This window comes from Silene latifolia, chromosome 10 (assembly GCF_048544455.1).
Source record: "Silene latifolia isolate original U9 population chromosome 10, ASM4854445v1, whole genome shotgun sequence".
NCBI classification, from domain to species: Eukaryota; Viridiplantae; Streptophyta; class Magnoliopsida; order Caryophyllales; family Caryophyllaceae; genus Silene; species Silene latifolia.
Window position 1 is genome coordinate 105,471,117 of NC_133535.1, and position 144,179 is coordinate 105,615,295.

Sequence of the window (144,179 nt, forward strand, 5' to 3'; positions counted from 1 at the left end):
GGAACCAACGACACACCTCAAGAACTTAGGATAGGGACAACCCTGGACCCCTCGGAGAGACAACAGTTCATTGACCTCCTCCACAAATACAAGGATGTGTTCGCCTGGTCCTACAAAGATATGCCTGGGATTGACAGGGAAATTGCAGAGCACCGGATACCCATTAAACCCGGAGCTAAACCCGTGAAACAGAAGCTACGTCGAATGCGTCCTAAATGGGCCCTAAAAATCAAGGAAGAAGTAGACAAACAGTTCAAGGCTGGGTTCATCAAGGTGTCTGAATACTCTGATTGGGTGGCCAACATTGTGCCCGTACCAAAGAAAGACGGAAGAATTCGGGTTTCCGTCGACTTCAGGGATCTGAACAAGGCGAGTCCAAAGGACGACTTCCCTTTGCCACATGTTGACATTCTGGTAGACAATACTGCCGACCATGCTCTCCTATCATTCATGGACGGGTATGCCGGATACAACCAGATTAAAATGGCTGAGGAGGACATGCACAAAACAGCATTCACTACACAGTGGGGTACATATTGCTACACGGTCATGCCCTTCGGTCTCATCAACGCCGGAGCAACCTATCAAAGAACCGCTACCACTCTCCTACATGATATGATGCACAAAGAGGTAGAGGTGTATGTCGATGACATGATTGTCAAATTAAAAGAACGGGATGGCCACATCGGTGCCCTCCGGAAATTCTTCGCTCGTCTGCGGAAATATAACATGAGATTAAATCCTCAGAAGTGTGCATTCGGGGTCACCTCCGGAAAACTCTTGGGACATGTCGTCAGCAAAAGAGGCATTGAGATTGATCCAACCAAAATCAAAGCCCTTCAGCAAATGCCTCGGCCTAGGAACGAGAAGGAGATTCGAGGATTTCTCGGTGAGGTCCAATACATCGGCCGCTTAATTGCCAAGCTCACTATGATTTGTGAACCGATATTCAAGAAGCTTCGCGCCTCCGATCACACCGATTGGGATGACGATTGTCAAAAGACCTTCGACAGGATAAAGGAAATCCTATCAAAACCTCTTGTCCTCATGCCACCTCAACCGGGGATTCCTCTATCCATATACCTGACTGTTACGAACACAGCCATGGGAGCAATGCTAGCACAAACGGTCGGCGGCGAAGAACGAGCCATCTACTACATCAGCAAAAAGTTCATTGAGTACGAGACAAGGTACACCCAGCTGGAAAAGACATGCCTTGCCCTAGTATGGTCAACAAAGAAGCTGCGGCATTACATGCTCAGCTACACGGTCCACATCTACTCCAAGATGGACCCGGTCAAATACATCTTCGAAAAACCCGTACTAAACGGAAGGCTGTCTAGGTGGACACTCATGCTGTCCGAATTTGATCTCAAGTTTGTACCCCTCAAGGTTATCAAGGGAAGAGCAGTTGCCGATTTCCTAGTAGAGAATCCCGTCAACGAAGATCCAACGACCGACACATGGTCACTTCCTGACGAAGACATCCTTTGCGCCGACTCCTACGCATGGGACCTATACTTCGACGGTGCATCTAATCTGAGAGGCTTCGGGGTGGGAATCCTTCTAATATCACCAGAGGGAGAACATGTTCCGATCTCGGTCAAGCTAGACTTTACCGTCACCAACAATGCCGCTGAATATGAAGCATGTCTCATCGGCCTACAAGCAACAATCACACTTGGCATCAAGAGGCTGAGGGTCCACGGCGATTCCTCACTCATCATCAATCAGATGTCAGGATCATGGAAAATCCGATATGACAGCTTAGCTCCCTACCGAGCAAAGATCAATCAAGAGGCCGAGTTCTTCGACCAAGTCGATTACTTCCATCTGCCACGAGAGGAAAATCAATTTGCTGATGCCCTGGCAAAACTTGTCGCGCTCGTCAACATACCTGACGACATGACATCGATGCCCCTATGTGTCGAGAAAAGGAGCGAGCCAACCCACATTTGTGCCATCATCAACGACGAGGAAAGCCATGATGAACCTTGGTACCAAGCCATCCTCAACTACAAAACTAAAATTGAATTCCCTCCCAACTCTGATCAAGGAGGACAAAGAGCCATCCGTTTACTTGCATCACAATTCGTGATAAACCAAAATCAACTATACAAAAGAACACCCCAAGGAATTCTCCTCCTTAGCATTGACCATCACAAAGCCAAAAAAGTCATGGGAGAGGTCCACGACGGAGAATGTGGCCCTCACATGAGCGCAATGATGCTTACCCGGAAAATCATGCGGCTAGGTTACTACTGGACCACCATGGAAGCTGATTGCCGTAACTACATCAAACATTGCCACAATTGCCAAATCTTCGCCAACATACAACACATACCACCATCCCTTTTATACACCATGACCTCACCCTGGCCTTTCTCAACCTGGGGCATCGACATCATCGGGAAAGTCAACCCGGTAGGCACTAAGGGGAATTGCTTCGTCCTCGTCGCCATCGACTACTTCACCAAATGGGTGGAAGCGCAGTCATATGCAGTCTTGACTGCCAAACAAGTGGCCAAGTTTATTCAAAACAATATCATCTGCCGTTATGGGGTACTCCATGAAATCATCAGCGATCGAGGCTCTCACTTCCGGGCGGAAACTCAGGCCTTGCTGGACAAATACAAGATCAAACGACATTGGTCATCCCCTTACCGTCCCCAAACTAACGGAGCGGTGGAGGCAGCGAACAAAACTCTTGTCACCATTATCAAGAAAATGCAAGACAACTACCGCGATTGGCCGAGCAAACTCCCATTCGCACTCTGGGGATACCGAATCTCCATTCGAACACCGACAGGCGCCACACCCTTCTACCTAGCATATGGTATGGAGGCGGTTCAACCGGTAGAGTTAGAGGTCCCTTCTCTACGCATCCTACTGGAGAGTCAAGTCCCCGAGGCGGAATGGACCCGTCGAAGGTACGAGCAACTCACTCTTCTAGACGAACGGCGACTCAACGCCTTGTACAACGTCCAACTATACCAACGACGTATACAACGGGCATTCAACAAGAAGGTTAAACCCAGGAACATCCGAGAGGGCGACTTGGTCCTTAAGTCAGTTCGAGCACCATTACCCGTCGATCCGAGGGGGAAATTCAAACCCAACTGGGCCGGGCCATACCTGGTCAAGAAAATACTTTCGGGGGGCGCAGTGAGACTGAGTGACCTAGATGGGGAGGATTTTACAAACCCGACCAACCTGGACCAACTCAAGAAATACTACCCTTGAACTATAGCAACCGACGACCTAAGCCTAGTTTTACAAGTAGCAACCACCTCAACCACTTTTCAAGTCAAGTTCCTCAACGTGTTCTGATTAGAAATTGCATGTTTTATCAGGTCTAAGCTGCGGCACCTTGCCCGTTTCGAATGTCCTTTGATCTGTCAAAGGCGACATCCATTTGCACTATAACAAAAACCCCCTAAACTACGAGCATGGTTTGATTTCACCTCTTCAGGTGGATACGTAGGCAGTCCCTCTTATGCATGAGGGATACAACAACAAAACCCAATCAAATTTTACAAAACATTTCGAACTACGATCATGGTTTGATTTCACCTCTTCAGGTGAATACGTAGGCAGTCCTTTCTTACACAAGGAGGATACAACCATCCCCACAATCAAAAACAACCATCCCCACAATCAAAAATAACCATCCACATACAAAAAACACATCCCCATCAAAAAAAAAGAGAAAGGGAACAACTTTCCCTTTTCTCCACGAAATACAACAATAAGCTTTTCTCCCTTCCTCACAAAATACCACTTTCCCAAGTGCAAATGTTTAGGACGATTCAAATCGAATTGCCTTCACCAAATGGATGGAAGGAACAAGCGTTCATAATTTTCGACACGGGCAATCCTCTTATTTAATTAATAATGGGAGGGATTACAATTTCAACAACAAATAAAACTCGACGAGTCTACAACTTGTCGAAGCTAAGGTGTCAACTAAAACACCTCACATAATAAAACTAGCACAAAACGCACAATAACTAGCTAGTACAACATAATAAAAAAATCACAACAATAATACAACATAATAATAAAATGGGTAATGGACGTCTTCACTCTTCCATTCTACCCTTGCCTTTTCCCTCGGGGTACATCTGAAGGGTAATATCCATATAAAACCCTTTAATTATAGGATTATAACGCAAATTTTATATGCAATTTATTGTCATAAACGAAAAACAACAATGAAACGATAAAGATTAAGAATTAACCTTCGGTCCTAGTGCAAATTGGCAATGAGAGATCAAAGTAGATCTCCTCCTAAATGATGCACCCAAGATCGTCTGAGAAATGCCCTTGTGCTAGAATGAATCCTCTAATTGCCTTGCAATATTGAGAGGATTATTTTTGTGAGTTTTCTTTAGATGAGAGATCTAGGTTTAGAGAGGAAAATGTTCTCCCAAAACCCTAAATTTTTTTGTCAAAATGAATTAGGTTTCAAAAGAGAGAAAATCCTCTCTTTTGTCCTCACTTGGCCGGCCATGGGCTCTCTTGGGAAGTGGGCTTCCACTTCCTTTTAGTTTCAGCTCATGGTCTGGTTCGCAAATCGCTAAAATGTATATGACGCGGTTTTGTTATAAATCGTCATCGGTTATCGGTTATTAAGGCATCAACTAATAATACAGATTAGTTGAAACATTAATACATGTCCGACAAAGACGATATTGTATAATTATATTCAATATACATTTAATTAAATATAAAACGCTTATATTCAATTTACGAATTAACTGCTTAATTCGCCTTAGCCATTATTATTTAATCCGTATTAAATAAAATATCTCAACATCACATTTTGACTAATTATTAGTCAAATAACTCAGACTAACTGGTTAGTCAAATTTGGCATCTACATGACTGTATTTTCATACCGTCACATCTCTCAAACGTATCCTATAGGTGTGACTTTTAGGGACCAGTTGATCACCGCCATCTGTATGACAATAACGTCAAACTTATCTAGCAAGCCAACCGTTATTGATAAACGTGGACCAACTGATTATGATACAAAAGTATACCCTGTGATCCTTTTAGAGATTTATAAGTCCTTGCACTAACTGTAAAGGACACCAGCCCCAACAAGCTCCCACTTGTCCGTACAAGTGTATGTGCAATGACGTTATCCGCACTAACTGAGGACACAGCTCAACAAACTCCCACTTGTCCGTATAAGTGTATGTGCGATAACCGATTCTCATATTCATTTAAAATTTCTCCCACTCAATGTAAAACAATTTGCCGATCCGGATCCGCAAAGGTCGTATTTTACAATCGATCTGTATCTAGAGTGGTTTCCCGACTAGAGAGTAACTTAACTGATAAAACGAATTCGTATTCGAGCATGGCCATGCATTTCGATTCTGACTCCTCGAGTGGCCCTGAGAAATATCGAGTACCCGATAAAGGCTGAATATTTCCTTCAACTCGAACTCCTTCCGATCTAAGCACGCATGAAATGACCCGAAACAATCTACTTGGTCCCCTCGTTACGGATGACCGTGAGAAAGAAACCAAAGTCACCCAAAATCTGCCTTAGTCTCAAGAGACAGTCGATAGTCATAAGAATCGACTCTTAGGATCACCATGGAGGTCCTATCCACGACCGGGCACCGAATGTTATAAAACATTTAGGACTCCACGTTGATGTCACAATTGTGTCCTACGAGATATCCGTATAACACGCTTCGTGATTGGTCACCAACCGGGTTGACTTATGGCTCGTTGAACCCACCATCAACCAACGTCACAAAATAATTACCTTGAGTTATCAGCTCACGTGGGCAATTAAGGACCAAGATTATAATGTTTGTTCAATTCACTTTGTGGTGTTCAAAATTTGTCGTACAAATCCACATGAAAAACAAAATATATAAAATATCAAAACGATGATGTCGTATAGAGTACAAAAGAGAATGAATCTAATCCATAAAAGAGTACTACAACTTAGGAACACGTTTAATTCCCATGGAATTAACATGCCCTTCATGCTTATCTTGTCGTAATGGTTTAGTGAAAGGATCTGCTATGTTATCATCGTAGCAATCTTTTCTATCACTACTTCCTTTTGCTCCACGTAATCTCGGATTAGATGAGCTTTCCGTTGTACATGTCTAGACTTGTTGCTAGATTTTGGCTCCTTAGCTTGGAAGATGGCACCTCTATTGTCGCAATAGATGGTGATCGGGTCATTCGAACTAGGCACTACGCATAGTCCTTGTAAGAATTGACGCATCCATATCGCTTCCTTTGCGCTTCGGACGCGGCATAGTACTCGGACTCGATCGTAGAATCTGCTTTGTAACACTTTGTTCGAAACTCTTCCAGTGATCTGCAGCGCCATTAAGAGTAAAAACGAATCCAGGACCGAGATTTAGAGTCATCCCGATCCGTTTGGAAGCTAGCGTCTGCAGAATCGTTGCGCATAGCTTTTGATCGCCTCCATAAGTCAATGCCAAATCTTTAGTCCTCCGTAGGTACTTAAGAATGTTCTTGACAACCATCCAATGTGATTCACCTGGATCTTTGTTGGAATCGACTTGTCATACTCAATGCATATGCCACGTCCGGACGTGTGCATATCATGGCATACATGATTGATCCTATAGCCGAGGCATAAGGAATCCGTGTCATGCGCTCTTTCTCTTCCGGTGTCTCTGGTGCCCGAGACTTGCTCAAATGCACCCCTGGAGCCATAGGAAGAAACCCCTTCTTGGAGTTAGTCATCTTTGAATCTCTCTAGGACTTTGTCTATGTAAGACTCTGATCGAGAGATAACATCCGTCGTGATCTATCTCGATAGATACGGATGCCTAGAATTCTTTGTGCCTCTCCCAGATCTTTCATCCGGAAATGGTTTTTCAACCATACTTTCACCGAAGTTAAGAGAGGTATGTCATTCCCAATCAGGAGTATGTCATCGACATACAATATTAGGAAGACAATCTTGCTCCCACTCGACTTGATATAAAGACATGGTTCCTCGACCGATCGAGTAAATCCATTTTCTTTAATCACTTGGTCGAAGCGATGATTCCAACTCCGAGATGCTTGCTTAAGTCCATAAATGGAACGCTTAAGCTTGCACACTTTCTTAGGATTTTGTGGATCGATGAAACCTTCGGGTTGTACCATGTACAATTCTTCCTCCAAAAAGCCGTTTAAGAAGGCGGTTTTCACATCCATCTGCCAAATTTCATAGTCATGAAAAGCGGCAATCGCTAAGATAATCCGAATGGAACGCAAAGATGACTACGGGTGCAAAAATTTCATCGTAGTGCGGACTGGCACTTGGGTGAAACCTTTAGCAACTAGTCGTGCTTTATAGATATCTTGTTGACCTTCCACGGAATGCTTTATCTTGTAAAGCCATTTGCATTGAAGGGGACGAACCTTAGCAGGTAAGTCAACAAGATCCCATACGTTGTTCTCATACATAGAGTCCATCTCGGATTGCATGGCCTCAAGCCATAGCTTTGAGTCAGAACTAGTCATGGCACCTTTATAGGTTGCGGGTTCACTACTCGTTAAGAGTAGAACGTCATCTATGTCATGTTCCTCGACCATACCAATGTATCTGTCCGGAGGAATAGAGACTCTTCCCGACCTCCTAGGTTCCTCAGGAATATTAACCGCAGCCGGGATTGAAGGGATTGGTTCCTCCAATGGTTGCTCGGTATTTGGTTCTGGAATCTCCGACAGGTCGAAGGTTCTATCACTCTTTGCATTCTCGAGAAATTCCTTCTCTAAGAATGTCGCACTAGCCGCAACAAAAACACGTTGTTCGGTTGGCGAATAGAAGTAATGACCAAGTGTTCCTTTAGGATAACCTATAAAGTATGTCTTGACCGATCGCGGGCCGAGCTTATCCTCGTGTCTCCACTTGACATAAGCCTCACAGCCCCAAACCCGTATGAAGGACAAGTTAGGGACCGTTCCCTTCCATAGTTCATATGGAGTCTTGTCAACAGCTTTAGACGGACTTCGGTTAAGTATTAGAGCAAATGACGAAGAGCATAACCCCACAATGAGTCCGGCAACACGGTGTGACTCATCATGGATCGAACCATATCAAGTAGTGTTCGATTTCTCCGTTCGGACACACCATTCAACCGAGGCGTTCCGGTGGAGTTAATCGTAGGGCAATCCCACAGTCCTTTAGGTGTTGATCAAACTCGTGAGAAAGATACTCGCCACCACGATCCAAACGCAGTGTTTTAATCTTTCTACCTAATAGGTTCTGTACCCTATTTCGGTATTCCTTGAATTTCTCAAAGGATTCACTTTTGTGCTTCATTAAGTAGACATAGCCATATCTACTTAAATCGTCCGTGAAAGTGATGAAATACCTATAGCCTTCTCGTGCGGTGATTGACATAGGACCACATACATCCGTGTGTATGAGTCCTAATAGGTCGAGCGCGTGCATTCCAACACCTTTGAAGGAAATCCGAGTCATCTTACCGATGAGACATGATTCACACGTGCCAAATGATTGAAAATCAAAGGCCGAGATAGCTCCATTCTTGATGAGCTGTTTAACGCGTTTCTCATTAATGTGTCCCATACGGCAGTGCCATAGATACGTTTGATCTTTGTCACCAACCTTTAACTTTTTATTCATTACGTGTAATATTTCGGTGGTCTGATCTAAAACATAAATTCCGTTCATGGAGACTGCCTTGCCATAAATCATATCGTGTAAAGAGAAAATGCAAGTATTATTCTCTATTACAAATGAAAAACCAAGTTTGTCAAGTGCGAAACCGAAATAATGTTTTTCGAAAGACTGGTACATAATAGCGATTATATAAAAATAACTCAAATCCGCTAGGAAGTTGGATCACATATGTTCCCCTTGAGACGGCAGCCACTCGTGCTCCATTCCCGACACGCAGTCCACCTCACCCTTTACGAGGGGTTCGATGTTTCGGAGCCCCCGCACATGATTACACAGATGAGAACCACAACCAGTATCAAGTACCCAAGTTCCGTAACTTGCATGGTTAATCTCAATCATATGAATAAAAGTAGAAGAGGATGAAGACATACCAACAGGTTTAACGCGACCCGCCTTTAAGTCCTCATGATAAACAGGACATGTACGCCTCCAATGCCCGGTCTTGTGGCAATGATGGCATTCCATGTTTTCATTCTTGCTCTTTGTCGCGCCCGATGAGGTGCTCGACTCACCAGGCCCACTCTTACCTGGACCCGACTTCTTGAACTTCGGTTTACCTACTCGCTAGGTTTGCACGAGCTTTGCCCTTACCTTTCCCCTTGTTTGTCACAACGAGAACATCCTGTTCAAGCTCCCACTGAACTTCATGTCCTTCTCGGTGGCATACGAGAAGGGAGTGCAATTCATGGGGACTTTTCTTCAAATCATTCATATAGTAATTCGCTCTAAAGAGCGCAAAACCATCGTGGAGTGAATGAAGCATGCGGTCAATCACGATGTTCTCGCCGATTTTACAATCAAGCGTCTCCGGTTTCTCGACATTCTCAATCATGCTTTGAGAATGTGTGGGCTAACCGGTTGGCCTTTCGAGTCTCGCATCAAAGAAGCGAGTGGTATGCTCATAGGTCACGATTCTCGGTGCTTTCGAGAATTCCTTAGTGAGCGTGGTGAAAATCTTGTTTGCACCTTGGGCTATGAAGCGTTTATGCAAATTGGATTCCATTGCAAAAATGAGTACGTTTTTAATCGCACCCGCTTCCATGACGAAGTCGCTATACGTGGAGACCTCGTTAACTCGAGCCGTGGGACCCGAGGCTGGCGGGAGGGGCTCGATTAGATACTTGAGCTTCCGTCGCGGTGGCGGCATTCCGTAATGCCGCCTCCCGATCCGCGAAGTTTGATCCATCATTCTTCGATCTAGTAGACCGATTCATCTCGATTCATGAAGATCCGAAGCCGGGACTCACGGTCCAATGTGGCACTTGGCATTGGGTCATCGAGGATGCCACCATTAAGTTATTAGCGATTTTAAAATGCGTGTTTTACACTGAAAAAGAAAAACAAAAACGAAATAAGCAACTCATCGAGGTGATTTAAGTCTATTAAAAATTCATTTTAATCGTGTAGACTCAATGCACTTGCATAATTGATCTCCCTCAAGAATAATACAAGTGATCCCAAGACTCAATTTCTGTAAATTGATAAGCCAACTGTTTAGCTAATTCTTCCGTAAGAACTCTTAGTCGATAGATTTCCGTAAATCCTATCTATAGTCCACCATGATCACAGGATCGTACGAGTGACCATAGCGTTGAGATAAAATAGGTCAATCGGTTCCAACTTACCCGACGTAGAAGGGGTCATATTATGCCTACCGACGAAGAAGGGACTCATTGGAGTTTGACCTATAAAGACCATTCTCAATTTTGGTTTATACGAGGAAGATCCCATCAACTAAGTTTCAATTCATTTTAAGTGAACGAATAACTATCAACTGCGTGAATGAATTAATTTAGATGATGGCTTAAAAAATGATCGTGTGACATAAGAATGTCATAGAAAACTAACGCGTGACCTCTATATGAGTCAGTTTTCATGCAATTATTAGGTGGTTTGGTTTTTAGGCGGAAAATGATGCATACTATCGTTACATGAAAATAAATAAATGAATGCAATACGTAAATAAAAATTCCTAGTGTGGCCTATCCTAGTAAAAAAAAAATATGATACAACTTTGGAATCCACCGTTGGACCCGAAAAGCTTGTCTTGATGTTCCATCTTTGTCCATGCAGCGGGAGTGAGCATCCGATCTCCTTCTTTAGTCTTCTCAAAATTACAATTAAAATTTACAAAATATAAACCTATTTACATTCTAATTAAAAACTGTAATTAAAAGAAATAAAAAGGGAGATACGAGATCTCAAAATACAACCAAGACCGTGTTCCATCATTACGGTAACACGTTCTACTAAGGCCACACTAAGTTACAACCGTTTGCAAAAAAAAATAAATACGTAATTAAAAGCATTCAAAATAATCAAAATAATGATAAAAATGCATCAACTAAAATTTAAATTTATTCGTGACATAATTCTGTAATTATGTCAAATTTAATCCAAACCACCTTTAATGATTAAAATTATGTGACAAAACCGCTTTAGTCAAGTTAATTTTAATCCGTGATAATCCGTTACTTTAAATCGTTTTAAAGTAACTAAATTGTTCGTGGGTGAACCGTTTCACTATCAAGCGAGTGCATAAAGCGAAGATTATGCAAAATTGGCCGAGAAAAAAAAAAAGAAAATTTTTTTTTTTTCACTTCACCGCTGGCGTGAACAAACTTTTAAATTTTATTTATTTTTTTTTTTTTATAGTGCTGCTGAAAACCGAGAGCAACAAAAAGAACAAAAAAAAAAAATTAAACGGCTCAAACTCGTGAGCAACAAAAGGTCAAAAACAAAACGATTTGTTAAAACCCAATTGCAATTTAATCTAATCTGTATAGAATTGAAATTACAATTGAAACAACTTTAACATATTGCAATAATTATCGATTAAAATTACAATATGCAAAGAACGATTGAAAAACAAAAGATCGAATGATCTAGCAAGAGCCGTGAGGCACGCAATTCAAGGCAAAAAAAAAAAAAAAAAAAAAAAAAAAAAAAAAAGAGGCCGTGATTAACAAGAGGCCGCACGGTTTTCAAAATAAAAATTGCCGAGACAAAAAAAATTTGTGCCTCACGAAATTTTATGCAAACATTTTGATACATCTTTAACATGTTGCAATGAATATCGATTACAAAACAATATGCAATGATCAAAATGAAAAACAAAACAAACGACAACCTATGCCGTGTAAATATGTCACGGCCCAAAAAACGCAGCAATAAAAAATTTTTGCCGAGTGAAAAAAAATGGCTGCCGCAACAATTTTTAATCAAAAATTCATCGATTCAAAATTCGTTTGATGAAAATCACATAGAAAAATTTACGTGGCCTCGCTCTGATACCACTTGAAGGGTAATATCCGTATAAAACCCTTTAATTATAGGATTATAACGCAAATTTTATATGCAATTTATTGTCATAAACGAAAAACAACAATGAAACGATAAAGATTAAGAATTAACCTTCGGTCCTAGTGCAAATTGGCAATGAGAGATCAAAGTAGATCTCCTCCTAAATGATGCACCCAAGATCGTCTGAGAAATGCCCTTGTGCTAGAATGAATCCTCTAATTGCCTTGCAATATTGAGAGGATTATTTTTGTGAGTTTTCTTTAGATGAGAGATCTAGGTTTAGAGAGGAAAATGTTCTCCCAAAACCCTAAAATTTTTTGTCAAAATGAATTAGGTTTCAAAAGAAAGAAAATCCTCTCTTTTGTCCTCACTTGGCCGGCCATGGGCTCTCTTGGGAAGTGGGCTTCCACTTCCTTTTAGTTTCAGCTCATGGTCTGGTTCGCAAATCGCTAAAATGTATATGACGCGGTTTTGTTATAAATCGTCATCGGTTATCGGTTATTAAAGCATCAACTAATAATACGGATTAGTTGAAACATTAATACATGTCCGACAAAGACGATATTGTATAATTATATTCAATATACATTTAATTAAATATAAAACGCTTATATTCAATTTACGAATTAACTGCTTAATTCGCCTTAGCCATTATTATTTAATCCGTATTAAATAAAATATCTCAACATCACATTTTGACTAATTATTAGTCAAATAACTCAGACTAACTGGTTAGTCAAATTTGGCATCTACATGACTGTATTTTCATACCGTCACATCTCTCAAACGTATCCTATAGGTGTGACTTTTAGGGACCAGTTGATCACCGCCATCTGTATGACAATAACGTCAAACTTATCTAGCAAGCCAACCGTTATTGATAAACGTGGACCAACTGATTATGATACAAAAGTATACCCTGTGATCCTTTTAGAGATTTATAAGTCCTTGCACTAACTGTAAAGGACACCAGCCCCAACAACATCTTCCCCTTGTTCTTCTTGTTGGCCCGCCTAGCATGGACTTCCTCCTCGGAACGGATCCTCAACGGATCTAAGACGGCGACGGCCTCCGGTCTAGCACAAGACCCCATGTTCGACCCAAAAAGAGCCAATGCACGGCCAACCATATTCTTGGGGCCGGAATTCCTCCTCTTCGGTGGTCTCATCACATCGGGGGTAGCTCCATCAGCATACTCCTCAAAGAAGGCAAGGCTGGCCTTGCCAACCTCTCGGTACTTCAAGTCGACAACCTCGTCCTTACGGAATTTAGACCTCTCCTCCAAGGACGGAGAACAAGACCACTTGACATAAGCGGGAGTCACCCATGTCGTGGCAACGGGGTTTGGTACCTCCCAAAGCGGCCGAGTGGCCCACCATCTTTCGAAGACCTCCACAAGCTCGGAGTTCCGGAAAACATTCTCTTGGACAAGGGTATCTTGAGCGGGCACCTTTTGTTGACGCCCCATTTGCCTCATGAGCCTTTTGGGATAAATGAAGGAGGCAACCTTCAAACCCACCACCATCAAAGAATGAGGACTGGCACCCAAAGCGGGCAACCCCGTGAAGGACTTCAAATGCCACCATGGCACCACCCAACGGATATGAGGACCACCCTCCTCCGCCGATCTTGCGGCCCAATAAGCCTCGGTAGAAGCAAAACTATCTGGGTACAACTTCTTCCTCATGGTAAGGTGACGGAAGGAGTAAGAAGAAGACTCAACCGAAGGCTCTACATACCTTACCCTCTCCAATAGCCACACTTGGAGGATCCTTGGGGACCCAAAAGAGGGAGCTTCTCAACAAGAGCCTTCCTTGTCCAAAGCTTGGATGATCTCTCCAAGCACCAACCATGATGGATCTTTACCATGCTCCATTTGCTCAATCACATGAATAAGGGTCATGCTACCATAGCATTTTCGCCCCTCCTTCTTCAAAACATCAACAAAGAGGTATACATGGACAAGGCAAAAGGCAAGAGCCCTTCTCCTAGCCGCTTCCGAGACATTGGCATCTAATCGGTCAGAAAAGATGTTGATAAGAGCCAACATATCCACACCATGTGGAGCAAGAAGAAAGTTGACTTGACTTGTCGACAAACCCAACATGGAACGGAATTTCTCCTTGTAACACAACCGAGTCGGAGGAAGCACCGGAACACAATCCGGCCACCCACCAATGGCTCCAACTTCTTCGGCAAGAGGACAAATCTCACCCTTCGGGAAAACAAAAGCATGGTGTTTCGAATCCCAAAACCGAGAACATGCTTCAAGAAATGAAGGTTGCACCGTGACTTGACGGAGCACCAATAATTGACCAACTCCCATACAAATGAGTTGATACTTTTCGGGAGGCGACAAATCCCGGAACCATTGTCGCAATGCGTTCTCAAAGGCATCCATGAAATATTTTTGTGGAAGAAGAAGAAGAAGTTTTGTAGAGGTGTTTTGTGTTTCGGATGATGAAACAATGAAGCGCAAACATCACTATTTATACAAAAATGATCAGCGCGTTTTTTCAGAAAAAGGGGAGAGCCGACTTCCATTGCCAGGCTGCTCGCGCCTCTTTGGGCCTTCCCCAGGATTCCCGCTGTTGACTTGTCTCTTTCAACTTGTGTTTTCTCCTGACACCTAAAACCTCCCGCCAGGACGCTCGTGCCTCTTCGAGATGATCCAGGACGTTTTTGTGTTTCTCCACATTCACATTTCCTTATTTTCGCGCTTTACGAAATCCGACACGGTTTCCTTGACGCAGCTTTAAACATATATAAAGATTTTTCTTTCTTTTTTAAGGGGGGAAGGGCTAGTCGCCCCGATCCTCGACGGATCGTTTCCATGTCAGTCGAAATTCTAAAATTTTTTCGCTTTTTCACAATTTTCCATCAAAAAAAAAACGAAAATTGATAACACGACGTCAATATCCCTCAAAATTTCAAGCACTCACAAATTCGAGTCTTGACCTCAAAAATCAAATACACTCGTGAAAATCTCTTCTAAAATTCTTCCCTGACGGTTTGAGTTTGAATTTTTTCGAGTCACAAATCAATTTCAATAATTTCGATGCAATTTAGTTCACGACACGAGTTAATTGCTCAAATTTTCAAATCAATTCCTTTTGAATTCCAAACGTGACGACTTGTCGCAAAAAATTTCAAAATTCATTTCAATTTTCAAAACTCAATTTTAACTTCAAGTCATCTTGGTTAATTTTGTTTTTAATCAAATGCTTTTACGTGTTTACGTTTATGCATACGTGCTACCTGTTGCCTGTTTTCTACACTAACGATGCAGGAACTGGTGCAAAGCAAAAGGAGAATTGACAGCCGACAGCGCTCCTCCGAAACACAACACAAAAAATCCAAAAATCACAAAATGAGCTACAATCCAAAAACACATATATACAAACTGCCTCACGCAAAATACACCGACACACGTTTGATACGGACAACCAACCGTCCAAACAGGATCCAGTGCAGACGTCTATACAGACACTAGGCTAAAACAACCGTCTATCATACAGACGTTGGCCTAAAACAACCGTCTATCATACAGACACTGGCCTAAAACAACCGTCTATCATACAGACACTGGCCTAAGACAACGAACTGGGGGCTATCCGCCACCTACCGGACTAAGCACTCTATATCCTCTCAAACAGAAAAGAAAGGGAGCAACACAAGGAACAGAGGAGCAACAACGGAAGCAGAGGTGATTACCATTATGGTAATACCTCGTTCCTGCTCCACGACTTAAATGAAGACAGTGTCTGGCAGACTTCGGATGATAAGGAAGCCAATAACCATGATGCGATGCACCACCCCGGTACTGACCCCCAATCATCAGCCATCCTGTCTATGAGCCACAATGAAAAGGACTAGCTGGCCACATCAGCCGCCTCTCCGCCTCTACGGAAGCATCCTCCACCACCGCCTCGAATCCGGCAGCCTCCTCAGTCGTCCCCTCCCCTCTAGGATCGTCCTCCTCCTCCAATGCCTCCACAACGGACCCCATAGGTCCCAAATGGTACTCTGTGATCAAAAAAAAAAAAAAACAAAGGACGTCAGCCGAAATTTCGGCATTACGACGGCGTAAATGGACAAATCCAAAAAAAAAAAAAACGCAACCTGCAAAGCAAAACAAGGGCAATCCCGCCCGAAACCCAGCCAAACAAAACAAACAAAACCATTCACAAAAAAAAAAAAACAAAAAACGCACAAAAAACGACTCACCCCTCTTTTCAAGCAAAAGACGAGTCAAAACCACCACAAAAAAAAACGGGATTTCAAGACTTATACAAGGTCCGCCAACAACCCAAAATACATTCCCAATGTAATGGGAAATTTTTCTACGGCTCAAAAAGGCAATTCATACGCTAAGTTGGGCGCAAACCGGTCAAAATTTCAAAACGACCGCAAAAGGCGAACGTGATTTTATCATGCCTCCAGGCGACCTAAACTAATAATAAGGTCTATTTCAAGGCAAACTGACTCAATTCAAGCTCAAACAGACGCTTATTTTGTCAGACATAAGACCGTCACAAAAGGCAAAAATTCCAATTTTGCCCACAATACCCAACAAAGGTCCATAATGGCAAATATGGTCTTTTCCGACTACAATGCAACCTAGTGAGACCCATTATCCAAGCGAATAAACTTGGCATTGCGAGATGAGACGGTTTCTCACCTCACTCACGTTTTTCGAGCATAGGGTGTGGGAACGGGGACCAAAATGCGAACTAAAAGCACCCCTATACTCCTAAACAGGTTTCTAACCTAATGCAATCATCAATTTCACTCGAAATGGGCTCAATCGAAAACGCCCAAATCGATTTTCTAGGTTAAAAGTTCGCCCTAATTCAATCAAGCTAAAGGCCAACAAATTTAAATGGATTCGAGAGGAAATGCGTACCTTGAGATGACATTATTGTTGATGGCACGAATGGAAGCTAGCAAGAGTCCAACAATGGCGATTCTTTGCGGGTTTTCGTGTCGAAGGTTGAAGACGAATGAGGAATGAAATGCAGCCGAACCTCGCGTCTTTTTACAGAAAAAAAGAAAGCCCCTTTGGTTCGCCAGGTGGCTCGCGCCTCAATCAGGCGTCCCTTACTCTTTCAGCGAATTTTGGGCTTTGGCTCAATTTCCACATAACAAACTTCGAATTTTCATTGACGATATTAAAGATCGTCATTTTCTCAAAGACAAAAACAAATAGTGAAAATTTAAATTCGCTATTTTTTTTCAAACAAACGGCGATCAAAACCGCCAAGTTCAAAAATAATAGTGAAAATTCAAAATTCACTATTTCCTTCAAATGTCCACGGCGGCACATAAACCGTCACTTCAATTAATAATGAAAATTCAAAATTCACTATTTCCTTCAAATGTCAACGGCGGCACATAAACCGTCACTTCAATTAATCGTGGAGATTCAAAATTCACTATTTTCTTCAAATGTCAACGGCGGCACATAAACCGTCACTTCAATTAATAGTGGAGATTCCAAATTCACTATTTCCTTTAAATGTCAACGGCGGCACATAAACCATCATTTCAAAACGTAATAGTGAAGATTTCAAATTCGCTATTTCATCACATGTCAACGGCGGCACATAAACCGTCACTCCGAGCATGATAGCAAAATTTTAAAATTTGCTATTCCCTTCAAAATTCAAACAAACGGCGATCAAAACCGCCACTGCAAATTCAAACAAACGAGTAGTAGAAGTTCAAATTCACTATTCCTTCAAATGTCAACAGGGGGCTTCCTCGCGGAACCCGCTTATTTCAACAATATTGATAGTGAAATTCAAAATTCACTATTTTCACGGCGGCATCACGAGTTCGCTACTTTCAAAATAAGCCCATTTGACGCGGCTATTCTCACGGTCCATTAACCGACCGCCTTTATGGCTGGCGAGCCTTACTACGCGCCATGGCTGGCGAGCCATACTACGCGCCATGGCTGGCGAGCCTTACTACGCGCCATGGCTGGCGAGCCTTACTACGAGCCATGGATGGCGAGCCGTACTACGTGCCATGGCTGGCGAGCCTTACTACGCGCCATGGCTGGCGAGCCTTACTACGCGCCGTGGCTGGCGAGCCTTTGTCCGCATACACCCAAGAACATATCCCGAAGATGCCTCGGGTACAACTCTTTGTCACAGCTGGCGAGCCTTTGTCCGCAAACACGCAGGGACATATTCGAAGATGCCTCAAGTATGACTCCTTCTTATGGTTGGCGAGCCTTTACACGTAGTCTAACGGACTTTAAACGACCCGCACGGATAGGCGACAGACTCTAAAATGTTCCCGACGACAGGTCATTGGCTCGTACCCACGAGTCACCTCGGCGTCGCCCTTCCCGACGGCAGGTCCTTGGCCCGAATCCTTTCGAGCCGTCTCGACGTCGCATGGGTCTCCAGGTTGTAATCTTCGATTGACCTGGGGGCTCTACGTTGACTTTTGCCCTGTCCAAGCCTCAGTCAAAGTGGGGCTCAGAGATACCCGATGATCTCTGCCGAGACTCCAAAGAAACACCCGATGATTATCGGACTATAACATGTTTTGGAATCGCGGCGTTTGATCGACAGTTTGTGTACAACTTTACGTCGGGAAACTTAAAACGATTTCGAAAATAAAATATTTCAAAACATTTCAAAAATACCTGGAGTGTTTAATGCACGACGACGGGGTTGCAACGACACTAACTAGAGTCAAAACCGACACCGGACCAAAAACCGACTCAAAATTCAAATCCCGACTCCAACAACGAGTCAAACCGAGTCAACCACCAAAAACAAAACATTTCAAACCTTCTACCTTAAGTTTTCTTGGATTTATGTTTGGTCATGTACCAAACATATGACTACAAAACCTAGGATAGAACAAATCATGATTGTTTTTGTGTGAAAGCGACAACACACCTCGAAGACCCGCGACGTGGCTCGCGTCTCTTTGAGCAGCCCAAGTGGCCACGTCGCTCAAAACTCACACAACCACTCATTTCCCTATAAATACCCCTCAAATGCCCCCATTTGAGAGTTACGCGAGTGTCCGCCCCTCTTTTCTCCCATAAAATTCTCGACTCGACTTCTTAAGTCACAATCCGACGCGTATTTACGACCTACCGATCGTAAATACAAGCCTTACACATTGTTTGGTACCGTCACCGTGTATTAAATCACTTGACTGACCACTTCGACCACTACACCGCCACTAATCTTAAAACACTCTTTTTACTTACCAAAACGGTTTTAAACCGAGTTTTTTCCGACCAAACGAGTTGTTACACTTACGTCGGTCACTCGCCATAACCAAACATGTAAGTATGAGGGTGTAAAAATCCTCTTTTTATCATGTTTTCATTTGTTTCATGACTATAACATGCTAAAACGTGCATAACATGAACCAAAACATGGGATAAACGAGCCAAAACTGATTTTTGGCCTGAGACAGAAGCCCCTTGGTTCGCCGGCTTGCCCGCGCCTAAATGGGGGTCCAGGTCAGAGATCAACCGTGTTTGTTCTCGTCTTTCCCCTTTACTTCATTTCCATATTTGCAACCGGTTTTTACCATTTTAAATATTTTCAAACCCTTTTTATTTTACTTCATTTGTTTTAACCATAAAACATTTTTCACCCTTGGTTCCTCATACCATGGCGGTTAAATCCGTGTTTCGGTGATAATATTTGGTTAATAACATTTAAAAGGTATTTTAAAGCCTTTTAGTTTATTTTTGGGGGGTATTTTAAAGCCTTTTATCATTTTCTTTACATTTTCGAAACAAGCATATTAGTCACCAACACAAAGTCATCCTTGGTTCTACATACCATGCCAGATTTTAACCCGGGTATGATGACGAGTATCGACTAATTACATTCAAATGAACTTAAAACAATTAGTTCATAATTCATTTCAAAACTATTCATGTCAAGCTTGTCAAGTCAAACCCGACACCGAATATTATCAAAATAATGATGATTATTCGAGTCTAGTTCTTCAAATCAACAAATACGGTCTAAACGACCCATTCAAACCAAGCCGGGTTCAAATACCCATTTTTCAACACGTTTTATAACGTTTTCTAAATGGTCAGAATACGGCATAACCGTAGGCTTACCCGCGCCTCAAGTAGGCCGTTTCTTTCTCATTTTCAAAACCAGGGGGAGGTGTTGGAATAAGTGTCCTCCGACAATAATGCGATCACAACTGTTGATCATGATGATCACATGTTTAAATCTCATATTTAAGAATACATGTGGGAAGTAACATTTTACAGTCAACTGGTCCACACATATCGGTAATGATTGGCTGACTAGAGTTTGACATTACTGTCGTACGACGGTGGTGATCAGTTGATCCGGTAAGGTCATACCTATAGGATGATACTCTTAATTGAATATTTATTTGATCGTATGACGATACGAGTTAATTAAATTACTTAAATTGACAGACGATTTTGGAAGAAATATTTACGTGTCTCATTGTAATTTGATTAAATAAGATGCGGTCTAAGTGATCGAATTGTTCTATTACTTAGATGAAATTATTGTTTACTAAAACAATCGAATCGAATGAATAATTTATTATAAATACAAGACGTTGTGATTTATAATTGATAAACCGTTTTGGTACAAGTAATTATGAATTACTAAGTCGATTTTGTACATGACGTATTTTTATTAATACGTTGTTTTTTAATATGTTAAAAATACATGACAATTTCACATGACTAGTAACATTTGACAATTGACAAATGACAAAATATAAAATGGACCTCCCATTTTATGTTAGTGCCGAAAAATGGAGGGAGTATAATGTTTAAATTGTGTTAAATAATTAAGTGGAAAGCATAATGATTATAACTAGCTTGTAGCCATGCAAACCTAGTTTTTCTTGAGAAGAATTACAAGCTCATGCATTGGCTCTACTCTCCCCATGCCAACCGGTTTTCAAAGGGCCATTATAGAGGTTTTTCTCTCTAATAATTCATTCACTACTTTACATTATAATTCTAGTGTAAGAAAGATAATTAACTCTCTACATCTTATGAAAAATTAGAGAGATAAAATCTCCAAAAATCCTTCCTCTCTATACCGAAATAATAGAGATCAAAACAATAGTTTTGGGTCATTTTAGTAAGATTATAATTATTCTAGATCAAATAATAATAGTCTTTTAAGGGTCATCTTGGGTATATGCTTTAAGGAGGGATTCTATCTTTGAATCCTTGTTCTTCCATTTATAAGGAAAGCTCAAGAACAAGTGAGAAGGAGAACTCACTTGTGCCCTAAATCCGAAACTACTATAGTAAGAATGACGATTTCTTCTCTTGTCTATTTTAGTTTGCATGCATAAGATCTAGTTTTAATTTTATGACTAAATTAAAATGTAACATATATGAATATCTTGAATAATGAGATTAATAATTTCTTACAAGTGGTATCAGAGCCTTAGGTTGTTTGCATGCAAATAGGTTATTGTTTTTCCGAGTTATAAGATTAACAAACAAAACTTATAAATTTGTGTTTATTATGATATATCACGAAATTTATTTGCATGTTAAAGTTTCTGGTCCTAAAATGTTTTTAGGATATTTTGGTTTATTTATGGATTTTATTGTTTATTTTATATTATAATGGCATTAAAATGTGATTTTTATGATAAAAATGTCATTTTTGGACTAAAAATAGCTAAACTTCGATTTTTTCAGTGGTTTTTAGATATGTTTTCACATATATTATTTATTGATAGCTTGTAAATGTTCATGATAAAATGAGTTGTTATGCTCGAAATATGGATTTTTCAAGTTAAAATCGTATTTAAATGGGAAAATAGGTTAATATGAGTTATATTTCGAATCTGGTCATGGAAATTTAGTATGTTGTCACATGCAATTTTACAAGATGTTTATAAAATATTTGGCTATAATGAAGTCTTTATGCATGATTTATGAATTTTTGATGAAAAATCACATAAATAGTGACTTTAATTAGTAAAATTGCTAAAACATACTTCATGACTAAGGAAAAATGTCACATGTTGCATTTTATCATATATTTCAGATCTAAAAGTGAAAAGTTGATAAAAAATAAGTTTTCTCATATTTTATGGTGATAATTGTTGAAATCGATAAACCGCAACATTGTTTTTCTCGATAAATTTCCGAAATTTTAACCTAAAGTTTTGAACATTATGAGTGTCATGGTATTTTTCCAGAATGTTCATGAGTTTAAATTTCAAATTTTGAAATTATTTGAAATTTTTATGATTTAATTTGAAGTTTATGACATAATTTTGTATTTTAAAGTCCATTCATGAACAATATTAAGAAATCTAGGTTAATTATTGTCAAATGTTAGTGGAGACTAATTTTGAGTCCTAAGATGGTTAGGGTAATTAACTTGTACATAAATATGATTTTATGTAATTATTGTGATTTTAAAAGGTTAAATCACGCAAATCCGTAAAAAAACAAAAAAAAAAAAAAACCGATTAGTATACGATATTGGCTCCTTAAAGGCGATTTAGCATAAAATTGGGCATGTTCATACATATTATAATGCTGCATTTTATTTATGATTGTCATATTTTAATTTTATGTAATTTTTGAATTATGTAATTTTACTTAGTATGGCCTTAGTTTTTAATTGATATTACCCGAAATGTATGGGAATATCGATTCGGTTGTAATTTATTGTGATCTCGTATCACCGTTTTGTAATTTAATAGATTTATTTTATTTTAATTACAAATGTATAATAGGAAGTTATGTAATTTATTATGTAATTTATTTATTCTGGAGTTCCTTGAAGACGGTGCCACTCGAGAAGGCGATCCATCAAAGAGTATTGCCTTGAAATGCGTGCCAAGACCGAAGTTCAAGGGACCAAAGGAGTTGGTTTCCGAATTTGTAATAGTTTATTAGATTTACTATTTTAGGAAGGCCATACTAGGATTTTATTTTTATGTTTTGCATTTTATTTATATGTTGCATGCATCGCTAAATCGCCATAACTAAACATGCATTTTAAATCGAGTTTATCGACCGTGTCAATTACAATTATCGTAGTTCACCGCTTTAGTTCACTTAAAACGTGATAGATAATAAATTTACATGACCTCTCGCTAAAATAAACAATTGAGACTTAGCCTTACCAAAAAGTAGAAACCATGAAAACCTATTTCGTGAGGGAGTGCGCTCGGCCACACCGGGGTACAAACCTTGTTACGTAGGGGAAGTGGGTGATAAATGTCTATCCACCGAATTCATGTTGATAAGGGATGAATCGGCTACCCCGTGCCCAAGTTAATGTGAATTTGGATCATGGACACATTTCTTTGAAATTTGGATTGAGCTCAACGGAAGTATTCGTGACCGTAGTCGCATGTGTTCCGGGCTATAGATAAATATTAGAGTAATTTTATCGACCGATAGTTCTAAAAGTAGAATCGATTAAAGAGTTAATCCACCGAGTTATATTGATAAGGGATGAATCGGCTACCCTGTGCCCAAGTTAATATGAATTTGGGTCTCGGAATCATTTATCAAGTTGGGTAGAGGTCACTAGATAAATGCAATAAAACTTGTTTAAATTAAAATTTTTACGAGTATTATTATTATTTTGAAAACGACAAATGTTTTATTCCTTCTATTTTCGTTTTGTAGACCACTTTTATTTCTCATAACAAATGGCCGCACCAAACACCAACGCCGCACCTCTCACTAATGTTTCATGGCTCCGATCCTTTATGGATCGTTGTAAACTTGAAAAAAATGGGTCAAATTTCTCCGATTGGGATGCCCAACTCAAATTAGCCGCCCAAGGTGACGACAAGCTTCGTTACCTCACCGAGGCCTCTCCACCCGAACCTAATGCTAGGTCGAGTGCCGCCACTAGGGAAGCATATGAGGCTTACCACAAAGAGTCTGCTGCTATGAAAAATGTGTTGATTTTTGCGATGGAGGCGGATCTCCAAAGGAGAGCCTTTAAAATGGGCACTGCTAATGAAATCTATTCCAAACTTGTGACAGTGTTTTCACAAACTCCGAGGATCGTCCAATATGAGGCGGCCTCGGCATTCTTTGATCTCGATTTTAAGGAGGGCCAAAAGGTTAGCCCTCACGTGCTCAAATTGTTGGAGCTAGTCGAGACTTTGAAGATTCAAAAAGTTGAAATCCCCAAAGAGCTTATTGTAGATAGGATTCTACACTCCTTATCCAAAGTCAAAGCGTATGTTCAATTCCGGGTGAATTTTAACATGCAAGACAAGGACGTGTCTCTTGAAGAGTTGCACAAGTTACATGTGCAAGCCGAAAGAGACATGGGGTTAAATGTTAACCCACCTAAGGATGTGCTTAACATAAGCACCAAAAGCAAGGGGAAGTTCAAGAAGAATGGGAAAAAGGGTAAGAGGCAAGCTCCCATGTCCACCAAGGCTAAGACTTTTGAAGCTAGCACTTCCAAGACCAAGAAGGGTCCTCTTGATAAATGCCATTATTGTAATGGTGTTGGACATTGGAAAAGGAATTGTTCCAAGTACCTTGGTGACATCAAAGCTGGAAAGATCACTCCAGTAGGTAAATGACTATCCTTTCTTTTATGTTTCTAATTCAACTATGGTATTTTGATACAAAGTTGTGATAATGTATCCCTTTTTTATTGTAAATAGGGCCTCCTCCAAGCAAAGACAAAGGAAAGGAAAAGCAAGCTTGAGAAATCATCAAGGAGCTAGGAGTAGCTACCAATGAAGCTTGGCTTTTTATTATTGTCTTATTTTAAGTTGTGTTTCGGATTTTTAGAACTATTTTGATTTCCGTGTTTGACATGGAAATGGTTGACCCTTTCTAAACAATGGTTGTATTTTGGATTATGGTGGCTTGGTTTGCAACCCAAGTCACCCCTTTTATCGTATTTGTTTGTTCTAAAAAATTCGTCTTTATATGCTTGCACATAGAAACATATGATCATCTACTTAAAGTGATCTAATAGACAACTATAATGATGGGATTCATTATATGTCCACAAGCTTAAAGCTTGTGTATGATCAATTATAAAGTGATGTTGAGTTGATGAACTCTCCTAAAGGAATGTCAATTACCAAGTACACTCATCAAATCTAAAACTATTAGTCAATCTATGAGATAGTCCTCCTTATACTTCAAAATCATTATTTGTGTCTCATAAGCTATCTTTGAATATCTAGTGTATTTATTCTAAAGATAGAGTGGGAGAAAAATGAAGACACAAAGAATACAAAGATAATTTGTATACTTGAGTAAATGAGATCTACGAAAGAAAGAATGATTTGTATACCTAAATAGATGGTATACACGAATAGTTGAGATCTATGGTCTCGAATAGATGAGATCTACATGACAAAAGAGACCAAGTGAAATAATCAAAAGAATATGTTCTTAAGATAACTACACGAGGAGACCAAAAGAAAGTTTTGAAAGAAAATGACTAAAGAAAAGTCTTAATAAGAGATTTGGCTAGTTTATGAACAACATATGACCAAGAGTTTCAATATTGATATTTACTTAAGAGCCTAAATGAAACAAAGTTGCATCCTTGAAAATAAATGAGATTTATGACTAAAAGTTGCAAAGAAAGATATGCCGATATCTACAAGAGCTAAGTTAATTGTTAACCACGCTAGTATCATTACTTAACCTCATTATGAAAATGAAATGCTTAAACCTCCTTCCGGAAAAGGGTATTTTGAGAAGGACGTGTATTAAATGAAATTCACATTTAAATAATGACATTGCTACGCATCATTGTAAAATGAATGAGTTAGAGATTAAAAATCTCTTTCCATAAGTTTAAGATTGAAACCTTTTCAAAATAGGTATTTTGAAAAGATATGTTGGGAACATATTTGGTTTTATCTTAATAACTTGGCAAAGAAAAATGTATTTCAATTCTTGAAATGTTTCAATTGAGTAGTCAATTATGAAACATGTGGAATTGAGTGGGAGTTTGAAATTTTCATGTGAAGACATGGAATTTAGTGGGAGCAATCATCTTGTAAAAATTTATAACTCATTGCTCATTGAGAATGACGAGCTAGTACTATCTTTACAAAGAAGTATTTGAGTTTTCAATTCTGGATGAAAATGGACTATGATGAATCCAATCACATCCTGGGATGTTGGATAGGTACTGAGATATACACATCAAATCAACGAGAAACGTAGGTTATTCATATCGATGAAAATAGAATTACCATAAGCAGTCATGGTCATTCATTGAACCTAAGAATGGTTGATCACATGATTAAAAATTACTAATGTTTCCGCCATTAGAATAATCATGCACATGTCCTATAATGAATCATATGCTTAAGAGCATGATGAGTCATTGGTAAGCCATAGAATAATTGTCATGAATTCTCAAGAAGAACTAATGAGCTATTCTAGTGTTTGACAGAACACTCTGTTATGTGACAAGAAGTTGCACATATTGAAATTCGAAAAAAACACGTAAGGATTTATGAAAATCCTAAGCTATTCAAGCTAAAAAGAGAAATAAGAAGTTTGAAAAGATACTTGTTATAGTAAGAAGTTACTCAAGACTAGTATTTTCTAATATGCTAGGACTTATGAGAAGTGCTAGGCTAATCATCTTGACAATTGTTGCAAGACCCTACAAAACGTATACCTAGTGCATTGTGAGTTGGTAGAACACTTGACCAGTGCAAGTTATATTATCCACCAAAAATCGTTGGTTATGTGATAAACAACAAGAAAGTTCTTTCAAGATAAAGAATCTAAACCTAGGTTGGGAACCTAGATGTGTACTTGGTAAGGTTCATGCTATGAGAGATAACATGAATATAAAGGAAAGTACAATACAAGAAGTATGAACACATGGACACATGATATGTTAAACTTCTATTGCAATCAACAAGTGTTTTCACACTTATATACATCACAAGGTAGTAATATGGTATTGACTACCCAAATATGATGTCCACATTTGTCGTTTGAGTTATTATTAACTCACCTTATACTTTGTTACATCCAAACGGGTTGTAGAGATAATTGAACCCCGTTAAAGTGAACACGGATTAGCATCGTATTCGCCCATAGTCACATACATGAGGTGACGTCTCGAAGTGACTAGAGTGTGATGAGATTGATGGCAAGTTCAAGTGCCATGGAGTCATATGAGATGACTAGTCGATCACATAGGCAGACTGTTAGGAACACTTTGTCGGGCCTTATGACCGCTTATAGATTTCTGGCAAATTTATATAGCCTGGTCGTGGCGAGAGCTACTATAGTATTCTAATGAGTCGATTCTTTTGACTAAAGACTGTTCGCCTAAGGTGGCACAGTTTCAGATTAACTTTGATTTAGGTTACTATGACCTTCGTAAATGGGATCAAATGGGCATATTTTGGGTTATGATGGTTGTGGCTAGTCGAAGGGAATAAGTGCGATATGAATTGTCCACCCCTTGTCAGGGTTATAACAATATCTCAGGGCCACTCGAGGAGTAATGAACTGGAAATACGTGGCCACGCTCGGAAGGTATCCATGGTGGATAATTCCGGTCAATCAGTTATTCTCCAGATTGAGGAAACCACTCTCGATATGATCACTTGCAAGTACGACCGGAAAAACACCTTGCATTGAGTGGGAGATAGTAATAGGACAAGAGAATTGGTGACGCACACTTGTCGAGGACAAGTGGGAGATTGTTGGAATAAGTGTCCTCCGACAATAATGCGATCACAACTGTTGATCATGATGATCACATGTTTAAATCTCATATTTAAGAATACATGTGGGAAGTAACATTTTACAGTCAACTGGTCCACACATATCGGTAATGATTGGTGACTAGAGTTTGACATTACTTTGTATTTACGACGGTGGTGATCAATTGATCCCGTAAGGTCATACCTATAGGATGATACTCTTAATTGAATATTTAATTGATCGTATGACGATACGAGTTAATTAAATTACTTAAATTGATTTGGACGATTTTGGCAAAGAATATTTACGTGTCTCATTGTAATTTGATTAAATAAGATGCGGTCTAAGTGATCGAATTGTTCTATTACTTAGATGAAATTATTGTTTACGGAAAAAATTGGAACTGAATGAATAATTTATTATAAATACAAGACGTTGTGATTTATAATTGATAAACCGTTTTGGTACAAGTAATTATGAATTACTAAGTCGATTTTGTACATGACGTATTTTTATTAATAAGTTGATTTTTAATATGTTAAAAATACATGACAATTTCACATAACTAGTAACATTTGACAATTGACAAATGACAAAATATAAAATGGACCTCCCATTTTATGTTAGTGCCGAAAAATGGAGGGAGTATAATGTTTAAATTGTGTTAAATAATTAAGTGGAAAGCATAATGATTATAACTAGCTTGTAGCCATGCAAACCTAGTTTTTCTTGAGAAGAATTACAAGCTCATGCATTGGCTCTAATCTCCCCATGCCAACCGGTTTTCAAAGGGCCATTATAGAGGTTTTTCTCTCTAATAATTCATTCACTACTTTACATTATAATTCTAGTGTAAGAAAGATAATTAACTCTCTACATCTTATGAAAAATTAGAGAGATAAAATCTCCAAAAATCCTTCCTCTCTATACCGAAATAATAGAGATCAAAACAATAGTTTTGGGTCATTTTAGTAAGATTATAATTATTCTAGATCAAATAATAATAGTCTTTTAAGGGTCATCTTGGGTATATGATTTAAGGAGGGATTCTATCTTTGAATCCTTGTTCTTCCATTTGTAAGGAAAGCTCAAGAACAAGTGAGAAGGAGAACTCACTTGTGCCCTAAATCCGAAACTACTATAGTAAGAATGACGATTTCTTCTCTTGTCTATTTTAGTTTGCATGCATAAGATCTAGTTTTAATTTTATGACTAAATTAAAATGTAACATATATGAATATGTTGAATAATGAGATTAATAATTTCTTACAAGTGGTATCAGAGCCTTAGGTTGTTTGCATGCAAATCGGTTATTGTTTTTCCGAGTTATAAGATTAACAAACAAAACTTATAAATTTGTGTTTATTATGATATATCACGAAATTTATTTGCATGTTAAAGTTTCTGGTCCTAAATTTTTTTTAGGATATTTTGGTTTATTTATGGTTTTTATTGTTTATTTTATACTATAATGGCATTAAAATGTGATTTTTATGTTAAAAATGTCATTTTTGGACTAAAAATAGCTAAACTTCGATTTTTTCAGTGGTTTTTAGATATGTTTTCACATATATTATTTATTGATGCCTTGTAAATGTTCATGATAAAATGAGTTGTTATGCTCGAAATATGGATTTTTCAAGTTAAAATCGTATTTAAATGGGAAAATAAGTTAATATGAGTTATATTTCGAATCTGGTCCTGGAAATTTAGTATGTTGTCACATGCAATTTTACAAGATGTTTATAAAATATTTGGCTATAATAAAGTCTTTATGCATGATTTATGAATTTTTGATGAAAAATCACATAAATAGTGACTTTAATTAGTAAAATTGCTAAAACATACTTCATGACTAAGGAAAAACGTCACATGTTGCATTTTATCATATATTTCAGATCTAAAAGTGAAAAGTTGATAAAAAATAATTTTTCTCATATTTTTATGGTGATAATTGTTGAAATCGATAAAACGCAGCATTGTTTTTCTCGATAAATTTCCGAAATTTTAACCTAAAGTTTTGAACATTATGAGTGTCATGGTATTTTTCCAGAATGTTCATGAGTTTAAATTTCAAATTTTGAAATTATTTGAAATTTTTATGATTTAATTTGAAGTTTATGACATAATTTTGTATTTTAAAGTCCATTCATGAACAATATTAAGAAATCTAGGTTAATTATTGTCAAATGTTAGTGGAGACTAATTTTGAGTCCTAAGATGGTTAGGGTAATTAACTTGTACATAAATATGATTTTATGTAATTATTGTGATTTTAAAAGGTTAAATCACGCAAATCCGTAAAAAAAAAAAAAAACGTGCCAAACGTATGTAAAATATGCAAACAACTGGACCCGTATAAAATATTTCAGCCTCGATTAAGAATCAAATTAAGCTATTCAATTTCACTCATACTATCATGCCAACAATGTTATCAACTAAACTTTAATTTTATCACCTGTTAAGATACATAACTACTGAACATGCGTGCTACTATCATATAAATACTATAATTTCACATTAATAAGGCTCATGAAATAATCGAACAACTGTATGAAAACTCAACATAGAATTCACATTTTAAAAGTTATGATTCACGTTGTAACTTCCAAAAATCACGAATAAATAACCGTTCAACGAATACTTGAGTTAGATTACTTTTTATAACATACAGAGAGTTAATAATAAGTGAGAAAAAGAATGAGGTCCAAAGCTCAAGAATTCAATTTTTAAAGGATTTTGCAACTCAGTTGGTCCAAACAAGTATGTGACAGTAATTGGTCCGAAACTTGGGTCAGTTTGCAAAACTTACCATTTAATATAGAAACATCAAGAATTTTCGTGGCTTATCAATTTGAAAACATATGCGAATCTAATGATCGATGGAGTTGGAATTATGCAAAAATTATTAATACAATTTAAATGAGGATTTTTACAAAATCGTTGGTCAAAACATCACTGCACCGGAACTTCCTGACCACAGCCCACTAAAATATTTATCACTCCTAACCCTTATATCATATAAGCATGAAACCAACGCCAAATGAACACTAACTCACGAGGCTATCGCTCATAAAATTTTCATCCATAGGAAATAAACGGAAAAGAAATGGCAGTAAGGTCAATTAAAGAGTAAAATCAAACAAAACGAGTTTCAGCACTAAGTCATTCATTTTCTATGTTCCAAACTCTTACAACCATACTATCGATACTAACCCATCCTAACTTAAATCTCACACTGTGTACTTCGTAACATCTACCCCATAGAATCCCTTCGCATCTCGATCTACTCCGTACATCCAAATCACGATTGTTATGACTATAAACAGGCAATTCAATAGTGTTTCTAATTACTATCACAACACTATACTAGCATGGCTTCGGGATCACATAACCGCATATTACTAGACATAGTAGTACTATCAACACATCATTCAACATCCACCCAGATGTATATCATCAATTTGCAATTATTTTCACGCTCACGACTACCACAACACTTCATTGATTATTAACTTGGACTCGAAAATTTATTTCTCATCTCCACAACATCATATGATCACGTCATCATTCATACAAAATACTTACCGTAGCGTTGTCCTACAGAATGGTTAGAATATATGGGTCTCAAGATATACATCAACTCTTTTATGCAATAATCAATGTATCAATCAGTTAACACTTAGGCAACGATATAGGAATTTCATGCTCAACCTCATGCAACTTTTCTACCCTTTCTCTCATATACACTCAGGGTTTCCGGGTCAAACTGAGAGGGCCACTGGTTCGGTGTGAGGGGGCCCCTAACTCATCCCTTACCTTAGTGGGCTCCTAAAAGTTCTATCCCGGGGTTCATTTTATTTAGACTCTTCGTATGTTCATTGGATTCATTGGTTTAGGCCTGAGGATCGTTCGCTCTGATACCACTTTGTAACACCCCGGTTTATGAAGGAGCCTTTAGCAAGACATTCCCTAATAAACCGGACTGTTACCATCTCGGTTTCCCGAGGTAGTGAATAACAAATTAAACTCCAAGGCAAAATTATATAATTACTTTAACTTAATTATTACAAAACCTCTTTTACGTCAAATTACAAAGAACTAACATAAATAAAAGTGAAAGTCTTCTAGATGATGATCTAGCTACTAAGTCTTCTGATCCAGTGTCTCACGCCCACCAAGCTCCCGTTCTATCTCTTAAACCCGTCAAGTCAAGTCTGCTCGCCAATATTTGGGTCATCACTGGTGTTCACGAATACACAGGGTCAACCACGAGGTTGAGTAGGGAAAACAATGAAACAACAAAATATGATATGCATGCTCCTCCGTCACCTCCATCTCCATCTCAACTCATATCTCATAACACATAACCCGGAACGCCCAGCCGTACCGATCCCCTGAGAGACTATATATATCGACCGTAGCCGATCTGCCACTCGCACCGAGGACACCAGGCAAGTCTGCGCAGAACCCGCCCGGGCCTTATCACAACATCGTCATCACCACACCACATCACCACAACATCCTCCATCTCCAATGCATATGAATGCTCAAATAAATTAATGCAACACAATATATATATAAATCACGGAAATCGATAAATCATAAAATCATGTCGGTTACCCGATGTTGTGATATCATACTCAATACGATCAATTCAGTCAATCACCTTCCCGTATATGAATCATAACGTAAATCAACAACCATGAATCAAGTCAACACAATTCAACAACAACGATAATAAGTCAAGTGTATTTCCCTACCTCAAAGTGCCAAAGAAATCCAATTAAGCGATTCAAGCGATCCGAAAAATAAAGCAACGAATTTGATTATCGATCCTTCACGAATCCGTCACCTAAAACAATTATAATATTTATAATTACCAATTACTAAATATAGAAATCTCCCAAAATAGAAGCTACTAAGAAAATAGATAGGTTACCTAATATAGAGAGTTCCTAAAAATAGAAGCTTTCCCGAAATACAATCCCGACACCAAACTTATGCCAAACTGATAACTAAAATAACCCGATTAGTATTTGACCCAACTTCCCAACATAGAAAGTTACTAAAGTAGAATTTCTTAAAATGGAAACTTTCCCGATATAGTAACTTTTCTCTTTTAACAAACCCGACTCAAAACCCGTCTTTAATTATTTAAATAACTCGGGAATTAAATTAAATAACTAATTTAATGAATTAAACGATTTAAGAAAAACCCGAATCAAACGAACAACTCAAACAACCCGCACTTCACTCTCGCCCACACCCTTCAAACGCCGCCCAACCACCACGACAACCACCAGCCATGTTCCCCACTTCGACCCCACCACCAACAACCACCACCACCTGGTCGATCGCCACGGCGAGTCGAACCAGGGTCGTCATTCGGCCTGTTCACCGCCAAGCCTCACCAAACGCCCATTTTCTCCACCTACAACCACCGCAACTCTCACCTATCCCCTGCCAAATCACCACCGTCATGCTCGCCGCCAAACCACGCACCCGGACACGGTGGCACCACCGTTTCGACCTTCCCCAAGTCCACGGTGGCGCCACCCCAAACCTACCCATCTAAACCCGTCTCGAAAACCACCGCATAAACCCGTTTCTACCCCCTTGTCGCCGCCGCCCTTCCAACAACCACCACCACCGCCTAAAACCACCTCAACAACCACCACCCCACTCGACCCTTACCACACTACTCCCTTACCCTGCCAACAACCACCAGCAAAGCCTCACCAAGACACGCACAACCCCCAAAACCCCGACAGAAAAGATGAAAACAGAGGAGAAAGGTTGCACTCTTACCTTTTTCCGCCACCACAACAGCCACCAGGGCCACCCACGGTCGTCGCCAACCACCCTAAGGGCTTCCTTGCTGCGCCGTCAACACCCAGCTCACTCTCTCTCTCTCTCTCTTTATGCGTGAAGGTTGATGTTGGTGTTGATGAAGAAGGGAGGCGTGAGGGAGGCGGGTGAGAGGAAGGGTTAGGTAGTGTTTTGGGTTAATTAGGGTTAGGGTTTAGGGTTAAATATATTATTGGGCCAACTCAAATGGGTTAGCTCACATTTCGAATTCCATATAAACCCGTCTCAATTAACTTACGATAGCTCAACGTAATTATCGACTCAACAATTAACCCGACTTAATTAGTAATATAAAATGTATAATAACTAATACATAATAATATCCGTTTAATCGATTATATAAAATACGAGGTATTACAGTCTTCCCCCCTTAAAATGAAGTTCGTCCCGAAGTTCGCTCCCGTACTCAAACATCAGAAGGGTATTGTATATCGTACATACGGACGTCACGCATTTCTAACATAGTTAACACACACTTTTGACACATCAATTAAACATAATAGACACGAGATGTTACATTCCGCCCTCCTAAAAATAAACTTCGTCCCGAAGTTTAACTCATCTTCACTTAACCAACTAACTGTAACTAATAACTACCCGAGAACCCAAATGTATAACCACTAAATAATCACCTGAGACACCGTCCTCTTCCTTCTAAATTCCGATCTCAAACTCAAATAACTCAATCACCATGGTCACACTGGACCGTAAACATAACTCCTGTAACATAACTCGGCTCATAACTCAGTACCCGTAGTTTAACTACGCTCTCATTTTACACATCAACCAACTAAGAAGTAGGAACAAAACATATAGAACTCATTTGCATAGGTACCCCACAACGAAATATCAACTTGATCAAAACTACGATCTACAAACAAGTGCAACATAAACCTTAAGATTTTACAATCCTACCCGACTAGAAACATGGTTACGTCCTCGTAACCTCTTTTCAACTTTCATATACATATGCAACAAAATCACTATCAACCACATGTAACAGGAAAGAACACATGATAAGAGATTGCGCATTAACATTAAAGTCGAAACAAGGTTTTATTATGGAAATAACTGATTGTCAACAAGTAACATTTATTACTTAGCTCATGCTTAACTTAAAACACAACATCAAACTAAAAGAACAACAAGAAAGGAACCAAGGTTTACACGGTTTCACAACTAAACAAATTTGATGATCAATTATAGACCATGAACGAGCGAGAGTAAAATCAACAAAATAATTTAAGAAACTTCTCCCATTTGTAAACATATCACAAAAAATAGATCTACCACTACTATCCATCACAATCACAGGATCTTATTGACATGTCCGTACAACCATTTACTCACTCACTGGTTTAGGTCACAAATTAGGCCGGTGAATTTAAGCAATCAACAACATACTCATAATTCATATTTTAAATTATCAAAATTGTTTGCACGATATCAATTCTGAAAACATATTTCCCAATAAAAGTAACAACATATGATCTATGACAACAACAACATTACTTCCATATCACACATGTGTTTAACATTTTAGCAATCATATCATTCAATTGTGTTCAGCAACTGAGTATAACTCATTTTCAGCAAAACAAAAGATATCGTATAATTAGCTTAAACATATACATTTGCCATCATATACTTTGTAGAACACTAGCTATGATAAAAGATTAGCAATTTGAACAACTTCTCTGATTTGCACGATTTGAATAATTAGGCAACTCGTAGGCTCAATTAAACGTAACTATAACGACTATCATTTAAACCAATGCATAACATGAGAATCATCAAAGGGTTATCCCATTATAATTGTCAACATAGTTATCATAAACAGTCTTTATTAGAATATAATTGATAGTAACGACTCGAGAATATAGATATGCCAAATGTCGTGCTACATCAAACAATTTCCTTCATATCACGCCCATACAATTGCAAGAATCACTTTAGCATTTTATGACAATATAATAACGAACATATTCAATAAGGAATAACAACACTGTTTATTATTATGTCATAGGTTTAGGTTCAACTGAAATAATTTAATGCGATGAAGGTAATAAGTATAACTATAGGCACACAACTCACATGAAAGACATTAGAACTCAGATGACATTCTACATGTGTGAACATTTACACATAATCATTACTACCATCCATGTGTAAACATTTAAACATAATTATTATAAATATTAATGCGAGTATATTAGAACAATCAAATTATCATTTAACGCCATCAACTTTACCAAGATATGACAATATAGTTTTATATTTATAAATATCCGACCACTATGCAAATATGATGAACACACCAGAGATATTACAACATGCCAAACGTATGTAAAATATGCAAACAACTGGACCCGTATAAAATATTTCAGCCTCGATTAAGAATCAAATTAAGCTATTCAATTTCACTCATACTATCATGCCAACAATGTTATCAACTAAACTTTAATTTTATCACCTGTTAAGATACATAACTACTGAACATGCGTGCTACTATCATCATATAAATACTATAATTTCACATTAATAAGGCTCATGAAATAATCGAACAACTGTATGAAAACTCAACATAAAATTCACATTTTAAAAGTTATGATTCACGTTGTAACTTCCAAAAATCACGAATAAATAACCGTTCAATGAATACTTGAGTTAGATTACTTTTTATAACATACAGAGAGTTAATAATAAGTGAGAAAAAGAATGAGGTCCAAAGCTCAAGAATTCAATTTTTAAAGGATTTTGCAACTCAGTTGGTCCAAACAAGTATGTGACAGTAATTGGTCCGAAACTTGGGTCAGTTTGCAAAACTTACCATTTAATATAGAAACATCAAGAATTTTCGTGGCTTATCAATTTAAAAACATATGCGAATCTTATGATCGATGGAGTTGGAATTATGCAAAAATTATTAATACAATTTAAATGAGGAGTTTTACAAAATCGTTGGTCAAAACATCACTGCACCGGAACTTCCTGACCACAGCCCACTAAAATATTTATCATTCCTAACCCGTATATCATATAAGCATGAAACCAACGCCAAATGAACACTAACTCACGAGGCTATCTCTCATAAAATTTTCATCCATAGGAAATAAACAGAAAAGAAATGGCAGCAAGGTCAATTAAAGAGTAAAATCAAACAAAACGAGTTTCAACACTAAGTCATTCATTTTCTATGTTCCAAACTCTTACAACCATACTATCGATACTAACCCATCCTAACTTAAATCTCACACTGTGTACTTCGTAACATCTACCCCATAGAATCCCTTCGCATCTCGATCTACTCCGTACATCCAAATCACGATTGTTATGACTATAAACAGGCAATTTAATAGTGTTTCTAATTACTATCACAACACTATACTAGCATGGCTTCGGGATCACATAACCGCATATTACTAGACATAGTAGTACTATCAACACATCATTCAACATCCACCCAGATGTATATCATCAATTTGCAATTATTTTCACGCTCACGACTACCACAACACTTCATTGATTATTAACTTGGACTCGAAAATTTATTTCTCATCTCCACAACATCATATGATCACGTCATCATTCATACAAAATACTTACCGTAGCGTTGTCCTGCACAATGGTTAGAATATATGGGTCTCAAGATATACATCAACTCTTTTATGCAATAATCAATGTATCAATCAGTTAACACTTAGGCAACGATATAGGAATTTCATGCTCAACCTCATGCAACTTTTCTACCCTTTCTCTCATATACACTCAGGGTTTCCGGGTCAAACTGAGAGGGCCACTGGTTCGGTGTGAGGGGGCCCCTAACTCATCCCTTACCTTAGTGGGCTCCTAACAGTTCTATCCCGGGGTTCATTTTATTTAGACTCTTCCTATGTTCATTGGATTCATTGGTTTAGGCCTGAGGATCGTTCGCTCTGATACCACTTTGTAACACCCCGGTTTATGAAGGAGCCTTTTGTAACACCCCGGCCCAAACCGGGTCGGGAGCGGTTACTTATGATAGCTCACCAGGCTGTGTACATGGCCCACAGATCAACACGGGTCCTTTATAGCGCATTTTGTCCTCACTCATGCGCATCCCGGAAACCTTCCTAGGAGGTCACCCATCCTAAGACTACTCCCAATAAAGCACGCTTAACTTTGGAGTTCTTTCGCATGGATGACCATAAAAGAAAGTGCACTTTGTTGATATGAGTAGTACTTCCAATCCCTTTAAGCACTAGTCATTTAAGCTTATCACTGGACCTCTTCAATTCCGTAAGCCTATCACTGGACCTCTTCAATTACCGTGGGGTGTTACAGTCACCCCCACTTGAAGAACGCAACGTCCTCGTTGCGCCTGGGAGCATAACCGCTAACCCAGAATCCTCCCCCGCTAGGTGTGTGATCACAATGGAGCGTATAACCACTGCCTCCAGGAGCGTATAACAACAGCCTCCGATCACCATAGGGTCGCAGGGTTGCTCTGATACCACTTGTAACACCCCGGCCCAAACCGGGTCGGGAGCGGTTACTTATGATAGCTCACCAGGCTGTGTACATGGCCCACAGATCAACACGGGTCCTTTATAGCGCATTTTGTCCTCACTCATGCGCATCCCGGAAACCTTCCCAGGAGGTCACCCATCCTAAGACTACTCCCAATAAAGCACGCTTAACTTTGGAGTTCTTTCGCATGGATGACCATAAAAGAAAGTGCACTTTGTTGATATGAGTAGTACTTCCAATCCCTTTAAGCACTAGTCATTTAAGCTTATCACTGGACCTCTTCAATTCCGTAAGCCTATCACTGGACCTCTTCAATTACCGTGGGGTGTTACACCTTTAGCAAGACATTCCCTAATAAACCGGACTGTTACCATCTCGGTTTCCCGAGGTAGTGAATAACAAATTAAACTCCAAGGCAAAATTATATAATTACTTTAACTTAATTATTACAAAACCTCTTTTACGTCAAATTACAAAGAACTAACATAAATAAAAGTGAAAGTCTTCTAGATGATGATCTAGCTACTAAGTCTTCTGATCCAGTGTCTCACGCCCACCAAGCTCCCGTTCTATCTCTTAAACCTGTCAAGTCTGCTCGCCAATATTTGGGTCATCACAGGTGTTCACGAATACACAGGGTCAACCACGAGGTTGAGTAGGGAAAACAATGAAACAACAAAATATGATATGCATGCTCCTCCGTCACCTCCATCTCCATCTCAACTCATATCTCATAACACATAACCCGAACGCCTGACCGTACCGATCCCCTGATGAGACTATATATATCGACCGTAGCCGATCTGCCCACTCGCACTGAGGACACCAGGGCAAGTCCTGCAGAACCCGCCTGGGCCTTATCACAACATCGTCATCACCACACCACATCACCACAACATCCTCCATCTCCAATGCATATGAATGCTCAAATAAATTAATGCAACACAATATATATATAAATCACGGAACTGATAAATCATAAAATCATGTCGGTTACCCGATGTTGTGATATCATACTCAATACGATCAATTCAGTCAATCACCTTCCCGTATATGAATCATAACGTAAATCAACAACCATGAATCAAGTCAACACAATTCAACAACAACGATAATAAGTCAAGTGTATTTCCCTACCTCAAAGTGCCAAAGAAATCCAATTAAGCGATTCAAGCGATCCGAAAAATAAAGCAACGAATTTGATTATCGATCCTTCACGAATCCGTCACCTAAAACAATTATAATATTTATAATTACCAATTACTAAATATAGAAATCTCCCAAAATAGAAGCTACTAAGAAAATAGATAGGTTACCTAATATAGAGAGTTCCTAAAAATAGAAGCTTTCCCGAAATACAATCCCGACACCAAACTTATGCCCAACTGATAACTAAAATAACCCGATTAGTATTTGACCCAACTTCCCAACATAGAAAGTTACTAAAGTAGAATTTCTTAAAATGGAAACTTTCCCGATATAGTAACTTTTCTCTTTTAACAAACCCGACTCAAAACCCGTCTTTAATTATTTAAATAACTCGGGAATTAAATTAAATAACTAATTTAATGAATTAAACGATTTAAGAAAAACCCGAATTAAACGAACAACTCAAACAACCTGCACTTCACTCTCGCCCACACCCTTCAAACGCCGCCTGAACCACCACGACAACCACCAGCCATGTTCCCCACTTCGACCCCACCACCAACAACCACCACCAGCCTGGTCGACTGCCGCCGGCGAGTCGAACCAGGGCTGTCATTTGGCCTGGTTCACCGCCAAGCCTGACCAAACGCCCATTTTCTCTACCTACAACCACCGCAACTCTCACCTATCCCCTGCCAAATCACCACCGTCATGCTCGCCGCCAAACCACGCACCCAGACACAGTGGCACCACCGTTTCGACCTCCCCCAAGTCCACGGTGGCGCCACCCCAAACCTACCCATCTAAACCCGTCTGAAAACCACTGCATAAACCCGTTTCTACCCCCTTGTCGCTGCCGCCCTTCACAACCACCACCACCGCCTAAAACCACCTCAACAACCACCACCCCACTCGACCCTTACCACACTACTCCCTTACCCTGCCAACAACCACCAGCAAAGCCTCACCAAGACACGCACAACCCCCAAAAACCCGACAGAAAAGATGAAAACAGAGGAGAAAGGTTGCACTCTTTCCTTTTTCCGCCACCACAACAGCCACCAGGGCCACCCACGGTCGTCGCCAACCACCCTAAGGGCTTCCTTGCTGCGCCGTCAACACCCAGCTCACTCTCTCTCTCTCTCTCTCTTTATGTGTGAAGGTTGATGTTGGTGTTGATGAAGAAGGGAGGCGTGAGGGAGGCGGGTGAGAGGAAGGGTTAGGTAGTGTTTTGGGTTAATTAGGGTTAGGGTTTAGGGTTAAATATATTATTGGGCCAACTCAAATGGGTTAGCTCACATTTCGAATTCCATATAAACCCGTCTCAATTAACTTACGATAGCTCAACGTAATTATCGACTCAACAATTAACCCGACTTAATTAGTAATATAAAATGTATAATAACTAATATATAATAATATCCGTTTAATCGATTATATAAAATACGGGGTATTACAGGCTACCCCGTGCCCAAGTTAATGTGAATTTGGATCATGGACACATTTCTTTGAAATTTGGATTGAGCTCAACGGAAGTATTCGTGACCGTAGTCGCATGTGTTCCGGGCTATAGATAAATATTAGAGTAATTTTATCGACCGATAGTTCTAAAAGTAGAATCGATTAAAGAGTTAATCCACCGAGTTATATTGATAAGGGATGAATCGGCTACCCTGTGCCCAAGTTAATATGAATTTGGGTCTCGGAATCATTTATCAAGTTGGGTAGAGGTCACTAGATAAATGCAATAAAACTTGTTTAAATTAAAATTTTAACGAGTATTATTATTATTTTGAAAACGACAAATGTTTTATTCCTTCTATTTTCGTTTTGTAGACAACTTTTATTTCTCATAACAAATGGCTGCACCAAACACCAACGCCGCACCTCTCACTAATGTTTCATGGCTCCGATCCTCTATGGATCGTTGTAAACTTGAAAAGAATGGGTCAAATTTCTCCGATTGGGATGCCCAACTCAAATTAGCCGCCCAAGGTGACGACAAGCTTCGTTACCTCACCGAGGCCTCTCCACCCGAACCTAATGCTAGGTAGAGTGCCGCCACTAGGGAAGCATATGAGACTTACCACAAAGAGTCCGCTGCTATGAAAAATGTGTTGATTTTTGCGATGGAGGCGGATCTCCAAAGGAGAGCCTTTAAAATGGGCACCGCTAATGAAATCTATTCCAAACTTGTGACAGTGTTTTCACAAACTCCGAGGATCGTCCAATATGAGGCGGCCTCGGCATTCTTTGATCTCGATTTTAAGGAGGGCCAAAAGGTTAGCCCTCACGTGCTCAAATTGTTGGAGCTAGTCGAGACTTTGAAGATTCAAAAAGTTGAAATCCCCAAAGAGCTTATTGTAGATAGGATTCTACACTCCTTATCCAAAGTCAAAGCGTATGTTCAATTCCGGGTGAATTTTAACATGCAAGACAAGGACGTGTTTCTTGAAGAGTTGCACAAGTTACTTGTGCAAGCCGAAAGAGACATGGGGTTAAATGTTAACCCACCTAAGGATGTGCTTAACATAAGCACCAAAAGCAAGGGGAAGTTCAAGAAGAATGGGAAAAAGGGTAAGAGGCAAGCTCCCATGTCCACCAAGGCTAAGACTTTTGAAGCTACCACTTCCAAGACCAAGAAGGGTCCTCTTGATAAATGCCATTATTGTAATGGTGTTGGACATTGGAAAAGGAATTGTTCCAAGTACCTTGGTGACATCAAAGCTGGAAAGATCACTCCAGTAGGTAAATGACTATCCTTTCTTTTATGTTTCTAATTCAACTATGGTATTTTGATACAAAGTTGTGATAATGTATCCCCTTTTTATTGTAAATAGGGCCTCCTCCAAGCAAAGACAAAGGAAAGGAAAAGCAAGCTTGAGAAATCATCAAGGAGCTAGGAGTAGCTACCAATGAAGCTTGGCTTTTTATTATTGTCTTATTTTAAGTTGTGTTTCGGATTTTTAGAACTATTTTGATTTCCGTGTTTGACATGGAAATGGTTGATCCTTTCTAAACAATGGTTGTATTTTGGATTATGGTGGCTTGGTTTGCAACCCAAGTCACCCCTTTTATCGTATTTGTTTGTTCTAAAAAATTCGTCTTTATATGCTTGCACATAGAAACATATGATCATCTACTTAAAGTGATCTAATAGACAACTATAATGATGGGATTCATTATATGTCCACAAGCTTAAAGCTTGTGTATGATCAATTATAAAGTGATGTTGAGTTGATGAACTCTCCTAAAGGAATGTCAATTACCAAGTACACTCATCAAATCTAAAACTATTAGTCAATCTATGAGATAGTCCTCCTTATACTTCAAAATCATTATTTGTGTCTCATAAGCTATCTTTGAATATCTAGTGTATTTATTCTAAAGATAGAGTGGGAGAAAAATGAAGACACAAAGAATACAAAGATAATTTGTATACTTGAGTAAATGAGATCTACGAAAGAAAGAATGATTTGTATACCTAAATAGATGGTATACACGAATAGTTGAGATCTATGGTCTCGAATAGATGTGATCTACATGACAAAAGAGACCAAGTGAAATAATCAAAAGAATATGTTCTTAAGATAACTACACGAGGAGACCAAAAGAAAGTTTTGATATAAAATGACTAAAGAAAAGTCTTAATAAGAGATTTGGCTAGTTTATGAACAACATATGACCAAGAGTTTCAATATTGATATTTACTTAAGAGCCTAAATGAAACAAAGTTGCATCCTTGAAAATAAATGAGATTTATGACTAAAAGTTGCAAAGAAAGATATGCCGATATCTACAAGAGCTAAGTTAATTGTTAACCACGCTAGTATCATTACTTAACCTCATTATGAAAATGAAATGGTTAAACCTCCTTCCGGAAAAGGGTATTTTGAGAAGGATGTGTATTAAATGAAATTCACATTTAAATAATGACATTGCTACGCATCATTATAAAATGAATGAGTTAGAGATTAAAAATCTCTTTCCATAAGTTTAAGATTGAAACCTTTTCAAAATAGGTATTTTGAAAAGATATGTTGGGAACATATTTTGTTTTATCTTAATAACTTGGCAAAGCAAAATGTATTTCAATTCTTGAAATGTTTCAATTGAGTAGTCAATTATGAAACATGTGGAATTGAGTGGGAGTTTGAAATTTTCATGTGAAGACATGGAATTTAGTGGGAGCAATCATCTTGTAAAAATTTATAACTCATTGCTCATTGAGAATGATGAGCTAGTACTATCTTTACAAAGAAGTATTTGAGTTTTCAATTCTGGATGAAAATGGACTATGATGAATCCAATCACATCCTGGGATGTTGGATAGGTATTGAGATATACACATCAAATCAACGAGAAACGTAGGTTATTCATATCGATGAAAATGGAATTACCATAAGCAGTCATGGTCATTCATTGAACCTAAGAATGGTTGATCACATGATTAAAAATTACTAATGTTTCCGCCATTAGAATAATCATGCACTTGTCCTATAATGAATCATATGCTTAAGAGCATGATGAGTCATTGGTAAGCCATAGAATAATTGTCATGAATTCTCAAGAAGAACTAATGAGCTATTCTAGTGTTTGACAGAACACTCTGTTATGTGACAAGAAGTTGCACATATTGAAATTCGAAAAAAACACGTAAGGATTTATGAAAATCCTAAGCTATTCAAGCTAAAAGGAGAAATAAGAAGTTTGAAAAGATACTTGTTATAGTAAGAAGTTACTCAAAACTAGTATTTTCTAATATGCTAGGACTTGTGAGAAGTGCTAGGCTAATCATCTTGACAATTGTTGCAAGACCCTACAAAACGTATACCTAGTGCATTGTGAGTTGGTAGAACACTTGACCAGTGCAAGTTATATTATCCACCAAAATTCGTTGGTTATGTGATAAACAACAAGAAAGTTCTTTCAAGATAACGAACCTAAACCTAGGTTGGGAACCTAGATGTGTACTTGGTAAGGTTCATGCTATGAGAGATAACATGAATATAAAGGAAAGTGCAATACAAGAAGTATGAACACATGAACACATGGTATGTTAAACTTCTATTGCAATCAACAAGTGTTTTCACACTTATATACATCACAAGGTAGTAATATGGTATTGACTACCCAAATATGATGTCCACATTTGTCGTTTGAGTTATTATTAACTCACCTTATACTTTGTTACATCCAAACGGGTTGTAGAGATAATTGAACCCCGTTAAAGTGAACACGGATTAGCATCGTATTCGCCCATAGTCACTTACATGAGGTGACGTCTCGAAGTGACTAGAGTGTGATGAGATTGATGGCAAGTTCAAGTGCCATGGAGTCATGTGAGATGACTAGTCGATCACATAGGCAGACTGTTAGGAACACTTTGTCGGGCCTTATGACCGCTTATAGATTTCTGGCAAATTTATATAGCCTGGTCGTGGCGAGAGCTACTATAGTATTCTAATGAGTCGATTCTTTTGACTAAAGACTGTTCGCCTAAGGTGGCACAGTTTCAGATTAACTTTGATTTATGTTACTATGACCTTCGTAAATGTGGTCAAATGGGCATATTTTGGGTTATGATGGCTGTGGCTAGTCGAAGGGAATAAGTGCGATATGAATTGTCCACCCCTTGTCAGGGTTATAACAATATCTCAGGGCCACTCGAGGAGTAATGAACTGGAAATACGTGGCCACGCTCGGAAGGTATCCATGGTGGATAATTCCGGTCAATCAGTTATTCTCCAGATCGAGGAAACCACTCTCGATATGATCACTTGCAAGTACGACCGGAAAGACACCTTGCATTGAGTGGGAGATAGTAATAGGACAAGAGAATTGGTGACGCACACTTGTCGAGGACAAGTAGGAGATTGTTGGAATAAGTGTCCTCCGACAATAATGCGATCACAACTGTTGATCATGATGATCACATGTTTAAATCTCATATTTAAGAATACATGTGGGAAGTAACATTTTACAGTCAACTGGTCCACACATATCGGTAATGATTGGCTGACTAGAGTTTGACATTACTTTGTCAATGACGGTGGTGATCAGTTGATCCCGTAAGGTCATACCTATAGGATGATACTCTTAATTGAATATTTAATTGATCGTATGACGATACGAGTTAATTAAATTACTTAAATTGACGGACGATTTTGGAAGTAATATTTACGTGTCTCATTGTAATTTGATTAAATAAGATGCGGTCTAAGTGATCGAATTGTTCTATTACTTAGATGAAATTATTGTTTACGAAAACAATTGGAACTGAATGAATAATTTATTATAAATACAAGACGTTGTGATTTATAATTGATAAACCGTTTTGGTACAAGTAATTATGAATTACTAAGTCGATTTTGTACATGACGTATTTTTATTAATACGTTGATTTTTAATATGTTAAAAATACATGACAATTTCACATGACTAGTAACATGTGACAATTGACAAATGACAAAATATAAAATGGACCTCCCATTTTATGTAAGTGCCGAAAAATGGAGGGAGTATAATGTTTAAATTGTGTTAAATAATTAAGTGGAATACATAATGATTATAACTAGCTTGTAGCCATGCAAACCTAGTTTTTCTTGAGAAGAATTACAAGCTCATGCATTGGCTCTAATCTCCCCATGCCAACCGGTTTTCAAAGGGCCATTATAGAGGTTTTTCTCTCTAATAATTCATTCACTACTTTACATTATAATTCTAGTGTAAGAAAGATAATTAACTCTCTACATATTATGAAAAATTAGAGAGATAAAATCTCCAAAAATCCTTCCTCTCTATACCGGAATAATAGAGATCAAAACAATAGTTTTGGGTCATTTTAGTAAGATTATAATTATTCTAGATCAAATAATAATAGTCTTTTAAGGGTCATCTTGGGTATATGCTTTAAGGAGGGATTCTATCTTTGAATCCTTGTTCTTCCATTTGTAAGGAAAGCTCAAGAACAAGTGAGAAGGAGAACTCACTTGTGCCCTAAATCCGAAACTACTATAGTAAGAATGACGATTTCTTCTCTTGTCTATTTAAGTTTGCATGCATAAGATCTAGTTTTAATTTTATGACTAAATTAAAATGTAACATATATGAATATGTTGAATAATGAGATTAATAATTTCTTACAGGAGGCCCCTTCTATCGCCTGCTGGCTCGCGCCTCATGTAGCCGCCTGGTACAGGACCTGTTCCCTTTCCAACATTAGTCTAGGACGATCACGACTCCGGTTAGCCCGGATATGAGACGGATCAGACGACTATTTGTTTATTTCAAAATCACATTTGCAAAATGCCTTACTAAGACAAATGGATCATGTTATGCACCCTAAACCTAATACGGTAAATGGATGTTTAATTTCCGTCTTGCATGCAAATCAATCATTAATCCAACTCGACATCTTATACTTGATACTTGGATTAAATCAACCGACTTAGAAAGCTCTCACATGTTAGGTTTAAATTATTGGATGCGCATTCATGCATTTAAACCGTTTTATCAACTTTTGCATTCAACCAACCAAGATCGATCGGTAGAGGCGCTACATGGGCGGGATTGGGTGTCCGATTAAAGGGCTTCCCAATACGTACCTTCACCTCTTACTCAGAAACTTTGGATAGTGGACGACCTTATCCAGGGCGTACGAGAGTCATTCTAGAGATAGGATGCTAAAGAGGGACGATTTCCTTATCTTTAGTACCTATGTCAAACGCTGCTTTGTGCTTAGATTTGACCGAGGTATAAAGTGGATTTCGAACGGGTTCCAAGCATCCCACAAATGCTTGGTGGCGACTCCGAATATCTCTAATCGTTTCGAGACCCTTACCGAGACGAAACCGACCGATCTAAAACGATCCGGTCGAAAGCATTTTTACGCCGCCGAGCGTGGCTTTCAACAGACCGCTGCATGTCCACAGATTGGCCTAGCATGTAGGTGGCCCGTGACCGCGGACCGGTACGTGGCCCAAATCCACAGACCGAGATGTTGCCCATGTCCACAATATTCCAGACCCAGAATCTGAGTCTAAATCAAGAACGAGTATGAAATCAAATACGGAATACTACTGAAGTCTATATAGAATCAAGACATCAATAAAGATAGTCAGCTAGCACCCTCACTTAGCCTATCACACACCCTAAGTCCTTCTTGAGACCGTTACAGGGAGATAGTTAGGAATTTTTAGAATACTCTCAAGCTCGTCGAGTATACCTATCCTTTAGGGCCAAGACATGGAAGCTTGATCCGACGTTATTTTAACCTACCTTTATGTGCTTAGGCTACATCAAGGCAAGAGACTCCATTTCCAAGCTATATTACAAGCCGTAATCCCATCAAGCCTCAACTCCACAAAATCAAAGCTCCAGAGATTTGTTCATCAAAGCCTCTTATTTCCGAGCTCCACATTCCAAATATCCAATCCAGTTTCACCTTGACCCAGACACGGAGTCTTCAGATACTTTGCTACCTAGAACAGGACATACCCATATCATCCTTAGGGTCCACTAGGTGTGCTCACATGACAAGGAAATTTTTACAAACTTGATTACACCTCTTTGGTCTATAATCAGAGGGAGTTATCTCAAATCGATTCTTCGAGTCACCAAAGGAATATACTCTCCTTACCCATGCACTTTAAGGTCCTGACAACATAAGCTTAGGCACACACCTGAACTACGAGCATGGATTGATTTCACCTCTTCAGGTGAATAGGTAGGCAGTCCTTTCTTACACAAGAAGGATACAACCACAACACCCAAATAAAATTAACCAAACCTCAGAACTACGATCTGGTTTGATTTCACTTCACGTGAATACGTAGGCAGTCCTCAAGGATACAACCATCCCAACTTTCAACCTCAATTATCAACTATCAACCTCAATTATCAACCATCCCAATTAACAACTTTCAACCACCTTAATTATCAACCATCCCAATTTTCAACCTTCCAACCTCAATTAACATCCCTTTCACAACAAAATTTTCCTCTTTACTGGGGTTTCTTCTTGTCGCCCAGTCTTCTTTTTTTACCAAATTCCAGAGTCACCTTCTCATCCTGGGGGTTTCTCTTCCGAGATGCCACCCTTCCTTTACTCCTCTCTCATTTGAGTCAAGCTAGTACTCGGTCCAGGCGATGATGAGGTCTTAGATCGATTCTCGAAGTTATCGTGCCTCAAGAAGGATATCTTTTATAGCAAGACAATGTCAAAAGACGTCCAAGTAGATAGCTGACCATAGCTCATACCTTTCATTTATATGCCTTCATCATTCTCTCAATTATTCTACCTTTTGGAACTGATACTCATTGTCATCCACACTTGGCTAGGGGTTGCGCAAACTTAGGCAAAGTCTGTCGCGTCAAATCTAAGTGAGTGTTGCGTCAGTCTATCGTCTTACATCCTAGTGAGTCGATGTCGTGTCAAGTCCTGTGACTAAAGCCCATTGAATGTGCATAACGCATTACAAACAACAATTTTTCTCTGAGCAAGTTTTAAAAAACTTTTATAAAGAAACAAATTTTGCAAAACCTATGTGCTTCCTCATTTGAGGTTCATGTGCTAATTGTTTATGTGCTTATATGCTATGTGCTAATTGCCTATTAGATTGCGTTCTTGTGTGGCTACTAACCATACAGGTAAGTATCAGAAGCAGTGCTCGCTCCAACTGGGGGCTTCGCTCAAGTATACATTCTTCCCATGACGATCAAGATGTTCCTAAATCGTCAATATATTCCCCAGCGAGAGTTCATGACAGCCGATTGCACTTCTCGAGAGACGGAGTTTGTTTGAAAGCAGATACAAGCATATTTCCCAGAAATGATTCAATCCAGACAGAGTCATTCCCCAGCAAGAGTTCGCTTGAGACCGACGCAAGCAGATTCAACCTCAAGTTTTTGCCAGAGTTTGCTTGAGACCGACGCAAGCAGATTCCCCAGCAGTTTCTACCGACGTCCTGCTACCCTCAATATTATTGTTTCCTCACAGAGTTCGGCAAAGGTGTCGTTCTCCAGAAGTTCCCGAACCAGCGCCTCCTTCCTTAGGTTCGTAAACCCAAAGTTAGGATTCTTACCCCCTAGATTCTTAGATCCCAAAATGGCTTCCTTTAGGTTCATAAGCCTTTAAGCTCCCACACCAACGTCCTTAGGTTCATAAACCCATAATTCCTTTTGGAGTTCTCATACCTCAGAAAGCTTAAACGCACGCGTTTAAAACAAGAATTAGTAACCCAGTAGTTCCTAAACTTAACCCTAGGATCCCAATTTCTCTTAGGTTCATAAGCCTTTAAGTTCCTATACCAGCCGTCCTTTTAGGTTCGTACACCCAGGATCATATTCCTTTAGGATCACCTTTTCTCTTTAGGATCATAATCCTTTAGGATCACCTTTTCTTAGAGTTCCTACACCCAAACCTTGGTTACCCATTAGGTTAAACTTATATTTGGCCTCCTTCCCGTCGATGTTTTCCTTTAGGGCCCCACACCCTAGCACAATCCTTACATATCCATTAGGTCTTATCCTTAGCTCCTACGCAACTCCGGAAACATCTCGAGAAAGAAGTCTCAGGTATGGTTTCTTCTTATGGCTGGCGAACTTCCTTACATAGTCTAATGGACTTTAAACGACCCTCCTCGGAAGTCGACAGACTCTAAAATGTTCCCGACGACAGGTCCTTGGTTCAGACCCCTTGAGCGGGCCTCGCGTCGCCATGGTCTTCAGGTTGTAATATTCGATTGACCTGATGGATATACTTTGACTTTCGCCTTGTCTAAGCCTCAGTCAAAGTGGGGGCTCTATAGATACCTCGTTTGTGCACCTCCCGCCAAACACCCAGTGATGATTGGGCCACATGTTTAGCATATGTCGCGATTTTATGATGTTTCATAAATCGGTTAATAAAAGGTAACTCATACACTTGTGTCTACCCCTTGGTTGTCGTCTAGTTGTCATTACGGTCGTTTTGGCAGTAATTAGAGTACATTTGGAGTCCGGGTCAAAAACCGTCTTCATTTCTTAAAACCGTCAAATCCCGAGTCAAAGAAATGTGCTTGTCTACCTAAGGTTAGGATGTCATAAAATGTTATGGGTATTTCTCATTTTGAGTCTCATATCACTTCTTTGGGCTAAACTTTTAGTTTACATTACAAAATGTGCATTTCATTTATCAAAAATGACAACCCGACCTTTAGGCCCGTTTTACGAGGTGATAACGACTTTTTTTGGGTCAGGCCTATTTCACAGAAAGTTATAGATCTTTCTCTTAGCTTTCCAACACCACCGAAATCACCTTATTCCGAGTCTTGTAGAGAAAGGTATGCCTAAAATACGACAGGCTGTCAAACGCGTTTTCTCGCGCAGAAGGATCCTACCCGAGAAAGGACGCAGTAAGTACTGCGCCTCTTCTAAGGGACGCAGCACCTGCTGCGCCTTTTCTCCAGGCTTTCTTTTTGTCCAAGTTTCCGTGTTTCAACTAAGTCGGTTGTTTCCGGATCTTTCCTTCTGTATCCTATTCTTACCATAATTCCTCCGTGTGATTAGTATAAATAGGGAGCTTCGTTCCTCATATTTTTCACGCGAGTGTCCGCCCTTCTCTTTTCCCTTTGAATTCTAAGACCGCGCTCTAAGATTTTGACGTCTACGTGCTTGATCAATCGACCGCGTAAGCTCAGATCATTCTGAGTACCAGACACGTTGCATGACCGACCAATTTGACCACTACACCATAATCAATAATTCAATTTATTTTAAATCCTTTTTTAAGGGCACTTTCATATTTGCATTAAAGTTCGAGTCGAGTTACCACTAAAAAACCGATTTAGTTAAATCTCGCGACGCTAACATGTAGTCTGAGGGTGTAAAATCCCATCTTAATTCTGTTTTTATTTTCTGTATTATAATTAATGTAAGAATTTATATCATAAGCATGCTCAAAACCGTCTTTTAAAATCACCTTTTAAAACCTTTTAACGGAAATAACACAGATCTGACGTGGGGAAGAATCGCATCAACTGATGCGCCTTCTGGAAAGGGCGCAGCATCTGCTGCGCCTCTTCCAGGAGCTGCTCTCAGTTGCTGGACTTATTGTTCTTCCTCGGGTTTTTGTTTCTTTCGTCTTTTATTTTTCTTTCTTCGTTCTTTCCCTTATTTCACCTAATAATTTTCAAATTAGTTTTTTATGAATCCTTTTCAATAATTTTCGAGTTAAATCCCTTATAATTAATATTTGCGGGTTTTCGTCACAAATTCAAACCCGGATTTTAGAGACTCGATTTATCCGTATCAAGTCCCTTGAATTCGTCTTTGTACATATTTCTCTTTATTTTTCATATTTTGTTTTCTTTTATTTTCAACCGTCTTTAATTCAAGTTTTGTATATAAATCAATTCCGGCATCATATCAATACTAACCATATTAAACCGTTGTATTCTCACTTTTAATTCGTTTTATAACAATATTAGCATGTATGTAATCTGTTAATCACTTCAACTCGAGTTCAAATATCAATAATCGGCCTTAAATTACGAACGAACATTAACAACCCACGAGTATGACTTTCACAGTCAAAATCCAACTAGAGAACAGACGCAGGAAGTGCTGCGCCTCTTCCAGAGGATGCAAAGATGATCTTTGCTGTTCCGAGTTAACTTAGCCGCCTCGAACTCTTCTCGTTTTGACGTAGGGTTTCTAATTAGGATTTTAATTAACTATTATTCTTATTATCACCATAATTCGACATATTTTCCATATAATTCATATTTTCCATATTTTCTATTTTCTATTTTATTTCTTTATTTTTATTTTCCAATTTTCCTTGTTTTCCAAATTTCCTTGTTTTCCAAATTTCCTTATTTCCTTATTTTCCTTATTTTCTAATTTCCTTATTTTTCCAATTTTCTAATTTTCTTTATTTCATTTATTCTTTTCTTTTATTTCTAAAACTCTTTTGAGCATGTTTATGACGTAAATCAGTTAAATCATCATAATTTATTTATTTATTGTATTTTATCATGGATGATTTATTTACTTGCTCTTCACATGTAATTAGTTCTAAACTCTAATTCGAGATTAATAAATACTAATTATTTGTTCACCGACATAGTATAATCTCACTTGCTAGGATTAATCTGTGGATGTTGCATTGCATGCATATAATCGACGACATATCAACTATAAATAATTTCCCTAATCATTAGCAGAGGCCGCTATCGAGGCGGGCGGGATTAGGTGTTCAGTAAAAGGACTTCCTAATACGTACCCTCACCCCTTACTCCAGATCTCTGTGAACATCCGTGTTCATTGGCATCCACGAGAGTCATTCTAGACATAGATGCTAAGGGTAACGAGTTCTTAGTGTTCATGTCATTACTTTGTGTCTTGACATGACACGAGGTATTCGAACGGTTCCAATTTCCCATAAAAATTGGTGGCGACTCCACAAATGCAAACGCTTGTTCCCAAGCGCCCCCGTGGCCCATGTCCACCAGGGGGTGCTTTAGGCACGAGCTTATGTGCTACATAAGTAGCCCCCGCCTCAGCCAAAAATCCGGTTTTGGCTCATTCTTCCCATGTTTTGGACCATGTTATGCATGATTTAGCATGTTATAGTCATGAAACAAATGAAAACATGATAAAAGTAGATTTTTACACCCTCATACTTACATGCTAGACTTGAGACGAGAAACCAACGAAGGTGTATCAACTTGTTTGGCCGGAAAACTCGGTTTGAAAACCGTTTTAGTAAGTAAAAGAGTGTTTTTTAAGTTTAGTGATGGTTTAGTGGTCGAGATGGTCGGTCAAGTGATTTAATAGACGATGACGGTACCAAACAATGTGTAAGGCTTGTGTTTACGATCGGTAGGTCGTAAACACGTGTCAGCTTGTGACTTGAGAAGTCGAGTCTAGAATTTTAAGGGAGAAATAAGGGGGCAGACACTCGCGTTCAAATGGTGGCATTTGAGGGGTATTTATAGGAAAATGAGTGGTTGTGTGTGTTTTGAGCGACGTGGCCGCATGGGCTGCTCAAATAGGCGTGAGCCATCTCACACGTCTTCGAGGTGTCTTGTCGCTATCACACAAGTGTAATCATGATTTGTTCTATCCTAGGATTTGGAATAACTTGATTTGTACTTGACCATTTAAGATTCCGGGAAACCTTAACATGGAAGCATTTGAAAAGTTTGTTATTTGTGTTTGACTCGGTTTGACTCGTTGTTGGAGTCGGGATTTGAATTTTGAGTCTGTTTTTGGTCCGGTGTCGGTTTTGACTCTAATTAGTGTCATTGCGACCCCGTCGTAATGCATTAAATACTCCAGGTATTTTTGAAATGTTTTGAAAAGTTTTGTTTTCGAAATCGTTTTAAGTTTTCCGACGTATAGTTGTACACAAACTGTCGATCAAACGCTGCGATTCCTAAGCATGTTGTAGTCCGATAATCATCGGGTGTTTGTTGGAGTCTCAACAGATACTGGGTATCTACAATTACCTATCTATATCACGTCAAATCTCATATGTTCACATTTATGCACATCAATCCCGACTACGCGTACTCTATAAAACAATCAAACAATGCAAAATTATTCGTTATGTGACTCAACAATGCTCAACATTCCCATTTCCGGACACCATGCCACGCATATACCGCGTCAAATCCACCACCTGATCACACATGTGTTTCCACATCCGTTCCCATCCATCCTCAATACTTCTGTTATAGCACCATGAGACTCCGATTATGCATTCAAGATTACTATGTGACTGACACATCATGACTAAGCTTCACATAATATAGACGTTGTTATCATATATACCAAATTGAATTCACGACAATTAATGTACACCACCCATAATTGTCACATCATTTTTATCATCAAATCACACATGTCAATTAACAACTTTCATTTTAATTTCACTTTTAAATAGTGGAAACCACATAATATGGTCAAACGTAAACAATTCACAAGGTCTCATCCATATAGGGTCAACATGTTCATCCGACACAAACCAACCATTAAAAATCTTGAAATAAGGGTATACACCAAACATTAGGTCGAGTATTGACAAAACAAGGGCCAAAGCAGACCACTCGCTCGAGTATAAGAGGCCACTCGGCCGAGTAGGCGGCCACTCGTTCGAGTGCACGGCGCACTCGGTCGAGTGTCACCTGGGTAGAATATTTTCGTTCTCAAACTCGTTTTCAAGCTTTCCTATTTCATCACTCAAATGCTAATCAACTCCGATGGTGATTAATACGCCATCAAACAACCAAATTTAAAACTACGCTTGGCCTATGGCCATCATTAATACACAATTAAAATAAAATGTCCGAGACATACTACCGTCACAACATACTACTTCATAGTTCTTCTCGCAACCGTTCTATCTCCTCCCCCACACCCAGCGACGGTATCACCATACCGTCACCAACAACCACAATAGTCACATTGGTATCCGCTACACCTACACTATCTTATGGACACGGCCTAACCACTCATTATTCTCAAGGAATAATACAACATCATTACTCAATTAAGCACTATAACACGATCAAGATGTACACCGTGGGCGTCCACTTGACGATTTGGAGGTAACTTTACAAGCAATATCTATACTACCGCTCCAAGGCCGGAACCGCGCCCAACTACTTTCACACTTCATGCATACACACTTAGCTTAAGTGGCCATACTATGTAACACAAGTGATTAAATCTCTTAACAACATGTAAACTCACACGCATTATGTATCACACTCTTACTCTCATAACCGCAAAAACCAAGCTTCGTATTACTAAATTCACCATCATATACCTCAATTATTAAAACTCAAACTCATCTCTCTTACGTCACGGCCAACAACACGACCACTTCACAAGGGTTCACCCGGTTTCATAAACCTTTGTCACCATTTATTCAATTCATACCATTCCTCAAGTCAAATCTCACGCCTTCCAAAAAAATTTATCAACTCATGTCGTCACTCTGCTTTCACTCTTGGTACCTCACTATTATCTCATCTTTCCATAAATCCCAACTCAAACATATTCTATCCCAAAATACTCGAGTCATACTCAATAAGGTCACTCTCACTTGTCCTTTAAATTCTGTTTGCTAACTATGAGTCCGAACAACAGCTAATATCCAACCTTGGTCGCACCCCACTCATTATTTATAGGTTGTCTCTCATGATCAACTCACGCAACTCAAAACTTTGCATAGGCTAGCATACCTTTTTTCCCAAATTCTTAAACTCGATGACTATATCCAATTTTCACACATCTCGTCGAAGGCATATGCCTAAGGGTTAGGATGAGAAAATCATTCTATTGGGCTCACACACAAACTCTATGCCCAGAAATCCCGGGGCTTAAATCCCTGGAGGTGCCACCGGCTCTTGGTGAGCATCTCCTGCTTCATTGCTCCTCGCGTCCCTTGATAGTCTTGACACGCCACAGAATTCATTTCACATGTCAAATTACTGATAGGAGTGATGAGAATTAAGACAATCCGGAATGGATACGGAAGAGGTAAGAATCGAATAATTTGGGACGGATAGAAATTTTCCTTAGTGCTTTAAATCAGCGACCAACACTTGGAAATAATCCTTGACATGAGTTTCCCGGAAAAGAAGTCTTGGTGAAATCACGCCATAATCTAATTTCAATTAAGATGATGGTAAACATTTAACAACCTTGATGCTATACTTCAAGAATGATCATAAGATTCAAAATTGTTTGGCATACTTTTACATTTTCCAAAATTTTGAGAGTTTTAACTCAAATAAATACCACCCACCACTAGCAAGTAGAAAAATTAAAAGGCACTCCAAGTAAAAAAAATAAGCATGGGAATAAAATTCCGGGTATACTAACTACCCAATTTCGAAAATTGTGCGTCTCAAGATGGAAAATTTTCTCAACATACGGCTTCACCAGCCATTGTAGTGAGAGATTAGCACTGCATGAAACAAGTAAACCATGTTGAGAGCATAAAAATCAAAACTCTAGCATAATTGTCATTTGGTTCAAAATCTTGAAAATTTTAGGACGGAAAATTCCACCATAAGAGGTTACATGCTATTACAAACCAAATTTAAATTATTAAGAAGCGATTAAGACGAGAATTGACTCGACCAAATTAAAAATCCGGGTAAGTATAATACTTATTTCCAACACATTAAGGTCTTTAAGTCGGAAAAACCTTCGATGTAAAGCTTCCACAAGCGTCATAAGTTTGGGATTTAAGGTAACCATGAATAAATAAAACATGTAGTGAGCATAAAATCAAAATTTTGATATGGTTAGTACCAAACTTTCGAGAAATTGGTCACATTTTTAAGACAAAAATTTCTTTGTTTACATCATAGTATAACAATAACCATCAAGTTCATAACTTGACAACACACTTAAACCATTTTTAAAACATAAATTAAAACTTGTCTATGGTACATAGGGATTTCGAAAATTTTACCAAGTTTTAAGACGAAATTCATTTCGTTTTAAGGCAATATACTACATTACTAACAAAGTTGGTAGTCTTACAAGGGAAATAAACCAAGTTTTACACATAAAAATCAAAATTTGGGCATGATTTCTCTATATTTCGAAATTTTAAGACGGAGTTTTAAGACGAAATTTTCACATACTAAAGAGGATCCATCAATAACAACAAAGGTTAAGCATCTGTTGTTCAATTAAACTCAACAACAAGCACCAAAAATCAATCTGTAGACCATAAGAATGCCTTTTTCTCGTTCTTCCATTTATGAGACAAAATTGACAAGAAAATTTGATATTTAGCTACAACAATGGTGGAGAAATCTATTTACTTCAATGAATTAAACAAAACATGTAAATAATTGACAATTCTTGGATAAATTACTGTAGATCTAAACGAATTAAGATGGATAAAACAAGAGGAAAGATGGTCTACTTACATTGCTAATTAGGAAGAGATTTGAGACGGAAAAATGTAGTAGAAAGCTTAACCCAAATAACAATTCACAAAAATGGAGTTTTGGAATAAATTTTGGAGGAATTTTGATGTTGAATGAGTGATGTGAAAAGAATATAAGAAGAAGATAAGAAATGAGTAAATGGTTAAAACCCGTGTAAAAATCTCAGCTACAACACCCACTCGGTCGAGTGGAGAGTCCACTCGGTCGAGTGAAATTCCACTCGGTCGAGTGGCCGGGTTCACTCGATCGAGTGCCCCATTTTCCAGAATGTTTCCAGTTTCTGGAAACTGGTCCACTTGGTCGAGTGCCAAGGTCCACTCGGTCGAGTGCACTGTATTCGGCCGAGTTTGGACTCGTACTCGGTAGAGTGGTTGCTTATGGTTGAAATTTTGAGTCGAAATAGAACGATGAAATCCCTGCAACACAAGGAGAAGGTTCGGGAGTCCACCGGCTATCGGTGACTCACCCGAGTTAGTCCATACATCATCCTACTTAGCGTCTTTGGTACACTACTTTAGTACTAGTAGTCATTCTATCAACATCCATTACTAATCATACACCATCAATAACACTAGTAGGCATTTAATTAACACGCATTGCAATTTCAAAGAGCGGAACTTTTATTCGTACACCAACACATATTAACCATTTCTAAACATGCTACTCATATCAATCTAGCATTCGACTTCTATACACATTCACACATCATTGGAAACAACTATATCATACAAGAAACTTAATGCAAATCACTCATTCATGCAACCATACAACTTTCCACATAGCGTTCACCCATACTCTTAACCACCCACGTAATGACCAACCGAGACAATAGGCACTAATTTTGATATGAGGGCGCCTACTCATCCAAAACCGATCTCCTATTGTACTCATGTCGGGTTCATTTTATTAGACACACCTAGGTTCATTTTGGTTCATTGGTTGAGGTTCCAAAATCGTCGCTCTAATACCACTTTGTAACACCCTCTTCTTACCCGGCCAAGGTAATTGGGGGATGTTACCTTCTTGGTTTCCCGAGGCGGTGAATCGGAGATACAATAAAGGAACATTTATTATAAATAACAAGTTTAGTGATTACAAACCATAACTAATGAATAAAATACAACTCATGGCTACTATACTCCTCTAACTTGCGATACTCATCTCATCATGACTCATCAAGCTCGTCCCGTCTCCCGCGTATTATCCAACAATCTGTACCTAACCTGCTCCACATATGACCAAAGGACATCATATGGATCAACACAGGCCACCCCAAAAGAGACAGGTGACAAATACACAGACAAACAAACGTCAGTTTCAATAAACAATTAAAAGATGACACAACTCAAGTGTGAACATGCAATATGACTACTAATGTGAATGAGACGCCAACAAACCACTGCCACCACGACGGTACCGGGACACGCCCAGACATACCGATAACCACACTGGTACCGGGATACGCCCAGACATACCAACAACCACAAACAGGTACCGGCACATGCCCAGATGTACTAGGTCCGGAAGCCAACCGGATCCTCTGCCAGACGTCGTGTCTCAACCACATGCGTCCCTCCAAACTCAAGCCATTAATGTCCACATCCCTCTTGGAGTGGGAAGCTCCAAGAGGCGACTCAAGCGTAAGACGGTCTCCCAACCGTCTTACGTCTACAAAATAACAACAACAAAAACAACAACAAATCCTCCAACATGTATGATAATGACCAATGCATGAACCACAACCAACATATCATAATCATCCTCTTAATGATGTGATTACCACTAAACATGTTATAATGCAAATACCGTAATTATGCAAGACTAACTACAACATCAACATAAACAATATCATATTATTGAAACCGAGTAGGATTAACCTACCTTTTAGCATTCTCCATAAGCAAATCCAAGACAACAAGAATCCATCTCATAAAACCGTCTCATCCTACAATAATTACATAATAACTATCACAATACATCCTAATCTATTATACAATGCAAAACCCCTTATTATTACCCATTTAACATATGCTAATTACTAATTAACTACCCATAACAAAACTCCCAATTTCTATGGTTCATACTAAATAAAGAGGGTAGATCTATACTTACAAAATAAGAGGAAGGAAGGAGGAAGGTGAGAAATCCATTAAACCAAGCTTGAATCCCCTAATATAGTATTTGTGAGGGTTTTAGAGAGAAGAGGGATAGTTTAGAGTGATAAGGAAGAAGATAGAAATGAAATAGAAGAAAGTGGGTTTGCGGGTTTAAAACCCGTCTGACCAGAGTGCACTCGACCGAGTGCCGAGTACACTTGGTCGAGTGCCAAATACTCGGTCGAGTGACACTCCACTCGGTCGAGTTAAACTCACTAGGTCGAGTGACACTCCACTCGGTCGAGTACAACGCAGTTCTCAGCAATGACCAGTTTTCGTAAAACACTCATATCTCACTCGTTTCTTGGTCATTTTTGGCGTGTGACCTACCGTTGGAATCGTTAGAGAACAAGATATCACCTCAAATTGGAATTACATTAGTAACATGTCTAGATCTCAAGTTATGACAGTTTTAAGATGACTCTTCTATAGGCGGACATTATAACAACTCTACTAAGTCTAGTATTGGTTATACTCGGTCCACTCAGTCTACTCGGTCGAGTGAACGCCTTAGAAATTACGAGGTATTACACTAAGGCTCTGTTTGGCAAGACATTTCAGGTACCTGATTTGGTCAAAGTAGCTTATTTGACTAAAATTTCAGGTACCTTATTTTTTTGTAAGCGTTTGGCATGTAGCTTATTTAACCAAAGAAGTTACCTGAAATGAAATGCTACTTAGACTAGCATTTGAAATTTCAGATACCTGATTTGATTTGCTTTTCCGTTTTTACCCCTTAAATTTATATTATTAAATAATTATCATATCATTTTACGTCATTTCATCAAAATCAGTCACCTTTTCAGTTAGTTTGCCAAACACTTTTTTATATAATCAGCTAACTTAACAGTTCCTAGTTTTCAGCTACATTATCAGTTATCTTTTCAGGTTTCAGTTAGTTTTTAAGTTTTCAGCTACCTTTTCAGTTAGTTTTACCAAACAGAGCCTAACTAATTTATAAAGTTGCGTACAATACTCTACTTGTACACAGAGACGGGATCCTCTATCCCATTTGGTGTCCCAATGTGTGTGCCACTCCAATCACCTTCTAACACCACAATACCCCTCAAATTTGACATGTTGCACAACATTTCTCTCAACATTTTAATGACTACATCAAACTATCCGTTGGATCCCTACATTTGAAAGCCCTTTCCTGTGTTTATTTCAGGAAAAAAACTCCTATTAAAAACACAATGACACTGATGGATTCATCTCATGCATCTTTCATATTCAAAAGGGGTTCAATTAAAGGACAATGCAAAAAAAAAAAAAAAAAACTAAGATAAAGTCATCTGTTATCAATTTCTCATTTTGGATAAAGGCTTTATTTACATTGTTTTGTTTATAATTAAACTAATTTTTATTTTTAGATTTAAGTTTTGGGATTTAATCATTTACCAAATGAGCTTTTTTTGAATGGTTTAATTGTACATGACGGGGGACGAAAATTAGCCCCAAGCTTATTGAGCCCAAATCAAAACGTAAAGTTCAAGGGACCTCTTCATGGCCCAAAGAGCATAAAGAAGAACATCCTAATAGCCAAGGCCTGCTCGACCTTAGGAGCAGCAAGGGCCAAGACCCACGCCGAGCCGGGGGTTACCGCTCTATGCCAGGTCAACAATACATCCACGACCACATGGATTTCCCACGCGAGCTTCCTCGGTCCGTACACTTGTTTCCTATAAATAGGAATACAATTCACCTCTCCAGGTATCCAATCTCTAACTCTCTAAGTACTTTCTCTCAGTGATTGATAGGGTTGTCGCGTACCCTAAACAAAGATATTATTTTTATTCTAGACTTGGCTAACAAACAAATCAATGTAGTTAGGGAAGTAAGGGTCGATCTTGGGGAGACGGGAGTTATTAATTAGTTGTCATGGAAATAATTTTATCAAGGTCGATTACAAGTTTGGTTTGAAGGTTGGTTTGTAAATTAAAACAGGTAAAAAGATGAAATATAACAATATAAGCGGGAATCTAGGGATACGGGTTTCACATATAAACTAGCATAATTATAATGTCAAATACGGGTATTGTCAAGTCGATATTGTCTAAGTCAATGGCACATACCTTTTAGGTTTATTGCCGACTATAAAACGGGTCCTAGAGGCTCTCGCCCTTACTAGCTCGCTCTACTATTCTTGCTTTGTCTAAATCCCATCCCGACTTTCGATCTTAGGACGGTATTTTAACAAATGTAAACCAATGATTTTGGCCATTAATCAAAGTTTAACAATTAAATCAAGCAAAGAAATAGAGATAGTAACGATGACATGCAAACCCGATTCAAACTATATAAATCGCTAGTTAAACATGCTTGTGCCGACTCCCTGGAATATGAACTACTCACACATATTCAAATGTAAACAATTGACAAATAAAGATGTAAACAAAAGCATAATTATAAGATTGAAATGAGAAAATTGCAATAACAACTATAAATACAAAAGAAGAAATTACCAAAGGGAAACTTGAATTAAGATGAAAACAGATGAACAAAAGCTCGAACTAAAATCCGAATCAAAATGTGAAGAAATGAAATTAAGTACGTACGAAATTATTAAAATAACTTAGTTTATTAAATTAATGTAGCATATTGAAAATTACAGCAGAAGTTTTTTAAATATGACTAGTGCAAGGCTTGCTTTTATAATAGCACGACATAGAGCTGAAACGACGCGACTTTTGGCCTGGGTTGTTGCATCCCCTAGCTAAGTGACAAGGGAGCTCCAAATTTGCTTATTGGGCTGGTGTTTGCTTCCCCGGTGGGCTGGAAACATGGATCCGAACGGGGACGAGTATGCTGCTCTGTTTTGGTTGTTTTCTTCATGCAAACACCACGAGAACACCACCACCTATGACACCACCATCAACCATGATGTGACTCATATTTGCACGCTTTTAGTCCCCGAACTAGCCTCGTTTCTATGCTTTTTTGCATGTATTAGGGTCGTTTCTTATCTTTAGTTTCCTACTTTGAATATTCTTTGAGGTTTTGTGCCCTTGGTAGGGAAGGAGCGCTAGCCTTGTGTGTATGGAGCAAAAACGGAGCTAAATTGACCGCACTTAACGACCAAGCATAAAAAAGGAGACCAATACTAATGGCCTAAGACAATAAATCAAGTAGGATGGGCAATGATGAAGACCCCCACGACCCCTCAACGATCCCCACGGATCTTGAGGCAGTCAAAGAAGAAGAAACCATGCTGACCCACGATCCGGGCGTCCCAAGCTCAGTCCGAGCGTCCTGAAGAGCAGCTCGAGCGGCTTAAAGAGCAACCCGGGCATCCCGAGTCTCAGCCCAAGCGTCCCACACACTGGTCGGGCATTTCCTTATACAGTATGAACGTCCAACATGAGAAGATCGTGGGGCTCCTTAGGGACTTTCAAGGCGCTAATCTTTATCTTAGGGACTTAATCGTCATTTAAGCCCTTAGTTACCCTAATACTTGTACTTAGTATAAATACTCCATTGTATTAGGAGATGAGTATCAAGTCATTAGAATAGATTAGAAATCAATTAGCTTAATTACACATTTATCCTTCCTTAATTATTATTGAAGAATCCTTAGATCTAGTTGGGTAATTGGAAGATTATTTGGGGGTTTATTGAAAAATTGACAACTCTTCATTCATCAATTTTTCTTCTATTATTCTTTCCTTCCATTTATTCATCATAAGTTTGGTACAATTCCTTTACTCCTTGCTTAATTATTGTTCATTGCTTTACTCATCTATCATGTTTAGACTTGTTAATATGATTGATACCCTTGTTAGCATGCTTCCCATGATCATGAGTGAGTAGTCCCTTAGCTAGGGTTAATGGGGGATTAGGGGAATTAATCATGGGGGTAGATCCATACTTAATTTAATATGTTTTCATATGATTGCTTGCTTGTTGTAGTTTCAACTTATGCACATGTTATGCTTGATGAAATGCTTGATTGACAACCTAGCATGAATCTCTTATCCATTCAACAAGACTTGTAAGATATAAACTAACTGAACCCTTGTTAGACCATGCATATAGTTGAATAGGAAGAAACTAAGTCGACTTGTAGGTATTGTAAAGTCTTGACCGACTCGGCTCCGAGACCCAAATCTTCCTAGGAATTGTAAGACATACACTAACTCGATTCCACTATAACGATAATTTGCTTGCATCTTTGTAGACTTGTTTATATGATCTTCACCATGATTCCCCTATAAACCCATGACACCCTAGTACCTTTTATCAATTGTTTACATTCCCATTTACTCTATTTGCTTTGCTTTTCCATTCATCTTCTTTTACTTGTCTAGTAGTTTAGATAACCATCTCAATCCAAACTAAATTGTGACACCCTAAGACATAGCTACATGGAATCGGTAACTTAATCTAATACCCGTCCCTTGGGATCCGACCTTTACTCACCGCTCTATTAAGGGTAGTTAGTTAAGTTTATAAATAGTGTTTGATAGGGAGAATAGATGACAATTCGACCTCCATCAAAATGGCGCCGTTGCCGGGGATGGTGTTCAATTAAATTGTTATCATTTGTTGCTTTTAATTGTGTCTTTCTTTGTCTTGGGGAAAAACATTTCCTCAAGGTACTTCTCACCTTTTTCTCTTAGTTTACATTGCAAGAAGGACCTTATAGATTGTTGTGTAGAGGACCATGCAAGTTCTACTCTCATCAAAGACCCTTTGGAAGCATTGGAGGCCTTAGAAGTAAGTGAGGCCAACGGTAAACATTGGGCATTGGAAGTAGATCTCCTTGAGGCCGCTCTGGCCAACAAAGAGCTCACTTATGAGAAATCCATGAGGATAGATAGCATCCTCAAAGAGTCATCACAACCCATCAAGGTGGAACAAGCAATGAGGGTAGAAAGTGTGATAGAGGAGGAAAGTATAATGGAGGTGGAAAGTATTCCCAATAAACCATCAAAGGTAGAAGTTGAGGTAAAAACTCCATCTTTAAAACCCCTTCCCCCTAATTTGAAGTATGCTTACCTTGATAAGTCTAAAACCAAACCCGTGATTGTCAACGAAAAACTTGATGATAGTCAATTGGAAAGTTTGTTGGATGAGTTAAGAGAACATGAAAAGGCTATAGGTTACAGGCTAGATGATCTTAAGGGAATAAGCCCCGACTTTTGCATGCATAAGATTCATCTATAAAAAGACCATAGACCTACCATTCAAGGACAAAGGAGACTAAATCCCCATATGCAAGAAATTATAAAAGCGGAGGTTATGAAATTGCTTGATGCGGGAATCATCTACCCTATATCGGATTCCTTGTGGGTTAGCCCCGTTCAAGTGGTACCCAAGAAAGGAGGTACCACGGTGGTGAAAAATAACAAGAACGAGCTAATACCCACAAGGAAGATCACCGGTTGGCGAATGTGTATTGATTATCGTAAGTTGAATTCCGCAACAAGAAAGGATCATTTCCCCCTTCCATTCATGATCAAATGCTTGAGAGGCTTGCCTCAAAAAAATTATTTTGCTACCTTGACGGGTACTCGGGATTCTTCCAAATCCCGATACACCCGGATGACCAACATAATGTTGGAGTATGTGTCCTCGACAATAATGCGATCACATGTTTAAATCTCATATTAAGAATGCTAAAGGGAATGTAATATTTTATTGTCAACTGATCCACATTAATCGGTAATGATTGGCTGACTAGAGTTTGACATTACTGTCGTATGACGGTGGTAATCAGTTGATCCCTTAAGGTCATACCTCTAGGGAAACATTCTTAATTGATTAATTAATTAATTGTATGACGATACAAGTTAATTAATTCCTTAAATTTGAACAAATGATTTTGTGAGTAATAATACGTATCTTATTGTAATTCGATTAAATAAGATTCGTACTAAGTAATTAAATTGTTTTATTACTTGGGTTATTTATTGTTTATGAAACAATTAATAAAGAATGAATTGTTTATTATAAATACAAGTAGTTGTGATTTATAATTCTATGACCCATTTTAAGTAATTGTAATTGTGAATTACTAGTTAATTTTTGTATGTGATTTATTTTATTTATATAATGATTTTTAATTTGTTAAAAATGCATTATTTAAATGACATGTCTAGCAACATGTCCAATTTGTCACACAATACAAATTAACATAGTGCAAAGTTAAAATGGATCCATATTATCCATGTGAGCCGTGTAAATGGGATTATAGGGTGTTATTGTGCTTTAATTCACTACTACAAATACCGCCATTTCTCGACGCTTTTTTAGGCTATTTCTGACGCTTAAAAGCGTCGACATTTTATTTCTCGACGCTTTTAAAAGCGTGGTTCTTTGGCGCGTCAGGAATTTTTGACGCTTTCTGGCGTCAACCTTGTCGACACTTTTCTGCGTCAGCAGTCTGTTTATGTAGCGACGCTTTTCAGTGTCAAGGGCTTTTGACACTTCTTTCCGTCGAAAATCTGGAAGCTTCTCGACGCTTTTTCCAAGCCCTCTAATAATTTTTTTTTCTTCTAATTTTTTAGTCACTATCATCGACAAAATTAAATGTATATATTACTAGTTTACTCATAAAGAGACGTATAGAGAAAAATAACTTAACGAGCTTATATCCAAAACAAATTTTACAACATAAAGTTTGCATTGTCAAATTAAATACATCACTAATTCATAAAAAAAGATCGTAATTATTTCATCCCAACAAGAATAATCGGAAAATATATCGCTACTAAGGTTTCTACATAAAACTAAAAATGTTTTGAAAAAAATAATTCCTAGCTAAAAGTTGCGACTAATCCGCTCCCAAAAGTGAATTCGAGAATTGCCCCCTTCACCCGGATGCACCTCCAAGTGTGTCCGCTGAATCTAATATCTACACACAAGGGAATTAAATATTAAGTGAAGTAGGAACATAAATTAAAGACATCATAGGCACTAAAGACGATTAAATTAAACTGATATCAAGAGCATACTAATACAATCAAACTAATAAAACACCATGGCTAAACGGTGACAACGTGACACCATATATACATGTTCTCTTACACTCTCGATCTCCAAAATCGGTGACATGCTAGTCATAGAACAACGGTGATGTACTTAAAATATTGAACGGTAAACTTCCAGAGAATCATTTATATGATTGTAGAACGGGTCCATCTTTATTGTAGCTTCCATCCGCACAAGAAACCAATGAATATGCTTAGAACATGAAGGCAGATTACTGACAGGTATATTAAATTATTAAAAAGTCTCATACAAGGGAATTAATTTTAAATGACGTATATCGATTTATATATATATATATATATATATATATATATATATATATATATATATATATATATATATATATATATATATATATATATATATATATAGAAACATACCAAGCTAAAAAATGGCGTATAACCAATAGGAAGAGTTGTCAAAAACACAAACATTAACGAATTTACTCACTTTAATCGAATGGGGATTGATCAAAAGCATATATTTCATTATCTCATCTTTAGAGGTGCATTGTCCTGTTTGCTCGGCTAGCTTATGGCTCACAATCGCACATCCTGCACAAGTATAACATAAACAATGTAAGAAAACTACACAGACGTCGCATTAGTTCTTTGACTCCTAACAGCTTCGAGAAAACATAGAGAACACCACCCATCTTTTAGGGGTTCAATAGTTGCATCCTTATTAAGATGAGAATTATACTGAGATTGTGTCATTTTCTCCCGTCTGAAATCACACAACAATTTATAATATAATAAATGTGATGAAGCGGAAACTGAAAGATTTATTGAATATTATCATCTCTATAGTAAACCAAGCCACCATTCAAAACTGTTTTCACCTTCTAGAATACGACTTCACAGTGGTGATCTCTAATTTAATCTAGAGCGAAATCGATAATGGCCCCTAATTTGATCCAAAGAGTAAGCCGTTCACTCCTCTTTTATGAAAAAAATGGCTTAGAGAGAATTATATAAAATAGAAAAGACAACATAACATAACAGGTCTCATTACCAATAAAAAGGACCATGAAAACAAGTAAACTGCAATTATCGAAAGACATCTCACTTCTTTATCTTTTGTAAGGTTCTTTTACACACCAATAACGGAATATTGCAAGCCCTTCATGCTTTGCAAGTAGAACAAACGATTAGCTGAACACTGACCGACTTCATCTTTTTATAAAATACAAATACAAACCCCCTCCATTTTCTTTCAACCCCATTTGTTATCCAAACAAGCGATTTAATATCCCGCCCTCCTCATTTGTTATCCAAACCTCTATCCCATTCAAAGGTGACATTACAGAGAACGTCAACATTCTATCTACTAATAGGTAAATTTGGAACTGAAAAGACGTGTAGTAGCCCAATTTTAAAAATAACCTAATTTACAATCAATAGATGGTTTAGCTTAATCTAACCACCAAAGTATATTTGTGAATTGTGAGGATGCTGAATGTGCATTTATATGAATAATGATTGGGATAAAAAGGTCAAATTTTGCTAAACAACCAGCACAAGATAATTGGTCCACACCATCTTAATAGTTAGACTAAAAAATTGCCAAAAGAACAACAAACAAGTTCAATGAACTTAATTCAAAGCTTAGCAGCTTACTAAGGAGAAGTGTCTAAGCATTATGGTATCAAAACTAATGTCAAGTTGAAACTTGTGACAATCACCCTAGAAAACATAACTTAGCAAAATACATGTACCGAAGCTAAGTAAGCAAAATGCATGTAAGAATGTCGGTAAGCATTACGGAGTACATTAAGAAAGTTTAACTTACAGTCTGCAGATTTGGAGGAAAGAACAAGCAAATAACTAGAGGGGTAATTAATAATCTAAAAAATGATCTTAATGAAAATTGAGCTAAACCGAGTAGATTCATTTTATGGATATTCAACAAGAATCTATTACTTGTATCACAAGTTCGCGGAAATGTTCAATGGCTCTCATTACACGTTTTTAAACAGCTTTTAAAATAGAAACAGTGATAAGAACTCACAGTTGTCAGTATCTTCAGCGCAACCAAAGATCCTAGTAGACCAAGGTTCATTAGCAGAAGCTTGATAGCTTTCGGACAAAGCCCTTTGCATTCATTACATGTCCAAATATACAACTGCACAATCAAGGGCAAGTGGAGGATTGTAAGAAGGGGAATAAAGCACAGACAATAATTACAGTTTAAATACCAAAAGGGAGTCAATGGGGTTGAAGAAGAGCATCGGACAACAAAATAGCCTTAATCCCAACATTATTTGAAACCATTAGCGACAGGTCAAATAATGAAATGGAAAAGAGAGCAAAAATTTGTCATCAGACACTAATTTCCCATTCGCACTACCAATCTAATATCCATAAAATGAATCTGCATCTATATATATATCAATCATTAAAAAAATAGTTAATAAAATCCATCATGAGAAATTATCCCAAATTTATTACACATAAATACCTAAAAATTACGAAAAATAAAGATAGAAGATGTGAAATTGATCATGACAAATGAATCTCGCAGATCTTGTAATTTAAGTTAAAAAAAATACATTAGATCTAGAGTTATATCTATAATACGGGGTTGTAAACTGAAATCTGAATACATGAGCAAAAATCAAATATTATTATTATTAAGACAATAAGATAAAAAGAAAAAGTGGTGTGAGGAGAAGAGAAAGAAAAGCTTACATAAATGAAAACAGAAAATCTTTGATAAAATTCTCTCTTGATTGTTGATTCTTCAATTGATTGAGAAAATAGGTGGAGGAGACTAAGAGGCAGAGAACTTCAAGTTTAGAATAATAGGGTTCTGCGTTATGAGGAGTGGGGACTGGGGAGTAGTGCAGTTGAGCGGGACTTGGGAGTTGAGCGAAATAAAACAAAACGAAGTCGTTTTTAGTCTTTTCTTTTTATTGATTGGTTTGTACGATTCGCTATGCACTAATTGCGCGTGACGCTTCAGAAAGCGTCGAGCACGAAGCGTCAATAAATGACGGGATTTGTAGTAGTGATTATTTAATTAGTGGGAAGCATAATCATTACCTACAAATGATAGGCATGCATACCTACACTCTTGTGAAGAGCAACTAACAAAAGCATTGGGCACTCTTCCCTCCACACCCTACCCGGCCACCCTATGAAAAATGAGAAGTTTTTCCTTCTTATTTTTAGATACAAAATTCATTCTAATATGTTATTCACTTGGTGATTAACTTATCTCTCTAGTATTATTTTGAACAAGACTAGAATATCTCACATAAAATCTCTAATATTATTCATATATTACTAGAAGTAGTAATCTCATAATATTGGTATTTTAAGGACACAAATATTAATTTCTAGTAACTAAATTAATATTTGTATTAAGAAGGATTTCCTTGGGACAAATCCTTGAGGAGTAGATCTTGCTAATAGATCTAAGTTTTTGGGGCATTTGGATTATTCTTAAAGAAGACTAATTTGGTAGGAGACCAAATTAGTATATACCAATTTCGGCCCTCCTTGTAAGAATGTCTAAATTTCTACTCTTTTATTTAAATTGTTATGCATGCATAAGTTCCTTTTAGTTTATGGCTAAACTAATAAACACTTAGTCATTAAATGAGTCTAATAAGAGATTAATGAATCTTCAATTGGTATCAGAGCAAGAGTTGTTGCATGCATAATCGGTTATTGTTTTTCCGAGTTAAAATGTTAACATATAAAACTTAAAATTTGTGATTTATGAAGATAAATGTCACGAAAATTTTGCATGTTAAACATTCTGGTCCTAATTTGATTTTAGGTCATTTTGATGATTTATGGTATTTTTATTGCTCTTTAATATGATTATTAGTATTTTATTATATTTTATTGAGTAAAATGACAATTAAAATGCTAAAATTAGTTAGACCATGATTCTGACCTTGAAATTTTTACACGACCTCACATGCATATTTTACAAATTGTATGTAAAATTTCGTATAAAATGGTTTTATATAGCATGATTTATGATTTTTACATGATAAAAATCGATTAAATAGAGGTATTTTGGTTAAAAATGGTTACACTTCGTTACTGACCATGAAATTTTAGTATGTTGTCACATGCAATATTTACACACTGTATGTCAATTTTGAAATAAAATGGTTTTATTTTGCATGTTTTATGATTTTTAGATGTAAAAATCGAATAAATAGTGACAATTTTAACATAAAGTGCTAAAATGAATTTTATGGCATGAAATTTTTTTCCAATGTTGTATATATGATATGAACATCAGATCTAAAGTTGCATATTAAATTTCGTAGGATTTAAATGATTATTAATTTTTATGAGATATAAATTGATAAATAGCAACTTTAATAGTCACTAATATAAAAATTCGACTTTTTGGATTAAAGTTTGTCATTTCCAGGTTCTAGAAACTTGTTAAGAATATTCAAAATTTTGATTTTGATTTATTGCATAATTTATGTTTAATTTGGAATTAAAAGGTTAAAATTATGTTTTATACGATTTATTTGTAAAATAAATTAATATAATCTCAAGGCAAATTTTTATTAAAATTTTGGGATATTTAGAATTTTCTAGAATATAAAAAATTATGATTTTGATTTTTTCGAATTTTTATGACTTTTTGGGAATTATTTCCTTATTATTATGAATACTAGTGATTAAAGAGCAATTATAAATATCAAGTTGAATTATTGTCAAATATTTAGTGAAGACTAAATTTTGAGTCCTAAGAAGGTTGGGGTAATTAACCTGGACATAGATTTGATTTATGTAATATTGTGTAATTTTAAAAGGTTAAATGTCACACTAATCCATAAAACCGGAACGAATATACGATATTAGCTTACATAGGGCGATTTGGCACATCACAAGGCATGTTTCATACATATATTAATGCTGCATTTTTAGTATGACTGTCATATTTTATTTTATATAATTTTGAATTATGTAATTTGTACTTAGTATGGCCTTAGTTTTTAATTGGTATTTCCTGAAATGAATGGGGATATCAATTCGGTTGTAATTATTGTGATCTCGTATCACTTTTATTTTATTTTATATTGTATAAAGTAGAAAAGCTATGTAATTTATTTACTCCGGAGTTCCTTGAAGACGGTGCCATTAAAGAAGGTGATCCATCAAAGACGGTATTGCCTTGGAGTGTGTGCCAAATGAATTTCAAGGGACCAAAGGAGTTGGTTTCTGAATTTGTAAATAGTTTATTTGATTTACTATTTTATGAAGGCCATACTAGGATTTTATCTTTTTGCTTTGCATTTGTTTTATATGTTTGCATGTATAGCCAAATCGCCATAACTACACATGCATATTATTTTTATCGAGTCATCGACCGTGTCAATTATAATTATCATAGTTCACTGCTTTAGTTCACTTAAAACGTGATAGATAATAAATTGACAAGATCTCTCACTTAATAATAATTGAGAATTAGCCTTACCGAATAGTAGAAACCATGAGTCCCAATTTCATAAGGAAGTAGGCTCGGCTCACCGGGGTGCTAAACTTGTTACGTTGGGTAAGTGGGTAGTAAAATGTTATTACATCGAAATTTGGATTGAGCTCAACGGAAGTATTCGTGACCGTAGTCGCATGTGTTCCGGGCTAAAGATAAATATTAGAGTAATTTTATCGACCGAGAGTTCTAGAAGTAGAATCGATTAAAGAGTTAATCCACCGAGTTATATTGATAAGGGATGAATCGGCTCACCGTGCCCAAATTGATATGAATTTGGATCTCGGGATCATTTATAATAGTTGGGTAGAGGTCACTATATAAATGCTTAAAACTTGTTAAAAATGTTTACAAGTATTATTAAAACAATAGATGTTTATTAATTCCTTCACTTTTAATTTTGTAGTCGAAATTGTTTTCTCAATTGCAATGGCAACTCCAATTTCATCCGCAACCACTAGCTCGAACACTCTCACCAATGTTTCCTGGCTCCGATCCTTCATGGATCGTTGTAAATTAGAAAAGAATGGGTCTAACTTCGCCGATTTGGACGCACAACTTCGCTTGGCCGCGGAGGGTGACGATAAGATTCGTTACCTTACCGAGGCCTCCCCCACCGCACCTACCGCTAGGTCTACTCCCGCCGCTAGGCAAGCCTATTAGACTTACCAAAAGGAGTCGGCCGCGATAAAAAATGTGTTGATCTTTTCTATGGAGGCCGAACTCCAAAGGAGTGCTATAAAGATTGGCACCGCCTATGAGATCTATACGAAGCTTGTGACCTTGTTTTCACAAGCTTCGAGGATCATTTAATAGGAAGCGGCATCCGCATTCTTCGATCTCAACATAAAGGAGGGCTAAAAAGTTAGCCCTCATGTGCTCAAGTTGATGGAGCATGTTGAGACCTTAAAATTGCAAAAGGTAGAGATTACCGAAGAACTCATCATTGATCGAATTCTTCATTCCTTGAACAAGGTTAAAGCAAATGTTCAATTCATGGTGAACTTTAATATGCAAAACTTGAAAGTTTCCCTCGATGAATTGCACAAACTGCTTGTACAAGCCGAGAGGGACATGGGGCTAAGTGTTAGCACCACCAAGGATGTTCTCAACATTAATCAAAAGAGCAAGGGGAATTTCAAGAAAGGTGGTCATAAGGGAAAGAAACAAACTCCCTTCAAGAACAAGGGAAAGGCTTGTGAAGCTAGCTCCTCTAAGCCCAAGAAGGGTGCCCCGTCCGGGGACAAATGCCACTATTGTAATGGTGTTGGGCATTGGAAGAGAAATTGTCCTAAGTACCTTGGCGATATAAAAGCTGGAAAAGTTATTCCAGTAGGTAAATTACTATCCCTATCTTTTGTTTCAATCTCAACTTTGGTATTTTGATACAAGTTGTGATATTTACCCTTTTTATTGTAATTAGGGCATCCTAGCAAGGACAAGGGCAAAGAAAAGCAAGCCTAGAAGATCTTGAGGGAAGCTAGATGTAGCCGCCCATGGTGCTAGATCGAAGGAAGCTTGGCTTTATTTTGTCTTTATTTTTATATTGTATTTTGAATTTTTTAGAACTATTTTGATTTCCTCGTTCGACGTGGAAATTTGGTTTTTCCTAAAGACAATGGTTGTATTTTGGATATTGGTGACTTGGTTTGCAACCCAAGTCACTTTCTTTATCGTATCATTTGTTCTAAAAATTGTCATCATACACTACTTGCATCAAGAAACATAAGATTATCGACTTAAATTGATCAAATAGACAATTATAATGATTGAGTCATTATATGTCCATAAGCTATGAATTCGATTCTCCTATGCCATTGTGACCAAATGTCACAACTTACTTATATAAGAACAATTATGAAGTTATGATTGAGTTGTTGAACTCACACAAGGGAACGTTGCCAACATTAATTGATACACCTATCAAATTTAAATCGTCTAGTCTATATTATCCTTTTAATATGTCTCGATTAAAATCACTATTAAGTTGATATGTGATAAGTTTTCGTCCTTCACCATCATTATTTGTGGCTCAAAAGCTATCTTTGGAGAAAAAGGGTACTTTTTCCTAAAGATAGAGTGGGAGTAATTTTAAGCCACAAACCTTAAGCTAGATGGGATCTACGAGAGAACACCAAAAGAAGATGTTCTTAAGGAAACTACGTGAGGAGACCAAAAGAAGATGTTCTTAAGGGAACTACGTGAGGACACCAAAAGAAAGAGTTCTTTGGAAATTTAGATTATAAGCCACAAACCTTAAGCTAGATGGGATCTACGTGAGGACACCAAAAGAAGATGTTCTTAAGGAAACTACGTGAGGAGACCAAAAGAAGATGTTCTTAAGGGAACTACGTGAGGACACCAAAAGAAAGCGTTCTTTGGAAATTTAGATTATGATCTATGAAGTGCTTAGACCTAGAGATTTTTTAAAATTCGACATTTTACTTAAGAGCCTCATGAAACTAAAATGGTATCTATGCAAGTAAATGGATTTATTTGGGATTGTTGAGACCAATCCAAGGTAAATAGATATTTATGATTAAAGGTTGCATAGAGTGGCATGTAAATGTCTACGAAAGCTAAGTTAAGTGTTAACTATGCTAAGGATTCAAATCATTGCTATAACTCATTATGAAAATAAGTAAAGTATTAAGACCACTTTCAAAATGGGTATTTTGAAAGGGATATGTGAATGACATATATGGTTCTAACTAATACTTAGAAGAGCAATGATCATTCCAATCATGTAATGTTTCGATGAGGAAACATGTGTGTGTACATAGACTTGAGTTGGAGCAAGTAACTGTCATGTTTAGACATGAAGTTCAGTGGGAGCTATCATCCTTCATAAATTGTATAACTCATTACTCATTGGAAATGACGTGCAAATATTTTTTCAATTCTGGATGATATTAGACATTATGCAAATCCAATATAACATGGGATGTTGGATTGACACTTAGATAGGTATCTTATGATGATAATGATCCTTCTGTAATCAACTAGTTAAGTAGGTTGTTCATGTTGATGAAAATTGAATTATGATTATTCAAATAAACCTAAGAACTGTTGTCTACATGATTCAATCACTAATGTTTCCGCCATTAGTATTATCATGTATGCCATAATGCACATGCATGTCCTAGATGAATTACATGTGTGGACAAGGCCCTCGGGAACTGCGTCCGCGGGATCCACACCAGGCATAATCGACTCGAGGTTCTTTCGAATCGAATTAAGACATATTAGAGTCGCCACCAAGTTTTTTGGGAACTTGGAACCGTTCAAGTCAACTTTACACCTTTCATCGAAAAGCATAAAGCCAATCGACTACGAGTGATTAAAGATAAAGACTTGTACCCTATATCACTCGATTTGAATGACTCTCATAATCCAATGGTATTTAGACGGATCCACAAACCATAGATCTTGAGTAAGGGGTGAGGGTACGTGTTGGGAAGCCCATAAGGACACCCAACCCCGCCCGTCAATAACGGCCTCTACTAAGTCAAGTATGGATTTCAAACAAGGTCATAGCTACTACGATATATGATATGCAAACATCGTTTTAAAACCCTAACATGTGAAGTTTCTACGTCGATTTAGATGCAACTAAACTAACTTTGTCAAAGTTGTAATTTAGCATGTGGGTTGATTGATCTAAGCAACATATAAACGAAAGCAAACAAGGCTTAGGGGGAATGGGGGAGCCGTTGGGATCTACCTATTACAAACCAGGCATTTCATGCCGACACAACAATAAATTAAAGATACAACTCGATCTAAATACAATTGCTACATACAGAACCGTACACGACACATTACACGGCCAATCGGCCTAGGAAATCACAAGACAAGAGGGGTGGCCCAAGGCTTACATGACTCACGGCCTTGGGTCACTCCTCGTGATGTGTGCTTTCACTTAATCTCATCGAATTAGACATAGGGCTACGCACCAAAGCATGCATTAGCATAAACCGGGCCATGTTGCTTTAAACAACATGCGATTTACTACGCTCTTACATGCATTGGGACACAACCATCTAAAAACAAAACTAAGGTTTTTGACAGAGGTTTTGACTCGATAAAGGGAAACTAACTTGAAAATTACAACTCGATGAACAAACGATAAATTACAAGTTATAAAGCGATAAAGAACAAGCGATTCATAAAACGGACGAAACCAGAAGGACCAAAAGACACGGCCAAATCACGGCCAAACCAAACACGGCTACCCTAGGTCCTAGGTCAGGTTCATTAGTTAGATCAAATGATTGCGAAACGAACTCGAAACAAATTAGAAAACAAGTTGAAAACGACGTTGATCGGTTGAGATGATGTCGCGCAAAAGGGCATTCTACACGGCCTAAAAGGGGTCAAGTTAGGTCAAATTCGCTAATTAATTTAACTCATCGAGTGTCAATAAGAAGGTGCTAATCACGCACTCTCATACTAGCGAGAAATTATGTGAAAGAGAGATGCATTCGATTGAATTACAGAATTGTTAGTTGATTTTAAAGCTTATGTCGAAGCCACCTATCGTGTCTAATTAGGTTATTAAATTGATCTAATGTCATCTAAATAAGTTATATGTTAACAATCAGAAGTCATACTAACATGCAACGGGTCCTAAGGTGGGTCGAATTGGCCGAAACTAACAAAGGGTCAAAAACGAGGAGCGAAGTTAGAAATTCGTTTTATTTATGCCCTACCTTGAACACGAGGATATGTAAATGAGACGGGGGTGTACGACCGACTGATGTAGCGGTTTCTTTTCCCATCTCAAGTCAACGCGGGTGTTCATGGTGGTACTTTAACTCATACTCGGACTAAACTAGTTTCATAGTTAATTTAAACGATAAATAAAAACGATAAACGAAATAAAACGAAACAATAAAAAAAACAAACATAAAAAACGAAATAAAAGGGAAGAAAGAGGAGGATTTGATGCACCCTCAACCTACATGTATCGTTGACACCGTCTTGGGTCGTAATCGATGGTAGATTTTATCTCGAGAGGCCGTCGTCGACGAAGAAACAAAGCAAACAACACGTTTTTATCGAATCTGGACAGCAACTTTCGAACAGCGATTTCTCTCTCGTTTCACGGTGAAAATTCGATTTAAAAGATGTTTTGAAAACTAGAAAGAGAGGAGAACAGAGATCTTAAAGCAACCCCTGCTTGTTTTGAGTTATTGGGCACGAAAAACGAGCACAAACAGAACTGGACAGACAGGAACAAACCGCGAAAACAGAGTGTATAACACTCAGTTTTTCGAGGGATTTCGTGTACTCTCAAAGGCAATTTGGCTCGTAAATCTTTGTCTAATGTGTTGATGGATGTTATATGGTTAATTAGGAACAAGAAACTCGAGTTTTGATGGAGGTTTGATGGAGGAACGAATTGTTTTTCGAAGAGGACACACAAACTATTTCAGTTTGTATGTCGGTTTTGTGGAGGGTTTTTGAGAGGCAATTAGGGTTTGTTTCTGAGGTTTAAAGCTTGTAAGTGAAGGTAGGATGTGTGGAGAACTTAGAGGAATGAATGTATGGTGAAGGGTGGGTATTTATAGGGAGTTAAAGTAGGGTAAAAGGGAGGAGAGGCAGTCGGGCCTGTTTGCACATAGCTGCTGTCCAGCAGCTTTTGGGGGGTTTTCTAGGGTTCGTATGGGGGGTTTTCTTGGTGGTTAAGGTAAGGTAATATGGGTAGGATATTAGGGTATGGGTTAGGGTTAATGGGCACGGGTTTTGGTGGTATTTGGAGCGGGTTTTGGGCTCGGGATTGAGCTGCAAAACAGGGGGGCTGTTTCGTGTTTTGCGGGCTGGTTGGGGGTGATTTGGGGCATGGTTTGGGCAGTGGTTATGGGGGTTCGAACAGGGGTGGATGGGTAGAGGCTTAGGTTGGTTAGTGTACTCGATATTCGTGCCAACTCGTAAAGAAAACGGGCTAAAAAACCGAGCTAAAATCGAGCTCAAAAACGTGTGGTTGAAACGAGTTCTTTTCGATTTTTAAATCGATTTTTCAAATCAATTAACACACTAAAATAAATGATTTTTCAAACCAAATATACTCATAAAATGATTTTTCAAATCAAATATTTATTTTATTTTCAATAAAATAAACTTGGGAAAATAAATTCAAAATAAAATAAAACAAATTGAATTCACCTAAAAAAAGCCATAATTTAAATATCATTTAAATTAATAAAATGAACTCACTTAAAAAAACATTAATTTAAATATCATTTAAATTAATAAAATACTTCATCGACGACGCCCATTCTACATCGTAAAACGAGCTCCAAATAATGACAATGACAACTAAAGAATACATGTGTCCTATCATCATCGGGTGTTTGTCGGGTTCTCTATAAATTCCAATATCGATGGATACGGGTATCTACAGAGCCCCCACTTTGACCGAGGCTTGGACAAGGCGAAAGTCGAGTATACCCCAGTCCCTCTCGACCGAGGATTCTCATGGGTCGTTTATAGTCCATTAGACTTGCGTATATAAGCTCGCTTGACCATAAGAAGAGATCATACCAAACTTCGTCGGGATTAACTCTTGCTTCTGTTGCGTCAAATTGTCATCATTGGTCGTCGACCCATAAATTGCATATATGGTGGGTTGAGCCTTATCCTTAGGCGCCTACGTATCCGTTTCTGACGGAATCAAACCCGCGTCGTAGTTCGGCAACTGCTAACATATGCCCAAAATTTATCATCTGCTGGTATCTGTCCAAAATTCATCTGTTGACACTTGCCCAAAATTTATCATCTGCTGGCACGTGCCCAAATGGGACGGGACTTTCCAAGGAGGTTGCCGCCGCTTTCATCATTTGCTTTCAGCTATGGAATTCTTCCATTTCATACTCTTGTATTGAATTGAATTCTGCGTGGATGTCATCCTTTTCATTTTGATAATGGTCTCTGAAGCCGACGGCTTCAGAGCCCCCAGTTGAAGCATATCCTGCTATATTTGAAACATAGAAAATGTACAAGCAATAATCATCACATAAGCACATTTGGATCATCGATCTTGAAATTGGATCATTTGAAATACTGGGTCATCGACCCGAAAATTGAATTTGAAAATTTGAATGATTGGGCCATCGACCCGAAAATTGAATTTGAAAATTTTGAATAATTGGGCCATCGACCCGAAGTTTAAACTTGACATCACTTGGTATGTTGGGCCATCGACCTTTCAAAAATTGAATTGGAAAATTTTGAATGATTGGGCCATCGACCCGCAAAGATTCTATTACTTGGATCATCTATCCACAATTCGCAAAAAGTTTTTGGAATTTTGAAATTTTGAAATTTTTTGAAATCGAACCTTGATGGGTGAGCATGAAACACGACTCAGACACGCTGTATGACCCGTAAATAACGTGGGCGTAGCCCGCTACCGTGAAACAAAAAAGGATAATAAAACCGTAAGTGTGCACGGGTTTTAATTCAATTATTGACTTGTTGGGGGTAGAAATGTAAATTGGTCATTCTGGCACCAAAAGATGGCAAATGGGAATCACTAGGTCGCCGGACTTGAGACAGAGATATCGTATGGCATGGGCGTGCTCCCGAGGGCACACGGGAATCAAGATCACTTGGCATTGACAAGGTGGATTAAAATCACAGAGCAACAACGTTGGCTTCGCCCGACACTAAACACAGACTGATCTTATGAAAGCACTTAGACATCACACATCACTCTTGTTGGGAACATTCTGTCACTCTTCTCCTCGCCTCCTTTCTTTTCAGCGAGTTTTCATCATTTCTTGCCACCGCCTTCTTTCTTTTCAGCGGGCTTTTACTATTTTCCTTCCACGCCTTCTTTCTTTTCAGCGGGTTTTTCATATTTTCTGTTCCCAACACAAACCCACATCTATGTGACTCAGCATCTTTGCCTACACCGTTAGATAAAGCTCATTCCGAGACTTGACACTACTTATCTGAACCTATATCCTTATCCTAGCCTACATCGAGTGTTAAGACCGACTCAAACAAAGGTGGCTTCATTTGGACTTGGTTAAGACCCGTAAGAAACCGACAAGATGACAACTTGGTTGATGGATGGATTGAATCCCTTATTCTGAAGGACTGCCTACGTATTCGCGTGGAGCGAAATCAAATCCGACGTAGTTCGATCGGGGGGGCATTAAATTGGCATTTTGATTGTGTGTACACACTCGAAGGTTTCACCTAAGGTATAATGTCATATCCCATTCTAGCCTGTAAAGTACCGTTAAATCCCGTGTTTGGGGTTAGGTGTAAAAGGCTTGGATCTTTTGGGATGTGGAGCTTGGTAAAAACAAGTTGGAATGGTTAACCATCATTCTGAAGGTTTGTTTTGTGGTGCTAAGGCCAAGGGCTATGGCTGCTGATGTGGTTGGAATGGGTGTCTCGGGTTTGATGAAACCCGAGTGCAAATGGGTTGGAAAATGATGTGGGTTCAAATTTCCATGTCTGGACCCTAAAGGCTGGGTGTAACAACACAAGCGGGATAATTCTCAAAATTCCCGACTATCCCTTTGTAACTGTCTCAGGAAGGACTTATAGGGTAAAGAGGTTACTACTTAAGCTTTTGGGCTTCGCCTATTGAACTTCAACTATGGGTACTTGACTTGACTTCTGGATTCCGTAACTTCGACATTCAACCAAAAGCATTCTGCAATAACTTCAACATCTTTTTTTTCCTTTTTTTCAATTTTTCTCTTTTTCTCTTTTTTCTTCTTTTCCTTTTTTCTTTTTTCCTTTTTTCTTCTTGTTTTTTTTTTTGTCGTTTTTTTTTCATCTTTTCCTTTTTTCTCTTTTTTGAAAATGGTCTTCTACTCCTTCTCCTAGTCACCAATGGATACACCTTGAAAACTTGGCTTCGCCAACTAATTTGGGTAGGAACTAACAATTCCTTGTTAGAACGGGTTGATATCTTCTCTCTTCGAGATGGGATGATTTTTTGGGGAAAAGGCTTGCCTTCCATCATCGATAGGGGAAACAAGGAGCTAGTCCGGGTTCGTCATAGAATCATCTAAAAGCTTGTCACAAACATCGGTTCAGATGGAGGTTTTCTACCGCCAGACATGGAATAGGTAAAAGAATCAAACACGGTATCCTAGTGTACCTTATATTTTGAAACAGGACATATTTCTACCCCAGGGATTCCTTTGAGTGTGTTGTGCATTTTATCATGCTTTCAGAATGATTGAGGATTGAAAACAAGACATATTTTGAAACGAAACTGCAACTTTTTATTGTGAAGGCAAATGCTTAACAGACTCGAAGGAACGATTCCTAGGACACACCCTAGGTCATCGCGACTCAGCTTCAAGAAAAGAAAGTCCTAGACTCGACTCGACTAAGAAAAGAAAACAGATCCCGACTCATAATTTTCAAATCTGGTCTTGAGCTTTCTCTTGTTCAGCTGTCAACTTAGATGCTCGGCTTTTGTCCTTGATCCCTTCGATGGTCTGCCTCCATCCCGAGGTAGTCCTCTGAGGATCTACGCCAATGATGAAGGTTGGTGAATCGAATTGTCTTTTATTAACTTCGTTAATGAGAGGAGTACATTCTAGAGCAAGACTCCCGACTTGAATTTCATTCTTCGGGTTTGGCAAGAATTCAAAGCAATCCACAAATATTTTCCCGATAAACACCCCTTTCAAGTGACATGGGCGGATAAGATGGGAATAATCGACATTGTCTTCGACAAAAACAAAATTAGCGTGATCGCTAAATGGATTGGTGATGTTATTGGGTTTAACAGTTGGGATCGGGAGTGTTCCATTCTCAATCATGTCTTGGATTTCGTGCTTCAGTCGATAGCACCTTTCAGTATCATGGCCTTTCCCTTGATGAAAGGCACAGTAGGCATTTGGTTTATACCATTTACCTTGTTGATCAGCGGGTGGGTCCGGAGTTGGACCAATAGGCTTCAGCTTTCCTTGGGCTATGAGCCTTTGGAGAGCGTATGTATAAGTGCATCCGATATCGGTGAATGCCCTTGGTGTTTGGCGCTGCGACTTCTTCGATTGCCCTTCTAAGAGATTGATGGCTTCATCAATATGGGCCGTTGCTGGGGCCTTGCCCTTAGACGATGAGGCCCCTTGGTACCCTTTCGGCCTTTCAGCCTCTGCCCTTATGACATCATCTTCTACCTTTATCCCGATTCTTATCAATTCTTTGAAAGAGCCAAAATTCTGGTATTTCAGAGCATTACGGTAAACAGGTCGTAGATTCTTTACGAACTTATCTACCATTTCAACTTCGTCAGGCTTCTTGGCTAACTTCACGCTTTCAGCGCGCCATCTTGCGAGGAATTCAGTAAAGCCCTCTTTTTCCTTCTGTGTCATTACTTCCAAAGTCCTTATGTTGGTTTGAATCTCAACATTGTCGGATAGTGCTTACGAACTCCACCGTAATATCTTCGAAAGTGGGGAAGTTCTTAAGGTCAAGATTATAGAACCACGCCTTCGGTGTTCACCCGAGAGATTGGGCAAAAATTTCGAGAGAGCATATCAAGGTACTCCTTTCGGTGCTAAGTACCCTTTATAGGCCTTAACATGGTGGACTGGATCTTCGGTGCCCTTGAACTTTGGGATGTCGGTGAGTACCATGTTCGTGGGCAACTTATCTGGATCGGGGCATAGGCCCTAGCATTCTCATAGTGGATGTTCTTCCCCAGGAGAGTTTCGGACGGTCTTCGATGAACTTGAACCGTTTCTCCGGATCGGTCGAGGTGGGGTAAATGGAGGGGAATCTTCACCCAGCTTAGATTCAATTGCATCCATGCGGGTCATCATGAGGTTCACGGCCTCGGTAAGCTTGTTAACAAAGATCTTCCATTGCTTGACGTCGGGTTTTTGGCGGCCTTTCTACAAGAAAACCCCGTACTGAGTCAATATTTAAAGTAAGAGCCCCTGCACACTTAAGGACACGACCCCAACTTGACTCAAACAAAGACTCGACTTGAGATTGACTAACCAAAGGTTCGACTCACGGTTGGATCTAGACCTTGGTTCATTTTAGACTCGACAAAACGACATGACTCAAACTGTCATAAATCGGTTATAAACCGGACTCGGTATGGCCAAACCCGTGATTGGACTAACATAGCCCATAGGTTCGGGTGAAACGCCCTAAATGGCCTAGCTTGGGCGTTTTTGTGGACTATCCTAGACCAAAAGGTCGACCAACATGACTCAAGGCCCAAGAGGTGAGCTTGGGTGACCCAACAAGGTCGTGTTCTAGACTCTTAGAACGAAACACACCCGGCCTAACACGGCCATGACCCGGACACGACTTGATGCATTTCATGCTTGGTTGAGGTTCAAGAGGCACTTTGGATTGATTTTGAAAAACGAAAGATTGATTCGAAAATGAGATTTGAAATGGGCAGCATGCCGGCTATAAAAGCTCATTTTGGGCCGAAAATTCTAGTCCTATTTGGGCAGCATTCCGCGTTTTTTAAAACCATGCTATTTTGAAAGTAAGTTGTTCAAAAGTTCGGTTTCGAAAAGGACATGGAAAATTTCGAAAAGACTCGGGAAAACAATTTGCACATTGTCATTCTCATGTTATAAGGATGTATGCTCCTAGACATCTCTAAGTCTCGGCAAGTCTTCTACAAGAAGGTCTATGCCCTCCATCCTTTTGCGGTCTTATAGAGCAAGGTGTCTTAAGGTAGAGTACCTAGAAGATCGTCCCCACCATCAAGAACCACGCGAGGTGAAGTGGAAGCGAGCAATGTGCAGCTTCCTAGCATAGTGGGACGTCGCCCCCCACGCATCACGAAGAAACGCTGGGACGGCCCGGGCAAGTCCTTAAGGGTTTATGCATGAATCGTAGCACTATGAGTAATGTTTTACTTTCCGACACTTTCTTTTCAAGTTTCACCTCGGAGGAAAAGACCCTAGAAACAAAGTGTAACTAGTCCTCTTTTCCCAAATGAGTCGCCAAATTGTGGACAAGGCCCTCGGGAACTGCGTCCGCGGGATCCACACCAGGCATAATCGACTCGAGGTTCTTTCGAATCGAGTTAAGACATATTAGAGTCGCCACCAAGTTTTTATGGAACTTGGAACCGTTCAAGTCAACTTTACACCTTTCATCGAAAAGCATAAAGCCAATCGACTACGAGTGATTAAAGATAAAGACTTGTACCCTATATCACTCGATTTGAATGACTCTCATAATCCAATGGTATTTAGACGGATCCACAAACCATAGATCTTGAGTAAGGGGTGAGGGTACGTGTTGGGAACCCCATAAGGACACCCAACCCCGCCCGTCAATAACGGCCTCTACTAAGTCAAGTATGGATTTCAAACAAGGTCATAGCTACTACGATATATGATATGCAAACATCGTTTTAAAACCCTAACATGTGATGTTTCTACGTCGATTTAGATGCAACTAAACTAACTTTGTCAAAGTTGTAATTTAGCATGTGGGTTGATTGATCTAAGCAACATATAAACGAAAGCAAACAAGGCTTAGGGGGAATGGGGGAGCCGTTGGGATCTACCTATTACAAACCAGGCATTTTATGCCGACATAACAATAAATTAAAGATACAACTCGATCTAAATACAATTGCTACATACAGAACCGTACACGACACATTACACGGCCAATCGGCCTAGGAAACCGCGCACAAGAGGGGTGGCCCAAGGCTTACATGACTCACGGCCTTGGGTCACTCCTCGTGATGTGTGCTTTCACTTAATCTCATCGAATTAGACATAGGGCTACGCACCAAAGCATGCATTAGCATAAACCGGGCCATGTTGCTTTAAACAACATGCGATTTACTACGCTCTTACATGCATTGGGACACAACCATCTAACCAAACAAAACTAAGGTTTTTGAAAGAGGTTTTGACTCGATAAAGGGAAACTAACTTGAAAATTACAACTCGATGAACAAATGATAAATTACAAGTTATAAAGCGATAAAGAACAAGCGATTCATAAAACGGACGAAACCAGAAGGACCAAAAGACACGGCCAAATCACGGCCAAACCAAACACGGCTACCCTAGGTCCTAGGTCAGGTTCATTATTTAGATCAAATGATTGCGAAACGAACTCGAAACAAATTAGAAAACAAGTTGAAAACGACGTTGATCGGTTGAGATGATGTCGCGCAAAAGGGCATTCTACACGGCCTAAAAGGGGTCAAGTTAGGTTAAATTCGCTAACTAATTTAACTCATCGAGTGCCAATAAGAAGGTGCTAATCACGCACTCTCATACTAGCGAGAAATTATGTGAAAGAGAGATGCATTCGATTGAATTACAGAATTGTTAGTTGATTTTAAAGCTTATGTCGAAGCCACCTATCGTGTCTAATTAGGTTATTAAATTGATCTAATGTCATCTAAATAAGTTATATGTTAACAATCAGAAGTCATACTAACATGCAACGGGTCCTAAGGTGGGTCGAATTGGCCGAAACAAACAAAGGGTCAAAAACGAGGAGCGAAGTTAGAAATTCGTTTTATTTATGCCCTACCTTGAACACGAGGATATGTAAATGAGACGGGGGTGTACGACCGACTGATGTAGCGGTTTCTTTTCCCATCTCAAGTCAACGCGGGTGTTCATGGTGGTACTTTAACTCATACTCGGACTAAACTAGTTTCATAGTTAATTTAAACGATAAATAAAAACGATAAACGAAATAAAACGAAACAATAAAAAAAACAAACATAAAAAACGAAATAAAAGGGAAGAAAGAGGAGGATTTGATGCACCCTCAACCTACATGTATCGTTGACACCGTCTTGGGTCGTAATCGATGGTAGATTTTATCTCGAGAGGCCGTCGTCGACGAAGAAACAAAGCAAACAACACGTTTTTATCGAATCTGGACAGCAACTTTCGAACAGCGATTTCTCTCTCGTTTCACGGTGAAAATTCGATTTAAAAGATGTTTTGAAAACTAGAAAGAGAGGAGAACAGAGATCTTAAAGCAACCCCTGCTTGTTTTGAGTTATTGGGCACGAAAAACGAGCATAAACAGAACTGGACAGACAGGAACAAACTGCGAAAACAGAGTGTATAACACTCTGTTTTTCGAGGGATTTCGTGTACTCTCAAGGGCAATTTGGCTCGTAAATATTTGTCTAATGTGTAGATGGATGTTATATGGTTAATTAGGAACAAGAAACTCGAGTTTTGATGGAGGTTTGATGGAGGAACGAATTGTTTTTCGAAGAGGACACACAAACTGTTTCAGTTTGTATGTCGGTTTTGTGGAGGGTTTTTGAGAGGCAATTAGGGTTTGTTTCTGAGGTTTAAAGCTTGTAAGTGAAGGTAGGATGTGTGGAGAACTTAGAGGAATGAATGTATGGTGAAGGGTGGGTATTTATAGGGAGTTAAAGTAGGGTAAAAGGGAGGAGAGGCAGTCGGGCCTGTTTGCACATAGCTGCTGTCCAGCAGCTTTTGGGGGGTTTTCTAGGGTTCGTATGGGGGGTTTTCTTGGTGGTTAAGGTAAGGTAATATGGGTAGGATATTAGGGTATGGGTTAGGGTTAATGGGCACGGGTTTTGATGGTATTTGGAGCGGGTTTTGGGCTCGGGATTGAGCTGCAAAACAGGGGGGCTGTTTCGTGTTTTGCGGGCTGGTTGGGGGTGATTTGGGGCATGGTTTGGGCCGTGGTTATGGGGGTTCGAACAGGGGTGGATGGGTAGAGGCTTAGGTTGGTTAGTGTACTCGATATTCGTGCCAACTCGTAAAGAAAACGGGCTCAAAAACCGAGCTAAAATCGAGCTCAAAAACGTGTGGTTGAAACGAGTTCTTTTCGATTTTTAAATCGATTTTTCAAATCAATTAACACACTAAAATAAATGATTTTTCAAACCAAATATACTCATAAAATGATTTTTCAAATCAAATATTTATTTTATTTTCAATAAAATAAACTTGGGAAAATAAATTCAAAATAAAATAAAACAAATTGAATTCACCTAAAAAAAGCCATAATTTAAATATCATTTAAATTAATAAAATGAACTCACTTAAAAAAACATTAATTTAAATATCATTTAAATTAATAAAATACTTCATCGACGACGCCCATTCTACATCGTAAAACGAGCTCCAAATAATGACAATGACAACTAAAGAATACATGTGTCCTATCATCATCGGGTGTTTGTCGGGTTCTCTATAAATTCCAATATCGACGGATACGGGTATCTACAACATGCTTTGAGCATGATAAGTCGATAACAAGCTAATCCATATGAGAGTCATTGGTAAGCCTTAAGGAACCGTCATGAATTCTCAAGGAGAACTAATGGTCTGTTCTATAGTTTGGAAGAGTAATGAGTTGTATGTTAAGAGGTTACACAAACTCAGGTTTCCAAACTCATTTGGATTTGTAAAAATCCTACGCAGATTATTGACATAAGGAGTAAGAGACTAGGAAGTGCATTTTATTGTCATCCATTGCAAGATTCTACGAAATGAACCTAAGTACGTAGTGATCCGGTGGTGTACGTTAACACTATGAGTAGTGTTGTCCACCAAAACCCACATCACAAGTTATATGATAAAAGTAAGAGCTTCTTTCAAGTTAAAGAACCTAAGTCTAGTAATAAGTCTAGACATGTACTTAGTAAAATTAATGATATAAGGGATAACATGAAATTGAAGGAAATCGCAATTCATAAAGTTGAACACTTGGACACATGGTATGTTCACAAGCTGAACTTTTATTGCGTTTGGCAAGTGCATAAGTACACTTAAGATTATAAGACATTGAGTAGCAATATGGTATTGACTACTCGTGTGTGATAATCACATTTATTGTTTGAGTTATCGTTAACTCATTTTATACTTTGTTACATCCAAATGGGTTGTTGAGACAATATTGTACTCCATTAAAGTGAACTGGATTAACATAGTATTCGCCCGTAGTTACTTATATGAGGTGACATCTCGAAGCAACTAGAGTGTGATGCGATTGATGGCAAGTTTAAGTGCCATAGAGTCATAAGAGATGACTAGTCGATCATATAGACAGACTGTGAGGGACACTCTGTCGGGCTTATGACCGCTTATAGAGTTCTGGAAATATTTATAGCCTGGTCGTGGCGAGAGCTACTATGGTATTCTTATGAGTCGATTCTTTGACTAATGACTGTTCGCGTAAGATGGCACAGTTTCAGAGTGACTTTGATTTATGTTCTGCGACCTTCGTCATTGGGGTCTAATGGGCATGTTTTGGGTCATGATGAGCTGTGGCTATTGTGCAATAGGAATTGTCCATCCCCGTTAGGGTTATTTTATATCTCAAGGCCACTCGAGGAGCAATGAACTGGAAATGCGTGGCCACGCTTGGAAGGTATCTATGGTAGATAATTCCGGTCAGACAGTTATTCTCCAGATCGAGGAAACCACTCATGATATGATCAAATGCAAGTACGACCTGCAAGACACCTTGCATTGAGTGAGAGATAGTAATAGGACAAGAGAATTGGTGACGCACACTTGTCGCGGACAAGTGGGAGATTGTTGGAGTATGTGTCCTCGACAATAATGCGATCACATGTTTAAATCTCATATTAAGAATGCTAAAGGGAATGTAATATTTTATTGTCAACTGATCCACATTAATCGGTAATGATTGGCTGACTAGAGTTTGACATTACTGTCGTATGACGGTGGTGATCAGTTGATCCCTTAAGGTCATACCTCTAGGGAAACATTCTTAATTGATGAATTAATTAATTGTATGACGATACAAGTTAATTAATTCCTTAAATTTGAACAAATGATTTTGTGAGTAATAATACGTATCTTATTGTAATTCGATTAAATAAGATTCGTACTAAGTAATTAAATTGTTTTATTACTTGGGTTATTTATTGTTTATGAAACAATTAATAAAGAATGAATTGTTTATTATAAATACAAGTAGTTGTGATTTATAATTCTATGACCCATTTTAAGTAATTGTAATTGTGAATTACTAGTTAATTTTTGTATGTGATTTATTTTATTTATATAATGATTTTTAATTTGTTAAAAATGCATTATTTAAATGACATGTCTAGCAACATGTCCAATTTGTCACACAATACAAATTAACATATTGACAAAGTTAAAATGGATCCATATTATCCATGTGAGCCGTATAAATGGGATTATAGGGTATTTTTGTGCTTTAATTATTTAATTAGTGGGAAGCATAATCATTACCTACAAATGATAGGCATGCATACCTACACTCTTGTGAAGAGCAACTAACAAAAGCATTGGGCACTCTTCCCTCCACACCCTAGGTTTGAAATCTATATCTCATTACTCAACATATTCATATATGTTCTAATTAATTTAGTCATAAAATTAATTGCAAATCTTATGCATGCAAACTAAAATAGATAAGATAAGAAAATCAATTTCTCACCAATTAAATTTCGGTCAAATGGGCACCAACAAGATCTCCTTCTTGTTAGTTCTTGAGCTTTCCAATATTGGATGAACATTCAAAATCCCAAAGTAGAGATTCTCCTCTTGATTGCACCCAAGACTATCCCTTATCCCCACTAAATAATATTAGCTAGATATTAGTTTAGTAGTTTACCTTAAAATTGATTACTAACACTCATATATTACATTAATAATTTTAGTAATTTCTTTGAACAATTTGGATCAAAGTTTCTCAAGTTTTTAGAGAAAATGAAGGAGAAGAGAGAAAAAGGCATGTGAATGAATTATCATCTTATGAATATGTAAGAGAGGAAAATAATAACCAACAACCCCATCATAAAAGGGGAGTGTCACGGTTGGGGTAGTCCAAAATGGCATCATTTTTTTTCCTTTTGCTCTTCTCAATATTATAGGTGTGTAAGAATAGGTAGAGTAGGTTTTATTAATTTATTCTTATCACATAAAATAATCACCCACTAAAGCCTACCACCCACAATATTTAGGTCCACTTCTATAAAATGGACTACCATTTTATTTTTGTCAATTTGTCATTTGTCACACAATATGTCACATGTAGTATGCTACATGTTATTAATTAATTTTAATGCATATTTATCACATAAATATCATTTTATGAATTAATTAAATTACATCCAATAATTTGACTAGTGATACTTGATCACATAAATAAAATGGGTCATGTAATTATAATTCACAATATCTTGTAATTATAATTAACCATTGATTCCTATCTCTATTGTTTCTCAAACAATAAATAATTTTAGTAACAAAGCATTTTATTACTAAAATAAATCTTATTTAATCCCATTATAATAAGATATTTATTCTCTCTCACAAATCGAATTGTTCAATTTTAAGGAATTGATCAACTTGCATCGTCATACAATTAATCAACTTTATAGATAAGGGCATCATCCTTTAGGTGTGACCTTAAGGGATCAATCGACCACCACCGTCCCCACGACGATGAACGTCAAACTCTAGCAAGCCAATCGTTACCGATTAATGTTGATCAGTCGACTATATAATTGAATCATCCCTTACGTATTCTTTATATGAGATTTAATAATGATATTTAAATCATGTGATCGCACTATTGTTGAGGACACATTTCCCAACAATCTCCCACTTGTCCTCGACAAGTGTGCGTCACCAATTCTCTTGTCCTATTACTATCTCCCACTCAATGCAAGGTGTCTTTCGGTCGTACTTGCAAGTGATCATATCGAGAGTGGTTTCCTCGATCTGGAGAATAACGATTGACCGGATTTATCTATCATAGATACCTTCCGAGCGTGGCCACGCATTTCCGGTTCATTACTCCTCGAGTGGCCCTGAGATATTGTTTTAACCCCGACAAGGGGTGGACAATTCCTATCGCACTTATTCCCTTCGACTAGCCACAGCCATCATAACCCAAAATATGCCCATTTGACCCCATTTACGAAGGTCGTAGTAACACAAATCAAAGTTAATCTGAAACTGTGCCATCTTAGGCGAACAGTCTTTAGTCAAAAGAACCGACTCATTAGAATACTATAGTAGCTCTCGCCACGACCAGGCTATATAAATTTGCCAGAACTCTATAAGCGGTCACTGCTCGACAAAGTGTTCCTAACAGTCTGCCTATGTGATCGACTAGTCATCTCACATGACTCTATGGCACTTGAACTTGCCATCAATCGCATCACACTCTAGTCACTTCGAGAGGTCACCTCATACAAGTGACTATGGGCGAATACAATGCTAATCCGTGTTCACTTTAACGGGGTTCAATGTTGTCTCTACAACCCGTTTGGATGTAACAAAGTATAATAGAAGAGTTTTAAAGTAAAACTCGAACGACAAATGCGATTATCACATATGAATAGTCAATACCTGATTACTATTTCATGTTCTATAATCTAATTTGATCTTGTATGTAGTTGTTCATTTCAATTCAATTGAAATGATATGACTCATTATGTTTAGCCTATGAGAAGGCTTTGGTTAGTAGGTTTTATCAACTTCTTGTACCTTACTCAACCTTACTACATACTCGTTTTCCTTTGTAATGTATACATTTTCATTACAAAACTTTCTGAGTACGCGTCGAGATCCAATCAAGACATAGGCCCTCTAGCCTAAGAATAGCTCCCACTGTTTTCACAGTGTGCGGGACTCATCCTCTTGCACATCTCATGATTGCAAGTGTACTCAATTTCCGTTATAAATATCTCTCATTGTTCTTTATTACCTAGAACGATTCTATAAAATCTATTTCTTAAATAACATAGCCACAATGGTATCTTAACCATCCTAATGTGTTTTGATTATGGTTTTGTCAGAAACCATGCGCAATCTGAATTGTCAATTGTCACTTGTGTAACACTCTTACACAAAAATTGCATCAAAAACACTTTGCTTCACTTCCTTAATGCTTCTGCAAGCACTTAAGGGTAATCTTTATTGCTTACTTGGTAATGATTACTTAAATTCGATTTTGAAACAATTCATCATACTCAAAGTATATGAAGTGTTATACATCATTTCCTATTTAATTGATTCGGCAGCGGAAGCAAATGGAATCAATCAAATATGTTCAATTTTATTGAACTAGTCATGAATCTTATCAACATGAGACTTCTTATTTGACGCTAATATCATGTAGATTTATCTTCATAAATCCGGATATTAAAGATGTATTAAAATACTCCAAAAGTCTTAAATCATTCGCAAAGATCAATATGTCATCCACATATAAGACTACTAAAATTTCCGTAACTCCCACTAAACTCCATGTGTAAACACAACTTCTCGACTTATCGAGAAATGTTTTATCACATGATCAAAATGTTGATTCCAACTCATTGATGTCCTACTTAAGATTCTCTCTTAAGTTTCACATTATCTTAGGATTGCAAGAATCTACAAAACTCAAGACATGTATTGAATACATTCCTTCTAATTGAAGAAGTGGGTTTTAGATTCACTTGCTGTATGTGTATCCTCATAATGAAACACAATCCCTAAGAAGATCCAAATAGACTTAAGCATTTCAATTAGTTCAAAACCCTTTGTCACTAATCAAGCCTTTAATTTCGGATTTTCATGGCTCTAAGCCTTGTATTGAGTTGTGACTTTAAACACTCTCATGTAAGTCATATGTTCATTACTTTCTAGAAGTAATCAACTTGCATCAAACGATTTCTTTTGTAAGTTATAAGCTCTTTACTTTCTTAAAAGTAGCATGAATTCATCATCTTCAACACGTGACGAATTTAACCTCCTAGGTTTTAAAGAACCAACACCTTACACAAAACGTCTCATGTAGTCAAGAAAGACCAGTTTCTTGCGACATAACATTCTCTGTGGCATTCTTTGTGGCTCTTGAATAATTTCTCCCACTCTGTCTTCTAGAAATAAACTTTTATTTTTGAAAGACAGCTTCACGAGCCGCAAACCCGTCGTACTCGTGATAATTGAAAGGGAAAAATGAGCATTTGTTTCTTGTGAAAACTTACAAATATGGTACTCTACCATTTCATATCTCATATGATTCGTTTTAGATTTAGGGGAAAAATAATTTAGGCAAAATGATAAAATCCCCAAAAGGATCAAGTAACTCAAAGTAACTTGAATGAAGTCCAAACCATATCGAATAGCGTTTGAATTCTTATCCAACCACACATTATTCCATAATGCGTGCTAAGAGATATTAACTTGTGATACTATATCACATTTCCTTTGGCTTATATCAAAGTCTTCACTTTGATAATCCCATCACGACTAAATCGTGCTTCTTTGAATACTTTGAACTTCTTCAAAGATTTCTCTATTTACCTTATTAAGTGAACATATTAGCGTCAACTTAAATCGTTGGTAAAAGAAAATGATCAACCTATTTTGGATCAATGATTTACAACCTCGATCTCCTTTTCAACCAAAAGGCACGAGACATCTTGCTTTGAATACAAGATACGCATATACCATTAACAATCTAATGGTTTCAAGAGTACTCGATAACTCTTTGCGTTTATCATTCGAGAATTTAAGGTTTAATCTTGGGTTACCAATTTGAGTCTTGAATCATCTACATGATATATCATTCTAGTTTGGTTTAGAATATACTCACCTTGATAATGGGCTAGCCATACATCAAATCGTGGTGTATAGGGTCACAAAAGTGAAACCTCTTTTGTATCTTAACAAGTATATATTCTTATTTAGAGTTTATGTACTTAATAGTCACAATTAAGTACAACTCTAAACCCAAAAACTAGATTGAGCACACAATGACTCTATCTCTCAACATTATTGTTGCTAGTCGTCATATTCTATTCATTCTATGTATCGCATACAATGATGAAAACCACCATCGGTTTCTAATATTGACGAAATAGTACTAGCAATATTTAAGTCAATCAAATAAACATTTAAAGAAGAAGGTCCCATTAGATGTCCCATAACTAACTTGTTGATTCTTCAATAATTTGGGGTAGTTTCCTTTCTAGTGTCCAACATTTAAGACAGTGGAAACTTTATCGGTCGGGATTGATAGGTTTAGTATCGTCATTCTCAATAAATTTACTTTTAACATTACCTTGTATCAATTCCATTATACTCTTTACTTCTTGAACCTCGTCCTCATCTTAACGGTTTAAGAGAATGCTCTCACTCATATCAATGAGTCTTTGCTTTCAGAAGCAAAAATTGAATTCATGAAGATTACTCTTCATTTGTTCGTTTTAGTCTTAAAACTTTCATTGAAGTGGTTGCGTTATTTTGGTCAATTACGAATTTTGACAAATCTAATTACCAAAACAATTTATCATTTCAAGGTACTTAATTCAATTAAGTATATGAAAAACAATCCATTGTAAGTAGATGTGTTAGTCAAGAATCAAAAACCTGATTGATAATGAATAACTTTAATCTATACTCTTTACAAGAGATCCTTAGCAATGGTTCATTTGAGGTTTTAGAAGAAAATTCATATTTGTCTTTAGTTACGATGTTTTAATGGAGATTTGAATCAAAAACGAAATGATATCGTATATGAATTGTGGTAAAGAAATAGAACAATATGATAACGGAATAGTGAAAACAAAACATTCATCGTTATAATAATACTTGTAGATAACAAGTAAAGCATTTACATAGTGACCTCTACCCAACTATGATAAATGATTCCAAGATCCAAATTCATATTAACTTGGGCACGGTGTGGCCGATGAAACCCTTATCAATATAACTCGGTGGATTAACTCTTTAATCGATTCTACTTTTAGAACTCTTGGTCGATAAAATTACATTAACATTTATCTTTAGCCCAAAACACATCCGACAAGGGCACGGTGTGGCCGATGAAACCCTTATCGAAAAACTTTTGTTGAGTTCAATCCAAATTTCGAATAAATGTGTCCATGATCCAAACCCACATTAACTTGGGCACGGTGTGGCCGATGAAACCCTTATCAATATGAATTCGGTGGATAGACATTTATCACCCACTTCCCCTACGTAACAAAGTTTGTACCCCGGTGTGGCCGAGTGCACTCCCTCACGAAATAGGTTTTCATGGTTTCTACTTTTTGGTAAGGCTATGTCTCAATTGATTATTTTAGCGAGAGGTCATGTCAATTTATTATCTATCACGTTTTAAGTGAACTAAAGCGGTGAACTACGATAATTATAATTGACACGGTCGAAATACTCGATTAAAAGATGATGCATGTTTTAGTTATGGCGATTTAGCGATGCATGCGACATATAAATAAAATGCAAAGCATAAATTAAATCCTAGTATGGCCTTCCTAAAATAGAAAATCTAATTAACTATTACATATTCGGAAACCAACTCCATTGGTCCCTTGAACTTCGGTTGAGGCACGCATCTCGAGGTAACACCGTCTTTATGTATCGCCTTCTTGAGTGACACCGTCTTCAAGGAACTCCGGAATAAATAAATTACATAACAAATTACATAATTTCCTATTATACATTTGTAATTAAAATAAAAATAAATCTATTAAATTACAAAACGGTGATACGAGATCACAAAAATTACAACCGAATCGATATTCCCATACATTTCGGGTAATATCAATTAAAAACTAAGGCCATACTAAGTAAAATTACATAATTCAAAAATTACATAAAATAAAATTATGACAATCATAAATAAAATGCAGCATTATAATATGTATGAACATGCCCGGTTTTATGCTAAATCGCCTTTAAGGAGCCAATATCGTATATTTATCGGTTTTTACGAATTTGCGTGATTCAACCTTTTATAATCACGATAATTACATAAATTCATATTTATGTAAAAGTTAATTACCCTAACCTCTTAGGACTCAAAATTAGTCTCCACTAACTATTTGACTATAATTAACTTATATTACTTAAAATTGTTCATTAATGGACTCAAAATTATAATAAAATGCTATAAACTCCAAATAAATCATAAAAATTTCAAATAAATTCAAAATTTGAAATTTAAACTCATGAACATTCTGGAAAAAAAAATACCATGACACTCATAATGTTCAAAAACTTAGGTTAAAAATTTCGAAATTTATCGGGAAAAACAATGCTGCGGTTTATCGGATTTATCAATTATAATCACAAAAATATGAGAAAAATTATATTTATTAACTTTTCACTTTTAGATCTGAAATGGATAATAAAATGTAACATGTGACGTTTTTCCTTAGTCATGAACTATGTTTTAGCAATTATTCACTAATTAAGTCACTATTTATGCTATTTTTCATCAAAAATCCATATATCATGCATGAAGACTTCATTATAGCCTATTATTTTACACACATCTTTTAAAATTGCATGTGACAACATACTAAATTTCTATGACCAGATTCGAAATATTTCTCATATTAACCTATTTTTCATTTAAATTCGATTTTTATCATGAAAAATCCATATTTCGAGCATAAGAACTCCAAAAATTTTGAAAATTTCCAGATCATCTAAAAATAATATATGTGAAAACATATCCAAAAACCACTGGAAAATTCGAAGTTAGCTAATTTTCGTCCAAAAATGACATTTTTATCATAAAAATCACATTTTAATGCCATTATTATATAAAATGAACAATAAAAATCCATAAATTAACCAAAATATCCTAATTATATTTTAGGATCAGAAAATTTAACATGCATAAATTAATTTTGTGATATATCATAATAACACAAATTTATAAGTTTTATAGGTTAATCGTATAACTCGGAAAAACAATAACCGATTTGCATGCAAACAACCAAAGGCTCTTGATACTGCTTGTTTGAAATCTATATCTCATTACTCAACATATTCATATATGTTCTAATTAATTTAGTCATAAAATTAATTGCAAATCTTATGCATGCAAACTAAAATAGATAAGATAAGAAAATCAATTTCTCACCAATTAAATTTCGGTCAAATGGGCACCAACAAGATCTCCTTCTTGTTAGTTCTTGAGATTTCCAATATTGGATGAACATTCAAAAGCCCAAAGTAGAGATTTTCCTCTTGATTGCACTCAAGACTATCCCTTATCCCCACTAAATAATATTAGCTAGATATTAGTTTAGTAGTTTATCTTAAAATTGATTACTAACACTCATATATTACATTAATAATTTTAGTAATTTCTTTGAACAATTTGGATCAAAGTTTCTCAAGTTTTTAGAGAAAATGAAGGAGAAGAGAGAAAAAGGCATGTGAATGAATTATCATCTTATGAATATGTAAGAGAGGAAAAAAATAACCAACAACCCCATCATAAAAGGGGAGTGTCACGGTTGGGGTAGTCCAAAATGGCATCATTTTTTTTCCTTTTGCTCTTCTCAATATTATAGGTGTGTAAGAATAGGTAGAGTAGGTTTTATTAATTTATTCCTATCACATAAAATAATCACCCACTAAAGCCTACCACCCACAATATTTAGGTCCACTTCTATAAAATGGACTACCATTTTATTTTTGTCAATTTGTCATTTGTCACACAATATGTCACATGTAGTATGCTACATGTTATTAATTAATTTTAATGCATATTTATCACATAAATATCATTTTATGAATTAATTAAATTACATCCAATAATTTGACTAGTGATACTTGATCACATAAATAAAATGGGTCATGTAATTATAATTCACAATATATTTTAATTATAATTAACCATTGATTCCTATCTCTATTGTTTCTCAAACAATAAATAATTTTAGTAACAAAGCATTTTATTACTAAAATAAATCTTATTTAATCCCATTACAATAAGATATTTATTCTCTATCACAAATCGAATTGTTCAATTTTAAGGAATTGATCAACTTGCATCGTCATACAATTAATCAACTTTATAGATAAGGGCATCATCCTTTAGCTGTGACCTTAAGGGATCAACTGACCACCACCGTCCCACGACAGTAACGTCAAACTCTAGCAAGCCAATCGTTACCGATTAATGTTGATCAGTCGACTATATAATTGAATCATTCCTTACGTATTCTTTATATGAGATTTAATAATGATATTTAAATCATGTGATCGCACTATTGTTGAGGACACATTTCCTAACACCCTACCCGTCCACCCTATGAAAAATGAGAAGTTTTTCCTTCTTATATTTAGATACACAATTCATTCTAATATGTTATTCACTTGATGATTAACTTACACTATTACAAATCCAGGCAACTACAACGCCCCTTTAACAACGCTTATCCACGAAAATCACCATAAAACGTTTTCAGAACGGATGGTGCGAATTTTACTAAAATTAATTACATTGGTTATGGTTCCATAACCGTTGTTATAGGTGTGGACGCGGGCCCACGGGGGCGCTTGGGAAAGAACAAGCATTTGCATTTGTGGAGTCGCCGCCAATTTATTGTGGAAAATTGGAAACCGTTCGAATACCTCGTGTCATGTCAAGACACAAAGTAGTGACATGAACACCAAGAACTCGTTACCCTTAGCATTCTATGTCTAGAATGACTCTCGTGGATGCCAATGAACACGGATGTTCACAGAGATCTGGAGTAAGGGGTGAGGGTACGTATTAGGAAGCTCTTTTGATCGAACACCTAATCCCGCCCGCCTCGATAGCGGCCTCTACTAATGATTAGGGAAGATCATCTATACTTGATATATTGTCGATTATATGCATGCAATGCAACATCCAAGTTTTAATCCTAGCATGTGAAGATTTAACTAAGTCGGTTAACACATAATTTAGCAAACAATAAATGTCAAAGTAGGTATTTAAGCTTAATTATATGTGAAGCATACAAATGATACAATAAAAGAAATACAATAAAATACAATAATGAAAATTACAATAATTACAACGGGTTTAATTGATTTATGTCGAAAATACTTCCAAAACGGATAATTTGAGAAAGAATAAAATACAGAAATTAACGAACAGGAATTAGGCGATAATACGATTAATAGTTAATTAAATACGTAAGCTAATTAAACTAGGTCAAGACAGAACGGAAGTTCAGAGACAGAAATCAACCTGGAACAGACGCAACAGAGCTGCGCCCTCTGGAAGAGGCGCAGCAGTTGCTGCATCTGTTCCAAGGGTGAGTTCTGGCTGTGAAACCGGAACTGCAAATCGTTAATGTTAATTGGTGAATTTAAGGATTAATTATGATATTTGGCTCGGATGAAAGTGATTTAATGGATTAATTACATGCGAATGACTCATAAAAGCAATAAAACATGGATGAAACGAACGTAAACGAATTAATTACATGATTGAAAGATTGATTAATGACATGGGTGAACTAAATAGGTTAAAGATGGCGAATTAATGACGAATTAATTACGAATAGACAGATGGAAATATATCAAAGGTCGAATTCCAGAAACTCAATATGAAAGAATCGAATTTCTACAACCCGGATTGATTTATTGACGAAAAAACCAGCAAATATCGATTATAAGGGATTTAAGGTCGGAATTTAACGATGAATTATATGCATTAATGATGATAAATAATATGCATATGAAATTATTATGCTATTATGTCAAAGAATTGAAAACAAACGAAAAACAAATTACGAAAAAATGAATTGACAGAGGACGAAGGAAGAAGAAAGGAAGCAGGAACTGCGGCAGCCTCACGAAGAGGCGCAGCAGGTGCTGCGTCCCTTCGAAGAGGCGCAGCAGTTGTTGCGTCCTTTCTCGACGGTTATCTTCTGGTAATCCGTAAAAAGGGTTTTAAAGCATGGTTTTAGAAATCGGTTTTAGAAGTATTTTCGACATAAACCTTACATTAATGATACAAAAGGTAAATAACAGTAAATAAAAGAGAGATTTACACCCTCAGACTTACATGCTTGACGAAACGAGATGAACTAAGTTTACGATTAGTGATGCTCGACTCGAATGTAACGAAAGTGCCCTCGTAAGAGGAAAACGATTTAAGATTAATTAAGTTGATTGATGTGGAGTTGGTCAAATTGGTCGGTCATGCAAACGAGGCTGGTACTCAGAAGGATCCGAGCTTACGTGGTCGAATGTTCAAGCACGTAGACGCCAAAAAGTAAGAACGTGGTCTAGAATGCAAAGGGAGAAGAGAAGGGCGGACACTCGCGTGAGAAATATGAGGAGCGAAGGCTCCTATTTATACTAATCACGTGGAGGAATAGGGTTTTCGGAGAAACTTTGGAAGTGAATCTCAAAAAGATATGAAAGATATATGAAAAATATGCAGAACAGGACCAGGGAAGAGGCGCAGAAGTCACTGCGTCTCTTGGATGAGGCGCATCACCTGCTGCGTCTGTTCCCAAGTGGTTTCCTCCTGCGGAAGAAAGATTTCCGCGTTTAATTTATGGAATAACGAAATAATTTGATTTTCCTTAATATTTTGTGTGAATATTACAGGAAATTCTTTACCAAAGAATTAAATATTGTGAAATATTTATAAAATATGGAATAGAAATATCCGAAACATTCCAGAACATTCTGACTCGGGATTTAGCGGTTATCAGACATGCAGCCCAATCATCACCGGGTGGTTTGCGGGAGGTGTAGAAATGAGGTATTGTAATACTCCGTATTTATAAGTCTTGGGGTACTCTATCGAGTAGCCCTTACTCTGTCGAGTAAGGGTAGGTTGCGAGATAAAATAGTTTCTGACCTGTTGGGTACTCGATCGAGTAGCTGGGGTACTCGATCGAGTAAGGGGGTACTCGATCGAGTACCTTGGGTACTCGATCGAGTGTCCGGTTTTACGGGGAGTTTTCTCGGGTTTTGTTAATTATGCGATTAAGGTATTTAAACATATTCGTCATTGTTTTAATTCACTTTTACAAAACCTAAAACCCTGTTTAAGAGAGAAAGCAACCAGTTCATCTTCCTAATCGCATCCTTAGCAATTCCCGGAGTTCAGGCGGTCAGTTCTTGTGGTTATCCGTATCGTTGAGTTCCTTGCGTCGAGGGTAAGCTTTTAATATAGTTTTTATAATGTTTTGTTAAGATTGGTTAAACCCTAATTTAGGAATTGGGGGTTTTGGTGTGTAGTTTGTGATGTGTAGTCTTTATGTGCTGTATGATAGGAGGAGAATTCGTAGAGGAGCCGTTTTGATACAGCTGTAGATACCGTCTGCGTGTTGTGCTTTCCAGGTAGGATTTCCTACTCAGTATTAGTCCCATAATGGGATATTGGTGATGTGCTGTAGTTAGTTGACTGATATGATGATTGTAATTGTGATTGTGATTGTGGTTGTGTTTGTTGATGGTTCTCGAGATGCGTTCTCGGCTGAGTGGGGTCACTTGCGGGAGTGATCTCACGCCCTAGTTTCGCCTTCTGTGGAACCCGCCACAGAAGGGATGTGCACATTAATGAGCAGGGTTATCGCTCGTACGATGAGCGGGGCTTAGGTGGGAACGGCTGCGGTCCCCCATCGGCGGGTGGGTCCAAAGTGGACGATCGATGATTGAGACGGTTGGTTGGTGTGTGTGTGTGTGTGACAGTTCAGCTGTCTGTTTGTCTTATTATCGTATCTATGTTGATTGTGTGATTAGTACTGACCCCGTTTAAATGTTTTAAAAACTGTGGTGATCCATTCGGGGTGGTGAGCGATTATTGAGCAGTGTGATATGACGCGTATGGATAGGCGGGATGAGTCATCACGTGGCGCTTAGAAGTCTTCCGTTGTGTCGACGAAGTCTAGTAGCTTTGATAGTTTAGTCAGTAGACCGTATGAGAACCTTGTAATTCCTTTAATTAGTTTTGGGTTTGAACATGTAATCACTTAATCTATAATTACTTTAAAAGTACGTTTCTTTATTGTCTTATGATATTCAGTACCTCGGGCAACCGAGATGGTAGTATCCTTATACCTGAGTGGTCCTGGTAAGGCACTTGGAGTATGGGGGTGTTACAAATGGTATCAGAGAGACGATTTTGGAACCTGTAACAAATGAACATAATGAACATAGGGAGTCCAATAAAATGAACCTGGTGTATGTGTAATGGGAGCCCCGGCTGATGCTAGGTTTTGGGTGAGTAGGCGCCCTCACTTCAAAATCTTGGCCCCATGATACTTAAGCCAGTCACATGGTATGGGAACGTGGAGTCCGTGTGTATATGTGCGACGTGTATGTTAATTGTGCTGTATATGGTTTGTTGAAAGCATGTTGCATGATAGTTGGTAGACATGTTGGTTGGGATCGTTGGAAAAGTATATGAGAATGATGAATGATATGGTAGAAAAAGAAAGTAGTTCGTATATGATGATGTGTGATGAAGTGGATTTGTAATGTTGTTGTATTAGCAACATGGAAATAGGATTTGTAGTGTATGGGTGTGGTTTGTGTTATGAAAAGTTATGAAAATTTAAAACATGCGGGTAATACATGATTGAAAGTTGAATGTTATATGCGCATGATAGATGGTAATGTTTGACTTTTGGTAAGTGGTAACATGAAGAATAGAGGTTCAATGATATGTGTTTTATATAACGAATTGGATGAAAAGCATGATGGTTGTTTATAACGTGGCACTTGATAACACGAAGTAGATTATTTTGTTAATTGTATGAGGAGTCGCGCAGATTTGAATGCGTAGTTGTAATCATAATGTTGAAATAATAATGAATGCATAGTACGTTAGGGTATGTGAGATAACATTCGGGTAGTATTCACGAGTCTGCATGACTCGATTGAGTGGGTTTGATTCGATCGAGTGGGTATTTGTCGTTATTTTGACCAGAATCGTGTTTTTGGGCACTCGATCGAGTACCTCGGGCACTCGATCGAGTATGGGGTCACTCGATCGAGTAGCCGGCTACTCGGTCGAGTAAGTCGAGATCGAAGGTCTGTTTGGGTTCTGGAGTCGGGGCACTCGATCGAGCATGTTGGGCACTCGATCGAGTAGCCTCAACTCGATCGAGTAGGTTCTGGTACTCGATCGAGTGGGGTCTGTGCAGGTCATATGCGTATTTCGGGTCATATGTTTGTCTTTTGACATTCGTTGCATATTATGTTTAATTCAAAGGTGTTGTATTACTTCTTTATGCATTGTTTTACGTATGTGTTGGTCCTGAAGCGTAAGTTACCCAATCTTATGATGTAAAGAGTGGCACTATGATGAGTATGAGTTCGGTGGGGAGGACATGAGTTATATGTGATTATGATAGATGGTGGAAAAAGAAAAGGAAGATTGGTATAGTCTATTGAGGCATGGCGCACGTTTTGCGAGACGGGATGAGTGATATGATTGTGTGTTGAGTAATGTAAAAATAAGTGAATATAGGCAAGGGATGATGTGAGTATAATGAACGTGAGAATGAAAAGATTGAAAGTAAGAATGTGGATAGTGGCAGCTTGAGATGTGTAAAGAGTTAAGGAGGGAAATGGTTAGGAGTCGTGTGGGTTATGGATTTAGATAGTGAAAGTTCGTTTAAAGGGGTTGAGAAGAGTAATATATAGTGAACTTTGTGGAGACATGTCGCGAGGTGTAGTTGTAGACAGTGAGTGAGTTTGGGAGGTTTATTAAAAGATGAAACTACTGTGTGAGTTCCTTGGGTAATTAACGGTATTAAATGAATTCTGATTTCTAGAGATGTAAACAGGGAGATGCAATTGTTTGAACATTAAACGTTGGTTCTATGGATAGATTAGTGGCAAGTATGAGTGATAGCATAATAAGAGAAGATCCATGGGAAGAAAGAGTGAGATGATGTCGGTAGAAAATAATGGAACTGAGTTTTGGAGCAACGAAGGGGTGACCAGATTTCTAAAGAGTTAGCTAGAAGGAATAAGGAGTTGAACTATTAATTGGTATTATTGAGTGTAAAGAGAAAAGAAGGATAAAAGTAAGCTGAGGAAAATGTTCACCGAAGCTATGTGATATAAAGGTAAGGAATCATCGAAATGTGTGATGGTATCACGAGGATGTTAGCTAAAGGTTATATAGGAGTTTCAGGGCAACATGATTGGTAATGAGTTTCGAGAAATTAAGGGAGTAAGAAGTTGGTGGAGTATTGGCACGATACGAGATATTTGGTGGAGAGTTGGATGACAATACAAATAAGTTAACTTTGGGAATAATGTTGAGGTAATTTTGTGGATGGGTTTGATGTTCGTTATTTGCAATATTAACCAAAAATAGGAGAAAAAAACCATGTTATTTTGATATGAGTGTAAGAGATTTTATATACGAGCAGCGGTGGCATTGTGGTGTTATCACTAATGGCTAAGAGTGATGGAATATTAGAAAGGTAGCAATTCTAAAGAGGTTAATTTGGTAGGGACCTGATTGTTGTGTATGATTGTGAGAGGGTATAAGATGTGGTTAGATGAGGCGGACGCTATTAGTTGAATAGTGAAGGTATGGTTATATTTGGCAGGAAGTGATGGTTGTGCGAATGGGGGAATATGTTATGAGGGGCATATGAGTTAAACTCGGGCAAAGCAGTAACCTTTTTCGAGTGGTAACTTACGTGGTCAGGATTGACTAGTTGGTTGTGATTACGGGTCTGTGATTTGTGTAAATGTTTGTGTGAGGTTCTGACCTCACAAGAAGTGGTATGGTGTGATAATTATAAAGTTGTTTTATGAATGTTCTGTAATATATATGTTGGGCACGGTAATTTAATTTAATGATATCCAAAAAGGTAATAACTTGATTGATTTGACATGGCTAGTTATAATTTTATGTGTATTGATAACACATGTGTATCCCGGGAAATGGTAGAGATGACGTTCATGAGATGCTTATCTGTTTATCCATATAATATGTTGCGTGGTAATTTAATAAAGTGGATTTGAGTAAGTTTTCTTGTCTGAGAAGTTATGCTCAGTCAGTATTTATGGGAATCGTATGCAGTTGTGATGTCTATCGGTGTGGTTGTGGTGCCTCGGGTGGTGATCCGGGCACGGCACATAATGTTGTGATGCGGGTATTTTCGCACTACGGTGTGGCTGTTGGTGGCGGTGTTGTGATGCCGTCACCGGTTGTGGTGGAGTAGGCGGGATGATTATGATTCGAGTTTCGAAAGTACATACCAGTTATACATAGATTGTTGTTTTGTTTGATGTTGCTCTCTGCGAGTTTCAGTTTGTGCTGATAGACAGTTGTCTTGATTATTCATGTTTCTTTACCAGGTTAAGTTGGGAATGAGGTAGAGTATGATGTGAAATAGAGTTGTATATGTTTCGTTGTTGTCATGGGATAGTGATAATCTGTTGATGGGACACGGTTGTGAGAGGTTGTTACGGTAATTTTGATCTTGTTTTCAGATGAAACATCGGTAGACATGGTAATGGAAAATGATTCGTGGAACATGTGTTGTAATGAGCTGAAAGCGGCAGGTAGTTCATAATCTTTTGTTGAGACAGTGAGTGTAGGGTGTTGGGGAAATTAGTGTCATGTTAAGTTGTGTATGAATTTTGCGGTAATGAAAGAAAGAACTTGAGGATCTAGTGTGCGTGTACGTAACGAGTGCGGACCGTGAGTTATGCTTCTGGGAGATAAGTGCCTTACGTAGAGAGGTATGTTGTTTGGCAGTGATAATGAAGAGTGGGTATGGTGATTTGCTACGAGTTTATGGTATAGGTTAGGTGCGCTGCCGAAGGAGTTGAGGAATGGGAAATGTTTATGTATGGGAGCCTTGGATATAAGAATGGTGAGAGTTTGGTTTATAGACGGTTATCTTTGACATGTGGTGGTACAGAGGGTAATGAGATATAGATATGGTTTGGTATTAGTGAGTTACGAGGACGTAACATTTGTCTTAAGAGGAGTAGGATGCGATAAAACAGATTTTGATGGTTGTACATATGGTAATATATTCGGAAGTTGAGTCTTGATGTAGAATAAAAGATCGATTCGTGTTGTGGGTGATTTTATTAAAGGTCATGACCGTGCTTGTAGTAGCGTGATGTTTAGGAGTGTGAGAATATTTCGCTAGTATTGACAGTTGGATGATGAGGTTACGAGTGTGAGTAAACTTCGAGGACGAAGTTCCTTTTAAGGGTGGTAGAATGTAACATCCCGTTTGATGTCTATGAGTGTCTTGGTATTGGATTTGATAGTTGATGATATTATGGAGCTAGCAGCATTAGAGGATGGTAGTTGGTTATGTATGGAGTTGGTGTCGTGAGAGATATATATGTAGTAGATACGATATAGTGAGTCATGTTGTGAAAGTAAACATAGTTGGTGGAGTGGGTGTTAAGAGTTCATGTTCTATGTTCGGTCGAGTTCTTGAGTCCTTAGCTAAGTTGTTGTGTCTTGGTCGAGTCTGTATGGTTGTTTTTATGTATGGGTTGAACTTCGGGGACGAAGTTCCTTTTAAGGAGGGAAGACTGTAATACTCCGTATTTATAAGTCTTGGGGTACTCTATCGAGTAGCCCTTACTCTGTCGAGTAAGGGTAGGTTGCGAAATAAAATAGTTTCTGACTGTTGGGTACTCGATCGAGTAGCTGGGGTACTCGATCGAGTAAGGGGTACTCGATCGAGTACCTTGGGTACTCGATCGAGTGTCCGGTTTTACGGGAGTTTTCTCGGGTTTTGTTAATTATGCGATTAAGGTATTTAAACATATTCGTCATTGTTTTAATTCACTTTTACAAAACCTAAAACCCTGTTTAAGAGAGAAAGCAACCAGTTCATCTTCCTAATCGCATCCTTAGCAATTCCCGGAGTTCAAAGGGGTCGGTTCTTGTGGTTATCCGTATCGTTGAGTTCCTTGCGTCGAGGGTAAGCTTTTAATATAGTTTTTATAATGTTTTGTTAAGATTGGTTAAACCCTAATTTAGGAATTGGGGGTTTTGGTGTGTAGTTTGTGATGTGTAGTCTTTATGTGTTTGTATGATAGGAGGAGAATTCGTAGAGGAGCCGTTTTGATACAAATGTAGATACCGTCTGCGTGTTGTGCTTTCCGGTAGGATTTCCTACTCGCATTAGTCCCATAATGGGATATTGGTGATGTCTTTGTAGTTAGTTGACTGATATGATGATTGTAATTGTGATTGTGATTGTGGTTGTGTTTGTTGATGGTTCTCGAGATGCGTTCTCGGCTGAGTGGGGTCACTTGCGGGAGTGATCTCACGCCCTAGTTTCGCCTTCTGTGGAACCCGCCACAGAAGGGATGTGCACATTAATGAGCAGGGTTATCGCTCGTACGATGAGCGGGGCTTAGGTGGGAACGGCTGCGGTCCCCATCGGCGGTGGTCCGGTCCAAAGGGACGATCGATGATTGAGACGGTTGGTTGGTGTGTGTGTGTGTGTGACAGTTCAGCTGTCTGTTTGTCTTATTATCGTATCTATGTTGATTGTGTGATTAGTACTGACCCCGTTTAAATGTTTTAAAAACTGTGGTGATCCATTCGGGGGTGGTGAGCAGTTATTGAGCAGGTGTGATATGACGCGTATGGATAGCTGGGATGAGTCATCACGTGGCAGTTAGAAGTCTTCCGCTGTGTCAGACGAAGTCTAGTAGCTTTGATAGTTTAGTCAGAGACCGTATGAGAACCTTGTAATTCCTTTAATTAGTTTTGGGTTTGAACATGTAATCACTTAATCTATAATTACTTTAAAAGTACGTTTCTTTATTGTCTTATGATATTCAGTACCTCGGGCAACCGAGATGGTAGTATCCTTATACCTGAGTGGTCCTGGTAAGGCACTTGGAGTATGGGGGTGTTACAGGTATCTACAGAGCCCCCACTTTGACTGAGGCTTGGACAAGGCGAAAGTCAAAGTATAGCCATCAGGTCAATCGAAGATTACAACCTGACGACTATGGCGACGCGAGGCGGTTCAAGGGGTCTGAACCAAGGACCTGTCATCGGGAACATTTTAGAGTCTGTCGACTATCGGGGAGGGTCGTTTAAAGTCCATTAGACTACGTAAGGAAGCTCGCCAGCTATAAGAAGAGACCATACCTGAAACTTCTTGAGAGACGTTTCTGGAGGTGCGTATGAGCTAAGGGTAAGCGTAGAAGCTAAGGGTAAGCATAGAAGCTAAGGGTAAGCGTAAGAGCTAAAGGTAAGCATAGGAGCTAAGGGTAAGACCTCAAAGATATATAAGGATTGTGCTAGGGTGTGGGACCCTAAAGGAAGGCATCAATGGGAAGGAGGCCCAAAATACAATTTCAAACTGAGGGGTAACTAAGGCTTGAGTGTAAGAACCCTGCCGGTCTGGGAACTTCTGGAGAACGACATCTTTATCGCACTCCGTGGGGAAACAGGAAATATTGTGGGTAGCAGGACACAGGCTGGAACTGCTGGGAGAAATCTGCTTGGGCCGTCTTCAAACAAACTTCAGAAGAACTTGAGAAGGACGATTGTATGTCGCGAACTCTCGTTGGGGAAACCTTATCAGGAACTTATCTCCATGTCTCGAGAGGGATTGTCTATCCGCTCACTCTCGCTAGGGGAATATAATGAAGGCGTGTCGAAACACCTGTGAGAGAATACCCGCCCGTTGTGACAAGCAAGGTCTTGGAAGCGATAAAAAATGTATAACAGTCTGCAGTTGGCTTAGAAATGCGGGTCTGAACGAAGAATAATCGTCAAACGGACCATAAAGATAAAATGGCATCGGGGAAGAGGCGCACCAAGGATGGGCCCACAAATAACGAACTCATACGAATTTTTCAAAATTCGTACGAAGGGAAGCTTAGGAAGAGGCGCAACAAGAGCCGCGTCTCTTGGAAGAGGCGCAACACCTGCTGCGTCTGTTCCTTAGTGTGTCTTTCCTGCGTAAAAAACGCGATGAAACAGAGGGTTTAATTCATTTGTTTCGAAACACAAATTCATCCATTTCTCTCTCAAACTTCAACCATTTCCGCCAAAATTTGATCCAAAAGCTTGCATTCGCCATGACTAATCGAGGTATGTATATCATTCTTGCATTAATTTTCTATAAAGGACGAATTGGATCGACAAAATTTGGGGTTTTCAACCCTAAAATGTCGAAAATTTGAGGCTTTTCCCCCAAATGATTTTGCCTTGTAAAATTGAGTTTTGAGCATTTTGAGTGAAATTGAGACGGTTTCACAGCTAAATCGTAAATTGCTTCGAAAATGGCCTTAGGAATGCCCATTTGCGATGAAATTTGATATTTGGAATCCTTGAATGATGGGTGAACTTTCTACCATCTCGGAATTCTGGTTTGTGACGGCATTTTCAGGACACTTTTCTAGGGCATAATCGCCGTTATAACGAAATGATGCCGAAATTTCGACTCGAACCCATGACTAGGCTTCAACTTAGGCTTGACTTAACCCAAATTATCACATGAGTGATCGGGTTTGTGGGAATACGGCCAAAGATGGCGAGAAAAGAGCGATTTCGGGGCTTCAAAGCTAGAAAATCCCCTAATCAAGGCTCGTCGTCGCTTGACGCGGCCTAAAATTACTTTAATGTTGCAGGTGACGAGGCTTCTACTTCTGGGAGAGCTCCCATGGAGATAGACACTGCTGTTGACGCTTCTCGTGCTCTCGAGGAGGCTTTTGCTGCGGCTAGGACAGCCGGGGAGGTTGCTGAGGACGAGATCCTCGAGGAGGAGGTTGCTGAGGAGGAGGAGGCCCCGAGAGGGGCCAACGTGGGATGAGGAGGTCGTCAGCTGAGGGGAGCACCTGCGTGGGCTGAGACCTGGGACAGCAGGCACTTGCTTTGGGCTGCGGAGGGTCACCTGTCCTATAGGACGGTGAAGAGCTTGGTAATCTTGATTTCATTACTCATCACTCATCTTCTTTCATTTCATTTGTTCATCTCTTTTCCAATTTCATTCAAACTAAAGATAGCTTTTGTTTCAAATCACAATAGGAGGCCGGGAACATCAGATCATTCTCGGGCTACACGACGGCTATGGAGTGCTACGAGAGGCTGTCGGCGGAGGAGCGCGCCATGATCGAGCGGGGAGCGCTCGACGCCCCGGTGCAGGCTTGGAGGGATATCGCGAAGAGGAAGCTGCGGGCTAACCTTAGCCTGGTCCGCGCTTTCTTGGACCGATTCTGGGATACGACTTCCACTTTTCACATGCCTTTTGGTAAGGTGGGAGTCACGCTGGAGGACTACGGCATGATCTCTGGGCTGCCGTGTAACACCCCGGTTTATAAAAGAGCCTTTAGCAAGACATTCCCTAATAAACCGGACTGTTACCAACTCGGTTTCCCGAGGTAGTGAATAACAAATTAAACTCCAAGGCAAAATTCTATAGTTACTTTAATTTAATCATTACAAAACCTCTTTTACGTCAAATTACAAACAACTAACAAAAACAAAAGTGAAAGTCTTCTAGATGATGAGCTAGCTACTAAGTCTTCTGATCCAATGTCTCACGCCCACCAAGCTCCCGTTCTATCTCTTAAACCTGTCAAGTCTGCTCGCCAATATTTGGGTCATCACAGGTGTTCACGAATACACGGGGTCAACCACGAGGTTGAGTAGGGAAAACAATTAAACAACAAAATATGATATGCATGATCCTCCGTCACCTCCATCTCCATCTCAACTCATCTCCCATATCTCATTTCTCATACTCATAACCCGGAACGCCCAGCCATACCGATCCCCGGTAGACTATATATATCGACCGTAGTCGATCTGTCAGCTCGCAGCTGAGGACACCAGGGCAAGTCCTGCAGAACCCGCTTGGGCCTTATCACAACATCATCATCACCACACCACATCACCACCACATCCTCCATCTCCAATGCATATGAATGCTCAAAAGAAATTAATGCAACACAATATATACAAATCACTGAACTGATAAATCATAAAATCATGCCGGTTACCCGATGTTGTGATAATATTTTCAATACAATCAATTCAGTCAATCACCTTCCAGTATATGAGTCATAACGAAAATCAACAACCATGAATCAAGTCAACACAATTCAACAACGATAATAAGCCAAGTGTATTTCCCTACCTCAAAGTGCCAGCAATTCCAATTAAGCAGTTTAAGCAGTCCAGAAAATAAAGCAAGGAATTTGATTATCGATCCTTCACGAATCCGTCACCTAAAACAATTATAATTTTTATAATTACTAACTACTAAATATAGAAATCTCTCAAAATAGAAGCTTTCCCGAAATACAATCCCGACACCAAACTTATGCCCAACTTATAACTAAAATAACCCGATTAGTATTTGCCCCAACTTCCCAAAATAGAAAGTTACTAAAGTAGAATTTCTTAGAATGGAAACGTTTCCGATATAGTAGCTTTTTCATTTTAACAAACCCGTCTCTAATTAATTAATTATTATTTTATTTTAAATAACTCGGAACTAAAACCAAAATGATAATTAAAGGATTAACGAATTATGCGATTTAAGAAAAACCCGAATCAACATTTGAACAACTCAACACCCGACTCAAAACCCGTCTTTAATTATTTTAATCAACTCGGGAATTAAATTAATTAATTAAGAATACGACCGATTAACGAATTATAACGATTAAACTAAATAAAAACCCGTTTCAAAACAAACACAACCCGTCCACAACCACCGTCCTTTCACTCGCATCCCCACGCTCCCACGCGCCACCTCTCCACCGTGTCAGCCACCAGTCCCAACCCCCACTATGACCCAGCCACCGACGACCACCCCCACTAGGGTCGACTGTCGCCGGCGAGTCAAACCAGCGCCGCCATTTGGCCTGGTTCACCACCACGCCTCACCAAATACCTCTGTTTCTCCACCTTCAACCACCGCAACTAACCTCTAACTCCTGCCAAACAACCACAGCCCTACTCGCCGTCAAGCAGTACACCCAGGTACAGTGGCACCACCATTTCGACCTCCCCCGAGTCCATGGTGGCGCCACCCCAAACCTACCCGTCTAAACCCGCATCAAACCCATTTTTAAACTCGTTTGTTACCTCCTATCGTCGCCGCCTCTCTCTGCCACTACTACCACCTAAGACCACCCTAACCACCACCACTACACTCGTCACATGCCCCACTACTCCTATACCCCATCCACAACCACCAGGAACACCTCCCTTAGTCACGAAACAACAATCAACCCACGACAGAAATACAAAAACAAAGAAAAGGGGGGGGGGGGGGTTGCTCTTACCTTTTCTGCCGCCACTACCGCCACCAGGGCCACCCACGGTTGTCGACAAAGGTCCCTAGCTCCTCCCTGCTGCGTAGTCAACAGCCACACACTCTTCCTCTCTCTCGAATTGCGTGAAAGGCTGAGATTGGTGTTGAAGAAAGGAGGGAGGCGTGTGAGATGAGGGGCGTGTATGGTTAGGGTAAAACTAGGTTAAAATTTAGGTTAAAGATCAAGTTAGATGGTAATTGGGTCATGGGTAACGTGATTGGTAAATGGGTAAGCTATCGTTCAGTTAAACCCGTCTCAACAAGTTTACGAGTAACTCGGTCTTACGATATCAACACGACTAAACAATTAACTCGATATAATTAGTAATATAAAATGTATAATAATTAATATATAATAATATCCGTTAATTGATTATATAAAATACGGGGTATTACAGTCTTCCCCCCTTAAAATGAACTTCTTCCCAAAGTTCGCTCCCGTACTCAAACCTCAGAAGGGTATTGTATATCGTACATACGGACGTCACACATTTCTAACACAGTTAACACACACTTTTGACATATCAATTAAACATAACAGACACGAAATGTTACATTCGGCCCTCCTAAAAATAAACTTCGTCCCGAAGTTTAACTCATCTTCACTTAACCCAACTAACTATAACTAATCATTACCTGAGAACACAATGTATAACAACTAAATAATCACTTGAGAACACCGTCATCTTCCATCTAAATTCCGATCTCAAACTCAAGTAACACAATAACCATGGTCTCACTGGACCACAAATGTAACTCGGCACAAAGGCCCCACAACTCATAACTCAATACCAGTAGTTTAACTTATATTCTCCTTTTACACCTCAACCAACTAACAGAAGTATGAATAAAACATATAGAACTCATTTGCATAGGTACCCCACAACGAAACATCTACTTGATCAAAACTACGATCTACAAACCAGTGCAATATAATATTAAGATTTTACAATCCTACCCGACTAGAAACATGGTTACGTCCTCGTAACCTCTTTTAAATTTTCGTATGCCTATACAACAAAATCATTATCAACCACATGTGACAGGAAAGAACACATGATAAGAGATTGCGCATCAACATTAAGGCCGAAACAAGGATTTATTAAGGAATTAACTGATTGTCAACAAGTAACATTTATTACTAGCTCATGCTTAACTTAAAAACACAACATCATACTAAAAGAACAACAAGAAAGAAACCAAGGTTTACACGGTTTCACAACTAAACAAATTTGATGATCAATTATAGACTATGAACGAGCGAGAGAAAAATCAACAAAACAATTTAAAAACTTCTCACATTTGTAAACATATCACAGAAAACAGATCTACCACTGCTATCCCTCACAATCACATGATCTTATTGACATGTCCGTACAACCATTTACTCACTCACTGGTTTAGGTCACGAATTAGGTCGATGAATTTAAGCAATCGTCAACAAACTCATAATTCATATTTTAAATTATAAAAATTGTTTGCACGATATCAATTCTGAAAACATATTTCCCAATAAAAATAACAACATATGATCTATGACAACGACAACATTACTTCCATATCCCTCATGTGTTTAACATCTTAGCAACCATATCATTCAATTGTGTCTAGCAACTTAGTATACTCATTTTCAGCAAAACAAAAGATATCGTATAAATAACTTAAACATATACATTTGCCATCATATACTTTGTAAAACACTAGCTACGATAAAAGATTAGCAACTTGAACAACTTCTCTGCTTTGCACGATTTGAATAATTAGGCAACTCGTAGGCTCAATTAAACGTAACTATAACGACTATCATTTAAACCAATGCATATCATGTGAATCATCAAAGGGTTATCCCATTATAATTGTCAACATAGTTATCATAAACAATCTTTATTATAATATAATTGATAGTAACGACTCGAGAATATAGATATGTCAAATGTCGTGCTACAATTGCAAGAATCACTTTAGCATTTTATGACAATATAATACGAACATATTCAATAAGGAATAACGACACTGTTTATTACTCCCTCCAAATAACAATGTTTGCCCCATTTCTCTAATATATGGGTGGAGTATTTTATTAAAATGAGGCAAACATAGGTATTGGGAGGGAGTATCATGTTATAGGTTTTATGTTCAACTGAAATAATTTAATGCAATGAAAGCAATAAGTATAACTATAGGCACACAGACTCACATAAAGGACCTTAGAACTCAGATGACATCCTACATGTGGGAATATTTAGCCATAATCCTTACTACCATCCATGTGTAAACATTTAATCATAATTATTGTAAATATTCATGCGAGTAATTTAGAACAATCAAATTATCATTTAACGCCACCAACTTTACCAAGATATGCCAATGTAGTTTTATATTTATATATATCCGACCGCTATGCAAATATGATGAACACACCAGAGATATTACGACATGCCAAACATATATAAAATATGAAAACAACTGGACTCGTATCAAATATTTCATCCTCAATTAAGAATTAAATTAAGTTATTCAATTTCACTCATACTATCATGCCAACAATGTTATCAACTAAACTTTAATTTTTATCACTTGTTAAGATACATAACTACTGAACATGCGTGCTACTATCATCATATAAGGACACTATTATTTCACATTAATAAGGCTCATGAAATAATCGAACAACTGTATGAAAACTCAACATAGAATTGACATTTTAAAAGTTATGATTCACGTTGTAACTTCCAAAAATCACGAATAAATAACCGTTCAACGAAAACTTGAGTTATATTACTTTTTATAACATACAGAGAGTTAATAATTCGTGAGAAAAAGAATGAGGTCCAAAGCTCAAGAATTCAATTTTTAAAGGATTTTACAACTCAGTTGGTCCAAACAAGTATGTGACAGCAATTGGTCCGAAACTTGGGTCAGTTTGCAAAACTTACCATTTAATATAGAGACATCAAGAATTTTCGTGGCTTATCAATTTGAAAACATATGCGAATCTTCTGATCGATGGAGTTGGAATTATGCAAAAATTATTAATACAATTTAAATGAGAAGTTTTACAAAATCGTTGGTCAAAACATCACTTCACAGGAACTTCCTGACCACATCCCACTAAAATATTTATTACTCCTAATCCGTATATCCTATAAGCATGAAACCAACGCCAAATGAATACTAACTCCAGAGGCTATCTCTCATAAAATTTTCATCCATAGGCAATAAACAGAAAAGGAATGGCAGTAAAGTCAATTAAAGAGTAAAATCAAACAAAACGAGTTTCAGCACTAGGTCATTCTTTACTATGAACATACTATGTATACTAACCCATCCCAACTTAAATCTCACACTTTGTACTTACGTAAACATCTATCCCATAGAATCCCTTCGCATCTCAATCTACTCCTTACATCTAAATCACGATTGCTATGACTAGAAACATGCAATTCAATAGTGTTTCTTATTACTATCACAAGACTATACTAGCATGGCTTTGGGATCAGATAACCGCATATCACTAGACATAATAGTACTATCAGCACATCATTCAACATCCACCTAGGTAAATATCATCGACTCGCAATTATTTTCACGCTCACGACTACCACAATCCAACACTTCATTGATTATCAACCTGAACACGAGAATTTTATTTCTCATCTCCATAGCATCATATGATCACGTCATCATTCATACAAAATACTTACCGCAACGTTATCCTGCAGCATGGTTAGAATATATGGGTCTCAAGGTGTACATCCACTCGATTATATCCAAGGTTTTCCTTCTAACTACCCTATTCACTCGATTTCTCTCGGGTTACCTGGTTCAAAACTGAGAGGGCAAAAGAGTACGCATTAAGGGCGCCTTCTTAACCGCACTGTGAGCTCCTAACAGTTTATTCCCAGGGGTTCATTTTATTTAGACACATCCTACGTTCATTGGGTTCATTGGTTTAGGCCTGAGGATCGTTCGCTCTGATACCACTTTGTAACACCCCAAGTTACAAAGGAGCCTTTAGCAAGACATTCCCTAATAAACCGGACTGTTACCAACTCGATTTCCCGAGGTAGTGAATAACAAATTAAACTCCAAGGCAAAATTATATAGTTACTTTAATTTAATCATTACAAAACCTCTTTTACGTCAAATTACAAAGAACTAACAAAAACAAAAGTGAAAGTCTTCTAGATGATGAGGTAGCTACTAAGTCTTCTGATCCAATGTCTCACGCCTACCAAGCTCCCGTTCTATCTCTTAAACCTGTCAAGTCTGCTCGCCAATATTTGGGTCATCACAGGTGTTCACGAATACACGGGGTCAACCACGAGGTTGAGTAGGGAAAACAATTAAACAACAAAATATGATATGCATGATCCTCCGTCACCTCCATCTCCATCTCAACTCATATCCCATATCTCATTTCTCATACTCATAACCCGGAACGCCCAGCCATACCGATCCCCGGTAGACTATATATATCGACCGTAGTCGATCTGCCAGCTCGCAGCTGAGGACACCAGGGCAAGTCCTGCAGAACCCGCCTGGGCCTTATCACAACATCATCATCACCACACCACATCACCACCACATCCTCCATCTCCAATGCATATGAATGCTCAAAAGAAATTAATGCAACACAATATATACAAATCACTGAACTGATAAATCATAAAATCATGCCGGTTACCCGATGTTGTGATAATATTTTCAATACAATCAATTCAGTCAATCACCTTCCAGTATATGAGTCATAACGAAAATCAACAACCATGAATCAAGTCAACACAATTCAACAACGATAATAAGCCAAGTGTATTTCCCTACCTCAAAGTGCCAGCAATTCCAATTAAGCAGTTTAAGCAGTCCAGAAAATAAAGCAAGGAATTTGATTATCGATCCTTCACGAATCCGTCACCTAAAACAATTATAATATTTATAATTACTAACTACTAAATATAGAAATCTCCCAAAATAGAAGCTTTCCCGAAATACAATCCCGACACCAAACTTATGCCCAACTGATAACTAAAATAACCCGATTAGTATTTGCCCCAACTTCCCAAAATAGAAAGTTACTAAAGTAGAATTTCTTAGAATGGAAACTTTCCCGATATAGTAGCTTTTTCATTTTAACAAACCCGTCTCTAATTAATTAATTATTATTAATTATTATTTTATTTTAAATAACTCGGAACTAAAACCAAAATGATAATTAAAGGATTAACGAATTATGCGATTTAAGAAAAACCCGAATTAACATTTGAACAACTCAACACCCGACTCAAAACCCGTCTTTAATTATTTTAATCAACTCGGGAATTAAATTAATTAATTAAGAATACGACCGATTAACGAATTATAACGATTAAACTAAATAAAAACCCGTTTCAAAACAAACACAACCCGTCCACAACCACCGTCCTTTCACTCGCATCCCCACGCTCCCACGCGCCACCTCTCCACCGTGTCAGCCACCAGTCCCAACCCCCACTATGACCCAGCCACCGACGACCACCCCCACTAGGGTCGACTGTCGCCGGCGAGTCAAACCAGCACCGCCATTTGGCCTGGTTCACCACCACGCCTCACCAAATACCTCTGTTTCTCCACCTTCAACCACCGCAACTAACCTCTAACTCCTGCCAAACAACCACAGCCCTACTCGCCGTCAAGCAGTACACCCAGGTACAGTGGCACCACCATTTCGACCTCCCCCGAGTACATGGTGGCGCCACCCCAAACCTACCCGTCTAAACCCGCATCAAACCCATTTTTAAACTCGTTTGTTACCTCCTATCGTCGCCGCCTCTCTCTGCCACTACTACCACCTAAGACCACCCTAACCACCACCACTACACTCGTCACATGCCCCACTACTCCTATACCCCATCCACAACCACCAGGAACACCTCCCTTAGTCACGAAACAACAATCAACCCACGACAGAAATACAAAAACAGAGAAAAGGGGGGAGGGGGGTTGCTCTTACCTTTTCTGCCGCCACTACCACCACCAGGGCCACCCACGGTTGTCGACAAAGGTCCCTAGCTCCTCCCTTCTGCGTAGTTAACAGCCACACACTCTTCCTCTCTCTCTCGAATTGCGTGAAAGGCTAAGATTGGTGTTGAAGAAAGGAGGGAGGCGTGTGAGATGAGGGGCGTGTATGGTTAGGGTAAAACTAGGTTAAAATTTAGGTTAAAGATCAAGTTAGATGGTAATTGGGTCATGGGTAACGTGATTGGTAAATGGGTAAGCTATCGTTCAGTTAAATCCGTCTCAACAAGTTTACGAGTAACTCGGTCTTACGATATCAACACGACTAAACAATTAACTCGATATAATTAGAAATATAAAATGTATAATAATTAATATATAATAATATCCGTTAATTGATTATATAAAATACGGGGTATTACATGCCGTGTGGGACCGAGGAGGTGGAGTGGTCGGAGACTGCCATGAGAGTGGACTCGGCCGAGGCTAGGAGGTTGATCGGCTGGAACTTGGCGCCGAAGGCTGCTACAGTGCCTGGTTTGGTGCCTAGTTCTTATGTCTGAGACTACTTTGCGGGGAAGACCCCGACGCTGGTGGTGATTGATGGGAGAGAGACGACTCCTCCTCCCTGTACAGCTGAGTAGAGGGCCCGCTTGTGGCTTTGGTGGTTTCTGTCTTTGATCTACCTTGGAGACAAGGGAGAGAGGCTGTCGACGAAGCTTCTTCCCTTTCTTTCTGACCTGAGCTCCCTAGGACGTTGGGACTGGGTCACTGCTGGTTTTGCGGTCCTCATCCGCTTCATGAGGGCCATGGTTCATCCGGAGTTGATGGAGAAGGGGACTTCTCCTGGTGCTATCGGCCCTGGGCTACTGTTGGAGGTATGAACCTTCACTTGGACATAAATCACTTCTTTTCTTTATCGAATTACGAAAGATCGTTATTGACTATCTTGCTTCACAGGCGTGGGTGTAATCCTACTTTCCGAGCCTCTCGCCCAAGAGGACGGAGCCGCTGGAGAAGGCATATCCCGTTGTGAGGGATTGGGTGATGTGTCGCATGAGGAGCAAGCGTTCCTCTCACGGTGTCTACCGGCGGGACGTGAACGCTCTTCAGCTGGATAGTGTGAGCATCTCACTTATATTTGTTTTGCTTCTTTATTACTTTTTAACCGATCATAAGAATTATTTCTTGCTTGTCTATTCCCAGTGGGTGCCTAGGCCTTGGGCGGAGTACGCTGGCGCGCCTCCTTTTGTGGCTGAGGTCCTTCGACCTAGAAGCTCGAGCCGGCTGCTGTTGAAGACGTCGATGGGTCCTGTGTGGTACTTGGGTGAGCGCTTGGCTCGTCAGTGCTCTCGGGATGTCTTGACGGTTCCCATCGATCCTCCTAGGACGATGTTCAGGGAGCCTTCTGAGGCTGAGAGGGAGGCTGACTTGGCTGGCGTTGGTGGCGACACCCTCCTTCTTCCTGGCGAGGACTACTCGGCGTTTCTCTACGGGAGATTGGCGTACTGGCCGGTTGTGGTAAGTGCTTTTATCCTTCTTTATTTTGATTTTTGAGAATACGATTAAAGATCACCGATTAATGGGAATCATTTGACTTTGCAGGAGGTCGAGGCGGCGGGCATCGAGCCCCTAGAGTACCCCGAGACCCTCGAGTACACTGACGCGACCGGGAGGACGACGATCTCCGAGCTGCGTGACTTTGACGTAGCTGTGACGGATGCTGGCCTGTATGATTGGCAGCATCTGATTCGGAGGGTGAGCCTCTAATTTGTATGTTTTTTGTGTAAGAACACATTTGATTGTACTTATCCCATTATTAAGAACTCTTATTTAAAATGCAGGTTGCGTCGTCCCAGTTTGTGGCGTTGTGGAGGGTGACCAACCGGCTGAGAGCTATTGCCTATTTCTTTTTCAAATTTTCTAATCTTCCTTATGTTTGAAATGATTGACATGAGCCAATTTTTGCTTGTAGAGGGAGCGTGAGCTGGAGGGAGAGCTGGCCCAGTCTCGGGAGGAGACAGCTCGTCTGCTGAGGGAGCCCGAGGTCCGCGATACCGAGGTTGCTGCTCTCGAGGCGAGAGTTGCGGAGTTAGGCGGCAACCAGTAGTAGCTTTGTTGTTTTGTTGTTTTTGTTGGCTGTATCTTGCACATTTGTACGTTTTAGGACCTACATTTTGGACATTTTGGACTTTGTTTGGGGCTCGAGCCCCCAGTTTGTTGTACATATCCCTTTTTGGTTGTATATGATGGCCTGAGTGCCTTTGCTGCTGGGTTGTTTTGCTTGTACTTGCAGGTTAGCTTTGAACAGGTTTGGTAGATGACGGTTTACGCCGTCATGCTGCCGAAATTTACATAGAAGTCACATAGAACATACATTTGTGTACATGGCTTAAATTAGCGCAAAACGAAAGACTCAAAAGTGCAAACAAATGCAAAAAAAATTGCCGGAAATGACCGGACGGTAGGGAGGGTTACTCCCAAAAAAATGAAAAAAATAGAAATCTATAAGTTAGAAATGTAATGTAGGATGAGAGTGAAATGATAAAAAAAGAAATAAATAAAAGAAATATATATAAGTTTTGGAATAAATTACATTAAAATAAATAAAAAGATATTATTATTTCCTAAAATTAAAATATACAAGTGTGCTAAAATGACGAAAATGCTGATATTGCCTCGAGATGCGCATCCGCGAAATTAGGAAACACGAACTATGGCAATTTTCACGCATTTACCAAAATAATAACCCGTATGAATAGGAAGTTATTCGTTAAGGAGTTTAGGAAAGATCCAACGCGGAAGTTCACAGAGGCAATGCTGAGGAAGAGGCGCAGCAGGAGCTGCGTCCCTTTGAAGAGGCGCAGCAAGTGCTGCGCCTGTTCCCTGGTGTTTCCGTCCTAGAAGATTTTAGGAAACAGATTTTAGTATAAATAGAGACGTCGATAGAGGTTTTATTCACACAATTCTTTCATCTCCTCCTCGTCTTATTACATAAAAACTTCAAAAATCCTTCATCATGAATACTTTAGAGATTCGTCTAAAAGAATGGACCAACGAGTTTTCCAACATGGAGAAACACGACATGGGTGCTTATAATCTTGGATCATTGTTGAGCTTGAAGCTTATCAAGGTGGTCAAACCATTCCTAGATGCTTGTCTCGATTATTGGGACCCAAATTATCATGTTTTTGCTTTCCCCGGAGGTGACTTTTGCCCATTTCCTGAAGAAATTGCCGCGATCGGTGGGTGGGACCCGGAACACTTGCCTGCTATTCCTTCTACTTCCCAAGGGTATAAGAACAAATTCATAGACTTGCTTGGATTGATAAGAATTGAGGTGGACCGTCTAGTGACCTCGAAAGGAGTGCGAATGTTGGACTTTATTGACCGATTCATTAATAGGGCCGACCCCACCGTCTCTTATGTTGCTAGGCGAAGGGCATTTGGGTTTTGCTTGTTGCATGTATATGTCCTTCAAGGGCATGTTGATGAAGATTTGAGAGGTGATCCCCGTCTCCTGGGCCTAGTTGAGCAAATGGAACTGCGCAGGAGCCCAGCCTGTTTATGCTTAGGAGAGATCTTATTGGGTTTGGATAACAGGAAAGCCAATCGTGACCTACCTTACTTGGGGAGTCCCATTATTCTGTAGTTAAAAGAACACTTTTCTTTTTCTCTCTTCTCTTTCTCTTTTTTTTTTTTTCTTTTTTGTTTCGTTTTTCTTCTTTTTTTTTCGTTTTTTTTTGCCTTTTTTTTTTGTGTCTCTAATACCCGCTTTTGGTAGGTCTGGCTTATGGAGCGCCTTCGATTGATCGAGCCCCCAGTTCATGTTCCTTCTTACCATGCTCGCTCGATTGCAATGAGGACCAGGCTTTACATGGTGGACTTCACTCGGGCCTGCAATTATTGGGAAAACAAACTGAAGAGTGATGATAGCCCTTTGATTAGATGGGTTGTACCATGGTGGCATCTCAAATCTGTCACTGGAGTATCTTTCTTGGATCCTACCCGATCTGTGCGCATTCCTGGCTTGGAATTCATGGTATGTATCTTCCCGGAGAGGCTGATGAGATAGGTTGGACTGAAGCAGATGATCCCGAAGCTTGACACTGTCCCGCAGACTGTCGTGGCGCTTAGTACTGAGAGCCGAAGGGAGTGGGCCATTAAATAGGCTCAAAGGAACATGTGGTTCTTGAACTCTTCCGTTAGTGCCTTATGGGTGTCAGACTCCTATCTGCGGTGGAGGAAAGCTACTACTCCGGAGGAGCGTGAGAGATTGAGGAAGCGCGAGCCTGTTGACTACAAGGTGCGCGAAGTGGAAAAGGAGAAAGAGAAGCATCTGACTGAGGGAGAGGAGGAAGCCGGGTTTCGAGTTGTTCCTCCTTCGAAGAAACCGAAGACCTCTCCTGTCGTCGACAAAGTGATTGACAAGAATTGGAAGGCTAGGCCTCGAGAAAGACCGTTGGTGATTAGGTCGGAAGTGGCGCAGGAGCGTCCGGCTCGAGGTCGAGATAAGAAATATGACAAAAATGACAAGGGCAAAGGGAAAATGGAGGAATAGCCCAAGTCTTTATTATTATTTATTATTATTATTATTGTAATAAGAAGGTGGGGTTTTTAGAATCCTAGCCTACTTTTATTTTTGCTTTAGCATTATTATTATTATTATGTAACGTATTATTATTATTATTAGAAATGAATGAAATAAAAGAGGTTGATTGGTTAGGGAGCCATTGTGATTTTCTATTTATTATTCTTGTCGAATTCCAAATGCAATTGCAGATGTCCTTCTATTTAAATTTTGAAATTAATGGGTTGTATCCTGTGAAGGATTGCCTACGTATTCATTTAAAAAAATGAAATAAAACTCTTGCGCGTAGTTCGAGTAAATGTAAAAGAATAATTGTTCTAAGCAAGAGCTTGTAATGAACTTAGAAAATAAGCATGTGCTTTTTACTTACTCTTAAGGTGCAATTTAGTTTATTTGATGATATGAGGATGACAAATTGTCAAAATGCAAGAGCAGAGTGACATTAGCTTATTTCAGCTTGGCCAGGGGCCGTTTATTTAGTGCTACAAGAGCAACACGTGAGGTTACGCGAGGCGCGTTTTTGTTCCTATTCTAGGCATAATACCGCTTTAGTTGGTCAAGGTTTGTCGGGTTGGAAAATTCATTCCCACCTAGGTCTGTGATTCTAACAGCACCCCCTGGAAGTATGGACTTGACTAGAAATGGCCCGGCCCAATTAGGTTTGAATTTTCCCCGTGGATCGACAGGTAAAAGAGCTCTAACCGACTTGAGTACTAAGTCTCCTTCCTTGATGTTCCTTGGCTTGACCCTTTTGTTGAAGGCTCGTTTGATACGTGCTTGATATGTTTGGACATTATGTAAGGCGCGTAGCCTACGTTCATCCAGGAGGATGAGTTCTTCATATCTATCCCTCTTCCAATCAGCTTCTGGGATTTGACTTTCGAGCAAGATACGCAAGGATGGTATTTCTAACTCGACTGGCTGTACAACTTCCATTCCGTAGGTCAAATAGAAAGGGGTGGCCCCAGTGGGCGTCCTAACTGATGTGCGATATCCCCACAAAGCAAAGAGTATTTTGCTTGGCCAATCTCAATAGTTGTCAATCATTTTCTTGAGAATTGTGACAACGTTCTTGTTTGCTGCCTCTACCGCGCCATTAGTCTGTGGTCTATACGGCGAAGAGTGGTGATGCCTAATTTTGTACTTGGCTAGAAATTGCTCAGTCTCGGCTTGGAAATGTGATCCATTATCACTAATGATCTCATGTGGGCAACCGTATCGACAGATGATGTTGTTTTGTATGAACTTTGCCACGTTTTTAGCTGTGAGACTAGTGTAGGAAGCCGCTTCTACCCATTTGGTGAAATAGTCAATTGCCACCAATATGAAACAGTGACCTCCCGTTCCGGCTAGAGTTATCTTCCCGATTATATCAATTCCCCAGGCAGAAAATGGCCAAGGAGATGTCATTGTATAGAGCAATGAAGGAGGGACATGCTGTACATTCCCGAAGATTTGGCAGTTGTGGCAATGTCTTACATATTTGATGCAATCGGATTCCATTGTGGTCCAATAATACCCCAAACGTGTGATTTTCTTTGCCATCATGGGCCCACTTATGTGAGGACCGCATTCCCATCATGTACTTCTTCCATCACTTTCCGCGCCTGTGAATGATCAAGGCAACGTAGGATTACACCAAGAGGTGTTCTTTTGTACAATTCTCCTTGCATGAGAACGTATTGGGAAGCTAGTAGGCGTATATCGCGTTGTCCCCTTTTGTCCATATCCGGTGGATAGGTACCGTTGAGTTTGAAATTTAGGATTGCTTGGAACCAAGGCTCCTATGTGATTTCCTCTTCATCGGTGATTTGGTGGATATAAGCTGGCTCTGATCATCGTTCGATACACAAAGGCATTTCCACCATGTCATCTGGCATATTAATCAAAGATGCGAGTTTTGAAAGAGCATCCGCAAATTGATTTTCTTCTCGAGGTAAGTGTAGATAGGTCACATGATTAAAGAATTGGGCGACATGGTCTATTCTGGCTTGATAAGGTGCTAAGCTTTCGCTTCGGATTTTCCAAGATCCCGTAACTTGATTGATGATCAGGGACGAATCCCCATGCACTCGGAGGTTTTTAATGCCTAAGCTCACTGCCGCCTGTAGTCCAATGAGACAAGGCCAGTATTCTCGAAAGATTGTTTGTCACCTCGAAGTCGAGTTTGACAGAGATCGGTGTATGCTCGCCTTCAGGAGAAATGAGCAACACTCCTATTCCAAATCCTCTTAAGTTTGATGCTCCATCAAAATAGAGGTCCCAGGAGTCCACATCGGTTTGGAGTATATCCTCGTCTGGAAATGACCAAGTATCTATTCTTTGTGCATCATTGATGGGATTTTCTGCTAAGAATTCGGCAACGGCGTGCCCTTTTATAACTTTCAGAGGCACGTATTTGAGATCGAACTCTGAAAGCATCAAAGTCCATCTTGCTAGTCGTCCGTTGAGGACGGGTTTCTCGAAGAGGTATTTGACTGGATCCATTTTGGAGTATATTTTGACGGAGTAGCTAAGCATGTAATGGCGTAGCTTCTTCGTTGCCCACAAAAGAGTGAGGCATGTCTTTTCGAGTTGTGAGTATTTGCACTCGTACTCGAAGAACTTCTTACTAAGGTAGTAGATAGCCCTTTCCTCTTTTCCTACGGTTTGAGCTAGCATGGCGCCCATGGCTGTTTCGGTCACTGTGAGATATAAACTAAGAGGTTGATCTCGTTAGGGTGGCATGAGCACGGGTGGCTTAGCTAATATCTCCTTGATTCGGTCGAATGCCTTTTGACAGTCATCATACCACATGGTGTGGTCTGTTTTCTTGAGCTTTTTGAAGATAGGTTCACAGATCATGGTGAGTTTCGATATGAATCGACTTATGTATTGCACTTTTCCCAGGAATCCTCTGACTTCTTTTTCTGTCTGAGGTTGCGGCATTTCGATCAGAGCTTTGATTTTGGAAGGGTCTATTTCTATACCACGTTGGATAACGACGTATCCCAGGAGTTTGCCAGATGTTACTCCGAATGCGCACTTCTGAGGATTGAGCCTCATGTTGTACTTTCGTAGCCTTAAGAAGAATTTGCGAAGGTTCGCAATATGCCCTTCTCTATCCTTGGACTTAAAAATCATGTCGTCTACGTATACCTCAACTTCTTTGTGCATCATGTCATGTAGGAGTGTAGTTGCGGTGCGTTGATATGTAGCTCCGGCGTTGATTAACCCAAACGGCATGACCGTATAGCAATAGTTTCCCCATTGAGTGACAAAGGCGGTCTTATGCATGACTTCTATGGCCATCTTGATTTGGTTGTAACCCGCGTACCCATCCATGAAGGATAGTAGCGCGTGATCTGCGGTATTGTCCACTAATATATCGATATGTGGTAAAGGAAAGTCATCTTTAGGACTTGCTTTGTTTAAGTCTCTAAAATCAACAAAACACGGATTCTCCCATCCTTTTTGGGTACGGGTACTATGTTGGCTACCCAGTCAGAGTACTCGGAAACTTTGATGAACCCGGCTTTGAATTGCTTATCGACTTCTTTCCTTGAGTCGATTGTGTCGGTAAGCCTCGAATTTCATAAGTTTCATTAATTTGTCTTTTAGAGTTTTGCCCTAATTTGTGATTTGGGGGAAATGGGTGTTGGCATGTGGTAATTGGAATTATGTGATTATTGTGTGTAGGTGACGGTGTCATGGAGAATTGCTATTGATTGCTTGTGTGTGCTTGGATTGCGAAAAGGTAGGGTTTCCCTACTCGGTTTACGGTTAATTGATTTAAGATTGTATTGTGATTGTTGTACGATTGATATTGTGATTATCTGCTGATTGTTGAATTGGAGTTGGGTGTTGGAGTTGTGATGGTTGATGGTGATGTTCGCGAGGTGCGTCCTCAGCTGAGTGGAGTCACTTGCGGGAGTGGCTTCACGCCCTAGTTTCGCCCTCTGTGGAACCCGCCACAGGAGGGGATGTGCACATTAATGGACAGGGTTATCGCTCGTTGATGAGCGGGGGCTTAGGTGGGTACGGCTGCGGTCCCCCACTGGCAGGGCTACACACTTAAGGGTGTATTTGGATTGAGGGATTTGGAGGGAAAAGAAAGGGAGGGAGAGTAGGGGATTTAAAATCCCTCATTTAGATAGCAAATAAGGGTGGAGGGGGAGAGATTTGGAGGGTTCCATTTTCCCTCTTCGAAGGCAAATCAAAATCTCTCCATAATAGACAAGATTTGGAAGGAATTGTATCCAAACACCCAGACCCCATTTGCCCTCCCCTTCCCTTACCTCCCTTTCTCTTCCCTCCTTCCCCCTCCCCTTCCTTTCCCTCCACTTTTGCTATCCAAACACACCCTTAGTGTGTAGTCAGTTACATGTTGTGGTTGGGAGTTGGAGGTGGATGATGATAAGCTGTTTATCTTTTCGTACTTGTCTTATGTTGATTATACAGTAACTGACCCCGTTATTGTTTTATAAAATCTGTGGTGATCCATTCGGGGATGGTGAGAAGATTGTGATAGGTGATGATGTTTACTTGCTATGGGGATGAGATGGGGAGTCATCACTCGAGTCTAGCTTCCGCTGTCATGAGATTTATCATTCAGTTTTAGTTGTTGAACATTAGTAACCTTTGTTTTGGTTTTGGATTTTTGGAACATGTAAACATTAATCAGTTATACTTTAATAATTGTGTTTTGGATTGGTAACTTTGATATACTAACCTCGGGCAACCGAGATGGTAACAGTCTCTCATGCTAGGGTGGTCCTTGGTAAGACACCTTGGTATGTGAGGGTGTTACAAAGTGGTATCAGAGAGACGATTCTGGAACCTAAAACCAATGAACCTAATGAACATAAGGAGTCTAAATAAAATGAACCCGGGGAGAGTTTTTTGGAGCTACCGCAAAGACTTGGGAGACGTCCTGAAGTCGCATTGAGGCCCTTACAGTTTCTAGCCGGTCAACATAGAGGTGTCTTGGGAATCGTTGTGTGTTTAAAGTAATGTGTATTTTACTTGCACCTTCAAGTATATGATGGATGAATTATATTTTTGGGTTGAATGGAATTGATTGGAGTATATGTAATGTGATGCAGGGTATATGTATATGATCAGGATGATGTTAATGTTTGGTTTGTTGGTAGTAGCATGTGATTAAGGTCATGCGTCTATATATATGAATGTTGTGTTTAATTTACATATGGGTATGATAAAAGTTCACCTATGTACTGGTTTCTAGAGGTATTGAGTTGTTATCATTTCCCTTACTCATGTTCAAGTTGTTTTGTTTAGAAAATTTGATTTGTATAAAGACCAATTATGGAAGGGCTGTCTTAAAACTGTCATAAATCAAGTTCTAGAAATGATATTTCTGTAATTACAATTGGAGGTGATAGCTTGTTCTCTTACGATTCTAACGATAGGTCACACGCCTAAAATGACCAAGTAACGAGTGAGATATATGACTGTTTTACGAAAATTGGACGTTGTTGAGAACTGTGCCGATCCAGCAAGGTACAATACGTTTAATGAGTCAAATAAAGTGAACCCAGGCTAGTAACTGTTAGGAGCCCCAGGATTCGAATGAGTTAGGGGCCCCCTCAAACCAAGCCACTGGCCCTTTTAGTCTAACCTGGTAAACCTTGAGTGATGCAGAGAGTGGGTAGTAACAAAATAAAAGATCAGACCTTGCCTATATTATACTAACAGTTTTGCAGGAGCGGTATGAGGTAAGTAATGATGTGATACATGGTTAAAGATGTGCAATGAAAGAATATGGTTGATATTGGCATGCTGACTTATTTGAATAATTGAGTGAAATTTTAGTGTATGGATGACATGAGTTGTGAATTATGAATTATATGATGATATGCATGCGGCTTTCTGATCCCTGAACCCTTAGGTAGAGATATAATATAGTGATATGTTTAATGAGTTGATCATAGAGGCACCATAAGCTATAGCTACCTAAGAGGTTAGATGTAGGAGGGATATGACCCTGATTGACTGGAATGGTTAGTAGAGCCAACCAGGCTATGTTGTTACAGGATGAAGAATCAAGTGAAGTCCTATACGTAAAGCTAGTAGACCGAAACGGGTGTCGTGTCCGTTGATAATTGTTTTGCTGTTATTCTAAGTGTGTATATACTTCTTGTTGAATGTCTTATTCTTTGCAAGAGTTTACTGTTTTGCTTACTAGGCAAATGTGATCGAATTTTGAGATTTATGATTGTTATTATTTTACTAATTGCCTTAGCAATCCATGTCTAGTGGTATGTGGAATGAGTTGCCCTAAGCCATGAATGTTATATAGTTGTGTGTTGAAAATTTCATGCCAATTTTTTTACGTCTAATTATATACATTTAATTTAGTTATAAGGTTAGTATTCAATAAGTGACACCTTAGTGATTTCTAGGATATATTTTCGTATTTAAATAAGTTGTGATTGTTACGATGAGAAACTAATGCATTGTCTATACATACATGATTATTGAGTTATTTAGTTGATTTTATTTTCGGTTTCGCAATCTTTACCGTTTTCTAGATGGCAATTACATGTATATGGTGCAACGTGATTTCTATGCTTCAAATGATATGTAACATGTGTTGGAGGAAGAATGGTTGTGTGATAATGTGAAGTAATTTAAAGGAACAAAAAAATTTTTTTTAATAAATTCCAGAATGTTACCTTGTTTGTACAGGCTGCCATCTAAAATGTGTTCTCTATATGATGGTGAAAATTTTATGTGTGATAACATTCTGATTTAGCTTTTCAATGCTTTTAGTTTCATGCTAATATGAATTATATTTTGAGAGAAATAAATATTTTAGTTGACAGTGGTCGATTGTTACTTTACACGATTTGTTTCGACTCATGTTTTTGAGAAAGAAACCATTTAAAACGTGTTTATTGTATATGCATAATTCCAACTCTACTGTTTAGAATATTCATTCACGTTTTCAAAATGATAAGCCACGTAAAATCTTAACGAGTCGTTATTTAATAGTGATTTTTGCAAGTTGCCCAATTTTCTGTCTAATTGCTGTAAAGTTTTTGTTCCGACCAACTGAGTTGTAAAATTTGTTATAAATAAATTCCTTAAGCTTTTCAATTGATTCTCTTTCCTATGATTAGTTAATTCATTATATTTCCTAAAAACGATAATAGCTCGCGAAATAGCTAAGCGGTTATTTAGTTATGAATTTTGAAAGTTGTTGCATGATGTTTGATTGTTGAAATTGTAAGTTGTGTGAGTTTCATATAAAAGTTTAATCAAATATGAATTATGTGATGTAACCATATTTTAAGGAGGACATGAATTGGCATATGGTGTAGGATTGAGTGAATGTGTGATGTTTCGTTGTTAATATATTATTTAAATTGTATGCTTAAGATGTGGCACATTAAATGCGGATAGTTCCTGACGAAGGATTAGATATCACCTAATAATGAATTTCAGAGTTTAAGAATAAAGATTGATATTTGAAATGATGAAAAATGTTTGGATGTTTGTTGGCTCAAGGTGTTGGGTTCTGGTCTAAAGGTAGTAGCTATTCTGATTGGTGTGATTATTAAATATGAGTATGCATAATTAATCCCGAGAGATAACTTCATTTTGTGTATATTAAGGATGTTTAACTAGTTTAGAGACCTCGAAACTTGTCAATTGTGATGTGGATGTTAAAGCAGCTTGGTTGGTTATAAATTTATATGAAGTAATGAGGAATGTTAATCTTGGATTTATTTGATAAAATGTTTGACATAGACAGTGAAAATAGAGTGTAGAGAAGAGCAAACCGTGAGTCACGAGTCAAACTGATTAATTTGTATACCAATAGTATACCATGTTTTAAATTGATAATTGTGATCGTTATAAGATACCGTGAAGCAACAAAGAACTAAGTTGTATTAAGCAAGTATGTGTAATATAACTACTAATACTCAATTGGAATTTCAGTTGTTTGACTTCTACATTATTAAGTTAATTACTCATGACGCACAGTCGATGGTTCCGTAAGGAGTTTAACTGGGAATTTTATAATGTGCCTCCGATCTAAACTAATAATCTTCTTATATTGACTATATGGTTAGACTCTTGTCTAGTTCTTATGACGTGATAAATCGTTTTAAAATTTAACATGTGATTGAGTTGGTACTTATACTTTTATGTGACCATGCAACCTGTGATAAATAGATCTGTAATAAAGAGGTAAAATTTTGATTGAACACAGTTAATTTGTAGTTACTTGCTTTACATTATGGTACGAATAGTATGCTTTGATGAGACGTCACCAGGGAATGTGTACTATCTAAAAGGTCTCCGATTAAATGTTGTAGTCGTGTTAGCCATGAATATAACTGAGTAACGTAGTGCAACTAAAATCCTGATGTTGAGGTAATAGTCGTTCATTAGTAAAGATAGGACTGAAATGAATAAGATGAACCTGTAAATTATGAAATATGAGTCGACACCTAAGCTTCTATTGTTTGAAGGAATTGAATTAAGTTTATCTGATTTTGAGTTTCGTAGTAAGCTGTAAATGGATTCTATGGACGACTCTGTTATAAGATTTATGTTAAGAAAGTTATTCACCGTCCAGTATGAAAGTAAAAGTTTTGAAAATGAAGTTAAATTTTGTCGTGTGAGTATAAATTCGGAATGAGATTTCCAGCCGATGTCTCGGTTGTATGGTTTCATGATATTTGCTAGTCTGGAGGAATGAAGCTAGAACGGAGTCACAAATAGTGGGTTAATTTAGTCATGTTGTTCGTTCATGTAGTGAATTGGTGGGTTGTGGTTAGTTACGAATGTCAAAACGGGAAATGTAATGTGGTGATTTAAGTGAGTTATGTGTTAACATGGTATGTTGATATTAGCATGATATGTAATGAATATTTGTAAAATTGGTGTAGTTAAATACATTTAATCTTTTATGTCATTGTGTTGGGTGCAGTTTAAAAATATTTAACACCAAGAACAAAATTTTATGTATGATAGTCTTGTATGTTAACTTTCCAATATCGCTGTTACTCGCTTGATTGACTCGACCAATAAGTTTGTAAAATTTGACAATCAATGTGCATTCGTCATTCGTGAATAAATCCCAAACCCTTTGTTATGAGGATTAAAAATATTTCTAGGATGATAAGTATCTAAAACCTGGTTGTCTTCATTTTATTGGTGATTCTGTCTTGACCTAAATCAGTACAGCTTATGTAAAGGAAAGTCGATCGGACCTATTAGGTTACAAATTTTCATAAATCGATTTATTAAGTTTTGACCCTAATTATTTTCTTATGTTGATTGATTCCCTATGTTTCTAAGGTATGAGATTACAATGATTAGTGAAATGAATAATTACTAATGATTTTTACTGGTAACCTTGTAAAGCATTGTTCCATTCATAATTTGATTATTCACATGAATAAATGTTACCAATATTTCTTGGAAAATATGCTGCCACGAGAATACGCCGGATAGGATTATCGTGGTATGTTACGTTAGTGATCTTGCTTAGTAACCTTGATGAAACGATGTTATTTGACATGAACCATATGTGAGCACCTAGGCATCTTCATCTTTGTAACCTGAGTAGTAATGTATAAATTAGATTGACAAGCAGATCCTGTGAATGTTATTGCATGTATTGATTGATATGAAGAGTGTCTAGATTAATACTGAACTGTCTTAAGTTATTCAACGTGGCTTTTGCTCCGATCCGTGGCGATGTGCTGTAGCAGCAGTAACTATAGCTTTCTTGAGAGAGCTTGTATATTGATTGTCTTTAGTAGGGATTAGTTAACTTGAGCGTGAGTTGTGAATCTTTTATCCTCATTCAGTTGTTAGCAGTAGTTTGAGAACTTTTGTTATAATAATGAAGGTTACAGGGACGTAACCATGTTTAAGGAGGGTAGGATTGTAAAATCTTTATACCTTCATGTGTGATTTCTTAGTTTGGCTATATTGGTTATGCGTTGTGTGGGTTATGTTGGAGTGTCTCATGATGTGTTTCTGTTATGGTTAAACTTCGGGGACGAAGTTTATTTTAAGGAGGGTGGAATGTAATACTGCGTTTAATATTCAATTTGGTGGGTGCCTTACATACTTTTGTATATGCGTTTCATAATTCGTTTGCGTTGGTTGGTAAGAGAGGGTAAACTTCGGGACGAAGTTTCTTTTAAGGAGGGTAGACTGTAATACCCGGTATTTTAATATGATATTATATTAGGCCGAGTTACCAGCTGGGTTGTGTAGTGTATTTGTGACTCGGGTAACTATGTGACTCGGGTTTTAATTAATCTAACTAGGCTAGGCCCGTATCGTCTTAATAGCACCTATTCTATACGTATAACTCATCTAACCAAACCCTAATCTTCCTATCACCATATTCACTTTAACCATGAGAAAAGAGAGAAACGAGAGAAGAGGGAGCCGTGTGTGAAGAATTCGTGAGGCATTGCGAGGCGATTTCTCAGCCTATTCTCATCCTATTTCGTAAGTAGACTATCCTATTACCTCTTTATTCAATTATTAGCATAATTATAGTAGTATTGGAATAATTTTTGTAACCCTAGAAATTGGTTTGGGAGTTTTGATTATAGATTGTATGAGATAAATGAATAAAATAGTTACAGCAATTTACAGATTCGTTGGTCTGTGTTATTTGAGTGTTTTACCTGTCTTAAAGTTGTAGGATGCAAAAAGTTAAAGAAGAGACTCATGTTTATTCCAAGCCTAGTTTATGCCTGTGAAATTTGGTAGCATTTCACCGTGTAGTTTTTCCTGAATAAATTATTTGTGAACGTCTATCTAAAAAGTCCGCGAATCAGTAGAGGCTATAAGATTACTTCTAAAACATAATTTAGATATTGAATTGGTGCTGGGTATTTTTCATATATTTAATTTAAAGAGTTTAGATGAGTTAGGCGTTGGTTTTACTTAAAAATCATTTGTCAAACTCGTTTTATGAGTCTTTACTTTTTATGCGACGAATTATGTCAGCCTTTGGAAATCAGTCTGGAAACCATCGATATGTTTGGATTTGGGAAACGTATATGAGATAAGAACTGTAGATTAGAGTGTTATGGTTCCAACCCAATTGGCCTCGCATCGATTTAATTTTCCTAAAATTAGTTATGTATTTTATAGCAAGTCTGTCCGGTGCTGGAAAATAAGAAAAGTCGAATTTGCCCTATAAGTTAAGGTTTCTATTGAGTTATGATGAGTCTTGTTTAGGTGCATGATTAATTGATAAAATGGGTTAAGTTTCTTGTCGGTTTAGTAATCGTATGCTATTAATATTAGGTGGTGATTTCCGAGTCGAGTATTTCTGAGCTGCTGGAGTAAATTCTTATTGCTATATATCGAGAGGGCGAGTTTGTTGTGGAATATTACTGAGCACCGACTATTTGACTGCAGTAATGAGGTAGGGGAATACACTGATCGAGTTCTTACGATTATAAAGAGTTGGCATGTTCGGTGATTATATGACATATCTGATTATATTATTTATCTTGTTGAGCATTATTGTTTCATACGTTTCATACATTGCATTTGCATCGGAGTTGGAGTTGGAGGAGATGAGATTATTGCGATTAAGGCCCAGGCGGGTTCTGCAGGACTTGCCCTGGTGTCCTCAGCTACGAGCTGGTATATCGACGACGGTCGATTGATATAGTCTGCCGGGGATCGGTATGGCTGGGCGTTCCGGGGATGTGTGTGATGGAGTTGAGATTGGAGGATCATATCATTGCATTCTTTATTATATCGTATTACCTACTCAACCTCGCGGTTGACCACGTGTATTCGTTTACGCTGTGATGATCCATTTATCGGGGAGCAGATTGACAAAGTTGTTGAGACATACTGAGTCGGGGGGGAGCGAGTATGGATCACCCGACTTAGAGCTAGCCCATTTTTATTTCAGTTTAGCTATCAGACTTATTTTCAGTTTTGAGACATGTTCCATTTGAGTTGTAAACATTTATAACTTTCGATTTAAAGTACTGTTTATTTTTCCTTTGTTATCTACTGCCTCGGGTTTCCGAGATGGTAACACCCTTCTTTATCTGAGGAGTCCTAGTCCAGGCCCTTAAATAAATGGGGGTGTTACATTTTTCTTCTTAGATGTTAATGACAATGTGACTTCTTTTTGTTTGATGCGGTACAAATCTATGTGATTGCAGGAGTGGTATTTAGATTATTTGACATATTAGTTGATAGAAGCATTTGCATTAGGTTGTATATATGATAGTTGCATCATGGCATGTAGTTGCATATTAGGAAATGTTTTGTGAAAATGTCTAGTTGGGAAGCTTGGCAAGTGTATATAAGGCCCTTGTAGATATTTATTCTCCTTGAGACTTTGTTTGCTAGAATACCCTCAAGACACCCTAGGATGTGTCATACTATTATCTTTTGACCCATGGACTAAGGCCTAGTCAAGAGTACCTTGTGGTGTGATAACTCCTTAGCTACCGTTTATTCCAAGGTGACCCTTGATACCATGCAACCGTCCTTTCATTTCTATCATCATGTTTTGTCAACGAAAAGGGAATGGGCACAAAAATCTCCAATTTGAGTTCAAATACCAAAATAAAAATCAAAAAGTTTGCAAAAATTGCACAAATGAAAAGAGGAGCAAAAATAGACTCTTATGCTTCAATAAAAGTACCCTTGCTACAAAATGGGGTTACTTTGAAAATGTTCAAAAGAATGCAAAAATTGAAATTTGCCAAGTATCAAAATGCCAATCATCAAAAAATGGCAAGAAATGATCTTCAAATGTCAAATGCCACAAGAAATTGGGGGGGGGAAACAAATCAAAAGCAAACTACTATTGTGAAACTCAAAGCATATTGATCCCTTTTTATCCATTGATCTCTTTTTTGTTGCATGGTGGAGAGAGGATGACCCTTCTTCTTGTCTAGGCAAGAGGGGGAATTTTGCGATCCTACAGTGTTTCTAACACCTTAGGGAGTCTACTCCTGACGAAAGCATTTAGCGATTGAGGACAAAAGTACCCTAGTTTAACACAACTTGGAGGTGATTTGTTGGTATCCTTTTAGGCTTAGTAACTTGGAGAAATAATATCTGCAGTGCAATGTGTACCCTTAGATTGCTTCCCTTTTAGATGATTTCCGCCACTTAGATGAGGAAAGTGGCTATTCTTTTTGTAGATGCATCCTTTACTGGTTTTTGTGTGCTTAAATGCTTGGATGCATCGCCATTTTGGCAAGCCCCACCTTGCCTTGCAAGAAGGCATCTTACCTCATAGGTGTCTTGTTGTGAGTTGAAGGGGCGGAGTAAGACCCGCTAATTGTCTCCTATCGGCTAGTAGTATTATAAAGGTCATAGTTTTAGTCACCTCTTTACTTGGGACGAGAAAAGGTTTGGTTTGGGGATATTTGATGTGACTCATATTTGCACACTTTTAGTCCCCGAACTAGCCTCGTTCCTATGCTTTCTTGCATGTATTAGGGTCATTTCTTATCTTTAGTTTCCTACTTTGCATATTCTTTTAGGTTTTGTGTCATTGGTAGGGAAGGAGCGGTAGCCTTGCATGTATGGAGCAAAAATGGAGCTAAATTGATCGCACTTAACGACCAAGCATCAAAGAGGAGACCAATACTAAAGGCCTAAGACAATAAATCAAGTAGGATGGGCAATGATGAAGACCCCCACGACCCCTCAATGATCCCCACGGATCTTGAGTCAGTCAAAGAAGAGGAAACTCTGCTGACCCACGATCCGGGCATCCCAGGCTCAGTCCGAGCGTCCTGAAGAGTAGCTCGAGCGGCTTGAAGAGCAACCCGGGCGTCCCGAGTCTCAGCCCGAGCGTCCCACACACAGGCCGGGCTTTTCCTTATGCAGTATGAACGTCCAACATGAGAAGATCGTGGGGCTCCTTAGGGACTTGCAAGACGCTAATCTTCATCTTAGGGACTTAATCGTCATTTAAGCCCTTAGTTACCCTAATACTTGTACTTAGTATAAATACTCCATTGTATTAGGAGATGAGTATCAAGTCATTAGAATAGATTAGAAATCAATTAGCTTAATTACACATTTATCCTTCCTTAATTATTGTTGAAGAATCCTTAGATCTAGTTGGGTAATTGGAAGATTATTTAGGGGTTTCTTGAAGAATTGACAACTCTTCATTCATCAATCAAGTTTTCTTATATTATTCTTTCCTTCTATTTATTCATCATAAGTTTGGTACAATTCCTTTACTCCTTGCTTAATTATTGTTCATTGCTTTACTCATCCATCATGTTTAGACTTGTTAATATGATTGACACCCTTGTTAGCATGCTTCCCATGATCATGAGTGAGTAGTCCCTTAGCTAGGGTTAATGGGGGATTAGGGGAATTAATCATGGGGGGTAGATCCATACTTAATTTAATATGTTTTCATATGATTGCTTGCTTGTTGTAGTTTCAACTTATGCACATGTTATGCTTGATGAAATGCTTGATTGACAACCAAGCATGGATCTCTTATCCATTCAACAAGACTTGTAAGATATAAACTAAGCCTTGTTAGACCATGTATATAGTTGAATAGGAAGAAACTAAGTCGACTAGTAGGTGTTGTAAAGTCTTGACCGACTCGGCTCCGAGAACCAAATCTTCCTAGGAATTGTAAGACATAAACTTACTCGATTCCACTATAACGATAATTTGCTTGAATCTTTGTAGACTTGTTTGTATGATCTTCAGCATGATTCCCCTATAAATCCATGACACTCTAGTGCCTTTTATCAATTGTTTACATTCTCATTTACTCTATTTGCTTTGCTTTCCATTCATCTTCTTTTACTTGTCTAGTAGTTTAGATAACCATCTCAATCCAAACTAAATTGTGACACCCTAAAACATAGCTACTGGCAATCGGTAACTTAATCCAGTACCCGTCCCTTGGGATCCGACCTTTATTCACCGCTCTACTAAGAGTAGTTTGTTAAGTTTATAAATAGTGTTTGATAGGGAGAATAGACGACAATTCGACCTCCCTCAAACCACCATGAACCACCACCATGCAACATCAGCAAGGGCAGTGGGTTCTGTCATCAAGATAGCACGACTTGACCCAAAAGCCAAGGATAGTAACTAGGCTCGTTGATAAGCTCATATTTCTACTAACTTTCTATCATGTTTTGAGTACAATAAAGCGATATTTGGGAGCGCCCGGTTTCATATGATTTACAACATTTCTACTAATTCCGAGTGTCAAGATCATAAGCAAGGTTAAATGAGGTTTCATCAAGTAGTCTATGGAGTCCAATCAAATCCCTAGGAAGGCTAAGAAATAAGCTACAAAAGGTAAATGAAGAAGTCATCCAAAGGAAGAAGCAAAAGGAAAACTGAAGATAAGATTCCAGCAACAATAGCGCACCGTGCGCTTTTCTCAGGTCCAAAAAGCGCACCGTGCGCCTTTTCTGGAATTATACATTGTTGATTACGGGCTTGCACCGATCTTAAAGCCCTTTAATCCTTATTATGTTAGGACTATATATAGATAGATACCATTAGGTTTTCATCATCTTATGCTTTATTTTGTTAATCAAGTGGTAATTTAAGATTATCATCTTTTAATTGGGTAATTGGATCTATTATGGAGAACTAATCTCTTTTCTTAATCCAACTCAAAAGGTGTAATCATTGGTTGTAAGACACTCTAATCTTTCCCTAATAATTATTATTGCTATTAATATGTTATGTTTATTTGTTTTAATTTTGGAAATCTAGTTTGATTAAAGTAATTAAGTGTGATTTCCTTGTTGCTTAATATGTTGTTAAGATTAGTAAGTATGTTTTCATTGTAATCTCATCTTTGCAACTTCTTTTTATTAGGCTAATGAATGTGATTTCTTCTTGCCTTAATCAACAAGTAACTTGTGATTATTCATTAATTGTGTTCATTGTATTTAATCAGCCTTATTAAGTCCCTATTGCTTCATCTTCTTGTTGGTTTACTCTATGTATGTGATTTCTGCTACAGGGGTTAGCAAGTTGGGTTAATAGTTAAGTGTGATTTCCTTGCCATTGACTTTTATTAAGGGGATTAAGATATTTATCTCAATAATAGGGCAGTAATATTTGATTGAGGGATTGGTTGTGTCTAGGATCAACTAAAGTGTCTCACTAATTGGGCTGGGTTAAGTTTCTTCTCATATTTGATAGTTTCCATCAATTACTTGCTTGATTGCTTTCTATTGCTTTTGATTTCAATTTGTTACTCTTAAACATTAACCACCTCCCTCCTTTTTACATACTGTCTTTGTTAATTGCATAATTATTCTAATTACTCTTTAAGAAACCATTTGCAAACCTCCTTCTCTTGGGTACGATCCCCTTCTTACTACTTTACTTATTATAGTTAATTGGTACTTAATGTGGATTATAAATTGTTAATTTGACCCTTTTAATTGCGACGTTTTTAGCGAGTCAAATTTTGGCGCCGTTGTCGGGGAAGGTAACGGTTTTTGCTAAGTTTTCTTATTTTGTTTTTAGAGTAGTTGTGTTAGTTCAATTTCCTTTGTGTGCGGTTAGCATAATTCCCATTTTACACTTTTTCATATGTTTAGATTGCTACTTGTGTGAACGTTTTTGATCGTCTGTTGTTGTGTAGATTTTTTTATGGTTCAGGCTAGGAACTTGAGTGAACCTTTGCTCCCCCTCAATCCGGAAATTCAAAGAACTTTTGCTTGACTAGGAGGAGGCATAAGAAAAGACCCTCCGGTTACTCAATAAATCGATCCAACAGACCAACACGATCAATAGGAAGACAACCATTCTTCTTCTTCAAACAACACCCTTTTTGTTATAGAGAGCGACCGACAACCCATAAATATGATCATAGGAGACGCCAAAAATCCTCCAAGGGCTCGTACTATGAAGGAGCTCACAGCTCCGGACCTCTCTGAAATTCCTCTATGCATTACTTTTCCGGCTCTAGCGAAGAATGCCACTTTTGAGCTCAAATCCGGGCTGATTCATCAAGGTTCAAGAGTTTATCGCAGTCGAAATACTCGAGAGAGGTGGGGGGGGGGGGTGAATTGAGTATTTAAAAAACTTTAACTAATTAACTAAGTGATTATGAGCGTAATGAAATGAACAAAAACGAAAACTGCAAAGACACACGGTTTTGAAGTGGTTCAGCTTCACACGTCAAAGCCTACGTCCACTATTCTCGATTAATAATTTTAGTACCTTTCTCCGGATTACAAAATTGTCAACCTAACTCGTATAACTAACTCTAGTTATAAGTCAATTTGAATATCACTAGATATTCGATTTTGACTATCTTAAGTTACTAAGAAAGCACTTGATTGTTCTTCTAAGTGTTCACACAATTGAACGAGTAAGAAACAATATGAAGTACTATTATCTTATAACGTAACCTTAAGAACAATATGCAATTTAAATAGCACGACTTTTCGTAAAGATTTTCAAATGCAAAACAATAAAAATACTTGAAATAAACTTAATTTGTTTGCAAGGAATTATATATTTCGAAAAGCTTGTTTTAAATGAAGAACCATCATGTGTATTTATAGTAGAGAGGAAGATTAAGGTTTGGATCGAAACCCTAGTAGGTGCCGTGAGATAGGTAGATTATTTCGCAAGAAATAAATCTTATCTCTTCCTTAATTTAATCCATAAGATAATTTAAATTAAGTAAATAAGATAAAAATAAATTTTATCGTACCTTAATTTAATCTCTATGATTTTCGGATAAGTAAACAAATTAAATCAAATATATATTTAAGATATGAGAATATCTTATAAAAATATTATTAGATTTAATTAGATAGGTTACTTGCACTAGAGGACTCACGAAACAAAAACGGTTCAAGACCGTGCGGCCGAAACCCTAGGCCGTGTCCAACTAGGTTGAAAATCCACTTCTTGGATTAGGGTTAGGTTAAATAATTTAGCAAACCCTAGGTAGCATGATGACTCATAAGCCGTTTTACTAACCAATAGAGAAATGTAAATTATTCATTATAACAACCCATATTTCATCTCTATCATATACACACATGACTTTGAAACACATTTGAAGAATTTTATCTTTTGAAAATGATTTTAAAACTATTAAAATCGTGCCAGAAAATTGCTACTCAAAGTTATAGTAATAGCCACTATAACCTTAAGCTTGGTAAGTAAACTTATAAGTGAAATAGCTATAACTTTACCTTCCCAATATTGCTTCTTAAAGTACCGTTATTAGATGACGTCCTATACTAACTAATCTTCCTGGAGATCTTCAGTAGTAGATACGTCTCTTTGTCGTGATCAAAAGCTCTTCATCTTGAGCTTTGTATAGACTTGATCGAGTCTTTTGCTTGAGTGATCATCATACTTGAAACTAGTTACAGTTGTTATGATGCTTTAAGAATCTTCAATGTTATAGCTCAAGCTGCTATAACATTTCTTGAACGATGCTTCACAAATCTTCAATGTTATAGCCAAGGATGCTATAACATTACTTGCTAAACTTGTAAACTTACGTCAATCTATTAAAGACTAAACAAACGATTACGAGCAAGGGTATATAATACGAAGCACACACTTGTCATTATCAAAACTTAATCATATATTTATATGGTCCAACAAAGTTCCCGAATTTCATAGGACAAGCATATAGGATCCTAACAAGCATTTGAATGAGTTCCACCTTGTGTGTACTAGTATGAAGCCAAATGGGGTGACCGATGAACAACTTCAATTGAGGGCCTTCCCTTTTTTTCTAAAGGATGCGGCCAAGAATTAGCTCTACTATCTCCCTAACGGGAAGCATCACTGGTCGGACTCTCTTGAGAGGTTTAGTTTTCGGTACTTGTCGTTAGGAGCACCTAGACCAAAACACAATTTATAACTCCACAAACAACTCTACAATTTAGTAAAGAGGCAAGTAAAGGTCGGATCCCAAGGGACGGGAATTGAGATGAGATTTTCAATTGCAACTAGCGGTGTCTAGGGGTGTCACAATTTGGGGTTTGAATAGAAGATCACTAAACTAAATAGCAATGAAAGTAAACAAGCAACATGATTAAAAAGGGGTGTAAACAATTGATAAAAGGCACTATAGTGTCATGGGGTCATAGGGGATTCATGGGAATTGATCATACAAACATATTCTCAAATTATAAGCAAGCAATTATTGTTGTGATGGATCGAGTTGGTTTATATCTTACAATCCTAGGAAAGTTTGGGTCCCGGAACCGAATCGATTAGATTGTACAACACCTACAAGTCGACTTAATCTTCCCTACTCAACTATATGCATGGTGTAATGAGACTCGAGTTGGTTTATATCTTACAAGTCTCATTGAAAAGATAGGTGATGGGTAAAAAATGCAAGGATTCATAGGCTCGTATTTCATCAAACATAACATGTGCATAAGTTGAGATCACAATAAGCAAGCAAATAAACTATGAAAACATATTAATTTAAGCATGAATCATCCCCCATGTTGGTTTCTCCTAATAACCCATTAACCCTAGCTAAGGAAACTACTCACTCATTATCATGTTGAACATGCTAGCAAGGTTGTCAATCATACCAACAAAGTAAAACATGATGAATAAATAAAGATAATTAACAATAATTAAAAAGGGATTAAGAGAATTATACCTACTAATGATTCCAATAATAAAGCAAAGAATAATAGAAGTACTTGATGATTGATTGGAAGGTTGTCAATCTCCCAATAATAACCCAAATAATCTTCAATTACCCAAAATGAAAGATGAACAAAAGAGAGATTAAGGAAATGAGATTTGTATTAAAACTTAATTAAATGTTGATTACAAGATTAAAGAGAGATTTGATTGATATAAACTACACTAGAGATTGCTAAGAAGAACGTGATAACCTAATTAGACTAATGGGGTATTTATAGTGGGGATTAGGTACATAAATTAGGGTTTACTAAGGGCTTAAATGACGATTAAGTCCTTGAGGAATCGTCGGTCTCAAGAGAGACTCCGGTCTCCTTTTCGCCGGTCTTTGAAAGATATGTGCATCCTTCATTGAATAAGTAGAAGACGGATTAGCTGTCACACAATCCGAGCGTCCAGGGCACATGACGGGCGGATTGTGGGTCTTTTGGACGAGCGGATTCTTGGGGTGGACGGGCGGATTGTGGTGGTTCTGGACGAGCGTCCAACTGAGGAAGATGCTCGGATTGCTTGTGCTGGACGGGTGGATTGTGGGCAATCCGATCGGATTCTCTGTCAGCTTCTTCCTTTCTTCTTTTCTTCCTTTCTCTTCATAAAATCCTTGAGGATTTCCTCGGGGATGCAAGGATCTTTTCTCATCATTGCCCATCTACTATAGTATGTACAAAGGCCTTCTAGTCTTGTCTTCTATTTGATGCTTGGTCATTGAATTCAATCAATTTAGCTCCATTTTGCCATGAAAATGCAAGGTTTGCACTCCTTTCCTACCAAGGTATCAAAACCTCAAAGAATATGCAAAACAAAGGACTAAAGACAATAAATGACCCAAATATGCACTAAAAAGCATGGGAACAAGGCTAATTCGGGGGCTAAATATGCTCAAATTATGGTCACATCAAATATCCCCAAACCGAACCTTTGCTCGTCCCGAGTAAAGAGGTGACAAAGACTAGGACCGTTATTTAAACTAACCTAATAGCATAGCCGATATGAGACAATTAGCGGGTCTCACTCCGCCCCTTCAACTCACAACAAGACAACCATGAGGTAGGATGCCTTCTTGCAAGGCAAGGTGGGTCTTGCCAAAATGGCGACACATCCAAGCATTAAAGCACATAAAATCAAGTAATGGATGCATCTACAAAAGAATAGCCACTTTCCTCATCTAAGTGGCGGAAATTATCTACAAGGGAAGCAATTCAAGGGTACACACTCCTTCATAGATGCAATTTCTTCAAACTACTAAGCCTAGAAGGATACCAATAAATCACCTCCAAGTTGTGTCAAGCTAGGGTACCTTTGTCCTCAATCGTTAAATGCTTTTGTCAAGAATAGACTCCCTATGGTGTTAGAAACACTGGAGGATCGCGAAATTCCCCCTCTTGCCTAGACAAGAAGAAGGGTCGTCTCCTCTCTACCATGCATAAAAATGGATATAATGGATAAAGGGATCGATAGTATTTGAGTTTTATTTGGGAGTTTGCTTTTGTTGTTTATTTTTCCTCCCAATTTCTTGTGGCATATAACATTTGAGAACATTTTCTTTTGCCATTTCTTTTGATTTTTGGCATTTCAATACTTGACAACTTTTCAACTTTTTGCATTTCTTTTTGAACATTTTCAAAGTCACCCCATATGTAGTGAGGGTGCCTTATATTTGAAGCTTTAGGAGTCTATTTTTGCTCCTCTTTTCATTTGATGCATTTTGCAAACTTTCTTTCACTTTCATTTCATTGAACTCAAATCAATTTCGTTTTGTGCCCATTCGCTCTGATGACAAAAATATGGTAGAACATGGATGATGGATGCATGGTTTCAAGGGTCACCTTGGAATAAACGGTAGCCAAGGAGTTATCACACCACGAGGTACTCTTGACTAGGCCTTAATCCATGGGTCAAAGGATACTAGCATGACACATCCTAGGGTGTTTTACAAGCATTCTAACAAGCAAAGTCTTAAGAAGAAAAAAGCATCTACTAGGGCCTATATACACTTGTCAAGATTCCCAAGTAGACGGTTTC